This window comes from Myotis myotis, unplaced genomic scaffold (assembly GCF_014108235.1).
Source record: "Myotis myotis isolate mMyoMyo1 unplaced genomic scaffold, mMyoMyo1.p scaffold_m19_p_1, whole genome shotgun sequence".
In the NCBI taxonomy this organism is placed as follows: domain Eukaryota; kingdom Metazoa; phylum Chordata; class Mammalia; order Chiroptera; family Vespertilionidae; genus Myotis; species Myotis myotis.
In genome coordinates, this window is record NW_023416313.1 from 69,037,954 (window position 1) to 69,182,132 (window position 144,179).

The 144,179-nt window shown below is 40.3% G+C and overlaps 3 protein-coding genes across 7 annotated transcripts; 1 reads left to right on the forward strand and 2 right to left on the reverse strand.

The window, feature by feature from the left end:
* Nucleotides 1-6,096: 6,096 nt before the first annotated feature.
* TRMT10A (tRNA methyltransferase 10A) lies at nucleotides 6,097-22,959 on the reverse strand. 5 transcript variants are annotated; one of them, XM_036340480.1, is made up of 9 exons: nucleotides 22,801-22,956; nucleotides 20,231-20,349; nucleotides 17,204-17,400; nucleotides 16,048-16,210; nucleotides 15,026-15,097; nucleotides 13,940-14,014; nucleotides 11,161-11,310; nucleotides 9,211-9,316; nucleotides 6,097-7,345 (listed from the first exon to the last, which is right to left on the reverse strand). In XM_036340480.1, exons 3-9 carry the CDS (start codon nucleotides 17,386-17,388, stop codon nucleotides 7,080-7,082), a joined length of 1,017 nt encoding a protein of 338 aa, XP_036196373.1. In that variant the 5' UTR covers nucleotides 17,389-17,400; nucleotides 20,231-20,349; nucleotides 22,801-22,956; the 3' UTR covers nucleotides 6,097-7,079. The 5 variants fall into 5 exon arrangements, with proteins under 5 accessions (XP_036196373.1, XP_036196365.1, XP_036196382.1 ...); XM_036340472.1 differs by lacking the exon at nucleotides 20,231-20,349 and having other exon boundaries at nucleotides 22,801-22,959; XM_036340489.1 differs by lacking the exons at nucleotides 20,231-20,349; nucleotides 22,801-22,956 and adding an exon at nucleotides 22,459-22,565.
* Nucleotides 22,960-26,870: 3,911 nt separating this feature from the next.
* Nucleotides 26,871-83,889, forward strand: LOC118671732 (microsomal triglyceride transfer protein). Its single transcript, XM_036340459.1, has 19 exons — nucleotides 26,871-26,944; nucleotides 35,845-36,002; nucleotides 41,604-41,791; nucleotides 43,077-43,220; nucleotides 49,066-49,173; nucleotides 50,425-50,541; nucleotides 50,836-50,975; nucleotides 52,888-53,038; nucleotides 55,494-55,651; nucleotides 59,358-59,526; nucleotides 60,553-60,660; nucleotides 63,593-63,805; nucleotides 65,771-65,982; nucleotides 70,442-70,539; nucleotides 70,645-70,766; nucleotides 72,531-72,758; nucleotides 77,985-78,109; nucleotides 80,983-81,153; nucleotides 82,627-83,889. Exons 2-19 carry the CDS (start codon nucleotides 35,942-35,944, stop codon nucleotides 82,802-82,804), a joined length of 2,691 nt encoding a protein of 896 aa, XP_036196352.1. The 5' UTR covers nucleotides 26,871-26,944; nucleotides 35,845-35,941; the 3' UTR covers nucleotides 82,805-83,889.
* A 4,503-nt stretch (nucleotides 83,890-88,392) lies between these two features.
* On the reverse strand, nucleotides 88,393-111,193 carry CUNH4orf54 (chromosome unknown C4orf54 homolog). The gene is made up of 3 exons (XM_036322216.1): nucleotides 111,126-111,193; nucleotides 101,317-106,733; nucleotides 88,393-92,866 (listed from the first exon to the last, which is right to left on the reverse strand). Exons 1-2 carry the CDS (start codon nucleotides 111,191-111,193, stop codon nucleotides 101,354-101,356), a joined length of 5,448 nt encoding a protein of 1,815 aa, XP_036178109.1. The 3' UTR covers nucleotides 88,393-92,866; nucleotides 101,317-101,353.
* Between the last annotated feature and the right edge of the window lie 32,986 nt (nucleotides 111,194-144,179).

Here is a 144,179-nt window from a genome sequence, read left to right on the forward strand (position 1 = left end):
TGTATTCAATGAGGGAAAGACTGAAAGTTTATCCTCTAAGATCAGAACAAGGCAAAGATGCCCACCCTCACCACTTCTATCCAACAAAGTACTAACAGTTTTATCCAGAGTAATCAGACAAGAAAAAAAAAGACATACAAATTGGATAATAAGAGGAAGAAAATAATTAGTGTCCATACTACCCAAAGAGATCTATAAAATAAATGCAATCCCTATCAAAATCCCAATGACATTTCCTACAGAAATAGAAATGCCATCCTAAAATTTGTATGGAATCTCAAGGGACAATGAATTTTAAAAAAAAAGTTGGAAGCTTTATATTCTCTGATTTCAAAACATATAACTTGTTCAATATAACTTGAAAGAATGTAAATTTAAAAGCGGTTGGACACAAAGTTGTAGATATATTAAAACAAACGTGTTAATTTTGTTGTTCAAATCTTACATATCCTATCTAATTTTTACCTTGGTGATTGATTAATCAATAAAGATGTGTACTAAATTTTTCCAACTATTATGGTAGATGTATAATTCAGTGGTCTTTGTAATTCTGTTTATTTTATGCATATATTTTGAAGTGATGTGTAAACATAGTTTAGAATTTTATAATTGTCATTACCAACTTTATCTCTAACACTGCTTTTTACATCTGACATTAAATAACAAGTTCTATGTGGTAAGGTTTTTCTCCTGTTCCACAAATTTATTTTCTACTTTAATGTATTATTATCATAGAAGTTGCTTATACTACTTCTACTTTTAAACTTATTTTCCTTTGTGGATATATAAGAGAGAGAGAGAGAGAGAGAGCCTGAGAAGGCACATGGGCATTTCTTTAATTATTGTCAGCTGAAGCCAGTGATGTTGGCAAAGCCAAGGCCTGGCAAAGCCACTTTGCCAAAAAGCAGGAGTGTTGTCAGCTTGACCTTCAGCCCAGGTGCCAGGGGGTGGGTTTTGTTATTTAAATCCAGCCAAGCACCAGGAATGAATACGACTCAGGCCCACCCAAGAATGCACATAATCTCCTTTGTCTTGTAGTAAAACTTCCTGTTTTTTGCTGTATAAAATAAACATGCTCTATGGGCTCTGGGTCCCTGTCCCTGTCTCTCCATCAGATATCAGTGGTCCCATCCAAACCCAGCTTTTTTCTTCCACCTGTGTCTGTTTCTTTCTTCCATTTTCTCAATCCCCAGCTGCCCCTACTCAGGGACCAGACTGCTCTCTAGCCGTGCTGGACACGGAGAAAAGAGAGAAATATTTACATATATATGTTTATGAACATTCCTTGGGCACTAGAAAACTGCTTTTAGACTATAGAACTTAATATATATATGTATATATATTTATATGTATAATCAATTATATCTCATTAATTATAGCATTAACATCTCCCATATATTTCTCTTGTCCATTTGAGCTGTCATGGGTTGGAAAGCATGGATCAGTCTCCTTATACTATTGCATTTCTTATTAATGTAATTTCTGAAGTTTTTCTTAATGAACTTGAATACTATGCTATCAGATGCATAGAGATATTCACAACTGTCAGATCTTCACTAAGGATTGCTTTCTTGAACATTACAACATGCCCTTCTTCCCCATTTGTAATGTGTTGAATCTTTTCCAATGCGAACATTGTGATTTGTCTTCTTTTTCTTTTGTTAGCTCAATATGCTTTTCTGTATTCTTTTATTTTCAACATTGCTGAGTAACTTTATTTCAATTAGCATATGTTTAGGCTTTGGGTATTTAAAATCCAATTTCAGTGATTTTAGAACTTTTGTACTTGCTGATAGGAGAGATTTGGCCTTGTGCAGTGTGTTTTATGTTAGCACTAGAGGCCCAATGCTCGAAATTCGTGCAAGGGGCTGGGCCTTCACAGCCCCAGCTGCCTTGGCCCATCGCAGCCCCAGCTACCTCATGGCCCCGCTCACTGGTCGTTCTGGAAGTTCATTCCACCACTTGGTGTAATTAACATATTAGCTCTTTATGATTGTTTGTATTGCTTTTAAAAATGTTTCACTAAATGATCTGTGATTTCCATATTTTATCTGATGAGTATTCACTCTGGTAATTTAGAAAGTCTGTATTTTAAAAATCTCACCTAGTGGATTCCTCAAAAAGCAGAGCCTTAAACAAAGCATATTATTGTTCGTTCGTTTTTTCAGTCAGGCTATGTCAAAAACGAAGAATGAGAAACAAGGGAAATGAGGCAAATGGAAGGAATGTCAGTACAAGACTAGTACCAAGTTAGCTGCCTGGTTTCAAACCAATTGATTGCTCAATCCTAAAGGTCAAATGGGAAAACATTCCCATTTTACAAATGAGGACACTGAGACACACAAAGGTTGAAGAAGTTGCCCAAAGTCACATGACTAACAAATGGCAGTGCTGAGATTTAAGCCTACTCTCTCAACTAACACTATTATCTTTTCATTCTGTCACGAGTTCCTTTCTTCACCTTTCCCAAGTGCCTACTCTCTGTGCCTGACAGGGTGCTAGGAAAACAAATAATCATCTCTATGCTAAGTGAGATCAGTTTAATGAGCACTATAGGCCATTGCTGTCATTAATGCTAATCCCTGCCATTCTTTTTTCCTTTTTACAACTGCTGTCTGTACATGTTCTCAGTGCTCTATGGACAACTCTTGCCTTTTACCTGTATTTCCTCAGTGGCCTTTTCCATATATAAAGTGAAATGACACATTACTTTACTTGGTAATTATTAGTAATTTGTGTGTGTCATAATTGCTCATTGATCAGTGAAAAGCAGCAATTTTTTCAACCAGCATGCCACAATTTTTTTTTTAAATCTACAATACCTATTAGGAACCCTGACCTCTTTTCCTTAAGATTGTAAAAAAAAAAAAAAAAAAAAAAAAAGACAATTGCAAACATAATCACTGCCCAGTGTGAATATATAAATATAGCTATTTTTTTTGTCAGTTTGGCAATATATATATTTTTTGGTGTGCCACAGAATTTTAGTAATTAGTTTGTGTGCCAGGAGATGAAAAAGGTTGAAAATCGTTGGTCTAAAGCAGTGGTTCTCAACCTGTGGGTCGTGACCCCTTTGGGGGTCGAACAACCCTTTCACAGGGGTCGCCTAAGACCATCGGAAAACACATATATAATTACATATTGTTCTTGTGAATAGTCACTTTGCTTTAATTATGTTCAATTTCTTACAATGAAATTGGGGGTCACCACAACATGAGGAAATGTATTAAAGGGTCGCAGCATTAGGAAGGTTGAGAACCACTGGTCTAAAGCATGCTCCTTCCCAATGAGCTTGCTTTATGAAGACCATAGATTTTTAAGAAATGATATGAGAGAAAATCCTATTATTTCAGCAGACATGTCACTTTTTGGCATATTTATTTAAATACTAACTGAATTTCCCACCTTTATTATGTTCTAATACAAGTGACTTTAATATTACTGGTTTTAAATAGTAAGGTACCTCAACAAACCAAAAGTGTGTTAAGGGAAAAGAATATATTAAGAAAAAAGATTACTATTACTTCAAAAACAAAATTTTAAATACCTCAGAAATTATTTCTAATTGTAATCTTCATCTTCTTGTCATCAGCAGCCTAAATAAGATATGGACTTGTAGTAGATAGAAGTGTGTCCACTTGAAAGATGTGTTCAAATCATACTATCTAGTACTTGTGGGTGCAACCTTAGGGGCTTTGTAGATGTAATCAAGTTAAGATGAGGTCATACTGGATTAGGGTGAAACCGAATCCAATGATAGGTATAAGAAGAGGGACACAGACACAGACACAGGACAGGAGACAGAGGGTGAAAGGTCATGTGATGACAAAGCAGAAACTGGAGTGACGCAGCTGCAAGCCAAGAACACCAGAGATTGCTGACAACCACCAAAAGCTAAGGACCAGAAATAATTCTTCACTATAGCTTTTGGAAGGAACAAGATAGTACTGACACCTTGATTTTGGACTGTTAGCCTCTACTGTAAGATAATAAATTTCTGTTGTTTTAAGTCATCCAACTTGTGTTAATTTGTTATGGTAGTCCTAGGAAATATAGAGCTTTTATAGTTAGGGAAAATTAAGCTATGTACATAGTGCCGGTAATGATTTTCCCCACCTTTCAAAATTAAACTGTGCCTATTCCTTATGGAACAATTTAAGTAAAAGGTATAGTATTTCATGCTACTTAACCCTGTTTACTCAGAAAAACCTGAACCTTTGAAAAATACAACTTAAGACATAAGCTTTGTTCTTCTAGAATTGTAGGGACTTGGTATTTATGTACCTTGCTCACAGACCTTAAAGGGGTAACTATAATAGCTAGAGGCCCGGTGCATGAAATTCGTGCACAGGAGGGGTGTGTGTCCCTCAGCCCGGCCTGCACCCAAATACGGGACCTCTTGGGGAATGTCCAACTGCCGGTTTGGGCCTGATCCCTGTGGGATCGGCAGTTGGATAATCTGGGACTGCTGGCTTCTAACCACTCACCAGCCTGCTTGCCGGATCCCCTTAACTGCTCTCCCCTGCCTGATCCCCCTAACTGCTCTCCGCCGCCAACCTGATCCCCCTAACTGCTCTCCCCCGCCCGCCTGATCCCCCTAACTGCTCTCCCTGCCAGCCTGATCCCCATAACTGGCCTCCCCTGCCAGCCTGATCCCCCTAACTGCCCTCCCCTGCCAACCTGATCCACCTAACTGCACTCCCCTACCGGCCTGATCCCCCTAACTGCTCTCCCTTGCCGGCCTGATCACCCCTAACTGCCTCTGCCTTGGCACTCACCACCATGGCTTTGTCCAGAAGGACATCCAGTCTAATTAGCATATTAACCTTTTATTAGTATATATTCCTAAGAATAAAGCAACAAAACCAAGAGACAGAGAAAATCTATACTAAATCCAATAAACTTTCTAACAAATCCTATATAATAAAAGAGAAACATGCAAATTAACCATCCCTCCTATGCTCAAGTCATGCCCACAAGCCACACCCACCAGCCAATCAGGAGTGAGTAAGCAAATTAAGCCAACTTAGATGGCGGCAGCCATGGAACTGGAGCGAGCAGGAGGCTTGGGTTGCCCTGACGATGGAGGAAGCCAAGATTCCCGCCTGCCCTGGCCGAACCTGGGCTCCGCTCAAGGCTACACAGTTTCAATTATAGAAGATAAATACCAGAAAAAAAAAAAAAGAAAGAAAGGAGAGGCTGAAAGCTTGGGTTGCTGGGGGACGTGGCCAGCCTGAAAACGGCCCTCAGCCCCTCACCCAGGCTGTCTAGGCACCCCAGTGGGACCCCCACCCTGATCTGGGACAGCCTTCAGGGCAAACCAGCCAGCCCCTACCCGTGCACCAGGCCTCTATCCTATACAATAAAAGGGTAATATGCAAATTGACCCTAATAGCAGAATGACTGGGAATGACTGGTCACTATGACACACACTGACCACCAGTGGGCAGATGCTCAGTGCAGGAGCTGCCCTCTGGTGGTCAGTGTGCTCCCACAGAGGGAGCTCTGCTCAGCCACAAGCCAGGCTAATGGCTGCCAGTACAGCGGTGATGGTGGGAGCCTTTCCCACCTCCTCAGCAGCGCTAAGGATGTCAGACTGCAGCTTAGGCTTGCTCCCCGCTGGCAAGTGGACATCCCCCGAGGGCTCCTGGGCTGCCAGAGGGATGTCTGACTGCCAGCTTAGGCTCAATCCCCACAGGGAGCAGGCCTAAGCCAGCAGGTGGACATCCCCCAAGGGGTCCCAGATTGCAAGAGGGCACAGGCCAGGCTAAGAGACGCCCCCCCCGGGCGTCTAGTGTGCACCGGGCCTCTAGTGTGTATATAATTTAACATGCTGGTGAGTAAAAAGAACAGAAACTTCATTTATCATCAAGGAAGGCTTCTGAAATCTTACTATAGCTGTGACAAGGAAGAATCGCTTACTTTAAACATAACTACTCTACAGTTCCTGGTAAGAAACTAAAACATCTCATTTAGCCCCTTATTCCCTTGCCAATGTCCTTATACAAATGTTTAGTTATAGATTTTGCACTTCATGAAATTCAAATTCCTTAGTATTGTTGAACACAACCATTCACACAAATACACATATATGGCAACTCAATCCTGTTTATCGTTAAATAAGAATCATACATGATGTGGACAAACATGTACATACAGTATATGAATATTTTCATACATGCTTATATTAGTTACAGAAATATATATTTACATTAGCTTGCTTATGATAGTAGGCAGATGCACATATAAATTTATTTACTTTAAAAATCAACCAATTTTCAAAAAAACTTTAAAAAGTTTATATGGAACAAAAAGATAGCTGCTGAGAGCTATTTCTTTTTAAGATAAAATTGATCCTTCAATGGCCTTTTAATATAGTCTAGCCTGAAAAATTAAGTTTGTAACTGAAATAATTTACCACCATTGTTTGAATTAAAAAAATATTAAAAAATAAAATAAAAATAGATTAATTCTTCAGTGATTACATTAGAACCACCAAGAGGCAGAAATAGAGACAAGTCCATAGTACAAAAGAAATAAATTGTAGAGTATATCGATTGGATACTTTTTCCTAAAATCATAATATTCCCTTGAAGTTATTAAATTGAATATAAAAGTTGCAAATACATTTCCCATACTGAAAATGGTGCACTTACAGGAAATTTGTGAATATCTGCTTCCACAAATAGGCATAAATCAGAAAGACATTGATATAAACGTAAAATAATAAAACTAAAGGATCAGAAGGCACATTCTGAATAATACAACCCAGTAAGTAAGAGAATGAAGATTTATTATTAAAGTAAAATCCTCAAAAAAATTTATTTGAGGCTTAGAAAACTATTTTTAAAAATTACATCTTTTTAAAATCTTATGCAAAAACAAAAAGTACTTTCTTACAAGGACTTTTTATCCACTCTATAAGTTTATCCACTGTATAATATTCACAACAGAAATAACAAAAAATAAAATTTTCTTCCAATTGGAATATTCTATGAAGCACCTCATTTTCTCCTAGTTTTTCCTTAACCAGAAAAAAAAAAAAAGTGCGCACACACAAAAACACCCAGATGACATTCCTATGGTGTAGAGTGCACTGTAGATTCAGTGCTATTTTCTTTATCCTGCTTTTCTTCTTCATGTGGTGAATCTAGTTCATTTCTGCTAGTTTCTTCCTCACTGGAATCACTGTCCAATCCACCTTCAACCCTAGCAGACGTCTTGTCATGCAAAGAACTTTCACAGGTTTTGTCTGTGGGAACAGCTCCTTTCCTTTGAGGTAAAACAGTAAAAAATGCTTCTTGCCAGTCTCTTGTTTCCAGGTATTCCAGAATAATCTCAAACACTGAAACAAAGACAAACTCTATACATTTCTTAGCCAAGTTCATCACAATGTTGCATACTATATTTTAAAATGCATTGATACTATGTCCTAGTAATTTCTACTTTGTTCTTATCACCTTGTTTCCCTATTGGCTCTCAGAATCAAGTTGCCCCAAAGCTCTCAAGCCTGTTCTTTAGCTTTTTCTCAATTCCATTCTTAAGCACTTAGAAGTTTACCATTATTCCTTGTCAGTAATAATTAATACACAGAGAATCTTTTTGCTTCCTTCCTATTCTTTATCCCTTTCACTTCTTTATCCTTTATGTGCTAACATAAAACTAGAAAAAAAAAGGTTAGGATTAATCTAAATTTCTTCTATTTTTCATATACAGCGCCACTTACTCTAGAGAATATCTTGCCTGCTTTTTGTTTCATATTTAGAGTTAAAATTTAATACTGTCTCCAAATTACTCTCACATTAATACATTGTTGAAGGGTCAATTTGGATTACTTCATGGAAAAGTAATTTCCACAATCTATCAAAGGTCTTAGAAGCTCAGTCCTGGAATTAGTAAATTCATTTATATAACTCCCTATAGTCTACCATAAAGTTCTTAGCACATAAAAAGAGCCCAATAAACAGTTGTGCATCAACAAAAATCTCTTACTAAAAACTCCAGACAAATGTCTAAGAATGTCCTTTATAATGTTATTTACAATAGTAACCAAAAAAATCAATAGAAGAATGTTATAAATAATATTATATATGCATAGGGAAGGAACTGGAAGGAAACACACCAAAAAGAATGGTTAATTATTATATATTCAGATGATGAATATTATATAGCCATTAACAATAATTCAATGACATGAAAAATCCTATCTAATAAAGAGCTAATATTCAAATGTACCATCACTCCAACACACAAGATGGCCGTCAGGGAAGGGCAGTTGTGGGTGATCAGGCTGGCAGGGAAGGACAGTTGGGGGGGACCCAAGCCTTCAGGGGAGGGCAGTTGGGGGGGACCAGGCCAGCAGGGGAGGGCTGATGGGGGGGACCAGGCTGGCAGGGAAAGACAGTATGGGGCAACAAGGCCGGCAGGGGAGGACAGTTAGGGGAGACCAGGCCTGCAGGGGAGGGCAGTTAGGGGCAATTGGGCCAGCAGGGGAGGGCAGTTAAGGGCAACTAGGCTGGCAGGGGAGGGCAGTTGAGGGTGACCAGGCCAGCAGGGGAGGCAGTTGGGGGTGACCAGGTCAGCAGGGGAGGACAGTTATGGGTGACCAGGATGGCAGGGAGGGCAGTTAGGGGCAATCGGGCCATAGGGTAGCAGTTAGGCGTCGATTAGGCTGGCAGGGGAGTGGTTAGGGGTGATCAGACTGGCAGGCAGAAGCAATTAGGGGCAATCAGGCAGGCAGGCAGGTGAGCAATTAGGAGCCAGCAGTCCTGGATATTGAGAGGGATCCCAGATTGGAGGGGTTGCAGACTGGGCTGAGGGACACACGGACACGGACACACGGACACACACACACCCCGGGCCTCTAGTATAATTATAAATGAGGGAAAACACCCAGATTTATAATATTTTATGTAATGGAGTAAGAATCCAATTATGTTATAAATAGTATTATATATGCATAGGGAAGGAACTGGAAGGAAACACACCAAAAAGTTAATACCAAGTATCTCTGGGTAGTGAAATTATAGGTTATTTATTTTTATGTTTTTCTGTATTTTCAAAATTTTATAAAATATGCATGTATTATTTCTATATTCAAACAAATTATAAATCATTACATTTTATAATTTTGTTTCTAGCAAGGTGTATATTTTCTATTTTCACAATGTTCACTCAGGTACATTTTCACTTTATCTCCTTATAGCTTACCATGATTAATTGCCAAAACTTTTCTACTATTCATCTTCACAAAATTTCCAAGGGGTAGCTGTGCATGATCAATTCCATGATCTGATGCTTGTTTATATGTGAGTCCCTAAAACAAAGACACTATAACTTGGACTAGAACATTAAATTACTTTAAAGTCTACAACAAATAAATAATTTTTAAGAAAGACTTTAGTTCAGAGTACATTATCTGACGTGAGTGTGTTTGTGTGTGTCTGTGTTTGACTGCTAATTTGGAAATATTCTCTTGACAATAAGGATAGTCAGAATGTTTAGGCCTTTTGTTTTAACCAATTTACAAGTGAGGAAACCAAAGACATGTTCCCTGCTCTGCCACAAAGCTCCTAAGTGGCAGAACCATAGGAAAAACTTGCCTTATGCCTCCTGATTCAAATACCTTTTCACTGTTCCATACCACCTTTCTCTTAGAGTTTAAAATACTCAATCAGAACTCCTAGAGAAGCACCATCACTCTTTCCATGAATACAAAAGACATACAGATAAAATTATGTTTCAATTACATAACACTAGGAGGCACAAATAAGCAAAACAAATTCTATAAAAAGCTGAATTGAAAAAAAATTTTAATTGCCTATAAATTTAATTTTTCCCTTCTGTCAATTAAAAGAATATTGAATATGAATTTTCTTCTCAAAATTAAAATCCTTAAAGCCTAGGTCTAACCAGAACTGAAATAGTCAAAAGATAGTACAAAGAAGGAAGAACTAAATTTCTCAACCAGTAGTTTGCATATTTTAGGGACAAATAATAATGATTGAGGCAGATGCTTTTGAAAACAAAATTGTTTTAGTTCAAAAACACATACAACATGAAAGATAAAAATTTGGTTTTATATAAGTAACAAAAAAGAATATTTCCACTAAGAAAACAATAAAAAGGCTAACGGTCATTCTGATAAAATTCCCTCTGATGCTATAGAGATGCACTGTCCAATAAGAGCCACAAGTGACTATTTAAGTTTAATTTGTTACAATTTTAAAATACTCTGTTCTCAATTATACTATACACATTTCATGTGTTCAACAGCCACAAGACCACCACACTGGACAGAATGATGTAAGTATTTCCAACATTAGAAAAAGTTCTACTGCACAGTGGTGCTACATAAGAATACTGAATTTGTATTATTCTGATGACAATATTTCCTCAGACACTTAGTAAACATGCTTTTTCTTTAGTTGGGTTGAATTTAGCATGTTGTTAAGTAGCTGGCAAAGTACAAAATGATATTTTCTCTTAGAAAGTGTACTTCTGTAATTTTTCATTCAAATGAGGATGAGGAGGTGGAAAGAGACAAAAGTAGAAATATAAGAGAACAGAAAACACATCCCATGAAAATCACATATTTAAAATAAAAATGATCAGTTTTGTTATAAATTTTATCAGTGGCCTAAAAATTGATTAATAGCAGCATCTTCTATCAATACAGCATATTCTTTAAGCATCTGGGCTCCAGAACAATTTATCAGGTTTCAAATATCTGCTTTACTACCTACTACTATTGATTTTAGACTTATTTTCTTTAGGCTTCCATTTCCTCAGCTTTAAAATGCAGAAAATATCAGCACTGACCTCACTGGTTTATAAGTGAGGATTAACCATAGTAATGTACAGGGGGGGAAAAAGTAGGTTTATAGTTGTGAGTATGTGAGACACAGAGTTTATTCTTATATTATTATTTATTAATTAGTGTATTATTTTCCATATGAACAACTATAAACCTACATTTGCCCAATCTTGTATGTGAAATGTTTTGCTTACCCAAAAAGGTGATTGAAATATAGCTGGCACTCAGTAGAGAGCAGCTATCACCAGTATTATTGCTACTATCAAAAAGTATTATTGTTATTATTAAGAAAATTGATATATCAATTTTAAGTACAAGCAAAAGCAAAAATAAAAACTTAGTACCTTTTGATGGTTGTGATCTACTAATCCTCCAATCACATAAGCCTTTGATTCATCTAATTCCTTCAGTACATTAGGTGAATCTGATGTAAGATAAATCAGATCTTCTTTCTTTATGAATTCAATATAGTGTTCTGGTTTAATGTGGATATCCTTTAAGACACATGAGGACAGATGTGATTAATTAATAGGATTTTGTGAAAATTGGCTAATAATCAATTTGAAAGGAAGTAAATCATATGAAAAGAAGTCTGAAAGAATGCTGCAATGCATTATTTATAACCTACTACTTAAATTCCTTGTCACCTCACACATCAATTATTTAAGTGGCTTCCTGATGCTATTTCCCTGTCGTTAGCCTCAGATCCCTCCAATTTACTTCCACACAGTAATGGTAGCCTCATTTTCTAAAAACACTACTTTCCATGTTTTATTTTCATCTGTAGGATAAAACTGAAATTCTTTAACTTAGTAACTCTTTCCTGAATGTGGCACTAACCTACCCTTTCTAAGTTTATCTCTGCTCCAACAAAACAAAAGCATTTTGTCACATATTTGCTCACATTATTTCTTGGTTTTCTCCAATTATTTCTTCTCTGTCTACACAAATCATCAAAAGAAAGTGCTTATAGATTTAATAAAGTCCATGAATCCATTTCTACAATGATACACATATAAAATCATCTTCATCAAAACTGTTAGATCAGAGGTACAAAACTGAACACCAGTTGGCAGTCAGAATTTTGCAAATTATATTGATAGAATAAAAGAAAATACATCATCAGATTCAGATGACATTCAACCAGGACATTCAACCTTTAAGGAAATAAAAAAATGAAGCAGAACTTGTCTCACCTAAAATGTATAACCTATCCTATATAATAAAAGCCTAATATGCTAAGTGTCCAGTCGTCCATTCAACTAATCAAAGAGTAATATGCTAATGATATGCTAAGGACATGCAACCGCTCGCTATGATGTGCACTGACCACCAGGGGGGAGTCAACCAGTTGATCAGTCGCTATGATGTGCACTGACCACCAGGGAGCAGACACTCCAAATGGTAGGTTAGCTTGCTGCTGGGGTCCAGCCGATCGGGGCTGAGAGAGATGGGCCATGGCAGCGCTAAGGATGTCCAACTGTTGGCTTAGGACCACGGGGAGCAGGCCTAAGCCATCAGTCAGACATCCCCGAAGGCTCCTGGACTGCAAGAGGGCACAGGCTGGAATTTTGTGCACCGGGCCTCTAGCTGATTACTAAGCAATCACCTTTCTAAAAATGTTTTATTATAAATTTGGGTCCTATAGTTAATAAGCGCCCCAAGAGGGACTTGAAATTAAAGACTGATAAACTTATGTTTTTCTGGAAAGCCAGTGGTATAAATAATAAATTTAACAAGCCACAAAATAACTGAAAGTATGCCTTCTCTAACTGATTACATTATTTCTCAGGAAAATAGGACAGATAATAAAATAAATTCAGTCATTATGGGATTAGAGCAGGGGTGGGCAAACTTTTTGACTCAAGGGCCACAATGGGTTCTTAAACTGGACCTGAGGGCCAGAACAAAAGCATGGATGGAGTGTTTGTGTGAACTAATATAAATTCAAAGTAAACATCATTACATAAAAGGGTACGGTCTTTTTTTTTTTTTTTTTTTTAGTTTTATTCATTTCAAACAGGCTGGATCCGGCCCACGGGTCGTAGTTTGCCCATGGCTGGATTAGAGAGTGTAAGAGGAAAAGTTTGTCATGGTGAGAACTGGCTTTGAGAAAGAAAAAAAAAATACAAGAATAACCCAGTACTTCTCTGAATAGGATTCCTCATGAATTGGTACTAAAGCCAATCTATTATTTATAAATGACTGAGAAGGTTTTGTCCTATAAAAAATGTGAGCCACATATGTAATTTTAAATCTACCTATGGCCACATTAAAAAAAGTGAAAAGAGCCTTAACAGGTTTGGCTCAGTGGATAGAGCGTCGGCCTGCAGACTCAAGGGTCCCAGGTTCGATTCCAGTCAAGGGCATGTACCTTGGTTGCGGGCACATCCCCAGTAGGAGGTGTGCAGGAGGCAGCTGATCAGTGTTTCTCTCTCACTGATGTTTCTAACTCTCTATCCCTCTCCCTTCCTCTCTGTAAAAAATCAATAAAATACATTTAAAAATAAATAAATAAATAAAATAAAAAAATAAAAAAAGTGAAAAGAAATAAGTGAAACTAATTTTACTAATACATTGCATTCAACATAATATACCCAGAATCTTTTTTAAAATTTCAAGGAGATATTTTACATTCTTTTTGGGGGGATAGGTACTAAATCTTTGAAATCCAATATATACTTCACATTTATAGAACAACTCAATTTAGACCAGTCACATTTCAAGAATTCAATAGCCACATGTGGACATGGGAGAGCACAGATTTAGAAGCAACAATGCAAGTATATTTTCAAATTTTAGAGTGACTTCACTCTTACAAATAATGCAATGCCAGTTTACTAGGTAGAGATTGAATAAACACCTTTAAAATTTTTCCTTCTTAAAAATATGTTTTAAAGTTGGGGGCAAAATAGAAGTGAGATTTAATAGGAGTAAGTACAAACAGACATCGCAGTCTTTTTAGCTTTCCTTATTCCCTTAAACTTAGGTACAGTGACACACAGGGTTTGGAGACTGGTGACGCCTATATTTATTAACATTATGTAGAATTTGAGTAAAAAATGTAGACCTTTAAGCTTAAAACTACTTGAAATTATGGGAGAGTTAATCTACTGTAGTTACCTTCCAGTTGACCCATCCTTTGTCATTTTCATCCATGTTCTTTTTCAACTGGCCTCCATGGCTTGTCAAGTAAAACTGATAGAGTCATCAGCAAGGGAAGAGAGAGCAAATGACTATTAAAGTGCAATATTTTATTTCCCTCATACACTAATCTGACTGTCAATGAAACACAATATATTTTCATTCTAGAAAAAAATAAATTTGTGGCATGCTTTAAACATACAAAAATAAAAAAATACAAAACAGTCATTTCTACCACAATAACTTCCTTATGGCATCTACATTTTCATCCCATTTTTCCAAGCACCCATAATCAGCCTTTCCCTTAATGATCACTTTTCTACAAACTCCCCACTCCCATGTCAAGTTTCCTTTCCCTTTCTTTTGCCACCACTGTTATTTTTTACCAGTCCCAAGTCTCCATAATTCTTTGATTCTAAAACCTGACACTATTTCAAGTCTAAGCAAGGATGGAAAGAATATAAAATGTAAAAATATAAAATTACTATCACTTGATAAGAAGAAAATATCTAACCAAACATTTATTAAGAATTTCTAGTTCTCAACCTTAGTGAGCCAGTATTAATTTTAGGTCACCGAGACTTCAAACAGCAGGCACTTCTTGACAGCAGGCAGCTAGTCTCACAAAGCACTCCCTCACTCTAGCTAAGAAAATACTTTTCAAAATTATCAATGACTCAGAATCTTTTAAGTAGAATAAACCTACCAACAGGTAACACAGCACACATCAGTTCCCCCTACTCTCCGGAATAGAAGGAATGAGAGCTAAGAAACTAGTATGAAAATATGTGTATATCCTTCAGTGAAGATGTTCAACTACACAGAAATGAGCAGGTCAGTGTGGACAAGACTGATGATAACTGGGCAGTGTGTTTGAGAACGCATATGTGAAAAACTGTTTAAAATATTTTATCTTTGTAGAAAACATGTTTCAAATAGGCATTTTGTTCTCGAAGAAGGATTATCTGTAAGACTCTTGTAAAGGCCGGCAGGATTATCTATGCCGTTTCCCAAGGGAAATATAAGAAAGGAAAGTGGAGTCTGTTTTAAATCTCTCAAACATACCTGCACAGGATGCAGTGCTCGTCGATTTTCTGCATAACAACGTTGAATCTGCTTATGAAGTTTCTTAATATCCTATAAAAGAGTGCAATTTTTAAAGCATCGTTTTCAAAATCACCTATAGCCATTCCACAATCTTAGTGGAACAGAATAAGCAGAAGAAATAACTAGACAGGTACATTTCTTTTCTTTTGAAATACAAGTCCTTTCTGACATTTTCTATTCAATTTCCTTACATAACTAACAAAATTACTATAAGTCAACACTCTGCAAGTGAACCATTATTTCATATTCTGCATCTACTTAAAATGCTAGTTCATGCCCTTACCGGTCTGGCACAGTGGATAGAGCGTCGGCCTGCGGACTAAAGGGTCCCAGGTTCGATTCCGGTCAAGGGCATGTACCTTGGTTGTGGGCACATCCCCAGTAGGGGGTATGCAGGAGGCAGCTGATCGATGTATCTCTCTCATCGATGTTTCTAACTCTCTATCCCTCTCCCTTCCTCTCTGTGAAAAACTCAATAAAATATATTTAAAAAATAAATAAATAAATAAAATGCTAGTTCATGAAAAAATTTACTCAAGAAATTCTCTTACAGCCATACTATTACTATTTTTATAACTTACCAATGGCTTGGAAAGTAATTAAATTATCTTCTCTTCACTAGAATTGTTTAAATAACCAGGCTTCTCAAACTACTAAATAAAAAATAATTCTATTAAGACAATCATACTTCTTATTTTCTTAATTGTGATTAGGATAAAGAAAACCACTCACAGATCTTTATGATCAATATGCAGTTACTGAGTTTTATAATCTAATCATGGTGTTTGTCTCTCCTGTCAACACACACATATACATAAGAGGAATTTATTAGCTAGTTTAATTTAGGGGTCACAGAGCTTAGAAAGCCTGATTTAAGATGCATTTTAGTACATAAATTTATATCAAAGTGATATTACAGATTAAAGTAAGAATTACTCAGCCTAGTTTACCTACAGGGTTTTTCTGACAATGATTCATACCTTTAATACCATCAAGCTGTCAAAACTACAGTCAATGATAAGGCGAAGTGTGCTGTGAACAACATCTCTTCGAATACGTTTTCTGTCACTCCCATCTGAGTTTGATTCCAGTTGACACTGCCGCTCCAACTGCTTTCTCTTGCGTTTTTCCTTCCTCTTTTGTCTAAAATCAGTATTGAAATAACTTTTTGGTGTAATTTATAGATTCACATACAAGACTCCTCTAAATGATAAAGAAACATTACTTTTTTAAATCAGCAGGCTAAACCATATGAAACTGCCACTTTTATGGACCAAAATTGGTCAGATATCAGCAATTTTACACAGTCCATCTAAACATTTTAGAAAGGAAGAAAATGGGTTTGTAAAAACAGTATAATGCTTTTTACACAAATCCTTACTATATTACTAATAAACTCATTTATTATTGGTATCATATTATAAGAAAACTTTACAAATACTTAATTTGAGAGCTGTGATATGTTTCACTTGTATCATTCTTCCCCTACATGATTTTCAAGCAACATTTATATGGTGTAGAAAAAAGGCAAAGTAAAATTGTTAGTGAAAAAAAATCTCATATACTTTTTTTCTCTAATCTGCATCAACTATAGTTTATTTTCTCTCAGTAACTTTTGGCATTATACAGCGGAGGGCAAAAGTAGGTTTACTACTGTAATACAAAAAAACACAACAAATAATAATACAAGAATAAACTGTTCCGTATACTCACAACTATAAACCTACTTTTGCCCACACCTGTTTAATGACAGCTTCAACCTAACTGTTCTCAAAACCTGCAATAGTTCTTCTAGAAAAATCAATGTTAGGCCTAAATTTGATCTTTCTGAGGAGGTTATTTTTGTTCCATATCTAGGACATGGATGCTAATTATATCCCCTTCCTAAGTTGGTTATCTCAGAAATTGTGCTGCTACTCACAATAGATTTTGGGTGAGAAAAAGTGTGCAGTATAAATTCATAAACACTGCTAAAAAGAAATTCAAAACATAGTTTTAACAGCCAATTGACAGTGTTAGCTAACAATATGCTAGTCCCAATTTTAATTAACACAATTACTTTTAATGTGTCAAAGAACCATGAAAGGCCCAACATTCCATATTTTTGAATAGGGGAGAATGCATTTTGAAACATACTTGCGGAGTTCTCGTTGTTCTTCCCATTGTTTCTGTTTTATTAGCTTTTTCATTTGTCGTTTAGATATTGGTTCAAACTCTTCATCTAATCTTGGCTTCTGACTTTCCTTTTGGTCTTCACTTAAGTCTTGCTTTCTTTCAACATTAGAAGTCTCAATAATTGCTGGCACCATTTCAGATGACATTATTTGATGCCTCTGAAAAATTGAAAAGCAACTTTGACACAGATGATTCACACACAGAAAAGTAAACACCAAATAACCAATAGATGTGATTAAAATTAAACCATTTCAGAAATGAATAAAAATAAAAATTTAGCCCTGGCTGGGTGGCTCAGTTGGTTGAGCATTGTCCTGTACACCCAAAGGCTGCAGGTTCCATTCCGGTCAGGGCACATACTTAGGTATGTGCCTAGGCACCTAGGTTGTGGGTTCTATCCCAGAGTGTACAAGAGGCAACCAATCAATGTCTGTCTCTCTCTCTCTCTCTCTCTCTATCATCTATCTATCTCTTCCTCGCTCTATTCATGACAGGGGCTTGGAATACTAAATAGCCAGTAAAAATAATGTTTCCCAAAATTACTTAGTGATAAAGAAAAATGGTTATGTTAGATAAGAAAATCAAAACAAGAAATATATACATTTTATCCAATTTTGTTTTAAAAAGCATACACACAAAAATGACGCTTACCCATGATATTCTGCATTTTCTAAAATGAGAATATATTGTTTTATAATATAAAAATATTAAGCACTTAAAAAATACTTTTTGTTAATCATTATCCGAGGATATTTTTCCAGTGATTTTTAAAGAGTGAAAGGGAGGGAGGGGGTGAGGAAGACAGAGAGAGAAACATCAATGTGAGACACATCAACTGGCTGCCTCCCGCACACACCCTAACTAGGACTGGGATATACACTCATAATTAGTTTTGACAAAAGATATGCTATAGATCTGTGTAGTTTGGATAGTGCGGAAAACAAATCTGGTTGTCCCACGTCCATATACTTCATTATCAATATGTAATTGTAAATATTCTACTTTAGTCATGGCTAAGAAACAAAATATTTAAGTTGGTTCTGAAATCAGCTGTAGAAGACTTAGGACCATCTCAAACATCTTCACTTAGATTTAGCCACCCAAATCTTTATGTCTGTTACCCAGAACTGAACTTCCCTTCACATTAGGGGAAAAAAGCTAAAAATACTGAGATTTCTCTTTAACAGATTTTTAACACCAAAGCTTAAAAATGTATTTATTATTTATCCCTACCAAAGACTAAGCATGAAGCTTGCAAATGTTCTAATGGCCTTAAAGAAAATTATATGGCTTCTCCTACTTACAGAAATAGCTAAGAAGTCTGCAGAGAAGGTAACATCTAAACGAAAAATCCACACAACTCAGAAAATGAAAGGACAAAACCTTTGCAGAACATAATTTGAGTAGTAGTTTTGTTACATGGTTCTTGCTTTCTTTAAAAGTACAATGTTGCCGAAACCGGTTTGGCTCAGTGGACAGAGCGTCGGCCTGTGGACTGAAGGGTCCCAGGTTCGATTCCGGTCAAGGGCATGTACCTGGGTTGCGGGCACATCCCCAGTGGGGGATGTGCAGGAGGCGGCTGATCGATGTTTCTCTCTCATCGATGTTTCTGACTCTCTGTCTCTCTCCCTTCCTCTCTGTGAAAAATCAATAAAATATATTTAAAAAAAAAAAATAAAAGTACAATGTTATAACAGGACATACAGGGATAACTAAGCAAACTTGGAAAGTTTACCAAATTTTGACTGCGAGATAAGAAATTTTAAGCTGTGCTTTGGGAGCTACAGCAAAAACCCTGGTATTTTACTAGGTCACAAAATTACTAAAAAGGAAAAAGAATCATCTAGTAATCCAAGTAAGAGTTCACAAGTTTTCCTTATACCACTAACCGAACCATATCCTTAGTTTACAGGCCCACCTGCTAGATATGACAACTCAAGTTTGATTCTACATGGAAAACTCCATATGGGTAGGGATGATGTCTACTTTTGCCTCACATTATATTGCCAATACTAACACGGTGCCTGGCACTAAGCTGTTTATTATATATTGGTGAAATAAATAAATGAGTGACTATGGTATTATTACAAAGGATTTTTTTTAAAATAATGAAAATAGTAATAGCAAACAATTATTACAGTGCTTAATTTAAAAAGTATCTAATTTAATCCTTAAAACCAACCCTATGAGGTAGACAAGTGTTATGCCTACTTTATAAGGAAAGTACAGTTGAGGTTAAATAGCTTGCCCCAAATTACAATACTAAATAAATTCCTAAGAAACAAGGCAACTAGAACAAATTTAGCACAAAGTGGGTCCTCAAAACACTTGCTGAATGAATAGATAAATGAAGTAATAGGGTTGAGTCAAACACAGATCTAACTCTATTTTCCAGGAATCCAAAATGTTATTTAGAAAATAAGGATTTTCAAGAGAATGTAAAAGAGCTATGCCGCTTCAACCCTGCTGTTGAAGGGCTCTGAGATTTGTGTCACTGAAAGGAGGAAAAACAGCTTTATTCATATGCTACCGAATAAAACAAATTAGGACAGACTTCCTAGAGAAGAGAGCCAAAAGTTCATGTTTTGAGGCACCCTGACTTGAAATACATGACAATACTAAATAAAAGATACAAAGGGAAAAACAAGAAAGGTATAGCCAAAACAAGAACCAAACAAGATCTAGAACAGTTCCTGTTGCGTCTGCTGTGCAAAGGCAATTGGAAGTTTCCCTAGATTTAAAGTAGGGAGAATTATAATAACCCAAGACAGAAGGTAGGAGAGATGGGAGACCGTTTAAGATGAGCCCTTAACCTATTGTGGGAGGTGGGGCTTCCTCATGAAAAAGGCTGAAAATGGGTAAAATCAGACTTGCTTTTAGAAGCTGAAGACTTGAGGGAAACTTGAAGGAAGCGGAAACAGCCTCTGGGCCAACCCCCTGAGGTGATGTATGAACTTATGACACCACATGATTAGAATTCTGAGTCACCTATACAAAGTCTACTGTGGGCCGAAGCACTGAACGGGGCCAGGAGTGGGAGCAGCCGCAAGGTCAGTACCAGACGGTTGGTTTGCAGAGAGGAGATGCTAACTCCATGCAAGATTAGTCTGCAAAGCAAAATTACAAAAAGAAAAGGTAAAAATAGAAACAACAAAAGCAACAATCAGGAGATAAATTCATTCTATATAAACTGGAAATAATAGGGTGATATGAAAATGACTTTAAAATAAGTGGTTGGAATCTTTCAGAGACTATAAGGAGTAAGAACCATAAAAACAAAACAGGAAATTGGGACACAAAAGCAGGCACAAAAGAATACATGAAATATCTCAAAGCTGTTAAAAGACCTGGATTATAGAATGAGAAATGGAAGCAAAAAGGTAGAGATAAATGTATAACCTTGAGTGTATCTATTAATAATTTTTAAAAAGCTGGAAAATAAAGTAAGCATTCAATTTAAGAACAGAGAGACAGAGGAAACTCTCTAAGCCTGACAACATTAGGAGAAAATTTTAAAATAAATACTGTGATCCCCAGGATCACTTTTATTTTACTTCCTTTCCATAGATACTACATCAAAGTCAGTAAGGCATGTATCCAAAACAATGTAGGATGGAGAAAGCATAAGTTAAACCTGTTCATTAAGCTAAACATGCAAACTTAAAAGCACAATTAAAATTCACAGGAAACAAATTACTCTCTTCATGAAACAATAATATTTTAAGAGACACTATTTCTGTTACCATTGGCATAGTTTTTTGCTATAGTTCTCTATTATATTAAAGAACTGCAAGTGTTGATTGGCTCTATAATATGAAAATTTCAAAAAGCAATTTTATAGCAACCTTTTACAGCTCAGGCACACCAGGGGGAGCTTTTGCCTTTGCCATCCAAGAAGTCTGCGTTAAACGTAACTTGGCCCATCATTGCATAGCAACATTTTTAAACACGCTGTCCAACACATAGCAAGATCACACACTGGTCAACATCATTGCCATTTCTAAAGCTCTTCCCAATTAAGAAAATGCACTGCAGGAAGTGAGTTTTTTTAAAGATCTGAATAAGCTAGACAAAAATGTTAGCTGGCGATCCTCCGTGTTATTGTTTACAGCATACTGTACATACAAGGACACGTGCCATTTCCCACTCTCTGTACCTGCAATAAGCAGTTCCTATGCACTAGCTTGTTCAGATTACATGTCAAGCAAAATACATGTGCGATGTTGACTAGGTATGCCTGCTTTCCTATTTCGGTTTTGTCCAGTTTAGAGGCTCCGTGGCAGAGCTTTGCATTCCTCCTTCACATGCAGCGACACTCACAGTACATGTTCATTCATCCAACCCTGTGCCGCAAATATTTCAGAACGGTGTTTTGTAGCAATTATGGAAACATTTGTGTGAAATTGTTTAGCATAGAATTTTTTTAAAAGATGGTTAATTTAGTCACAGAAACAGGTTGTGGTTTTATAAAGCTAAGAACGTATAAATATGACTAAGGCTATTTGATGTGGGATGAATACATAATAAAGTGTTTCATTATTTATTTCCGCTTCTTAATACGTATTTCGGCAGGAAGAACACATTTGGGAACAAAAGTGAATGGCCCAAGAAAAGTTAAAGAAAACAAAAAACTTTCATGGATTTTATTGATGGGGCTAAAATACTAGTAAAGTCTTCATAAATTATGACAGGCTCCCTTCCAGAAGGATCCCAACGAACGCTGAAATAGCTGCAAAATGGCATCAACTGACCTGACGGGGAGAGGGAAGGAATGGCCTTTTTAAAACGCGCCGCCCACGTCTGCATAGCAAACGCGCTCGGGTCAACTGTCAGGCCCTGGGCGGAGTTGGGCCGGGACGGGGAAAGAGGGAGGATTTAAAAAACAAGTGAGAAAATCATCGCTTGCTCTCCTCTGTCTTTACAAATACGCCCTCATTCTAACACTTAAAATAGTATTTCTGTGTAATCAAGTAACACCTCGGTTTTAAAACCGCCCTGAGCTCCCCACGATGCGGCCTAAAAGCACCTGCAGCACTTGCACGGGGTCCCTACAACGCAGAGCTCTGCCAGGTCGGCCTCTCGCTGGAGAAACGGACGAGGGTTCACGAGGTACAGCGACTTGCCCACGGTCTCTGGGCACCAGGGGCAAAACCACAGCTAGGTGCCCGGCCCTTCCGGCTGCAGGCTTCCCCTCCCTTCGTTCTCCGGACACTCACACTCTTCGCAAACTAAGGACTGGATCCCGACCCCCAAAGAGCTGTCCACAGCAGGAAACCCACCCTCGCCCGGCCAGGCCACGCGCCGGCCGACGCATGCCAGAGGCGGGACTCAGTTGAAACCACCCAATCAGGGAGCTTCTTGAGGAGCCGCGGGGGACGCGCGCTACCTGACGTCACTTCCTTCGGGACCGGGGTCCCGGCTGCCACGCCCACAGCCCCGCTTCCCTCTTTCCCGGAAGCCCTCGTTGCTAACCGAGGGCGGCTTTGGCTGATCGCCCTTTTTGTGGCCGGAGGAACCAAAGGGTAGGCGGGCGCGAGCCTCACCTCCCGGGGACTTACCGAGCCGAGGGGTTTCCGGGGAACCTGAGAGCACGCGCAGAAAGCCCTTCTGGAATGGTCTTGGTACCCGCACGAGGCCTCCTTCGGAAACTTCAACTCCCAGAGGCAGGGATGGCAGCTGCACGTAGGCAGCTTCGGCGGCGACGCCTGACGTCATGTAACTGCGCCAACTCTGGACCCGCAGCCGGGGAAACCGGGCGGGGAGGGGTGGAGAGGGGGGTTCACGTGGGGCGGGGTCAGGAGTTCGGGTTTTGGAGTGGGAGGTCGTTACAGTGATGGGGTTTTTCCATTCAAAAGCACGTGTGTCCCTACGGGCATGTATTCATTCATATGTTCCTGTGGGGGTGATGGGGCAGGGGGGCTTGAGGCATTCCTGCTCTTGAAAATTAAAAACACGAAACAGTGACTCAGTTATTACGAAGGGCTCTCCATTCTTCTGTGTTGGAGATGAGAGGAAAGCATCTCTTGCCTAAATTTGTTATAATTCATAGAGAAGACGGTTATCAGTATCCTATATTTTACACAATTCAAATGGGAAATCAAATTTTAAAAGATTCCCAATAAGGTGCGTTTAAGCTGGAATGTTTAAGCCGTTTTTCTTGCTTACAGTTGGAGAGCTTACTCTCCATTCATTCCTTGAGTTCTTTTTCCTATGGTGTTTTGCAAAACATCAGGTGACATTTCATTGTTTATAATACTTGACCTTATGTAATCTTTTTGCTATATATAGACCAAGTCAACGGAGAGAGAACTGAAACATAAGCCAGTAGATTGTTGTTTTCTGCTTAGTTTTGTTTTTTTTTTTGCTCCTACTTTTAACAAGTGATTATTGCAGAATTTGAAGATACGAATAAAGTTTGAAAGGAATAGAAGACTGCTATCAATATGAAAACAATTCTGAAGTACACTTTTCTTTTTAAAAAATATTTTTTTTTATTGGATTCAGAGAGGAGGGGAGAGGAAAAGAGAGCTAGAAACATCAATGATGAGAGAGAATCCTGGATCGGCTGCCTCCTGCACCTCCCCTGCTGGAGCCCAAGCCCACAACCTGGGCATGTGCCCTGGCCTGGAGTCAAAGCATGACCTCCCGGTTCCTGGGTGATGCTCAACCTCTGAGCCACACCGGCGGGGCGGAAGTACATTATTCTTGATATTGAAAACGTATCTGATCATGTTTAAAGGTTTCAGTGAATAAACATTAAATTCAGAATTTGAGTTTTCTAGAATTGAAATGTATCTAAATTTAATCACAAAAATGACTTCCCTTGCTTTAAACTCTCAAATATTTCTTGAAAAACATGTCAGCTGTAGCACTGTTGTGGGTCACTGTTTATTCCTCATCTCAAATCTAAAAGTTCTCATAATTGAGCATTGGATCCATTTTTGATTTGTTAGTAGTGCATCTGTTTTCAGCTGCCTCCATATCAGGGCAAAGAGTAGCTGAGGGAGGATTAGTAATTGGATATGTAGCCCTTCACATGTAGGTCATTAAATGCAGGCTGGCACGGTGATGTGCAGATCTTTTAACAGCTGTTCAGTTGTTCCTCAGGGATCTGTGTTATGAAGAATTATATATTTTTTCATAATTAATAGTTGGCACCCTTAGATACTATTTTAAACTTAAGTTACTTTAAAAACCCTCATTGTGGAGTCAATAAGTCTTCTTTTAACTTTATAGTCATGGTGCAAAATTTGAAGTGATTGTAGTATCAATCCTAAGCAAACACCAAAAAAGTACCAGCAAAAAAAAAAAAAAAAGTAACAAAATAATTTCATGTTTATTAATTTGTAAAATTCATGTTTGACACATTTTTTGAGTTCCATAGTTTTTGTCTTGGTTTTGATACAAAGATAACTCAATCATGGTTGGTATCCTTAAGGAATCTCTAGTCTAGTTGGAGAACCAGCAGCAAGTAAATACCATATAACATACGTGAGATGCTTGTACATGGAAAGGAGCAACTGAATGCACCTAGAACCAAGAGACATAGTTTCAGAAGTTGAATAAGTTTGCTCCATCTTGGAAAGTAAGTAGGGGTTTTCGAGATAAAAAGAGAAAGGTATTTAAAATATTGGGAACAGTGAAAGCAAAGACATGCCATAGCTTGGCACATGACTGAAAAGTTTTGAGTAGGATGAGGAAGGAAGAGAGAAGAGCTCTGAGGATTTTTATAATCTGGACAACTGTAGGAATGTAATTGTGCTAACTGGATCATTTAGAGAGTAGTGGAAGAAAAATAGGTTTTGCAAAAAATAGTTTGGTTTTGACTATGGGTTCTGTGAGTTTAAAGGACGTCTCAGTTGAAACAGATTTTGAAATCACATAGTTGGTAGATTAAGCCAACATAAGAGATTAAAATCAAAGAGATGTTAGTCCATGGTTATAAACCTATAATGGTTATGAGGACTAGAAGGTAAGAAGGGAGAAAAACCATCTGGGACAACAGTGTCACAAACAGGAGAGCACATTCTCTGTTTAATTAGGGTACACGTTCCAAGTAGAAATGTGGGCCTAGTGACATCAGATCTCAATTTTTTAATAGCAGCTAGAAATCTGAATCTTTATGTGAAACTTGGTTTTTAAGTGTTGTCAGCGATTTAAAAAAAAATACTGAGCAGGCTAAACAAAACATGTCTGGGAACCACATTCAGACGATCGGTTGCCAGTTAACTTGGACTGTATATTGTAGAGTGAGAAGGGGCTACAGAGAGAACCAGAATTTTAGGACAGAGAAACATAGTAGTAAATACAGTTATGGGCTCCTCCAAATGTTTGGCCTGAGAATATTGGGCAATCAATCACAAATGTCATTATTTTAGGCCTAATTCTGATATTCCGTTAAGTTTGAGAGTACTCTGCAGCAAGTTGAGAGTGGGGAGGTATAGGAATAGAGCACACTTGTGAGGACAGTCAGCCCTCCAGATCTGCAGGTATGACATTTTCATGTTCAACCAACCAAGCATCAAAAATATATATATTTTTAAAAGTTACATTGTTGCTGATGTGTACTATAGGGTGGGGCAAAAGTAGGTTTACAGTTGTGAGTACAGGAAATAGTTTATTCTCATTACTTATTAATTATTATTTTTCATACGAACAACTGTAAACCTACTTTTGCTCAATCCTGTATGTAGGTAAGACTACAATGGTTGTGCTCTGCTGAACATATACAGATTATTTTTTTGTGTGATTATTCCCTAACAATACAGTATAACAACTATTTACACAATGTTTACATTGTATTAGATATCACAAGTAATCTAGAGATGATTATACAGTATAAAGTATACAGGAGGATGTGCATTGAGTATATGCAAATAGTACCTCATTCTATATATAACTAGTGGTCAGGTGAACAAATTCGTGCACATTGAAAGGAAATTAATTAGAAGAAATATTTTAATATTGCTATTCACCCTTTCTCTATAAGTGTCAGAGATGAAAGGAAATTAGTAAAATGTACATGAAAATAATATGTAAATTGATTAATAAAAAGCAATAACGTGATATAACAAATACTTTCCATGAAATTTTTACTGTCAAAATCTTTATCATTAATATTTTTATTTTTTTAAATATATTTTATTGATTTTTTACAGAGAGGAAGGGAGAGAGAGAGTTAGAAACATCCATGAGAGAGAAACATCGATCAGCTGCCTCCTGCACACCCCCTACTAGGGATGTGCCCACAACCAAGGTACATGCCCTTGACCGGAATCGAACCTGGGATCCTTCAGTCCGCAGGCCGATGCTCTATCCTGAGCCAAACTGGTTAGGGCTATCATTAATATTTTTAAATATGCCAGGTATTCTGGAAAATTTATATCATTTGGACAAACTTTGCCTTTGCTACAACATTGAATAAATTTTTCATCAGATGGTTTTTCATCAGAGAAATTTAGGGATAGGCAACATTGACATGTAACAGTCATTCCACCACAGCTGTGTTCTATAACTGCATCCTCATTTACCTCATTTTCACTATGAAGGCAGTTCCTACCAGTATTGGTAGTACTTGTCAATGACTGTTCTTTAGACATATTCTGTTGATGACATCGCTTTCTTTCAGCCTCAGAGGTACGTTGCGCCAATATTTGGTCTTCAGATACATTCTGTTGAGGATGCTGGCTTCTGGCTTCAGAGGTATGTTGTGGCAATAGTTGGTCTTCAGACATATTCTGTTCACAATTTTGGCTTCTGAATGTCAACAAAAACATGACATCATTACCCGGCGCCCATAGCCACTGTTTGCGGGCTGGGCTGGGCTGGGCTAAACTGTGGGCCACATTTTGTGACATGGCAGCATCAGCTGCGATTTGGTGGGCTTTCGCTCTGGGGTGGTGGCAGGGCCTGTGTCCCACTTGGGGGAAGCCAAGTGTTGCTTTGTCAGTGCCAGGTCTGCAGTGCCGTTTCTCTGTGTGCATCATGGCAGCTTCTGCATTAAGCATATGCCCCCTGGTGGTCAGTGCACATCATAGTGACCAGTCAGACAGTGGGAAGGACACTTAGCATATTAGCTTTTTATATCCTATATAATAAAAGCCCAGCAACTGAACAGTGGAACGACTAGAATGACTGCTCAACCAGTTACTATGACGTGCACTGACCACCAGAGGGCAGATGCTCAGCACAGGAGCTGCTCCCTGGTGGTCAGTGTGCTACCACAGTGGGAGTTGCCGCTCAGCTGACCGGGATGAGCGGCTGCTCCCACTACGAACCCTGGGCCAATGGGGGTTGCTTTCATTGCCTCCTCGCCCCAGGCTCTTCCTCCTCTCTCCCTGCGCCGCCTCCAGTCTCCCCGCAGGCCGCACTGCTGCCTGAGGCCTACTCCCCCGCCTCTCAGTGCTATTGTCCCTGGGCCCAGCCCTGACCAGGTCCTCTGGAGAGGCAAATGCTCCAGCTCCACAGAAGATGCCGGACCAGGGAGCAGCTGCTCAGAGGGCGGGTCCACAGCTCCTTGGCAGACCAGGATGAGTGGTGATCCCACAGTGGGCCGATCCCTGTAGGCCACACCCCCATCAGTGCACGAATCCCATGCACCGGGCCTCTCTTTCTCTATATATAAAACCCTAATATGCAAATAGACTGAACAGCAGAGCAACTGAAAACCAGTTGCTATGATGTGCACTGATCATCAGGGGGCTTGTGCGGAACATGGCGGGCATCGGCAGCAAGCGGCAGAGCATGGAACATGTGAGCATTGGCTGCAGTGGGATGGTGGAGCAGTTGAGCGGGGCTCCAGACCAAGGCGGGGTGCTGGTCGCTGTCATCGGGGCATGCCTCTGGTGGTTACTGAAAATTCTTTGCTCCTGTGCGCCATGGTCCCACCGGGCACTCACACCCACTGCTGGCCCTGGCCCTGCTCACATCTGCTGCCAGCGCCGGCCCCACTCACACCCTCTGCCAGAGCTGCCACTCGCACCTGCTGCTGGCACCCAGCGCTGGCCCCAATCACTCCGTGCTGTCAGTGGGTGCAAGTTGGGTTGGTGCTGTCAGTGTGTGGCAGTGACAGCGGTGGGAGCAGGGCTGCCGGCAGATGGGACCAAAGGCTGCGGCGGATGAGGCTAGGTGGGGCATGGAGGATGGGCTGAGACCCGCCCCTGTGCCCAACGCAGCCTCGTGGCCCATAGTTCCTTTCAAGGTGCACAAATTCATGCGCTGGGCCCCTAGTATATAGATAATCATGCGCTGGGCCCCTAGTCCTGTATAATGAAAGGGTAATATGGAAATTGACCCTAACAGCAGAATGACTGGGAATGACTGGTCACTATGACACACACTGACCACCAGGGGGCAGACGCTCAATGCAGGAGCTGCCCCCTACTGGTCAGTGCGCTCCCACAGTGAGAGTTCTGCTCAGCCACAAGCCAGGCTGACAGCTGCCAGTACAGCGGGGGTGGTGGGAGCCTCTCCCGCCTCCTCAGCAGCACTAAGGATGTCCGACTGCAGCTTAGGTCTGCTCCCCGCTGGTAAGTGGACATCCCTTGAAGGCTCCCAGGCTGCCAGAGGGAATGTATGATTGCCAGCTTAGGCCCGTTCCCTGGGGAACGGGCCTAAGCCAGCAGGTGGTCATCCCCCAGGGGTCCCAGACTGCGAGAGGGCACAGGCCAGGCTGAGGGACCCCCCCCCACCACCAAGTGCACAAATATTTGTGCACCAGGCCTCTAGTATATAGATAAAAGCCTAATATGCAAATCGACTGAACAGTGAAACAACTGGTGGAACGACCGGTCACTATGATGCACACTGACCACTAGGGGCAGACACTCAATGCAGGACCTGCCCCCAATCGCCCTGCCGGTCACCCCGCGGGGCCAGGGCCAGCCGGCAAGCGGGCAGGCAGGCATTGCCCCCCGGTCATCCTGTCACCTCCTGCAGAGTGAGGTGACCAGTGGCAGCAGGGGGTGGGGCTGGTGAGTGGGCGGCACCAGCCCGGCCAAGGCGGGTGCCAGCAGCGGCCCTCTGTTCACCCCGCCAGTCGCCACACAGATGGGCCCTGATTGCTGGCCAGGCCTAGGGATCCTACCCATGAATGAATTTCATGCATTAGGCCTCTAGTTTTATATAAGGGACTTGAGTGCCCTTGGATTTCACTATCCAGGGGGGGTGGCATCCTGGAACCAAGCCCCCAAGGGACAACTGTACATTAATTTCTAGTTAGGAAAACCAAATATAAACTAATTTTTTAAAATGTCTTGAAAGTTATGTAAAAGCAGGAACAACCTATCATTTCAACTTGAATTTTAATTGATTTCAAAGCTATAGGAAAAGTTTAAAATGGTGGAGTTGTTTTTCCAATTCCTTATTCACATCCCTCCCAAGTAATATTGAAGACTCTAGGAAGGTGACTACAGAGGCAGTGTAGTCTGAATCTCCTCATAGAAACAGATAGAGCATGTGTGATAACACTAATATCAGCATGCTCACATCATAGCTACAAAATGAAGTGAAAAAGATTTCTTATAAAGCTCAGAGTATGAGTGGCTGGGAACAAATCAATTCAGTATCAACATCTGTGCAGGAGGAAACAGTACAAAGACAACATAGCATCTGAAGGCTATAAGAATGGGAGGACCACAAACTGCCAACAGGTATTCACTGAAAGCAAGGGGAACCAATGTGAAATCAGCAAAACTGGCAGATTATAATTTCAGGGGGAGTACAAAGGGATGAGCAGGAAGCTCTGAAAGTGCTAAAGGGTGTGTATGTAAGGGTATGGGGACTATGAACTCTCAAAACTTAAACCTGAGCTCCCTTGGACAAAGCCCAACACTAAGGAGGAACTTCTAGGAGGAGAAATAAAAGTAATCACGATATAGACAATAAAGGCAAAGAAAAAAATTAAAACAGGTCCAGATAAATGTGGGAGAGACGAGGAGGAAGAACTCAAATAAGAAAACACCAGAAAGGAAGCTCTAGATTAGAACCATTAACTAGAAAAGATACTCTACTCACTCCTCTCTCTTAAAAGTACAGAATAACTTATTTAGCCTAAAAGTATACCACAAAGTAAGATCATAGTTTAATCCTATGAAAAGTTGTAATAAAAATGAATATGAAGCAGAAAAATAGATGAAAAATATAACCCAATATTTTAAAATGAGAAAATTTTTAAATGATAGAATATGGAAAGAACAGCATAAACCTAAAAATTCAAAGTGATTTGGATAAAAGATTTGAAGTGACAGAACTCAGAAAAGAATATGTAGTATAACAAGTACACAAATATACCCAATATCATGTCCAATATCATACTTGAAGTCCTAGCTAGTGCATTAAGACAAGAAAAGGAAATAAAAAGAAGTAAAACTATTCTCAAATGACATGATTGTCTTTGTAAAAGACAACAACAAAAAATCCCAAGTCAACAACAAAAAATCCTTGTGGAACTAATTAGTGGTTATAGTAAGATCACAGGATACAAAGTTACCATACAAAAGTCAATTGATTTACTATTTACTATCAATGAACATTTGGAACTCAAAATTAAAAAAAAAATTAGACCCCGGATAGAAATACTTAGGTATAAATCTAATACTTAGGTATAAAAAAATATACACAGGATCTATATCAGGGAAACTACAAAACTGATGTAAGAAATAAAGATCTAATTAAATGTAAAGATATTCTGTGTTGATGGCTTGGAAGACTTGATGTAGAAATAGCACATTTTGTACCCAGATCTTGGTTTCTAATACCATCTATAATAATAAAAGCGTAATATGCCAATTAGACCAGACGTCATTCCAGATGTGATTCCAGACGTCCTTCCGGACAAAGCTGGGGCCGAAGGAAGCCTGGGTCCTGGGGCCTGCCGGCGGCTGAAGCAAAAAGCCTGGGTCCCGGGTGCCTGCCAGCTGCCAGAAGGAAGTCCAGGTGCCTGAGGGAAGCCAGTGCCAGCAGCTGGGGGAAGAAAGGCCTACTCTTGCATGAATTTCATGCATCAGGCCTCTAGTCTATATATATAAAAGCCAAGTGACTAGAATGACAGAACGACCAGTCACTATGGTGCGCACTGCGGCGGCCAACCCGCCAAATCCAGGTCCCAGTCGGCGCCCCCCAACCTCCGCAGCCCCTCCCCCCGGCCAGCCCCACCCCCAATTGGCTCCCATTGGGGCAGGCAGGCTGGGCCCCACCTGTGCACAAATTCATGCACTGGACCTCTAGTTCTTCTACAAAAGGAATCAAAGCTCCTTGGAGAAATGACAAGATGAAAATATGTTAGATGAAACTGGAACATTTAGTAGTGCCAGAAAGTAAGGAAATGCTTAAACACACAGAGATGTCAAAGGAACACAGGAGCCAACTGAAAAAGCTCCCAATGGCCAAAGCTGTAACAATGCTAATTCCCTAACTGAATTGTATTTTATTGAAACCACTTAAGGATAACTTGAAGTGCCCCCTAAACATTTTTTTTCATTGGTTCTTTCTAAGGACAGAGTAAAGTGGTTCCAATGCTATAAAGACTTTATTCCTGTATTGCTATCATATTTCCTGACCTACTACATCTATATCTAATTGGGTAATACATTTTCTTCCACGTTTAGTGGGGTGAAATTAATTTATCTTCTAATCAAGGAAAATGAGTAAACTCCTAACAACCTCTGATATGTAACAGAAATACAACTGTACTTTGGAATTAGTCATCCATTTATTTCATAGTCTCTTACTTATCACTGCAATATAGTAGTATAGCAGTGCCATGTACTACCAGTCGAATGTCATTGCCTTAAAATATATTATTTGATTTTGACTTGGCTAGCACAGATCAGTATTTTCCCCTGTAATTTCAGCCAGGCACATCTAACCACAGCAGCCAAATGCTCTGTTAGCTTCCATACCCCAAATTGTGTCGACTTATTAAAAGACAATCCTGATTAATAATTCTGTATCCATAATAAATCAACTTTTCAATTTTCTATCTCTATTTTGTTGTTGTTGTTGTTAATCCGCATTCAAGGATATTTTTTTCCATTGATTTTTTTCAGAGAGTGAAAGGAAGGAGGAGAAAGAGAAACATTAATGTGAGAGAGATTGTTGCCTCCCACACATGCCCCCACCAAAACCAGGGATGGAGCCACAACTAAGGAAATACCCTTGATGGGAATCGAACCTGCAGCCCTTCAGTCTGCGGGCCAACACTCTAACCACTGAGCAAAACCGGATAATGCTCTAACATTTTTAAGTAAAGGAGAATATTGGGTCTAGATTTCAAGGTTTGTTTATACTCCTTAAATTATTTCACTAAATCTGAGTCTCATTTTTCTAATGTAAAATAATTATTAGGATATACTATAAAAATTTAACGTGCTTAGTAGTGTATTCTACATAGTAATAATTCCATAGATGGCAGCTCTTGTTATTTTTATTCTGTGCTGTGCTTCTGTATTGCTTCACATGTCATGTAAAATAGCTTTGGGAGGTACAGTATCTCCCTCATATATTGTACAACTAGTAGCCTGGTGCACGAATTTGTGCATATTAAAAGGAAATTAATTAGAAGAAATATTTTAATATCACTATTCGCCCTTTCTCTATAATAGAAGTGTCAACCAAATTCACAATCGACAATGACAGATCAAAACACACATGTGTGATTGGCGCCAGTGAGAGCTTTATATGTATCGCACATGTGCGAGTCAACTCAGCCTTTTATAGATATAGAACAGGGGTGGGCAAACTTTTTGACTCAAGGGCCACCATGGGTTCTTAAACTGGACCGGAGGGCCGGAAAAAAAGCATGGATGGAGTGTTTGTGTGAACTAATATAAATTCAAAGTAAACATCATTACATAAAAGGGTACGGTCTTTTTTTTTTTTTTAGTTTTATTCATTTCAAACGGGCCGGATACAGCCTGCAGGCCGTAGTTTGCCCACGGCTGATATAGAACAAACTTGCTTAATTAGACCTGCTTTCTGATTTAGCTAAACTTTTTCCAGCCCAGTGAAGCGCCCCAACTTCTCTTTCAGGTAATTGTCAGCAACACAGCAGTAAATATCAACACGAAGAAGATTATTATTGTAGATCACGCAGGGAGAACAAAGGGTAAAATATTTAACTGCAGCAGTGTTTGACTATATTCTGCTCAGTGAGAAAACCTGAAGTCATTTTCAAAGTCCACTATTTCTTTCTTCTTTTCAGTCCAGTCAAGTTTCTAACCTTCCTAAATCTCTGTTTTCCGGCTAATGAAAAGAAAATAAGATTCCACCGAGTCTCCTATCTACTACTCCAGGACTTCTGTGAGGATCAAATGAGATGAGGCACAGGAAAATGCTTCACAGACATTTGGTTACAGTGTAAAGTGTTTCCACCCGGCTATAAAGCAAGTCGTGTTCCTGGGCTGAAGAAACTGTAAGGAGGCTAGTTGTCGCTAGGGAGAGGAAGCCAAGTGTTGCTACATGACATCATCACCCAGATGGAGGGAAGACCACTTAGTATATTAGCCTTTTATATATATATATCTATATATCTATATATAGATATATAGATATATATATATTATATATATATTATATATATATATATTATATATATATTATATATATATATATATCTATATATAGATAGATAGATAGATAGATAGATAGATAGATAGATAGATGATAGATAGATAGATGTTTGCTCTGCTTGATCAACAAAGCAGCAGAGGAGAATGCCTCTTTTTTGGTAACAAAATTCAATGAATATGGAAAGTGGCATTAATCTTAAGTCTTTCAAGGGTTGTTGTAAATAGAAAAGGTTATAACAAAATAGAAAAGAATGATGTTATTTATTGCCAACAGAAGCAGCCTTATTTGAGCAATCTATGTAGAAATGACTAATACAGTGAATTATAAGAGCTTTCCAGCTAATGCTCAAGTGAAACAGTATTTATTAGGCAATAGTGATATGCCTTTTATTGGTTGGACTCTGGTACCTGACAACAAATGGTACTTTTACCTGTGAGACACGTATCAAGCACCATTTAGTCTGTGTAACTGAGCCTCAAATGGAAATGCAAAAGACAATTCTCATAGAATCACATAAGATTCAAACTATTTCTTAATTGAAATAAGAATGTAAAGTTTCAGTGACTATAATGGCTTCATATCCCCTATGTATGTAATGCTGAGATTGTGGAAACATACAGAAATCTATTCATATGTAAAGCAATAAAGGACTTTCACATCACCTTGTATTTATAATACCTACTATTCATAAAAACTTACATTTCTTCACAAAGGTACTTTTCTAAGACTGGTCTTGTTCATTTACCTCAGGAAAACTTGTTATTTATAAGTTATAACATTAATGTGATAGTTACAACCAAACATTTTTTTTCTGTATAGATACTTCTGCCATATTTATATACAAAGGTTATGATAGCAAATGAAGTTCTAATCTCAATGGGTGACAAAGATAAACAATTTTCAACTTTAAGTTTTTTATATAAACTTTGTAGATTTTAAATTTTATGTTTCATCTTGTGGCCCTATCAAGTTGGCTATCTTTTACCTGGGTTGTGTAAACTTAAGGTTAAGATTCTAGAAAAGAGTTTTCAGAAAGACAAGAGTAGGATTGAGAACCCATTTTATAATTAAATATGACCTTAAGTGTTTTCAAGTTCATTCATATAGTCTTTCACCAGTACTTTATTCCCCCTTTGCCAAAACCACCCCACATGCCACCCAAACCACCTCATTTTAGTAAGTTTGGTTCATATTAAGTCTCTTCCAGGAGTTTCCAAGGATAAAGGTTGGTTCAGTTAATGTGGTCTTAGCCATACTAGAGTATTTTCTTTGATTCTAGAGATGTTTCCTAATAAATTTTCTGTAGCAAAATTGTTAAGGGCTGGAATTTCCCCTCTGAATCTCTCCCTAGAAATGGGATTCACAAAGCCCCGGGACTCCATCCAGCACATTGGGGGACTCAGACAACTCTGTCTCGTTACAGATATAGCTAGAGGCCTACTATGATATTAATACACTAGCAGGTCTGCTAGTGTATTAATAATAGGCAATGCTGATTTACTACAATCCCTTATAGTTTCACACTAAAGAGAGTCATCTAGGTTTCAGAAATGAATGTTCTATCTACTCTAACATTACTCTAAAGTGATTGGTGGTGGTACAACTTGATTTTTTTTTAAGTTCAAGCCTAAAATTCAGAGTGATATATTCTAATAGCATGCATACGTGTGGTATAAACAAATCCAAAGATGAGCATATAACATACACAAGATCCAATTAAGGTTAGCTGAGTGAGAATCCTCATTACCCTCCCACATGAAATAGTAAAACATGAAGACAGGTGTTTAATATCATAGGCATGATGACTAGTATTGAATAGAAAAGTATCACCACTTCTTCTGAATTTACGAGTAGACTAGCTCTCAAAAGTGAAAATTATTTTCCCTATTGAGTAAAAAAATTGAAGAGTGAGAGACTGAAAACTACAGCCCACCTGTGTTTAATCATTAACAGTGATCCCTTAGGTGAACTTAGGTCCTGATTTTGGAGTTTGGAATCTGACCTTTCCCCAGAGATAAACATTATCATTGCAGGCTCCAAGGAGGGACATTTCCTTGCTGCCATCAGAAGAGTCCACTTCTTAGTGACTCCTTGCTGGGTACTGGATGCATTAGAGGGTGGAGAGTCAATATGATTCTTCTAGCTGTGCTTTTTCTCTGCTTCATTTCCTCATACTCAGCTTCTGTTAAAGGTAAGTTTGTGTTGCCTTTTGCTAAATTTTAATTTTAATCATTGAAAGGGCAGTGTGTGCTTGTGTGTGTATGTGTGAATAGTGAAAGAGTTTCTAACTAAACCATCTTCAAAAGCATGTAACTATGGGATGTTTGTGAAGGCATCACTGGGTTAGAATGAAAACCGAATTCAAATTCTTCCATACAATAAGAAAACAGAGGTTCCTTTTAGATTCCTCAGTTGAGTGTGCTGCTTGTTTCAATTTCTCATTCATGGTGGATTTTTAAAAGGGAGAAAAAAGATGCCAGCTATTGTTACCTTCTGCTGTTGGTTGCTCCCTGAATGCAGCTCCTTCATTTGAATTGTAAAAGAGGACTTAAAAAAAACACTTCTTTAAATTTCCTTCTAGTTGCTTAGCAATGTGACATCAAGAAGAATTAGACCCAATGTAAAAGCATGTGACTTACCAAAGAATAACGAATGAAATGGTAAAGCATGTACTTAATTTCATTACTTGTTAGAAGTGATAGAATCATCATAGTTGGTGAATTACATAAAATAAAAGTACATGATATAGGATAAGAAGATTTATTATCTTTTGAAAAATAGTGTTGGTAGTTACCATTTCTACTTTAAGATAAATTTGATTTAAAAAACACACATCTATGAATTGAGACCTTTGAAAGAGAAAAAACAGGAGTTGTAATTTCAAAGAGAAGTATGATTGTATTAATATGGAATCTTGTTTTAAATCACTAGTTAATATACTCCTTGGGTTTCTAAATGTTATGCCTGTAAAATTATCACTTTTTTATAGTCTCTTAAGAGGGTGTACTATAAAAGGTAATTGATCTAACACAGCATTTAGCGTAATAAGGTTCAATTTGAATAACTATGTACTCTAAGTAATTGATATAAAACAGTTGATTTGTAAACTCCTAAAACCAATTTGGAATAATTGGTTTTTGATGACAAACTGAAGTTTTTCCTCAAGATTTTTTGCATGGAAAATTTTCACATGAGGAAAAGACAATCTTTATTATGGGAACAATAAATGGGGGGCTACATTTAAATTATTTCACATTAAGCAAATGACACTTTTTTTTCTTGAATTAAAGACAGTATTTCTCACCAGTTTCTGAAATGTTTGGTATTTAAAGATACAGTCCTTACTTGGATGAAAAAAAATGTTTTGAGAAAAATGTAAAGGTTTGTAAATTATATCTGAGAATTATATAGAGAGCTTACTATTTTATTATGTCAAATAAACTCTTGTATATTTGAAATCTGAGTGATTTTTACAACATAATATCAAACCTAATATACCATGGTTATTTTGAAAAAAATAATTGAGATATAGTAGTTATTGTGGGTTTCTCTTTTCCCCCCACCCTATAAATAAGAAGTTTGGATAACTTAATATTTTCAAATACATGCACTGATAAAGATTTAAAAATACACATAGGCAACAATAGCACACAGGTTTAGAAGATGACAGTTGGCTACAGTTTGTTGTGTACAAGTTCAGTGATAAATCCAGATTTTTAGAACCTGAAGATTATGCAATTTAGGGGACATTTTTTAGGAAAGATTGCAAAAATACTTTACTTTTGCGAATGTTACTGAAAAAAAGATGTGTATACATTGCTAGTGTCACCTTCTAAGATCTTGAAATGAACCTGGGCAAGTGAGGGCCCCAAAGCTTAAGTGCCATTGGCTTCATGGTACAAACTGCTTATGCCAAATATCATAAATAGAAAGTACAGGACTTTACAGCTCTCCCTCTACCTAGGTGTGATAACCTTTTGTATTATATACTGTGACTTAGTAATAGATTTCTTGTTCTCTGTAACGATTTACATTTAACAAGCAAACTACTTAGGAAGAATTTACTTTAAGGCCATTATAAATTTTTGGGATCCCATGCAGCATCTCAAAACTCATCTCAAATTTAATTGTCAATGCAACCGCTTAGCCAATCCCCAGATTTGGGTGGGTTTTGAATGCATGTTGAACTGTGAAGAGAGTGGAGGAAGGTATTCAGATTAATATGGAAGAAGGTCTATTTAGAAGAGATATGCTGAGTGTGAACATTCTGAAACCTCAAGTTTTCCCTAGTTTTTCTGAATCATATTTTATAATAGTGGATCTATTCTCAGTGCCTTCTTTGGGTTTTCTTTATAGCACTTTTACTTTCCATAACCCACACAAAAACTTTCTGTTTAATTTTGTCACTTCTAAACCTAAACTGTTTCTTCATTTCCAGTCTTTCTCTCAGTTTGTGGCCTTCCCCATATTTTTCAAGTCATTTATGTTAATCATCTTCAATTTTTCCCCCCTTATCCTTCATCCTACCCTACTTCCAGCCTTATAGTTTTCTGTTGGAATCCTAAATTCCTACTTTGTTTCCTTGCTTAAACCAATTAACTGTCTATTGGGTTCATCTAGGTTTGATAAATGAGTATTTTAACATATTTCCTAAAGGCTTGAAACTAAGTTTGTTGTTTTTAAGTCCCTTAAAAATTCTGGATGCACTTAACGGGGAACCTTGAAGAGGTATTGACTCTTTCTCTTCTGGTTTTATATAACATTAGCTTCAAAAATGCCATTCTGAATACTCGAAAGAGCAATACCTTAAGAAAGAAATTATGTCAACAATATAAATAGAACATGTCCCCATTGCCCAGTGTTGCCAGTCTCTAAACCAATAGAGATTATTTATCAAAGAAGAAAGGATAACAGGGACAATACTATAGCACAATCGATTTATTTGAAACATTTTAGGTTTATCTCCTGTTGAAAGAGGTAGGAAAAAGTTCTGGGAGAAATAAGGCTTATTCTTTCCTGTGTTTTATCACTAATAAGTCAAATTCAAAAACTAATCTTATTGTCCCTTTTCACATTCTATTGTCCAGTAAAGTCAAAGTAAGAAAAAATGGTCAACACAATAGTTTGGAAAGCTTCAGAATATAAGGGAGGCTACCTTTCTACAAACTTTTCATAGTAACTTCAATCAACATCACCTTCATGTAGTCCATGAAATTTGGATCTCAGTAAATTTAAGTGTCAAATTCTGCATTATATCTGCTATGCTGAGTTTAACGCAGTCTCAGCTGTTTTTGGCTCTCATATAATGCCTATCTCTCAGAATGACTGTGAGGATTAGATAAAACGTGTATTTCCTTTATGCTTGTGTGGAGTTCTATACATGTCATTAAAATAAGGCCTCTCTGCCCAAAATAGCATCCCTGGCCAGAAAGCTAATGTTTGAACCTATAAGAGTGTCCGTACTTAAACTGTAGAAGAGGCAGAGGTAAGGAAGGCTAGAGGGAGTCATAGATTTCATCTCCTTCAAAGTTTCTCCTGACCTTTTCTGCCTTCTGTATCTCATAGCTGAGGTTCTGACTTGCTGCTTGGATATGGTCTATTTTTGTGTTTATACACTTGGACACTTCCATACTTCCACACTTCCTTTTCCTGATTTCTAGTTCTTGATTCCTTATCCCATTTCTTTGAAGGTTTGTTAGATCACATAACTTTGCCATACATCTATTCAGAGTCAAATTCTAAGTCTATGCAAAGGTCCTTGCCCCAGATCTCCCTGCCACCCATAGGTACCTATTTGACCTCACTTCCTTCTGCTGTCTTTCACTTACTCAGTTCCAGCCTCTTTGGCCTCCCAGCTGTTCCTCCATTACACCTGCATGAACTTTCCTGAGGGCCTTTGAACTGCTATTCCTTCTGTAGGGAGGATGAGTGGTAGGAGTGTGGAGATGCCCTCCCCACAGATATCCACATGGGTAGCCTGGAGCCTTTGCCCAGAATATTACCTCCTCAACAAAGGTCTTTCTCTCAGCATCTCCAGTCCCTTTTCTGTTTCATTTTTCTTTATATACTTTTATTACTTATAACTATATAAGCTATTGCCCATCTCCTCCTTATAAACTCCACAAAGGTAGACATTTTATCTGCTCGTTAACTGGTGTAGCTCCAGAGCCTAGAAAGGTGCCCACCACCCTGTGGATGCTCAGCACATCCTTGCTGAATGAATGAATGAATGCATGAATTCCTAGCTCATTCCCTAGAAATAGAGTTCAACCTAAAGGTGTAGATAAGTATGGTATAGAGAAGAGCATGATCTCTAAAGCCAGACAAGCCTGGGTTCACATCCTGACTCCACCCCTAACTGTCTGGGTGATCTTGGATAAAATGTATAATCTCTGTGCCCCTCAGTTTCCTTATGTATGAAATCTGATTAATAATGATACCTATTAAGTTCTTGTGAGGATTAAATATAGGTGTCCCCCCCAAAATATATACACACACTTTGAATAATTATAAAGGCAGTTTTTATTAAAGTACATTTCATTTTCAAAATTGAGCTATCAGCTGGTAAAGTATGCATACATTTTTGTATATTTATGCACATAGAACTCTTAGTTTATTAGAGACAATGTATTTTGACCATTTTTTCCTCTGGGCAGTAGGTGCTGTATTAGATGATGGAGATAGTAGATGGTAAAGAGTTTTCAGAGGTTTTTCTTAAATTTTTGACTTTTAATTTTACTTTTTTTCTCAACTGTCTCATTTCTGGCCTACTCATCTTAACCTCCTTTCCTGACCTCCCTCATGTGCATATATCCTGAGGCGGGGCGGAGTTATGGTTGCCTATTATAGTTAACTAGGAGATGCAACCTGATTAGCACTGAGGAAAAATGTATACTGAAATCTTTTTTACTACCTCCTGAGAGCTATAGGTAGGAAATATGCAAAGGAAAAAATTGGTAAGACTGTAAACTTCAAGTCATCCCTAAGAAAAACTTGATCCTACTCCCATACATTTTTTGAATTTAATTAAACTGAATTGAAGAGTGTGTGATCTCCATGTATCAACTTTTTTGGCTCACAATACTGACTTGTATACTATTTGACATTAAATTGCCTGTCAAATTAAAGCCTGTGTTAAGGTTTTATGTAGTGAAACATAATTTTATTCAGAAACAGCTAATTTAAACTTACATATGTTTAACATTGAAATGTACCTTTGTACTAAAAGTTTACTAATGAAATTGACAGAGTAAATTGCATTGGAGGGATATTCTTTAAATACTCAAAACATCCAATTAAAGGAACTCCCTTCTGACCCCTAAAATAACTTTGGCAATGAGCCATTGCATTTATTTACAAATGGTTTATATTAATTTTATAAAGCAGTCCCAGGGCTGAACCTCTACTTAAAGTCATATTTATTATACCTTGATGAAGCTGAGGTGGGTGGTAGGGGAGAAATCATCTAACTTAAAGCAATACAGTGACACTTCTTTAACAATATTCTATAGTTCAATCAGAGAAATACTTAGATAATCTGATTATTAATTAGGGATACAAATGAAGGTTTATGAAATGGAAGCTTATTGTTTCTTGTTTTTCTTGTTACTGTTCAAGCCAATGATTTTAGCAGATGGAGAAGTAGAACCGCCTTTCATTTAACAAATACTCACTGAGCTCCCACTGGGCACAACTCTACTAGATGAGAATGCTTCAATTTCAAAACAGCACATTCCTGGGCTGATGGATGCCTCATTACTAAGACTTGACTTGTTTCACTATCTTTATGCAGGTCACACAACTGGTCTCTCTTTAAATAATGACCGGCTGTACAAACTCACATACTCCACTGAAGTTTATGTGAATCAGGGCAAAGGAAAGCTCCAAGACAGTGTGGGTTACCGAATTTCATCCAATGTGGACGTCGTCTTACTGTGGAGGAATCCTGATGGTGATGATGACCAACTGATCCAAATCACGGTGGGCATTTTCTGCCAGAAAGATACAAACATTATATGTCAGCAAAGTCCTTGAGACGTGTACCATTCAATAGCACTTGTTTTATGTTCTTGGTTGTACAACCATTTAGTTTGTTTTCTATCACTAAAACACATATAGCTAAAGTGTTTACTAATCAAAAGTGATCTGAATCTTTCCAAATTGTTGAAGTAGGCAAAAAGAAGGCATATGCTGGTGGTAACTAGAATATGATGTCCAGTTCTATGTGTCGTATTAATAGACACATTAAACTAGAATCCATTTGAAATGTTCTGGGAGTCGGGAATTTAGAATTAATGTCACGTGAAAAACAATTGAGACTACTGTACCTGAAAGAGGAGATAAATTGGACCTCCCAGTTTTCCTGAGTTTCTTGACATAACAGGTAGAATTACCAATGAGGGAGTAAGCCTATTCTGTATTCTTTCTAAGGAAAAACTGGGTACTCCTCTGCATGGCAGTGTTTGGTCAGTTATAATGTTTTAGCTATATGGGTTGAGAAAGGAGGTCAAGTTAGATAGTCTCTGGGATTTTTCCCGGTTTAATATATGGTGATTCCATGTTTGCTTTTTAAGCACCTAAAGGCAAATTATTTCTTTAATAAAGTCTGTTAATCTTTCACATGTTGATGTGAAATAGGTACACAAACCAAAATTTGCTTTATTGTAACCGATAAGTAGTTGCTGGTATACTTTATAATGAGGTGTCATTGCAATATATTTATTAAGCTATCTTTGCTTCTTTGGATGTCTCCAGTAGCCATTGTGCCTTCCAAATTGGATCAAAATTTCATCATCCATCTCTCTGAGCCATTTCTCAATGCAAGTATTCTGCAGCAAATATTATGTATCGTTTATTCAGTAATTACACTTTTCATCTTTAATTTTGTATGTGCAGATGAAGTACAATAGGGCAGGACTCCTCCCAAACAAATGGTACAGAAAGTGAAGAGATCAGATCACAATAGTTCGAAACAAATGAATGACAATGACATAAAAGAGCCATCTTCTAGTCATAATTATTATAAACCTGAAGTCACAAATTTCTTTAAGTATAGGTATTTTTACCTAATTTAAAAATCTGATTGTTGAATATCTTCTCCATTCTTTTAAAGTTAATGGCTAGTTCCTCTGAGTCATAAATTGAAAAAACAACAGAAGAAATTATGGCCAACCCTGCATATTGCTTTATCATTTTCTTTTCTCAGAGAATCTGATGAAAACAGAAACAGAAAAGTTTTCTAATAGGTTTCTTTCCATGATTCCAGATCAAAGATGTAAATGTTGAAAATGTGAATCAAAAGAGGGGAGAGAAGAGCATTTTCAAAGGAAAAAATCCAGCCAAAATCATAAGAAAAGAAAACTTGGAAGCTTTACAAAGACCTGTGCTCCTTCATCTTGTCCATGGAAAGGTAAAAATGATTTGGGAGGCAGGGGTGGTGGGGGGGTGGGTCGCACATCTTTTCTCTCCAACTTCACATTTTTATTCCCTTTAGTAGAGACTATTCTTAGGCGATCATGGCATCACTACTTTTATGGTAAATGAAATTTTTTCATGACCTAATAAACAGGTTGCAAATTAAATGTTTCAGAAGTAAATCGAGGCATTCAATTCATTTATATTTTCTAGCCATTTATGTTGCCTATTTTATAAAACTCTGTATAGTACAGTAAAATCAAGTACTTGTTTATAACAGAGATTGTTGACAAGAGATTGTTGAAATGTGCATTTTTTATTAAATTAAGAAGGATTAAAAAGATATTTTACTGCAAAAATTTATCACAGATGATTAAATAAATTCAGGAAAGTAGACAAATTATGAATGAAATAATCTAACTCAGGTATGTAATATTAATTTGTTATGAGAATATCAATATCTGACTAAAGTACAGAATTGAAGTTTTTGAAAGGATATGGTATTTCTAAGTTAGTGTTAATTTTTTAAAGAAGCATATAGAGATTATTTCAAAACTATAACTTTGAAAAGCATTTTATGCATAATGAACGGACACTATAATATCTATTTGAAAATTTGCTAAGGAAATTCTGTAAGTGTGGTTACTTGTGATTTGATTCTACTCTATTATTAAAATGGTCTTAATATGTTTGGGATTGAGAAGCAATTGTGATCAGTGAATTATTAGGCATTACATATGTGGTTTTATGACAAGTATAGATATTACATTTACATGTATAAAATGCATTAATAAAGATGAAAGCTCAATTTTAGTAACTAAAGTAGAAAAGTAGAAAAGGCCCTTATAGTTAAAACTCTACAGATCTCTAAAATTTCTCTAGATTCAAAAGTCCTAGATTCAAAATAAAGATGAAAACAAATACTTTAAAATATAAAATTTAGACATGCAATACATTTCTAATCATGGTGCCTGTTTTTATAAAGTACTAAAGAGGAGCTCACAAAAGAAGGATTATTATGTGGTTGCTTCTCCTACAACCAAATATGAATCAACATCTCAGAAAAAAGAGGGGGGGCATCTGTAATACTTTGAACCCTAAAGATAAAAGAAAGAGACAAAAAAAAGAATGCTTCTTTCTTCTCCACTTGTTAAAATACCATGTTCCAGGTTTTGCTCAGGGGACTTCCTTTTATAAAGCTCATGTGCTTCTAGCCAGCTGGAAATAAGTAGTCCTCTTTAGAACAACCCCTTTTACCCTTTGTAGCTCACTCATGGCCTTTATCACTTTCTTTTGGTCATTTCTGTTCATTGCTAAAGCATGGGATTCAGTAGAGAAAATTCCTATTCTTTATATTCCAGCCCTCCCATGACCTGCATGCCCTTCGACTCCCTTCTTCCCCCCCAGCACCCAGAACCATGCCTTGCACTGACTGACATGGTGCATCAGTCAGGAAGCCTTTCCCAACATTCTCTCAAACCCCCTTCTTCCCTGAGTGTATTGCCATGAAAGCATTTATCACAGGGTATTGTAATCCTCTCTTTGCCACCCACATTAACAGTCGGCTTCTTGTGGGCAGCAGTTATGTTTATGTCTATATATCCAGTGCTTTGCTCATAGTGGGCATGCAATAGATGCTTGTAAACTAAAGGAATGAGCTAATAAGGTGATATGGGGCTAAAATGAGTCAAATTTTGAGAAAGGCTTTGCTTCTTATTTGCTTAGTAATAGCTAAAAGTACTTCACACTCAAAGCCTTCACTGACTGAAGGCATTATATGAATTATCTCCTTTATCCCCGGGACAGCCCTAGGAAGCAGATACTGCTTTCTTGTTCTCTTGTAATAGACGAGGAAACCAAAGTCAAGAGAAGAAATTTGCCTAAAGTCACAGAACTGGCAAGTGGTGAACTGGAATTTAAAACAGAGGGTCTAATTTTAGAATCTATGCTGCAAACCACCATGTTATACTATCTTCTAGCTGGAAAGCATGTGGGGGAAATATCACCTCTTTTGTTGACCTGATCATCCCTATTTCATTCTTCATCATATCAATTAACTCACTTGATTTTCACACACCACAGCTTTGTTAAAAACATGAAATACTGTCATTTTCTCCTCCGGCCTTCCCATGTGGCAAAACATTTGAGCCCATAAAATATTAATTTCATTTATAGGCTTAATGACAACCAATCATTTTATAGCCCCTTGGATAGCAGTTGAGTACAAAGTCTTTTGTTACACACAGGAAAGAACTTGGTGCCCTCACTGTTCAAAGGCTGGGCTGAAGCTGCCACATCATTATTTCAGTGACTCCACTGTGCCAATTCTATAGGAGCTATGACTTGTGATGATTTACAGGTTAAAGTACATTGTGGTATCTTTCAATTATATGATAAAGAACTTACTGGAAAAAGACCCATGACCCTGGAGACTAAGAAGCTATGTGGAATTTTCAGCCACATCACTGTCAGAAAGATCATTATTTTAAACCCTTGCTTCTTCAGCTTACTATGAGAGAAGATGGAAAAGGGAAGGTTGAACTGTTGATTGACAGTTTTTTTAAAGAGTATTTTCTACCCCAGGCTCGAATTAAATTTCATTCCCTGAAATTTCTGTGATTTCAAGGATACTCATTAGCATGTATTTTTTGTCTTTCCTGAGCCCACTGTTTTAAGCTCCCACATTTACAGTATAAAAGCTGATTTTTTTAAAAGCCGATTAAAACACTTAGATACATATTTATTGAACATCTTTTTTTCATGCCCAATTATCTCCCCTACCTGAGTGTCAGGGCATGACTCTAGTCTTCATCATATCTATTAACTCACTTGATTTTCACACACCACAACTATGATTTCTATAAATCATAAATGAAGTTGGAAACATGACAGTTTTCTGTTTAAGTTGATTAACACTGACAAGCAAAAGATGCCTCAAGTTACAGCATGGATTCTTCTTGGCCTAAAGTTCGAATCCAGTGAACTGGATACTTACTGAATTTTCATTTCTGGCTTTCCCTGTCAGTATTGATTAAATTAACCACGTGGCTGCTGAGTCAGCCCTTTATTTTGTGTTGCTTCTAGGCATTGGTTTGCTCTCTGAATCTGGCAGTGTGGCTTCTGTACACACACTGAGCCTCCCAACTAAATGTGCACCTTGAAACTCTCATTCTTCATAGACTTCTTTACTTGTCCGCTTTCCAATGTGCTGGTTCCTATGTATCATTTGTATCAAAGATCTGTTTAGAGATATAACTCCAGCTAAGTAAAAAAATGACTTATCTCTGTTTGCTGGGATCCTTTTTTAAAATTTTTACTGTTAATGTAATTTTGCTTTCTCTTGTTTTTAAAGAATGTATAAATTAAGGGAGTGTACAGAAGCATTTTGCCCCTAAGAAAAAAATATGAGTAATCCCTACTGATTTCAAGGGGAAATTGACCCTCAAAATTTGGCAGGAAGAGGCACCTCATCTCCTTCCCCGCAACCCACCCCCCCTCTCTCTATGTTTGGTTTCCTCAGGTTCAAGGCTTAGTTTGTCACTGGGTTGTGCCACTGTGGCTCTCCGGAAGCTCTGGGGACTCTGAATTTAGATAAGAGTCCTGTGCTCTCAGATATTCAGAGCTCATTTCAAAACTGAGTGAAGAAATCAGTTTTATGGCCTGAGTGTAATAAAAGTTAGTTCCTGCTGTGAAATAATAAATGTAAGATTACTGCAGTGATAGCCACATGGATTGAACTGCAATGTTCTGACTTAATTACTTTTTTTTTTAATTATCAAAAGCTTGTTAATTCTAACAATTTTGACATTGAGCTAATATAAATTCCAGTGCTGTCTGTTTGGACCTCGATGATCTGCACTAAGAGAACAGAATTTAGGCCCCCAAAGTAGCAGTCATAAAGGAAAAAGAGACTTGCCCACTTTTGTAGTTCTAGGAAAGTAATAAAAATAGAAAGAATGAAAAAAATTCTCTTTATGTCTCATAGTTTACATAGTTTAGCCTTCTAGGAAAAATTAAAAAAAGTCTCCAACAGTGTTTTATTAGGAACTAGCGGTCAAGAGCAAATCTTGATCCATAGAAGTGGGTCAATAACAGAAGAGCACTTCACCTTATGCAGAGTCCAGAGATTAAATCTGAGAACTGGGTTTCCTGAAATTTTAGGCCAAACTTTATAAATTGTTCAGGCACATCATTTTTTAGCCTGGAAGGACTATGAGGATACAAATGATAAGTAGAAGTATTTTCCCCACTTAATGGCTTCTCTTGCTTTCTAAAGTATTTAAGACTCAGGCCTAAAAAGTCACAGGCCATAAGCATGTGCCACCCAGTGGGCCTTCTGACTGTATCCCGGCTCAAGCGATCCAGTTATGAACCTATAATAGACATGATATCTGGAGATATCATACTCTGAAATATTTGAAAAGGAAGTCACAGTGTAATTCCTAAAAAGAAAAAAAGACCCAGTTCACAAAATAGAACATCAGAAACTCAGCCTGGGATCCGAGAAATTGTCAGTGATTTGTTTGAGAATATGACACCATAGATTTTCAGATGCTGAGGTCAGTATTCCAGTTCCCTTTTTACCTGGAAAAACACAATTCCAACACTTAAGGTTTGTCCAGTGTAATGACTAAAACTGATTACGAGTTGGATAAAGTACCTAGTAAATCTATCATTAGGCAGAATATATGTAGAAAATAAAAATAGAGATTTGAGGCAATTGTGCATAATTCAGGCAAAATATTCTCTTCTATGTTATGGAGAATTTTCACATAGAATGAATTGTTCAGATTGGTATTAATTGAGTTCATTGCACAATTAAGGAGCTGTTTTACTTGAGAAGTCATGGTTGGCTTTAAAGAAAAATAGGAAGGTATTCAGGTTATTTCTAGGAGAAGTTCTCAGCTATAATTACCACAGACCTTGGGAATTTTTACAGGGAAGCTATAGCCATCCTCTAGTTTTAAATCGTGTGAAATGTTTTGAGTTAATACAGGGTGAAAAATGACAGCCTGGTTTCCAGAAAATGTTCTTTGTATTTTTACCCTTATTTCTTAAACATGACCTAAATAATCAAACTGGTATGAGACATCGTTATCACCCCTGTGCCTGTAATAATATCAAGGATGAAACAAAGCTAAGGAAGCCATTTACTACTGCAGCCAAATCCGTCACTCTCCTCATTCCACCCTCTTTTTCCTGCCTTCTAAAGGGAAACTCAAAGCAGTGCCTGGAGCAGGCCATGCAGGAATCACAATCAGCCTGAGATCATCCCACCTTCTGTATCTGCTTAGACTGAAAGCCAACATAACTGCTGTGGAGAGCCAGGCAGAGAAAATCACCCCTGTGGAACTGTGTCCATGGGCATTATGGCCCCGTCTGGGCCCTTATCAAAGCACTTGGTGGCTGTGCTTTCTCTGCAGTCTCAAGAGTGGTGATTGCCATTCTCCTCTAAAAACCTATTTCTTTGTTGTTTTAAACCTTGGTCAGTTTTCATTTCAAGCAGAGTTACAAGTAGGAAATGTGTTGATATGTTCAAAAAGAATGTTTCTGATTTCTCCTCCTTGGGCAATCCTTGTTTTCACAGAAATCCCAGCCTATGCTCTGCCCATCTTGTTCAGAGCCTTCATTATCAGTCTCCTGCAATTTCATATTCTGATGGTCTAGTTTCTTAGAAATTTAAATAGCATCTTTTCACAATAAAAGAAACCCCTGTACCAGATCTCTTTCTCCTGGAATTGAGAGGGATAAGAATCTGAACCTTTCCTGTCACTTATTTAACCAAAAATGAAAAACAATGTATTTTTGCTTTATTTATATTTGTCTTTTTCTTTCCGTAGGTCAAAAACTTCTACTCATATGAAAATGAGCCAGTGGCTATCGAAAATATCAAGAGAGGCCTGGCTAGCCTATTTCAGATGCAGTTAAGCTCTGGAACCACCAATGAGGTACTTACTAATATTATTAAAAATCCGGAATCTTATTTGTCAGTAGAGTTCCCTAGATTATTTGTATCGCTTTCTATTTGTAGAAAGTTAGTTAAAAAAAAAAAAAAAAGTTACTACTATGGTAATACTCAGAAAGGTAAGCTGGGTGGTCATGTCTCATTTACACATGAAACAAATTGCCACTTACACCAGTGTGTACTCAAATACAGGGTAAAGGGAACTCCACTCAGTTACTCTGAGGAGACTAATAGAGTGACTGAAATACAGAGATGTAGAAAAATGTGGGGACCCATCCATTGGCATCACTTTGTATCACTATCCCAAGGGGAGTTGATTAAAACTATAGATTCCCAGGATTCACTATAGATTCTGATTCACTAGATTAGGGAGGACCTGAGCATCTATATTTTGGCAGTTTTCTCAGATAATTTGAATGCATTGTCAGTTTGAGAACCCATTGGTCTATACTGACCCCCTTCATTTTACAGATGAAGGAACTGGGGTTGAACTAGATGAAGGAACTGAGGTTAAACTAGAGAAGTTTACGTGGTTCCCCCAACACCACACTTGGAGTAAAAGGTGGAGCTGAGTCCAAGTTTCCTAGCCTGAATTTAGACAGCCCAGGAGAGAGTGAGGAAATCTGATGGTAGGGCTGGGCCAAGGGAATGTTAGTCTGCTAGAATGGAGGGTGAGTGTGGTGCTGGCAGAGGTCTGCTGAAAGGCCAGGGTAAGCTAAACAGAACCTGTATGGGGAGACATTTGTCTATATTCAATTTGTTGATGTGACTTATAATGAGTTGAATTAATTCAAATAGGTTTTTAAAGACTTCTAATCATACTCAGCTGGTCAAAAGGCACACACACACACACACACACACACACACACTCACAAATAACACACAACCTAGATATAACATTAAAAGTCAACTTCCCTTACCACATAATTACCCATTTACCAGAGGTTTTAGTTTTGACCATGCCATTTGTCCAGTTCTTAGTAGACATTAGAGAGAAGTCAGAAATTATTATTCCTTGGGCATTACGAAGGCTCTAGCAAGATTCAACCAAAGAGGATGAAAGAGAATCCACTTGCTGCAGGAAACATTGAGTCCTTCCTGTCTTCCTAACTTGTCAGCCTGGACAAAAAGGCAACCCCCCATCACATATTAGGAACCCCAATTTTCAAGCCAATTCCCTCTGGAATTCAAATGGTCCATGTGAAAATCCTAAACACTGTATCTTTATTTTTAGGTAGATATCTCTGGGGATTGTAAAGTGACCTACCAGGGTCATCAAGACAAAGTGATCAAAATTAAGGCCTTGGATTCATGCAAAATAGAAAGGTCTGGATTTACAGCTATAAATCAGGTATGATTGATACACTTTTTTGAAGCATCTAAATAATTACATTTTGTAGAGTTGAATTTGAAATAATAGAAGATAAGTTAATGATGTAATTTGGGAACATTTCTAATTTTTAGTAGGGTATAATTTTACATATTATAAAATAAACAGGTTTATTTTAATGTGTTATAGGTTTGAATGATTGGGGAGGTGTGAAGGGGAAGCTCCTTTGATGATTAAAAGATAGTTTGGTATTTGACCTAATTCAAAGATTAAAAGCTAATTAAATGTCACAACTACAAATATTTACCTTTTTAGGTCTTGGGTGTCACTTCGAAAGCCACATCTGTCACTACCTATAAGATAGAAGACAGCTTTGTTATAGCTGTGCTTGCAGAAGAGACACATGCTTTTGGGCTGAATTTCCTACGCAGCATTACAGGCAAAATAGTATCAAAGTAAGACAATGCTGAAATTTAAAATTTTCTTTATTCCTCTTTCATAGATTATTATACTTGGTTTTTAAGTATTACAGTGCTTCCTCATTTTGACTGAGCTCCTTGAAAACAGCAATTTATATCTTGCACATATTTTATTTTTCACATTACCTACAATAAGTATCACATGTATTAAATATTATTTTAAAATACAATTTCCTTAAAAATTAATTGTTTAATAAATATAATTTAAATTTTAAAAAGGCAATCTGATTTATTCTAGTTTATTTTCTAATTTCTCTGTCAAATGTTTTCAGTGTTAGTATTAAAAAGGTGGTGGCATTTGCATGTTCTCTCCTTGAGATTTTTCTTTTGTTACTGTTGTTAAGAAACATATAAAACGATTCATAGTAAAGTGATGTGACAATTTTTATATGATTTATAGTACTTACATATTCAAGCTTGTTATTCCAATTTGAGAAAAGTTCTTTGGTCAGAATAGGTCTCACAGGCTTAAGAATTAGAATTTCAAATCTAATAGTATGTGTTATTTTCAGATTTTAATTTAGAAGAACATTATTTTAGCATTAAATGTATTATATTTTATGACATTGTTTCACAACTATTTCCTCTAAAGTAGCTGTCATGTCAGAGATGAATGGATGCAAAATCTTGGAGGAGGTGCCTAAAATTTCTGAAATGTTATTGAAGTCTCATCTGGAATAGAATTTTGTATTCTACTATTGTTTTCATAGAAAATAATATTTTTAATTACTAGTCAGGTCTTTAAGGTCTTCATTGCTCTATAACAGTGATGGCGAACCTATGACACGCGTGTCAGAGGTGACACGCGAACTCATTTTTTTGGTTGATTTTTCTTTGTTAAATGGCATTAAAATATATAAAATAAATATCAAAAATATAAATCTTTGTTTTACTATGGTTGCAAAGATCAAAAAATTTCTATATGTGAAACGGCACCAGAGTTAAGTTAGGGTTTTTCAAAATGCTGACACACCGAGCTCAAAAGGTTCGCCATCACTGCTCTATAACGAACCACTCCAAATTTAGTGGTGTAAGAAGAAGCATTCATGTTATCATTCTTTCTAAGTCTGGGGCTTGCTGTACCCACTAGGAATGCCTTGCTTGGTGTCTGTTACGTAGTTGCAGGTAGTCACTGACCAGATCTTTTCAGAGGTTGCTCTCTCACCTCCCTGGTATCTGGACTGGAAAGACACAAACTACTGAGGCTCCTTATGCATCTCTCTTTATCTCCATGCGGCTTCTCAACATGGCAGCCTCAGGGAGCCAGACTCCTCACGTGGCAATTAAGTCTACAAAGGTGCACGTGCTGCTAGCATGCCAGACGAAAGCTGAATTCCCTTTTACGACTTAGCTTTAGTATTCATGTAGTGTCACTTCTACTATCTATTATTGGGACAGTCAGAGACCCTGCCCAGACTCAAGGAGAGAGATGTATACTCTACCTCTTGCTGGGAGAGAGGTTCATATTAGACAAGAATATTATCAAGGCCATTTTTGTAAAATAAAGATTTCCAAATTGTCTTAGTTATTAAGTGACATGTGGTTGTCTTAAAGATACCATTTTCAGAAAGGTAGGCCAAATTCGAAAGAGGTGACATTGCATATCTTGTTAAGCATCCATGCAAACTTTCTTCTCTGTATTCTCTTGTCATTATATTTTGAAAATTCACCCTTAAATTTTCAATCTTTGAATAAAATTATTACTTAAGAAGGATTTCATAATTATCTTGAGGTTTGTGTTACCATTGGAGACATCGCAGTTTAAAAGACATGGCCTTAACACAACTTGAATAAATTAGTATCTTGTGTGCCCCAAAAATGGCAATTAGTAGCTTGTTCACTCAAAAGAATTCTGCTGATGTGATATTTATCTTCCTTGGTTATTCAGGCAGAAATTAGAGCTGAAGACCACTGAAGCAGGCCCAAGACTAATGTCTGGAAAGCACATAGCAGCCATAATTAAAGAAGTTGATTCAAAGTACAAGGCCCTTCCCATTGAGGGGCAGGTGTTCCAGAGCGAGTGTAAAGGATGTCCTTCTGTAAGTGTGAACAGTTACAGCCAAATATGGGAATAATCATGGCTTAGAATTCTATTTTACTTTTCTCTCTAATTTTGTGAAGTAAGTTTATAAAGGACTACCAGCCACTACAGAATTATAATGACAGTAGCCTAATAGTATGTATCTAAGTTGATGCATAACAATAATTAACAAATAATTATCAACCCATCCTATATAATAAAAGGCTAATATGCAAATTGACCAAACGGCAGAACAACCAGTCACTATGATGTGTGTTGACCACCAGTGGGCAGATGCTCAACGCGGGAGCTGCCCGCTGGTGGTCGGTGCACTCCCACAGGGGGAGGGCTGCTCAGCCAGAAGCTGGGCTCACAGCTGGCGAGCGCAGTGGCGGTGGTGGGAGATTCTCCCACCTCCGTAGCAACACTGAGGATGTCGACTGCTGGCTTAGGCCCACTCCCTTGGCAGTCAGACATCCCCTGAGGGCTCCTGGACTGCGAGAGGGTGCAGGCTGGGCTGAGGCCCACCCCCCCCCCCACTAGAGTGCACGAATTTCATGCACCGGGCCTCTAGTCTGAAATAAAAAAAATGTTATGACTTAATGACAGTTTCCTAAAAGTAACACCTTTTAAGAAATTCAGGGGAAATAATGGCCTACTGAAGTTAGGAGGAAACATATGGTATCAAGAGCATGGACAGGCATCTGAATCCTGAAAGTTCTTCCACTTAGTAACAATATGTCCACAGGTGAAATGTATTACTGAGCAAGCTCAGTGTTCTCAGTATTGCTGTGAGGACAAAATAAAGAATACCTAGCCCTTTGTCTAAATGAAGGAATGCTTCTTTACCACACTCCAACCTCCCCTAAAATTACAGCCAGGATGAAATAGCACATCCCCAAGGCAAAGGGTAGATCATCTTGTAACATTTGTAATCCAACAAAGAGAAATTTCATTTATTGCACGAATTTGTTGTGATGTATGGCCACAGAAATGACTTTAGGGTCCTGTACTTCCTAACATTTAATCTGTTGTCAGGAGAGCAAACCCTTGGCTTCATGCTCTGTTCATAGGTACGAGAATATACACTTCCCTGGGATATTATTAGTGTTCAGTAAAGTAGAATCATCAAGAACTAATACGATAATTTGCTTTAAGTACAAGGCACTAATTCCTTATAGTTTCTCAAATATACCAAAGCTGAATTAAGAGAAAACAAAATAAAACAGAAAATCACCATCTCAAACTTTGTTTTTTTCTTTTGTTTTTCTTCCATATATCATGTAATGTTCCAGCGTAATTTTCTAATGTCATATGAAATAAAAATTATTTAGGAAAGTGACTAATGAAACCAATCAGCTTTTCTTATGGAACTATTAGTTTCTCCCCCATAGTTATCAAATATTATGAACCATCTAAGATTTTTTTATAACTATTTCTTCATTATTATAGGAAGGATTTATGTCTTTAAGGAATTTGCTTTTTCAACTTCAGTATAATGTCACCATTACAACCCTTTAAAGAAAAACAAATCTGAACTTCATATTGATATGCTCTCTGCTCTCAGGAATGACCCAGTAAATGTTTAGCTAAGTATAGCTGGAATTTTTCTTTGCAATATCCTCTTAAGATTAGATAACCAAAGGGATTTGAAAAAGAGAAAATTATGTCTATTGCTTATTAGAAGGAATGAATAATTTAGAAACTGGTAGCATGCTGATTATCCCAGAATTAGAGTTAAAGGTCACTAATGGGATTTCACACATTCTTTACAACTAAGAGGAAAGTGGTAAACTATGAAAAATAAGTTCTTTAGCCTATTTCAGAGTCACATTATATCATTAAATAGAACTATTTACTATTCTTAAAACCACAGTAGCACAATAATAGTGTATGTGAGAATTACCTTTATGTAAATGCTGTTGTACTTACCATAGATATGAGTAATGAACACAGCCCAGACCTTAGCAATAGTAAAACATAGCATTTCATGCAAACAATAAAATAGAGAATAGAGAGCTCAAATTATTATAAAAAAATGGATTTTCAGTGAGCTCCCAGTATATAAGAAACCTTCACAGTTCTAAATGTTTTGCCCTCCAACATATTCCAACATAATGAAAATTCTGCACAGTTTCACTATGGAAGTCAAAGCCTGGCCTCAGATATAATTCCCTGGTTATAACAATGGAATGACCTATAGGCCTGGAAGCCGAAGGTCCTTTGAGCTAACTACTAATAGACAAAAACAGTCCTCCTACAGAAGAATCATACACAAGGGTAGCAGCCCCCTCTACTTGCCTCTGAGGGTCGCAGGAGTGGGCAGGGGGCAATCAGGTACATTGAGGCAAGATACCAAATGCTCTTTTGCTTGTCAGTTACAAGGAAAAATTTATTTCTGGGGAGGATATCGCTTGTAAATGTGGATGTTCTAAATTATGAATGGGGGATGAGCCTGCAGCCCTGTCTTGCAGCTCTCGGAGCACTGGCAGTCCATCAGAAAACACCTACAGCCTGACAACCTCTCCAAGGCTGAAGCCGTCAGAAACTTCCTGGCCTTTATTCAGCACCTCAGGACTGCGAAGAAAGAAGAGATCCTCCAGATCCTAAAGACTGAAAACAAGGAAATTCTGTAAGTTCCCGGAACACTGTGTGAGGTTGTCTGTAGGAAAGCAATCCTGGGTTGTATTTTTTTTATTAAGCAGGAAACACCTCTTTTTAACCAACTGCCCCACCTCCAAATCAGTTATTTTGTTGTTTTGCATTTTCTTCGAACAGTTATGACACAGTGCAGTCATCTAATGCTGACTTAACCAGAAATGCAATAACAAGTTTTCAGCAGTGACTCAGAATGGACTATTTTTTTAGTGTGCATGAGTAAATCAGGTCTAGATTAGTACAAAGATATAGGGAAGGACTTCATCATAACGCCATGCTACCCATACCGCCTCACTGTTTTTGAAATTTTGTTCTCGGAGCTACTCATGGGCACTTGAAAAGATTTCAGAGTTCGTTATAAAAACAAAAAAGTATGAATTTTCCCACAGAAAAATGTGCTTTTATTTAAAATCCAGTGATCAGCTCAATCAAAGCCATGCTTTATATGGAATAGTGAGAACTGAGGTAAATAGCTAAAAGAATCTAAACAAAAGAAATATGTACATAATTTGGATATTTGATGCAAGAGTGATTCATTACACATGCATAATTGAGAGAGTTGACTTAATTCTCAAATTTACATGGTCTATAAATATGAGCATTTTTGGTAGTTAAGTAAATTTTTCTGTAAATACAAATTCAGCTATATGATATTACTTGTCCTAATTGATGATATAGAACATGGCTCAACTAATTTGACAAACATTGAAAACTGGCTATTAACATAATCAAAAGTAGAAATTGGCCAAGTTAAAAACACACAGAGCAGTAGTAGACACTGAATTGAAAGGACTTAATTACTCAAGAAGAAGAGAATTTAGTTTTTTTTCCTGAGAAGTCTGTTTATTCTTGAATGTATATGTTATTCACTTGCCTTGAGGACATTAAAAAAAATTATAGGAATTTCGTATAACTAACCACACAAGTTGGTGGCTCCCTTCAAAAATAAATATTTAAAGCAGAAGTTAAAAGATGTACAAAATCATAAATTTTCAGACTCTGTTGTCATTATAGAACTTTAAAATATATTGGCAGGATGATTTCTCTTTAGATCAAAGATAAAAATACTAACAAGGAAAGTGCAAAATTAGCTCTAATTTATAATAGGGATTAAACTAAACTTTAACCTTATTTGTAGCCTAAAAATCTTAAGGCAACAATAATTTGGATGACTTCATAATGTACTTTCTAAATCAGCTTATTTACACAATATCATACCATATCATATGTAACATGCATGTAGCATAAGATAGTAGAAAGGCATGAGGTTGAACTGCAATCAGAAGACCTGGTTTTATTTTTTTTATTTTTATTTTTTTTTAAAATATATTTTATTGATTTTTTACAGAGAGGAAGGGAGAGAGATAGAGAGTTAGAAACATCGATGAGAGAGAAACATCGATCAGCTGCCTCCTGCACATCTCCTACTGGGGATATGCCCGCAACCCAGGTACATGCCCCTGACCGGAATCGAACCTGGGACCCTTCAGTCCGCAGGCCGACGCTCTATCCACTGAGCCAAACCGGTTTCGGCAGACCTGGTTTTAAATTCAACTTCCAACAGTGTATAATCTTCAAGCAAGTCATTTACATTTAGGCTCTCTAAGCCTCACTTTCAACATCTGTAAAATACAGAGAATAATTTTGTTTATGTTTTGTAAGATAGTGAAAGGCAGGGTAGTGGAATGTAAGATTTCCCAAAGTGTCTATTGTATGGATCTTGTAATTTACAGAATATTAGCAAGTTTGCCAAGAGGAAAGGATTCTGTGAGTAACTAAGTTGAATACTGGGTGAAACCAAGTCAAATAGTTTTCTTTGCTACAGACATTTGTAACATCTTTAATCTGGTAAGTTTAGGTGTAAGTTTCCTTAAACATTTCCTAAGCTCACATGACCTTGAAAATAGCTTTTCTTAAAGCATTTTGTAGGACTAGTGTTGCATGGAAATCACTTTGGGAAACAGCGATATAATTAAAACTATCCATTAACATAATCAAAAGTGGAAATTGGCCAAGTTACACATACACAGAGAGCAATAATAGACAGTTCAAAGGACTCAATAACCCAAGAAGAAGAGAATTTTGTTTTTTTCCCTGAACTCCAGAGTCAGGAAAACCTGAGTTCCAGTACGAACTATACTTTTATCAGCTGTGGGACCTTGAACAAATGACTTGATTATCTCTGAGTCTGTTTCCTTATCTACGAGGGGGATATTAGTATTGAATTGACAGAGATGTTCAGTGAGGCGATCATATTAATAAGATCATGTATTTATATAGCATTTATAATGTGCCAAGCATTATTCTAAGTGTTTTACATAGATGATGTAATTTAATCCTTCCAACAATCCTAAAGTGACTACTATTTTTAACCCTGTGTTACAGATGAAGATATTAAAGCAAAGAGAGGTTACATACCTAAAATTTCTAGTGCAGTGCCAGTATAATAGACACTTGATAAGTATCTCTCTCTCACTCTCTGTTTCATTCACTGGGTTTTTGTTGGGTTCAAAATTACATAGTACAAGTAAGTCTTTTTTAAAAATAGAAAACAGTGAACCATGTATGGTGTGTTTATATGGATGTGGAATAAAATATTTACACACATACTATGTTAGTATGACAAGCTTCTGGAATTTTATCATCCCAGACTCAGCAAACCAAAGATTCTTGATGGTGGAAAATGTACTAGAACTTTCCCATAGGACTTTTGTTCTGCTCACACATAGTCTTGTGGCTGAACTATATCATGGGGCTTTTTTTTTTTTTTTTAAATTGAGGAAAGCTTTCTCCCTTGGATATAAATTAAAGCTAAAAGACTCTCCCAGCTTTCTGTTAAATAATACTACCCTAGTTAAAGTAGGCAATTGGGGAATGACTATATTTACAAAGCTAATTAGAGAAATAATCAATTTGGGGGGATTTTATGTATTACTAATATAGAAAAGAATTTGAAATGAATTTATAATTTTATTTATATACTTTTTATTTACAAATCTCCAAATTATATTTGGCTTAGATTAAAATACTAAAATTGGTTGTTTGTATTTTCTGAGTATACATTGAATGAGAGAGAGGGGGCAGTTAAAAGAGAGGTTTAAAATAAAATGTGGGTGGTCTTTTTGAGGCAGTTATTCTTTTGTTCAGCATTATGCTAAGCAAAATAAGCCAGTCAGAGAAAGATAGCGATATCACATGATCTCACTCATTTGTGGAATATAATGAACAACATAAACTGATGAACCAAAATAGAGCCAGAGAAAAAAAATATTTTAGAATACAATAGAAGTAATCCTGTTATTTGCAGATTTTAAATATTGCCTACAATTTTTGTGATATTATACTATGTGAGTACAGTTTTGATAATATTATTATACCTAAAATCCTTTTTTCTTGAAATATTAATTTTTATTGTATGCAGTATTATTTTCAAAATCATTTTTCTTGAAATGTTAATGTTTATTGCATGTAACATTATTATATTTTAAATCGATTTTCTTTAAAATAAAAAATTTTAAAAATGCAAAAAAAGCCCCTGCAAAAAACAAAACAAACAAATAAAAAAATGTTCCCTTCTTTAGGAAATTCAAACCAATGGAGAGTCTGTAAATGGTAGCGATTTTAAACAGTTCCGTGAGCCCCCTAAACATTGACACCCGTAACGATGCCTTTTTCTATAGACCGCAGCTGGTGGATGCTGTCACCTCGGCTCAGACCCCAGACTCATTAGATGCGATTTTGGACTTTTTGGATTTCAAAAGTAGCAGTAACGTTATCCTTCAGGAGAGGTTTCTCTATGCCTGTGGATTTGCCTCCCATCCCGACGAAGAACTCCTGAGAGCCCTCATTGTAAGTCAGATGGACACTGGGAAAGTGAAGGCTCTCACCACTAAAAAGCTCTCAGCAATCGAAGCAGTAATTAAAAGTTGTGTGCATCAGAATGAAGGCAGAACAAGAGCCTTCTGATTATTCATATTCAAATTCTATTGAACTATTTTTATTCATTATTAACTCTATAGTAAATTATCTCGTAGTATCTTCTTTGCAATTCCTCTAAATAACAAAGTATACTTTACAGAAATTTCAGGACTGTGTTTACCAATCATATAATACAAAATTTCAGAGGGGAGAAGCCTTGGTTAATTCAAAAATTTATTTTAAAATATTTGTTTTGACTTCAAAGCTCTCCATGGTATTTAATACACAGTATGTTGAAGAGATACCAGTCTTCTGATATTAAACAATTTACATTGGAAATAAAAGCTAGACTTCTCTTGGGCCCAAGATTTTTTTTTCTTAAGTACATTTACGCACTTATGATCTAATCGAACAGTTCATAATCTTTTGGGAAAATGGGTCCATTTAAGAATCTGATAAAAGTAACGAAGCTCCTTTCCACCCATGCATAAAATTTTACAGGCCTTTGTTTGTTTGTTTTTGTTCACTGAATCAGTGAATCCAATCCATAAACTTCTAGGCAGTGATGGCGAACCTTTTGAGCTCAGCGTGTCAGCATTTTGAAAAACCCTAACTTAACTCTGGTGGCGTGTCACATATAGAAATTTTTTGATCTTTGCAACCATAGTAAAACAAAGACTTATATTTTTGATATTTATTTTATATATTTAAATGGTATTTAACAAAGAAAAATCAACCAAAAAAATGAGTTTGCGTGTCACCTCTGACACGCGTGTCATAGGTTCGCCATCACTGGGTTCGTAGACCAACGTTAAGAATATCTGGAAAGGGGAGTTTGCAATCTAGGAACATAATTTCCTCAGGCGCTGGTTACTTAATTTCTTAACCAAAAAAAAAATATCCCTTGGAAATGTTTAAACAGTTTGATAACTTATTTTATCCCTTTTTGGCTAATAGAGTAAGTTCAAAGGTTCCTTTGCGAGCAATGACATCAGAGAAAGTGTTATGATCACCATCGGGGCCCTCGTCAGGAAGCTGTGTCAGAGCGATGGCTGCAAACTCAAAGTAAGTGTGAATCCCATCTCATGTGTTACCTAGGCAGCTCCAGACCATCCTATTTAACACTCACATGCTGCCCACCACTGCTACTCCTAATCCCCTCTACCCTACTCTACTTTCTCTGTTTGCATAGCCATTATTGCCATCTGACACACTTTACAGTTCAGTTATTTATTGTGTTTATTGTCTCCCACTGAAATGTAAGCTCCATGCAGAATTGGATCTTCCTTTTTTTCAATGCCAGTTGCTTAAAATGGTATTTAGTACATAGATAAAGTTCAATAAATACTTTGCTAAAAAGTGAATCATTTATTAATCCCCCATCAATATGTATTTATTACGTGCCCACTGTGTACTCAGTTTTGAACAATATGTAGGGTTTAGTTCTAGTTATTAGAAAAATATTAGACTCTAGGGCTCTCTCTAGAGCAGTAATTATGGTTTGCGGTTTTGAGTTTTGATGGTGGAAATTATTTCCTTTATTTACTGAGGACTTTACATTTTATTTTTAATTTCATTTTCTCAAAGCTTCTCTACTTGCCTGAGTGGACTATCAATTTTAATGTCTTTCTCATTAAAATAAAACACTCACTTTGTAAGCATAGCTAAGTATGGAAAATCCAAATGGATTATTATCCAACTTAGCCCATCTTTCTATTTAATCTATAAACAGATTAAAGATGCTGAATACATAAAAACATAGTCTTTTTTTCTGTCTACATTTATTAGATTAGTTAGGTTCCAGTCAGCATTTTTCCTCTATCTTCAAAAGACATCACCATACTATTTTGCTTACTGAGTACTTGCTATAAAAACAATAGAAAGAGAACATTCTTAAAACAAAATAGTTCCAAAAGAGACAACTCATAACTAGAATGTAAATAAGTTTTGAAAAGATCACAGAAAATGGTATTGAAAATGTTTGAGTATCTTATTAAGATCTGACAAATCAAATTTGTATAATTTTTATGATATTAAAGAACTGTGACTTCTTATTATATATCCACAATTATTTGAGTAGATTATATACTTCAGCAATAATATATCAAATATCTTGTCTAAAGACAAAACTCACATATAAAAACATCCATCCAGTAGTATTTGATGAGCATTTACTCTGTGCTAGGTATGATGCTAGTCCCTTAATGTAAAGACACATAGAATGTTCTACTATCTTCAGATAACTAGTTTGTTTATCAAACACAAACAGATAAATACAATAATATTGAAATATAAAAAGAGTGCTGTAAGAATACAGAAGATGGAACAAACTATTCTGTTTGGGCTGCTGGGGAAGGTTTCACCAAAAAGTAATTAATATTTGAGCTTAGTCAAGAAGAGCTATGTAGTGAAGAGATGGTAGTATAGAATAACGGATATTCTAGGGGGAAAAAAACAGCTATGTATGAAAAGGCCCAAAGTCAAAATGTGCCTGGTATACTTGGGAACAGTAAGAAATTTGGTGGAGCTGGAGCACAAAATATATATGTCTCATTCTCTTCTACCCATGCTTACCAACTTCTCTACATAAGTAGTAGTATTAGTTTTTGGTTCCTCCTTCCTGTGTTTCTCTGTGCAACAGTAAGCAGATGTACACACACATCATCATTTACTTTTTCTTGCACAAATATAGCGCTCTGTATACACTTTCTCCTACCTTATTTTTTTTCACTAACTGTATGTCCTGAAAATCACCCCGTGCTGGTTTAGAGAGATCTTCCTCTTTGTTTTTTTACAACTGTCTAGCACTCCATTGTGTTGATGTAGCACAGTTTATGCAGCGTCTCTTATGTGTGGTTGTTAGGTGGTTTCCACTCTTTTGTTATTACAAATAATGCTAAAATGAATAATCTTAGGTACATTTCTTTTTCTTATTGTTGGAACTGTAGCTTCAGGATCAAAATGCAGATTTGTTAGCTTTTGCCAAATTATCCTCTATAAGAGTCATATCATTTTATGCTTCTTGCAGCAATGTATGTTAATACCTATTTCCCCACAACCTCAATAACAAAGTATGTTGTCAAATTTTTTAGTGTGTTTTTATCAGTCTGATAGCTGGCATAGGTAATCGGCATAGAGAAAATATAGTATCTTTCCTTGTAGTCAGAGACCTTTTATGTCTCCTCTAACCCCTCACCTCCTGCCCTCACCCTGGTTTGTGCATGTGTGTTTGTTTTTGCATGTGCCTACAGCCCAATTTCAGAGTTTACAAATCCTATAGATGATTAGGTCTTAGGAATCTTTATTTTAATGATGAAACTGAAGCCCTAAAACATACATAGTAGCAAAGATAAACCCAGAGGTCCCTATTTTGGTTTTGCATTAAATTATTAACTTGTACTCAATTCCTATATTTCTAGGCCAGGAAAAAAGGAATTCTCTGCTTAAAGAACATATTTGAAAAGTACCTAGCAAAGTACATGCCAAGTAAGAGGCACTTGAGAAATATTTTGTAACTGTATGGCAGCATTAGTAAATATGAAGTAAAGTGGAAACAAGCACTTTTTAAACATTTAGAAAAGACCTACAGTCAAGTAGTAAATATTTTCACCAAAGTTTTTACGTAAGAAAACTATTACCTCTTAGGCACCATCTAATTGTTGCTTCAAAAATTCAATGAGTAGGCAGTTTTATGAATAATTAAGGGAATCTCTTAAATGACTTTGTACATTCAGAATATGTTCAAAAGGTAATATGTCCACTATTATACTCATGGCTTCCTAAAAATATGTTAACGAATACATGTAAAGAAAAGACCCCAGAGCACCTTTGTCAAGCTTTACTTGTTCATTTTCACTGTGCGCCTCAGTCATGAAACCAATGCAAAATTTTCTAAAACTCAAGTTGTTTTCTTGGGCCTAAGAGTGAAGCCAGTCATGCCCAAGCCTTGTTTAATGTATGGCCATGCATATGTCTGAGACAATATGTGATTTTTTAGGGAGTGGTAGAAGCCAAGAAATTAATCCTAGGAGGACTGGAAAAACCAGAGAAAAAAGAGGACATCATGATGTACCTGCTGGCTCTGAAGAATGCCCTGCTCCCAGAAGGCATCCCGATCCTTCTCAAGTATGCGGAGACAGGAGAAGGGCCCATCAGCCACCTGGCTACCACCACTCTCCAGAGATATGATGTCCCTTTCATAACGGATGAGGTAAAGTCTCCAAGAATGTTGGGAAAAGTCACAAAAGGAAAAGGGCATGTCTAAATATGAGTCAAATGCAGATGCCTTTGAAGTCATCCTATTTTTTCCCCAAACTACCAATTTCTCTTTCGTGTTTAGAAATACCTCTTAAATTGGATTTAAGGCTATGCTGAAGCAGCCTCACCTTTTGAATAGAAAAATGTCCTATATCCTGAAGCATAAATATTAAAGCATATTCTTTTACTTAAAAAAAAACACAAAGTATTGCCCTGACCGCATATCAGTTGGTGGGAGTGTCATCTCCTTGCTCCAAAAAGTTGTGGGTTCAATTCCCAGTCAGAGCACATACCTAGGTTGTGGGTTCGATCCCTGATTGGGGCACATATGGGATGCAACTGATCTATGTTTCTCTCTCACATTGATGTTTCTCTCTCCCTGTCTCTCTCCCTCTCTCCCTTTCTCTTTGGAAATTGATAAAAAAGCATGTCGCCAAGTGAGTAATTATAAAAAGAAAAAGAAAGTATTTTCAGAAATACCTTTATTTCTCTAAATTTTAAGATGCTGTTAGATTTTTTGACACTGAAATATCTTGCCTTAAGTATTGGTGTCTACAACTACATTTTCAGGCAGCTATCTAAATTAAACTTTTATTAAGGCAGAGAATGTTTATAAACCCCAAGCTAAACTGCCTGTTGAGAATGATGTTCCCAATTTTCATATAAACATCTTTCCATTGGTTTTGTGTCACTTTTTTTTTTTTTTTGCAAAAATGTGATGGTTAAGGTCAGGGCCTTTTGAGACATACAGACCTACATATAAAATCTGGCTTTGTCCATTCCTAGTTGTTTGTGCTTAAGTGAGTCACTTAACTTCCTATATACCCCAAAACAAGGCCAACATGTGGGAGAGATAGTAAATGACATTGAAAGAAATATTTATAAATGCCTAGTACAGAATACCACACACAGTGTAAGATTAGGCAGCACTTGTAACCAGCAGAATTATTTGTTGCTACAGAATGTAAATACCTTGGCAAATTTTCTTTGGTGTTAATGTTTTTGTTTTTTAAGTCCCCTAATGAAACTAATGGACTTTCAGTGATAATGATGTGTCAATATAGGTTCATCAAATGCAACAAATGACCACTGTGGTATAGAATAGAGGGAGAGGTTGTGTGGGATGGGGCGGGGGGGGGGGGGCGCGGGGGGGGGGTGCAGATGAGGAGCAAGAGTATATAGGAACTATCTGTACTTTCAGCTTAAGTTTGCTATGAACCTAAAATTGTTCTAAAAAGAAAGATTATTACAGTGTAATTTTTAAAAAGGAGAAAGGAAGATTCTTAGGTACTTCATTGTAAGGAAATATCGGTTCATGTAACCATCTCTCCCCTGAGCCCCATTGCCACATGGTGGTAGTATCTTTAAAAAAATCTATATTAGTTAGGTAACATCATGATCTGCTGTAATTACAAATGAGCCTCGAAATCTCAGCTTGCCCTGGCCAGTGGCTCAGTTGATGGGAGTGTCGTCCTGTACACCAGAAGGTGGTGGGTTCAATACCCAGGTTGCAGGTTCAATTCCTGATCGGAGCTTGTGCGGTAGGCAGCCAATCCATCTAGCTTTCTCTCTCTCTCTCTCCCCCCAACCCCCTTCCTCTCTGAAAAAAAAAATCTCAGCTTATCAAAAATGTGTTTCTCATTCATGCTATGTCTAATGTAGGTAAAGGAAATTGTGGCCCAAAGTTCACTACAATAGTGAAACAAAAGAGATGGAGATGGTGTACCAGCTCTTGAGTGCCTCAGCCTAAGTGATTCTGTTTATGACCTGTTAGCAGAACTTTGGCCCCTACCTAGTAGCAAAGGAACCTGGGAAATGTAGGAATGTGTATTTTAAGAGCACTAACTATGTCTGCTGCAATGTCAATTTTAAAGGCCTAGATGTGCACTAATAAATTTGAACATCTTATGATGAACAGGTGAAGAAGACTTTGAACAGGATATACCATCAGAATCGCAAAGTTCATGAAAAGACCGTGCGCACCACCGCAGCTGCTATCATTTTAAATAACAATCCATCCTACATGGAAGTAAAAAACATCCTGCTCTCTATTGGGGAGCTTCCCAAAGAAATGAATAAATACATGCTGTCCACTGTTCAAGACATCCTACGTTTCGAAATGCCTGCCAGGTATGACACAGTGCACCTGCCTCTGCTTTTTCAGGCTTAGCTGTGTATTGTGTGGTACACATGTGGATAACAATACCGGTGTGGTCACTAGGCTGGGTTGTGTTACACAATGAAAGCGTTTGCCAAACTTCCCATAAGAGAACTATTTAGTGGGTCAAATAAAGCAACTTCACTTTAGCACTATGATTTAGAATTCCAGGTATGATTTTTACTCTAGGTCTCCTGCTCAGTCTGATAAACATAATGTGACCAAATGTGAGTCATGTTCTAGAATCCAACTATATTTTTAATAGGACTCTTTTTGTAAATAGTACTACAAAAGAATGTTAAGTTCTCACAAAATGGTCTGTCATCTTAACTTTCCAAATGTTAGAAATTTTTGAAGCCTCATATCACAGGTCAAAAGAATTTACCATTTAAATTTAAAACCTTAGGCATGGCCAACAGTTTAAGGACCACTCAAGGGATGAAAAATGGGACCAACAGACTTTGTTGCTCCCAGTTACTCTTACTGGCTTCATCTTCCTGCTGGTTCCCAAGCCTCTTCTTCATTCACGGATATCCCTCTTCAAAGTGGCGTCCCTGAGACTCTCTACACCTCTTCCCTGAAACAGAGGGCCAGAAAAGGAATTCCCATTTCCACTGAGTTATATGCAGAGCACTCCCCCCAGGAACAATCAAATCTGAGCATTACCAGTTGAAAAGGAAAACAGACAATGCGAGGGAGGAAAATAAGGAGAAATGGAAACAAATAAAAAGGCAACAAAAGATTGAAGGAAAAACAAGAACTAAGAAGGATGAAGGAATAGAAACGGGGAGTGAGTAGAAGAGAGAAAAGAGCAGGAAACATAAGGAAAAAGGAGCGTGAGGATGGAGGAAAGAAGCGGAACCCATTTGCAGCCATGGATTACTAGTCAAGGACCTGACATCTTCTATTGCTGGGTTTCCTCTTGTGAGACTCGTGGAGGAGATCCTGGTGGATTTGCTGCCCATAGTGATTCTGAACATAGTGATTCAGGGGCAATAAAGAGGAAGCAGTGGGGACAGGCGAGGAGGCCATCACAAACACTGCAGGTCAGATTCTCAGAACCAAGACCGTTGGAGTTGGAAGGGACATTAAAGGCTATCTTGCTTGGTGTTTCCAGTGTGGGGGCCTAGGCTCCTGGCAGGGCGTGTCCAGACATTGCCTGCACCTCTCCAGCGGCAGGAGGGTCACCTCCATGGAGGGAACTGGTGTCATTGTTCAGAGACTCACCATTACTTTTTTGTATAACTGAAATCTTAGTATTGGCCCTAGTTTTACCCCTGGAGCCAAAAGGAACAGGCCTAATAATTTATCCATACGCAGGCCCTTTGAATATTTGAGGACAGCTGTATGATCGTCCTCACCTTTTCTTCTCCAGGCTGAAATCTTATAACCTAGTGATATTGGGGGCAAAAGATGATAAGGTAACCATTCTCTCCTCTCAATAATGTTCTACCTCAGATCTAGGTCCAGATTTCTTCCTGCATTGTTATAATTTTATAATTACTGATATGATTAGTGTTAAGTAGTCAGGAATGGAAAGATCTCCACACTAATTAGATAAGTAGACAAGTTAGAGATATGGGGTAAGGTTCGAGACTTACGTTAGAGGAGACAATGGTTTATATATGGATGTAGCAGAGATTTTTTTTTAAATAAATCTTTACTGTTCAGATTATTACAGTTGTTCCTCTTTTTCCCCCCAAAGCTCCCCTCCACCCAGTTTCCACCCCACCCACTGCCTTTACCCCTCCCACTGTCCTCATCCATAGGTGTATGATTTTTGTCCAGTCTCTTCCTGCACTCCCCACACCCCTTTCCCTCCAAGAATAGTCAGTCCACTCCCTTTCTATGCCCCTGATTCTATTATATTCACCAGTTTATTCTGTTCATCAGATTTTTTATTCACTTGATTTTTAGGTTCACTTGTTGATAGATATGTATTTGTTGTTCATAATTTTTATCTTTACCTTTTTCTTCTTCCTCCTCCTCTTAAAGAATACCTTTCAGCATTTCATAGAATATGGTTTGGTGTTGATGAACTCCTTTAGCTTTTTATTATCTGTGAAGCTCTTTATCTGACCTTCAATTCTGAATGATAACTTTGCTGGATAAAGTAATCTTGGTTGTAGGTTCTTGCTATTCATCACTTTGAATATCTCTTGCCACTCCCTTCTGGCCTGCGTAGTTTCTGTTGAGAAATCAGCTGGAGAATTGTATGGGTACTCCCTTGTAGGTAACTAACTGTTTTTTTCTTGCTGATTTTAAGATTCTCTCTTTGTCTTTTGCTCTTGGCATTTTAATTATGATGTGTCTTGGTGTGGTCCTCTTTGGATTCCTTTTGTTTGGGGTTCTCTGTGCTTCCTGGACTTGTAAGTCTATTTCTTTCACCAGGTAGGGAAAGTTTTCTGTCATTATTTCTCCAAATAGGCCTTCAACATCTTGTTTTCTCTCTCTCTTCTTCTGGCACCCCTATAATTCGGATGTTGGTACGCTTGAAGTTGTCCCAGAGGCTCCTTACACTATCTTCGTATTTTCGGATTCTTTTTTCTTTTTGCTTTTCCAGTTGGGTATTTTTTGCTTCTTCATATTTCAAATCTTTGACTTGATTCTTGGGATCCTCTTGTCTGCTGTTGGATCTCTCTATATTATTCTTTATTTCAGTCAGCGTATGCTTAATTTCTAGTTGGTCCTTTTTCATATCCTCAAGAGTCTCACTAAATTTATCGGCGGTTTCTAGAAAATTCTTGAAAAACCTTATAACCATGGTTTTGAACTCTATATCTAGTAGTTTGCTTTCCTCCATTTCTGTCATTTGTGTCCTGTTTCTTTCTCTCTGCATTTTGGCTGCTTCCCTGTGTTGATAGAGTGGCTTTTTGTGCTAGGTGTCCTATAGGGCCCAGTGGCTCATCCTCCCAATTACCTGAGGTGGACACTCTTGGTGTACCCCTTTGTGGGCTGTGTGCACAGTCTTGTTGTAGTTAACCCTTGATTGTTGTTGGTATCACTGGGAGGAATTGACCTCCGGGCCAATTGTCTGTTAGAATCAGCTATGTCTATGGTGGGAGAACTTCTGTGCTGAAGACACCCTTATGGGGCAAGACTTGCTTCAGTGGGGCTTTGGTGCTCAGTGAGTCTGCCCCCTGAGTGTGTCCCTTATGGATCTGAGGAGTTGTAATCTGGATGGTCCCCCTCTGACCACTGGATACACTGGTTCTTGGATCTCTTAGGAGGTGCTAATTTAGCCTCTGCGTGAGGCTACCGAGCAGGAGCTACAGAGAGATCTGCAGATTCCTCTTCCTTGTTTGGGGTTTGGAGGTGCCCAGATAAGGCCCAGCTGTGAAGCAATGCAAGCTGCTGTGGGGCCTTGGGCCTTCTTTTGGATGTTCTGGGTCTCTCTGACCCAGCTGCAGTTTGTTAGTTAATTTTAGATTGCATTCATATGCAAAGCCTCTGCGAGCAGCTTGGGTGGGGTGGGGTCTCAGGGAATCAACAGGGCAGAGCAAACAGCTATGGTTGATCCTCAGGCCTGCCCTAAGAGGCCCCGGGTCTCAGTGTCCCATGGTAATCGCTGCAAGCACCTCTGAGAGAAAGCCGCCCTCGAGTTCCGAGTTCCGCCCACTGCCAGACAGTCCAGTTTCTTCCCATATGAGTTTGGGTCCCCAGAGACTCGCCCGGAACTGGAGTTCAGAGCTGTCGGGAGCTTATGTCTCCCTCCCAATTGAAAAAGACAATCGTGTCCTCAGTTGCCAGCCCTTTCCGCATGCGCCTCCATACCTCTGCACTTTACTTCTGCACCTAGCTCTGAGTCTCAGTGTGCTTTTCTCTTTCCTTCTAGTTGTAGAATTTCCACTCAGCCAGCCTTCCTGTGGTTCTGGATGGTGTCCGTTTTGTCTTTTTAGTTGTATTTTTGAAGTGGTTGTGCGAGGCAGAAATTTCAGGTGTTTACTTATGCCACCATCTTGGTTTCTCCCGCTGAGATTTTTTTTTTTAATTGATAAGTACATGAACACAAAAGAAATTCCTGAAAGTTTACTATTATGTACTTGTAATTAGCCAGTGATAACATTAGAAGGTGTAGGAAAATGTTTAAGGAAAAATTGGCAACCTCTCCAGTTCAGGACAGCTTTCTTTTCAAGTGTATGCTGTTTATCAATGGAACCAAAGTGACTCAAAAAATATGTTTGTCCACTGGTGAGGCGTGTCCATCAGCCAGCTCCCACTGGCTCACAGCTATGTCGTCATCTTGCTGAGGAATGAAGGGGAAAGCCCTGACCCTGGTGCTGGCACTCCAGCTGGCACTGCCCAGTCCTGGAGAAGTGTGCGGAAATTTCGGCCCCTGTGCTTTCCACGGAGGACTTGGGTTTTTTCCAAATCTGACTTGGGAATCAGTCATTACAATGAATGTGCAGCTTTCCCTTTTATGTGTTGCAGCAAAATGATCCGTCGAGTTCTGAAGGAGATGGTTGCTCATAATTATGACCGTTTCGCCCAGAGTGGATCTTCTTCTGCCTATACTGGCTACATAGGACGTATGTAACCTAAAGGGGTCCTCCCTCCATGCCCCTCCCAGCGTGGGTTTGCTGGAACTATTATTAAATTACAGGGTTGGCTTTCTTTTCTTTTTTGGCCATTAGGTAGTCCCCATTCGGCATCCACTTACGGTCTTGACATTCTTTACTCCGGTTCTGGCATCCTAAGGAGAAGTAACGTGAACATCTTTCAGTATATTGGGAAGTCTCATCTCCATGGTACCCAGGTAACTCATTTTCCATTAATTTTGCTGGATAAAGTATGTAAAAAATTAGTGTGAGGTAAAATAAGATATATACTGATGGTAACATTATAGAACATGTAATGGTGGCTGCTGCCATATGTCACCCATGATTTCATCATCTCTAAGAGGCTGTATGGTTTATAGTCCCAGAGAAAGTTTCAAATATGAACTTGAAGTATAAATACATATAGATTTCGTGCCAGTATTTCTCACATGTGTTTTAAAAAATATTTCTATTCACAGATCTATTTCTTGGAGCTCCAGATATTTCATTCTAGAATATATTTTCTTTCTCTGGGTATTTCCATGAAGAGGTTCATTCCTCAAAATAAAAACTTTTCATAAGAGCCTGGCTGGGGTTGCTCAGTGGTTGAGCATTAACCTATGAACCAGGAAGTCATGGTTCGATTCCCAGTCAGGACACATGCCCAAGTTGTGGACTTGATCCCCAGTGTGGGGTGTGCAGGAGGCAGCCAATCTCATTATTGATGTTTATCTTTTCCTCTCCCTTCCTCTCTGAAATCAACAAAAATATATTTTTTAAAACTTTCATAACAGAATATGGCTCTCTAAAGAGTTAACCTATGTTTTTCCAATACTGCTAGGAGAGAAAAGAATAAAGTGTAGGCGTTTGACAGCTGGCTGATTTCTGTCCTTTTGTTTTATCTAAAATTTGGTCAAGGCTTTCTGATTTTGAAATATGCTTTCTTTTTAGTTTTCATTCATATCAAATTGTAACCTTCTAAATAAACTCATTGAGGCTTAAAAATGATCCAGTGCTATATAAACTCACTCTACCCTTTGATAGAACTCTAGACAGAACAGTACGCTCTCCTGTCCTGAGGAATCACCATCTGTTTTCTGATATGCACCCTGGAATGCCAGTACCCAGTAGCAAGGGACTGGGTAGGGAGGACAGAGCATATGTAGGATTCCTGTGTCTAATAGAGATCAGGGTATGAGATTCATCGTGCTTCCTTTGGGGTAGAGAGAAAAGGTTGGACCCAAAAGGTGTGAGTCATGGTTTAGAGAGCTCCACACCCTCCCATAGAAGCAGCCTTAGGTTGACTGTCCCAACACCTCTCCACCTCCTTTTAGGGGCTCTACACAATAGCTGACCCAATCTGTATGACAGTTCTGGGGAGACTACGGGTTTCTGGGATGACACCATCAAATAGAAAGCTTATGGCCTATGTAGTTAGGCAGAGGGCTTTGAATCCTGCCTCAGCATTTGAGCATTTTTTTTTTTGTCTCATCTACAAAATGGATAAAATAACATGTATCCCAAAGTTGTGAGGATTAAATGAAGAAAACTAACTAGCCCTAGCCAGTTTAGCTCAGTGGATAGAGTGATGGCCTGTGGACTGAAGGGTCCTGGATTCAGTTCCGGTCAAGGGCACATACTTTGGTTGCAGGCTTGATCCCCGGCCCTGGTCAGGCATGCAGAGGGCAACCAATCGATGTGTGTCTCTCACATCGATATTTCTGTCTCTCCCGCTCCCTTCCCCTCTCTAAAAATCAATGGAAAAATATCTTCAGGTGAGGATTAACAACAACAACAACAAAGAAAAATAAAGTTATATTTAGGCATAAAAGTTGTTTTTGTTTTGTTTTTCCCTAGCTGCTGCAGATTTTTTAATTATTAACCCCTGGGAAAGTTCTAGCTATAGCTCACCATCGCTTACAGAACAGGCATGGAGCTTATGTTATGTCATGTTATGTAATGTGATGTCCATTTCTCCCTAGGTGGTCATTGAAGCCCAAGGACTGGAGACCTTAATTGCTGCCACTCCCGATGAGGGGGAGGAGAACCTTGACTCCTATGCTGGCCTGTCAGTCATTCTCTTTGATGTGCAACTCAGACCTGTCACTTTTTTCAACGGATACAGTGATTTGATGTCCAAAATGCTATCAGCATCTAGCGACCCTGTCAGTGTGGTGAAAGCACTTGCTCTGTTGATAGATCATTCCCAGGTAATTAATTCATTCTGCAAATTTTATTGAATTCCTAAAATGTACCAGGTATATTTTAAATGTGTTCTGTGCTTTGAGGATACAAGACAAAGGTCCATGCATCTTGGAACTCACATTCTAAGCATTCAGTCTCTTGGGATTGTTGCCCTTTCTCCTGGCTATAGATAAGCAAGGTTTTCTTTTGCCTTTATTAGCTGGTTAAGACATCTCACTGTTAAGGCAAAAGAAAAAATCCTCAATATAATATGAGTATAGTATAATGTCAATTATATTTCAGTACAACTGAAAAAAATAAAATATGAATTCTAACATAAACAAGAAATGATGGAGGAAATAGTCTAAGATAAAACAGAGCAGACATGGCATTATCTCTGTTCACTTGGCTTTCCTGGGCATGAGGGCTTAGATAGTTATTCTAAAGCAGGAGCTAAACCACATGGCTTCACAAGTTACTGATGACATTTGTCATGACAATGATTATGAAGAGCCATGTAGTGCATCATTTTGACCCTAACAAATTAGTAGAGGAACAACCAATCACTGACACCAACCACATGTAGACTTTTTGCCCCAAACTCTCATGTTCACAGAATCATATAAGATTTAACCATTTATTAGTAGAGAAAGGAGAACTTCCATTCACTTGAACTGTATTCTTCAGAATGATTTTCTATTTTTCTCACCCCCAAGTTTCACATTGCCGTGATAAGTTATGATGATACTATCTTCTGTGCAGTAAGATTTAGGTGACCAAGATACTGTGGATGGGAGTGGTCTGCCTCGGTGGATTTTCTGGGAAACAGAAGAGGGTTAATCTGAATAACCTTTGAGTTCAAATGTTTCATGCTTAAAAAAATTTTTTAATGGCTTGACTTATTTCCTGCCTTACTAAGCATACCAATATAATAAATGGAATATTCGTTAAATAAGGATCCTAGAGGAAATCCCTAAAGTGATCACTTTGTACTCTAATTCATACTTAGGATATTAGTGATATATGAGGAGATTGGATTAAAATCTACAGACTATAAGACTTGTTGGAAAGTTTGCTTATGTGGTTTAGTAAATTCATGGGTAGGTTTGAATTTTGCCCCTACTCATTACTTTCTGTATGTCCTTGGGCAGGTACTTAATAACTTTAAACCAAGATTTCCTACTAATGAAGTAAGGCATTTGAAACAGATAGTCCAAAGTTTTCACCAGCTTTGTTGTTTGCCAGATAATTTGAGGATTCTGATTTGTTGGGTTCTGGTTATGAAATCATAGATTTTAAGACGTGGGAAAGACCTTAAATATCAGATTTTACTAAAACCCCTTCAAAACATCATAGGTTAAAACTAAATATTAATGTCCAATCTTTATTATTCCTCACAACACTTCAAAATAGCTGTATATAACAAAAAAATTAGGGTAGTGTAACCAAATAGTTTGATTTTTATCATGTAACAAATATTTGGAAGTAGTCATCCAGTAAGTAATGTGTTGCTGTAGAAATCCTAAGTCATTACAAGATCCAGGCTCTTTTTCCCTCACCTCAGCCATTTTTACTTGTGGCTTTTAACCTCCTGCTTGTCACCTCATGATCATCAGATGGCTGCTGCCTTTCCAGCACTATTACCTCAGTCCAAGAAGGAGGAAGGGGCAGTAGAGTCTGACTCTTTTTCAGAAACTTTCCTGGAAGCCCTATCCATTCCTACAAACACTAAGTATCCATAAAAGGAAAACTTTTGGTTATTGACCAAAATTATGTCATGTGGATGTTTCTAGCTGCAAGAGAAGCTGATAAATATAGTTTTTAAATGGTTGAATAGCACAGTCTTGTAGAAATACAAGACTGTGTTTCTGTTCATATGAGTGAAAAGAAAGACAACCAGCAGTGCCTCTCATATCCCTTAATCCTCATGTAAAAACAGTTCTCATATTATGTCAGAACTATACACTGTATATTTCCTTTGCAGTATTACCTCTGGGAAGATTCATCCTCTTAAGAAGGCATAAGAGTGCTGAGGTTGTAATTTATATTTTAAGACACAGGAATAATAATAGTTCAGCACCATCTGTATGTGCTCAGCTACTCATCAACAGTGCCTAATAGTATGAATCCAGATATAAAACTGGTTGTAAACATAAGTAGTAATCTAGATCAAAGTTGTCAAACTTTTATAGAAAGGGCAGAAAGTAAATATTTTTGGCTTTGTGGACACATGGACTCGTGGTCTCTGTTGCAGCCACTCAGCTCTGCCATTGTAGAGTGAAGCTAGCCAATAGTGACATAGTAACAAATACGTGTGGCAGTGTTTCAAAATCATTTGTTTATAAAAACAGCCAGTGGGCCAGATTTGCTTACAGCCCATAGTTCACTGACTCCTGGTCTAGATGATCTTATTAGGTTTTTTTATTCATTAAGCGAGGGCACCTAAGGCATATTCGAAGAGAAAGATCATCCCCAGGCTATTAAACATAACCCAATGTCTGTATATTTCAGGTGGGAGTGTTTGGAAGATCTGGGGTTATTATACAGATAAGCTGTTTGCGGCTCCCTGCTCTGCAAGGCACCCAGTAATGTCGTCCCAGCTTCAGAGGCACATGCCACATTAGGTCAAGTGCTGACACTGAAGGAAATGTTGGCAGTGGGTGGCCTGTCATAGCCACCAGGGCAGATGGCATTACTCTGTGCTCACTCTCTGTTTTCAGATCATTGGATTACTCTTCAGAGAAGGATGTCTGATAAGTCAGCATAATAGGGGGACCCTCTTTAGTCATAATAGGGGGTACCCTCTTTAGGCAGCAAAGAACGTATTTTCCTGAACGGAAGCAGTGGAATGAGTTGTGAAAATATCAGTGTTTGAGCTGTAAGAAACACCTTTGGGACCAAAAGTAAAAGATCCAAGGGGTCACGTTAGCTACAAACGCAAAGCTTCAGCATCTTGTTCCTCTAGTTCATAGGCAAAAATTTAAATAAATATGCGCTCTGGGCCAAACACGGGCATAAGCCTCTGCTCTAACACTTTTGCAGTGTTTCTCAGAACACGCTTCCCTGAACACCACGAGACAAAAAACAGTTATGATTTTGTTATAGCCATGGGTGGGAGTAGAACAGTCTCCCCAACCAGAGGCAGTCTGGGTGCTCATTCTGGCTCCACAGGTAGCCTCCACGCCTGATTTTTCTTTTCAACCTTTAGATGTAATGCCACCATGGAAGATTAGTGTGGGAGTTGCATGAGATGTCAAATGCAGAGCTCTCAGGACACAGTTGGGGCTTAAAGACTGTTCGTTCCACTCATTTTACCCCGGAAGGGACAGCCACTGCACTGTGTGGCTTACTCCCTCTCAGGAGTAAAGAGTGTCACAACACTTGGGTTTTGTTTTTGTTTTTGCTTTTTGTTTTGTTTTGTTTTCTCAATCTTTTATTGCTGTCTTTTTTTTTTAATTTTGTTTCATTGCTTAAAGTATTACAAAGAGTATTACATATGCCTCCTTCCCACCCCCTCCCCTTGACCTCATTGTTTGGTTTTGTTTTGCTTTTGAGAATGTGGGTTTGTTTTGACATCCACCTAATGTATGGCCAGTAGGAAAGCCAGAGTCCACATCACAGACCGTAATTTTTCAAACTGAGAACAAAGAAAGAAATACTTCTGAGGCAGGGCACACAGTAGGGCTCATTTAGGAACAATCACACTTACAGTGCAAACGCAGAACTCTGATATTATGATTCTGCAGTTCATAGGCATAGGTTCAACTTTGGATGGGATTATTGTGGTTTTATCAGGGTAATTTGTGTTCTTTTTAAAAGAATATATTTCTTTATTGGTTTCAGAGAGGAAGGGAGAAGGAGAGAGAGATAGAAACATCAATGATGAGAGAGAATCATTGATTGGCTGCCTCCTGCACGCCCCCTACTGGGGACCGAGCCCACAACCCAGGCATGTGCCCTTGGCCGGAACCGAACCAGGGACCCTTCAGTGGATAGGCTGACGCTCTATCCACTGAGCCAAGCCAGCCAGGGCTAATTTGTGTTCTTTTATATTAGTGTCTTTAGCTCTATGTTGAGAATCTCATTCTTTTGTCCAAGTGTCTTTCAGCTAAAGGTAGCTTCATGCCACAATGAGACTTTTTTAGTATACCTGGTTGTCAGCCAAGTCCTTTGACTGACATTCCTGCCACATTTTTTGGAAAGTGAGGATAATTCCAGGAGATCAACAGAATCCTTTCTAGAAAGCAACATTGTGTCATTTATAGTTGGTGAAAACACGGTTTGATCTGAGTAGGGCAATGACATAAAGTTGGTCATGCTGCCAGTTACCATAAACCTAAGATCTTTGAAGGAATATCAAAATTAAGGATACTGAGCCTTTCCTCCCAGACCATTATCATTTCCAACACTGTCCCCAGGCAATCTGATTCCAATCCAACTAAAGAAGTTTTCAGCCAACATCCCCAGAGCTAATATACTTTGAAACTGCAAGACTTAAAGGCTAAATGCTGGCACAAACAGTACAAAACAATGAATTTCAGAAAACTATAAAATTGCTTAGAAGGGACTACGTTGGTCAGCGACTATTGTCTCTCTGGAATATGCTGTTGAGTTCATGTTGGACACAACATATTATTTGATGTCATTCCAAATGTCAACGAGCAGGGTAGTAAGGCTTAGTTCAATTGCCTCGCCTTCCTTTCCCAGCTGACGAGGCAATTCCTGGAACATCTACGTTGTACTGGCCGTTTTCATCATCATTTTCATTTGCCAGCAGGATGCAGTTGTCTATACTGGACACAGCATATAACTAGAAAAGTGGTAAAGGACCACTAGGGGTCAGCTAGCCAGTCCCTCATCCCCACTCCAAAGCCATAGCTGGATTCCTGATGGAGATGCCTTCATTTTCTCTAATCTGGTGGTTCTCAAATTTGAATGCATCAGAATCACATGAGGACTTGTTACAACATAGGTTGCTGGACCCCACCCTCAGAGTTTCTCATTCAGTAGGTATAGGATTTGTGTTTCTAGCAAGTTTCCAGGATGCTGATGTTATTTGTCAGGGAACCACACTTTGAAAACCATTTCCCCTCCCAACTCAGAACTAAAATGTGTTTCCAAGCCTAGAGAAAGACTCCAACATTAACACAGTTCAAATGGTATTATCTGCAGCAGGAGGTTAAGTGTTCCTTTTCAAAGGGGTTGGCTAAATACTGATTACTACTACTATTATTACATATTTTTGCTTCTAGGAGCTTCAGTTGCAATCTGGACTGAAGGCCAATATAGACGTCCAGGGTGCTCTTGCCATTGATATTTCAGGTGCAATGGAGTTTAGTCTGTGGTATCGTGAGTCAAAAACTCGAGTGAAAAATCTGTAAGTATTCTATGCAAATAACTTCAGAAATTAGGTTTTGGAATTGTTTTACTTTCTGACTTTTCAACAATCTATACTTTTTTTTCTGCCTATGTATTTATTTATTATTGAATTTATTGGGGTGACATTGGTTGGTTTCAGGAGTACAGTTCTACAATACATCATCTGTATATTGTATTGTGTGTTCACCACCTCAATTCAAGTCTCCTTCCATCACCATTTGTGCCCCTATACCCTCTTCTACCTTCCCCCTCACCCCTTTCCCTCTAGTAATAACCACACCATAATATGTGTCTATGAGTTGTTGTTTTACTTAATCCCTTCACCGTTTTCACCCAGCCCCGCAGCCCCTCTGACAGCTGTCAGTCTGTTCTCTAGCTCTGAGTCTGTTTCTATTTTGTTCGTTAGTCTCCACATATGACTGAAGGTGTATGGTACTGGCCTTTCTCTGACTGACTTATTTCACTTAGCATAATGCTCTCCAGGACCATCCATGCTGTAAGATCTTCTTTTCTATGGCCAAGTATATTCCATTTTTGTGAATGTACCACAGCTTTTCATCTACTGATGGACATCTGGGCCGCTTCCAAATCTTGGCACTAAGGTTTCCTTTTCTCCACATTCTCGCCAGCACTTGTTGCTTGTTGATTTATTGATGGTAGCCATTCTGGCAGGTGTGAGGGATATCTCATTGTGGTTTTAATTTGCATCTCTCTGATGATTAGTGATCTTGAGCATCTTTTCATATGCCTGTTGGCCATCTGTATGTCTTCTTTGGAGGAATGTCTATTCAGGCCCTTTGCCCATTTTTTAATGGGGTTGTTTGTTTTTCTGGTGTTGAGTTGTAGAAGTTCTTTATAGATTTTGGATATTAACCCCTTATCAGATGTATATCATTGATGTGTTTTTTCATTCAATGGGTTGCCTTTTCAGTTTGTTGATGGTTTCCTTTGCTGTGCAAAAACTTTTTAGTTTGATGTAGTCCCATTTGTTTATCAGAATCTATACTTTCTATTTGTAATCATTAAATCATAGAGTAGGAAATAACCATGAGAAGTCATTCTTTCCATAGCTTCTTACGAGCAGGTCAGCACCTGATACAACTCAGCCAAGAATCTTGACTTTTGACTTTTAAAGACGTCCATAGACAGCATGCCCAGTGGATGAGAGGCTCATCTTCTCGTGGTGTCCACTTCAATAGCTGGCAGTGCTGTTAGGAAACTTTACTCTGAAGCAAACTTTTTTTTTAGATTATCCCTCTATTTGGGAATCTCAAGGTTTTACTCTTTCACTGTCTTCAGTGGATAAAAATTTTAAAATGGTCACTTTTATGCAGAATCTAACTACTAAATATTCAGTCCTTAAGTTTTTTTGTTAGCATTCATTTTTCTAAACAAAATGTTCTCAGCTCCTTTACTTTTCCTAATCTACCTCTCAGATTAAGTGAAATGTTTCATTTTGAACACAAAACAGTGTTTCTGAACCATTGTAATAATCAAAAGAATTATTCTTCTGTTTATTATAACATCAAAGAAAAGGAAATTGAAATGCAATTGATTTTTATCTTTTTGGATATTTAAACTATGGTGTGGGATGAGTGGGATAAGGTGATAAAATTAAATATTTTGGTTTATTTTGAACTATAGATGAAGGAATTGAGAACAATTAAAAGCTGGCACATTTGTGGCCCACAGTGTTACTAAAACGAACCAATGAATGAGAAATGGAGTGATCATCGCAGTGATCAGCAATATAATTTAGGGCTTCCCATTGAATCAGTCATCTGTTTTCTCTTTCTGAAGTATTTCTAGATAGAAGTGTCTCCAAATTATACTGAATTTTAAAATTTTTTTGTGTAGAAAGAAATCAACAATAGCAACAACAAAAAACTCTGGATTTTTAAGGACACTGTATCCCTAAGAATCTATCAGTATCCACATTATAGCCAACCTATCCCCAATTTTTAATTTGTTCATTTAAAAATACCTCTTAAGCCTTTGTTGAGTGTTAAGATACAGTGAGGTATTCAGGGATTTAACGGGACACCTGTGACCTACTTTTACGCTGACAACAGTAGGTGGTAAGCTTTAAGTTGCACAGCAAAAATGAGTACCTCTATCAAAAAAGCTTGGACATACAACTCTGATTTAATTGTGGGAGTAACTTCCCACAATATTACTGAAAGTCTACAATTAAATTAGAGTATTCCTAGAGGTAAGCCTTCTACTGAGTTGTTTATCTTCTTCATTTTCACCCAAGCCACTCTCCCTAGACAATTCAATCTGTCTGTCTAGTCCTCTGAGCAATTTTTGAAGAACCCACCATATCTGTCATTCCTGTGCCACCCACTGTGCTCCACTATAGGAATGGTTTTTTGTGACACAATATTTTTTTCAAATAGACTTAGCTCTCTAGAGACCCTTTGGAGAAAGTAATAAAATGGAATTGAAATAGCTACCTAGACGCCAACAGAGAAACCAAGGGAGCAAGAAAATTATTATAAACATTAGCTGTCTTCTTGCTGAATTTAGATAACTCAGATATGACTTTCTGAGAAGAGCAGGTTTCAGGAATATTTTCATCTTGGCCCTTGGTATGCCCATACCAAACAGTAGTACATGATAGACATTTTATTCCCACATCTAGAATTGAAGGCTAGGGGAGGGTTCAGGGGAAGAGCAAATCTTCGTTCTGCAATCCCTGGGCCTAATCAGGCCCTGGTTACCAAGAGAATTCTGAACACATTTAGGTCACATATTAGCCCCTTTCCTCACAGTCATCAGCAGCATGAGTTCAGATCCTGGGAAATTATAGCAGTTATTCCAGCTCAGTTCAATGTCATGTTAATAGTTTTTTCTGCCTCAAATCTTTAGGTTGGCTGTGGTAATAGCTGGTGACATCACTGTGGACTCCTCTTTTGTGAAAGCTGGCCTGGAAATCAGTGCCGAAACAGAGACCAGCATGGAGTTTATCTCCACTGTGCAGTTTTCTCAGTACCCGTTCTTAGTCTGCCTGCAGATGGACAGGGCTGAGGCTCCATACAGGTAAGAAGCAGTGCTCGGGGAATGTTCCAGGACCAGCCCCAGTTCACCAGGAACTCACACCCAGTTTTCAACGTTCACTTTCAGAAATTAAAAGAAAATGGTAAAAAGAAATTCATGAAACAAATTATCTTTAAATTAGTAACAGAATTCTTGATAAGGCTAAAAATTGAGTCAGTCTCTAGGATATCAAGGAACTGTAATGATCAGTTCTTTCAATTCAGAAGGTATCATATTCTATCTAGAAACAATTTATCAAGGAAACAGAGGGATCAGATTTACCATAAGAATTGCCATGTAGTTTCAGCAAAAATACTGGATGCATATTTACTATCAGCTGTATCTTCACAGTTGTCCACTGGACAGAGAGCTCAAAACAAAACATGAAATCATTTACCATGGTTAAAGAGCCCAACTGAATTCACAGTTTTTAGGTAATCCATACAACAGCAACTCGACCTTGTTTAAGTTTTGGCTAAAGCTTGAGAGTTTGAGAGTTTATAAATTTTTCAGTAGAATTCTTAGTGTCTCAAAAACTGAATATATAATTGTTCATGTAAATTTCCCAACAACTCTCCCACTCTATAGCTTTTACACTGTGTCCTTCGAATCATGTGACCATATTCATAACAATATTATCATGTGGAAGTAAAATGCCTTTGGTTTAGGTGATGCTGTGAGTTGCAGAGGTTTCCTTGACAGATTGTTAACCATGAAAGCAACTTGTCTGCTTAAAACAGCAAGCCATATCTTCCTCATCTTCTTTGACAAGTAAGCCAGAGTTGAGCACCTTCTTTATATTCTTGACATTTCATGATCCATATAAATATGCATCAATGATATAAGTATAATTATGAGTTGGTTATATTTTTACAGAATAAAATATAGTGGATTATAGTCAGAATATTAAACTGTTGCTAGTTTATACTAACGTATGTATAGAATAAACCTCCATTAATGCAGTTTTAAAAACCACCCTTCCAATGGTCAACATGCAGTAACCACCGATCCAGGCACCAGGCTAACTGGTTTGGTTCCACATTTCCCTTTGGCTACAGCTTTGGGAATGTTTCCCCGGCAGCTTTCTCATCTTAAATCCAGTTAAACTTGCTCCTTTCTCACAAAGGGACTGAGCCCAAAGTGGGGCTCCTGGAATGAGGGAACTGGGACATAGCAAGGCTTGCAAAGCTTAACAGCATCTCCAAAGAGCTGAGAGGAATGTAGTCCTCCGTTCCAGAAAAATGTCTGGCAGCCTCCTATATTCCAAGCATTTGAAGTGTATCTGTTTGTATAAAAAGAAAGGGGGAGAAAAACATCACCCCATTCATGGGAATGGAAGCCGGTCTCCCTTGGCACTCCGATCCTTTCTCAAATCGCTTTGACACAGAAGCTTCAAGTGTATATAAGAGCTTGGCTCTGACAGGCATGAGGTGACTTTACTATGTGTGTGATTTTGCTATTGTTGTTGTTATGCAGGCAATTTGAGACCAAGTATGAAAGGCTGTCCACAGGCAAAGGATACGTCTCACGGAAAAGAAAAGAAAGGCTGGTGGCAGGATCTGAATTCCCTCTCCACCAAGAGAATGCTAATATGTGCAAGGTGGTGTTTCCCCCTCAGCCGGAGAGTGCTTCCAACGGTGGGGGCTGGTTTTGAAACTGATTGGTGATGTTTCACTTGAATTCATCTCCCCAGGAGGGAAACCATGTGACATGCCTAAGTGCTTGCTCTCTGAGAGCACAGTGTTTACATATTTACCTGTATTTAAGATTTTTGTAAAACGTTGTGAAAAACCTCAAATGACCAAATTTGGACCTATTCAGAATACTAACAGTATCAATTTTGATCCAAAATAATGTGATGCTTTTAGCAAATTCTATTTGATATAGTGAGAATTGTTCTTCCCTATAAAGAAACTATTGTTTATTTTAAAAATACCATACACACACTCAGAAGAACCCAATTTTGTTTTAATAATTTTCATTGTGTATGTAGCCCTTGATAGAACCTTAAACATGTATTGTTTCTACCAAACATATTCCTGCAGGAAACAAAACAAAACCAAACCGTCCTTTTTCCATGCGGGGTGTGAGGGAACAAGACTTTTTAAATACTTTTTTCAGCCAGCTTCATGAATTGATATTTATCTCTTCTGTTGTTAGTTTTATTGAGCATTGAGGGAGAAGGCATACAACATTAACATACCATCTTATCTTTCTGCTGACCACATAGTCATCCTCTGCATTCCGCCCTACAAAAACACTGGACTTGGCACATAAGATTTAGAGATATTAATTTCAGAAACTCCATTTGATTTTTTTGTGTGCTGTGTCTCTTGGAAACCGTAATGTGGTGCACTGTCCTTTCTAAGGGACATCTTGACGTAGTCACCATTTTATCTTTTGTTCAGCTGTTTGGTCGTGAAAGTTCTAGTCTGTGTGACTACAATCTACACAATCCAGAGTTGGCTGAGAGAATTTAGTACTGATGGATTTGGACTTCTAAAATATGAAATCAAGGAAAGATTTTTATTTGTTCAAATTAGAAGAGGCATGTTAAACATTTTTAAATATTTATTAATGAAAAGTGTGTTTATAGTAATAAACCCAAAACAGATAACAGATGTTCATTTGTTCATTAAGTACACACAAACACGTGCGCGCGCACACACTAACACACACAGAAATTGATCTAGCCTATTATTGGCTGTACATTTAAAATGATGTGTGATGAAATAAATATGTGGAAATCCTATTGAGTTTTTTTTGTCTTCTGTTACTTTAAACACCATATCTCTCTGCTCTTGCCAATTTCTGAGCCCAGACATATACACAAGTAGCCTTTGCAACCCTATAGAACAGGCCAGAGATTCCAAAAGGAGGTCAGAGCCCTTTGGGAAAATGGGCCACTGAAAATAATAGCAGCCAGAACCGTGTAAGGACCTGTGAAGTTGAAAACAAGCTTTAAGCCCAGTTTTCATAAAACCCTGGACCGGCACCCTTAACTGTTATGTTACTAAGAGGAAAGAAAGAAATCAAAACCTTTAGGGGATGTGATATGTCCTTGGTGGTGACATTGACCTTGGAGGAAGCATCCATAGCAAAGCAGTTTATTCTCTCTTCAGGGACCAGTGCTCTTACACTCCCTTCAGAGGAAAAAAAATAAAGGCTAGATTAACTTTGTCAGAAAAGGAAGGAAAGCAATATTTCTTAAGCACGATCTTTTAAAAATGTTTGCAGACACTCTGAAACAAGCATTGGTAGTCTCCATTAAAAAAAAATCATTGAAGAAATGAGGATCAAAAAGGGACTCTCTCATTGTGGACTGGTGTGCTAACATGATGGGTCAAGACCGGAGTTCTCACTCAGGAGCAGCAGCCTTCTTGTTTCCTCCAGACACTTATGGCTGCCAGTGCCCTGGGGTCCAGAGCAGTGGTTCTCAAAACCGTGTCCGTGAGAACCGCCTGGAGCGCTTCTTAAAACAGATCACTGAAGCTCTTTTCCATTTTGGCTTCAACTGGCCTGAGTCAGGCTGAGGATTTGCAATGATAAAGAGGTGAAGTTTCCCAGTGAAGCCCAAGCAGTTAGTATGGGGACCACACTTTGAGAGTCATGTTCTAGAGCAGTGGTTCTCAACCTTCTGGCCCTTTAAATACAGTTCCTCCTGTTGTGACCCAACCATAAAATTATTTTCGTTGCTACTTCATAGCTGTAATGTTGCTACTGTTATGAATCATAATGTAAATATCTGATATGCAGGATGGTCTTAGGCGACCCCTGTGAAAGGGTCGTTCGACTGCCAAAGGGGTCGTGACCCACAAGTTGAGAACCGCTGCTCTCGAGAAAAAGGAAGACACTTAAAATCATAAAGAGATCATTGGTGTGATGTTTGTAAACATACACACACACACACATTCTTTGTGCGTAGTTCATACTTTCTGCAGTAAAATATGTATTCCAGCAAACCAATATGAGTCTTCTATTCCTCCATCTTCAGGGTAATTTTCAACAGGTGAAGTGCTAAAATATGAAGTTTCTAAATAGTGTGTTTGCATGTTTTGGGGGGGGGGGTAGCAGAGTTGGGATATGGGAGGTAGGGAGATATCTCAAAATCTCATGTGTCAAAAATTTTAAGAATGTTTATATCCTTTTATTCAGTAATTCTACTTAGAAGTCTATCACAAGGAAATATTCAGAGATGCCTGGAAAGATTTGTGCTCAAAGACATTGGTTGCAGCATTATTTTCATAGGCCAAAATTCTAAAAACTAAATATTTTTAAATATGAGATTGATTAAACATATTATGATATAGCAATATGAAGAAATAAGATACAGCTGATAAAATCATTCCTCTAAGAATATTGGAAAGAGGTAGTTTTATAATTTTATGAAGTAAATAAGTAGTCTACAAAACACAATTATAAGCATTTATTTTTAAGGTAGTAGGTCCCTCTGAATAATTAGGAAATTGTCCTATTTTTCAGTTTTTAGAATATTTTAACATTTTCTAAATTTCCTTCAAAGAACATGCAAATAAATTTGAGGATCTTTACGCAACCTATATAGTAGTGAATTTGAAATTTTCAGAGGTAGAAATGCTATAATAGAGAGATATATCATAGTAGTTAATATTTCTGAAATGCTAACTACAGGCCAAGGGTAATATTATCTTGTTATGATTCTCACATTACAATAATCTATAGAATATAATGTTATTCTGCAATACTATATCCAGTGTGTAAATACATATGCATGTAATACACACTTGTTCTTAGTCTATCCAAGTAGTACTGAAGGTGTAGAAGCTTTCCGAGAACACTTCACTCGGGATTATCTATTGATCAGGTTGTAATTTCAAGGGGCAGAAAGAAATATCAGTTTTTTGCTATGTCTTTGATGACTCTTTTCACAACACTCCCGTTGGGATAAACCTCTTATCAAAGGGCTTTGGCCATGCTACTTCTATCTACACTCCTCCCTTGTCACCTTCAGTAGCCCTCTTGCCCCTAAACTAAACAGCTTCTTCATTTTCACTCTCTTGCTTTTGCTCTGGCCTTCTGAGTTCTCTTCACCCTTAGCCCTCTTTGCTCCCTGCCCACTCCGTGCTGGGTGATTGGCATGGATCTCTTCTTTGTGACCATTAGCCAGCTTCCTCTTTCAATCACGGTGCCTTTGACAAGACTTAGACTAGCTAGCTTCATCAGCATATCAGCATTCTCACCATATTAAAGGCTTCCTGAAATTCTAACCTCTTCATGAATCAGGGCACCTGACATATAGTAGGCTTTTTAAATTATTACTCCTAAAGAACATTAATATCCTCCACACTGGGAATATAACAGTGATTTCTACCCTATGAAACTCCAACATACGCCCATCACACATAAAAGCATACCATCAAACCTATATACGCTACTCTCATTCTTTAGATTTTTTCTAGAATCTTTGACTAAACTTACAGTAATTGAAGAATTGACTTTAAAATTCCTCTTTTAAAAGTAACTATTTAAAAACACCCCTTAAAGAGGATGATAGTTTTACAACATATCTCCAAATTATTTGACACTCTTCCCATTGAAAGAGAGAATCTGTGTTCCTGCCCATTGAATCTCGGTTCTGTGATTGCGTATCAAATAGGTGATAGTGATGCCATGTTACTTTCTGAGCTAGGCCTTAAGAAACTGGCAGCATCCAATTCCTATCTCTTGGGATACTCATTGTTGAAACTCACTCGCCATGTTTGGAGGAAGCCCAAGCAGCTCATGGAGAGAGGTCCAGCTGAAGAGGAACTGAGGCCCCTAGCTGGCCTGGCTGATGGCTAGCATTGGCTCTCCAGTCATGTGAATGAGCCATCGTGGAAGTAGCTTCTGAGGTCCCTGTTGAGTTCATGTGTGAAGCAGAACTGAACCTTCCATGCCCAGATATGTCCAAATTGCATATTAGTGAGCTAAAAACTTGTTTGTGGCTTTTAAGACTCAAGTTTTGAGGTGGATTGTTCCTCAGCAGTACACAACTAGAACAGTGGCTATGCATGGTTCATGAAGATGAGGTCTTCTGGACGTAGTGTAGTGAATCTGCATTCACAGGGATTCAATAGGTGGCTAAACTGCCCTATATCAGAAATAGGAAATTAGAGGGCTCTGAGCCAGCAAGCTAAGGAACAGAGGAAGCAGAGGATGAAGAGAGGGAGAGGGACTGTGGCTGATGCACAAATGAACTCAACAACCAGTGAAAATGTTCTAGTCTCAGAGATGGCACAGGACTATTTGAGAACAGGTATATAAGCAGTTCAGGTTTAAAGTGTTTGCTAATGTAGCTAGCTGCCATACGATGGAGCACCTGCAAATCTCTATCCCATGTACCGTAAGCCTTCAGCAAAATCCTGCCACACACGGAATGCTCAGGATTGAATGGGTGTTCTGCAGCGAAGTCTTCTGGGGTAATGCAATGCAGAGTAAAACTGTGCACGCTTGAGGCAAGATGGAGACTGGAATATGAGAATTCACTGGAAACAAGAGCTGGAAGCCAGAGTTGACTTAGAAAAATATAAGGCCTGAGACTGCCCTCAATTTGCTTTTTTGCCTGATCACCCCCAACCCTGGACATATGTAAGGAATCCTGGTTGTCCCTCTTTGTGAAATGTGGATTCAAGTCTTCTGGGGGCTTCAATCTTAAGGTTTATTATAGTGACTTCAGTTAACGGTGGTTGACTTAAGGGATGTGCTACAACATTGATCTTGTGCAGCAGGTCTCTAAAATGAGTGCCTCTTCTATTCAGGTTTTGAAGGGGATAACTGCAATTCCTTTCCTGGGCCTCAGTGCAGGCCCTCAGGGACATCACGTTTAGGTGTGGAGCCAGTGGAGCATCACATACCTTGTTAGGTGCTCCTCACAGTGCTCCTTAATGATGCCAGCAGCTAGATTCCTTGAGTTGGCCGGGTGAAATACTATGGGTTCAGGGAAAGGTCCATCCTAGACTTCTGAACTCTAGAACTGCAAGATAATAAATTTGCTTCTTCTTAAGCTGCTAAGTTTGTCATTACAGCAACAGTAGAAAATGAATACAACCTGGATGTGAAACATCAGAGTGTTTTAGTTAAATGAAGGATTTCAGTTAGAAGACAGAAATAAAAATGTCCAAAGTTTATTTTTGAGTTAAAATAAAGACAGACAATGCATGTTTTCTTTGCAGTTACTTTTACTGGAAAAAAAACAACAACAAAACATTTTTCAAGAGTCAAAATAAAAGACCATTATGCAAGATTGCACAATCACCTACCAATGCTGGCAATTAAGGTCAGTAGGCTAGTCTCACAGAGTCCTTGTCTAAGTAGTTTTCTCCATTTGCAATACACCGAGAATGTAATTCTCAGAGATATTGGGCTGGATTCACAGTCCCACTGGCCAAGTTCAGTGCACTCTCTGAGTTGCATCAGACCTAAGGTAGGAACACATCCACCAAGATTTCTATCTTGAAAGCAGTCCATATTCTTTCCATTTACCACTGGCTTTTTTCATAGCCAGGGATATAATTCAGCTTTATCCAATGTCTTTCTTCATTCATCACACAATTTACTCTTCTCTTTTTAGGACATAACTTCCTCAGTCTTCACATTCTTTTCAACCACCACTGTCTTTACTGTACAATAATATTCTTTAAATGTAAATATAGAAACCTTCATCTTCAAAAGGGGCGGGGGAGGGCTGCCCATTAGAAAATAGATATGGGTATGATAGGTAATTTCAAAGAACTCTGCCATTAACACTAGCTTGTAAAAAGCAATTATGAAACTTAAAAAAGAAATCAAATTATATGTATTGTGTGTGTTTTATTCTGCACCATTGTGAATTAAAGAATTAAATGGGAATACATTTAATAATATGCTCTAGTTGCAACATGGAACAAGAATATTAACAGCTTACAAACACTGCTGTGAAGTTCAGTTTTCTTCTGCGACATGGGGCATATAAACAAGTCTAATTTTCAGAATCCTCCCCTGGGCTTGTAATCACATGTGCCACGGATAAACACACTTTCCCCCAGAGTCTACAATTCTGATTAGATTCAAGTTCAAAGTACAATTTAGCAAATGCTACATGTTTTATTAATGATTTTATGCACCTGTAAGGTCTACTGAGGACCCAGAAGTTAGTTAAGAATGTAGAAACAGTCTCTTGAAAATATATATCATATCTATATGTATATCTCCTTAGAAATTCTGTAAAAGGCTGACATATTTTATGAATTTGATTTTTCTAAAACAAACCTACACATAATTTATCATTTTCCCCCTCAACAGTACTGATAAAATACAGGGCACCTTTTTCTTTCAAGTATTTGGGTAAAATAGCATACCCTGAGAATTTGGGGTGCAAACCTACACCTTGTAAACTGTAGAATGAAACTCCTCAAGCACCACATAGGAAAATATATACCATGATAGTTTTTAAACACAGAGAATATCATTGAATATGTTTTCTCTTGCACACACACATATATATGTACCAGTATATATATATATGTATCATGAGTATAGTCAATCTACTTAGTAATCAATACTGTCTTGCAGTCCAAAGTATTTCAGGTAGCATGAACATTCAATTTGCAGCAAACACATGGAGTGTGAAAATAATTTAAGCACATTAAATCTCCTCAAAAGGCAAAAATAAAGTTAAATCTGAAATTAAAGAACAATTTATATTACTAGGCATTTCCTAGTGATCTAAGGATGAATTTGAAATGTGTGTAACAGTTGAGAATTATTATAGCGATATCAAGATCTAATTAGTTTTAACTTATTTACTCAATGATACAGAAAGAGCCATATACACAAAGACATATATAGACATACAGACAGCCTATAAGCTAAGTCACTGACTGCATATCTGGGCTTTATTTAACCCTAGGGCAATTTCAGTGAGTGGTTTTAAGAAAAAACATTCTGGTGAATTTAATTTTCATACTGGTTATAAATATGTTCAGTTTTCCAAAAACAAATCAAATAGAGTATATTTCAACCTGACAATTTAACCATAAGAAAAAAAAAAGAGGAAATGGGTCAGCATTTCTACCCACAATGCACTGTGGTTCCTCTGGAAAACGGAGTCATATTTGTAACCCTGAGAGAAAATGGCAAAAGCCAAACTTTGCAAATTTAATTTGATGTGAGTGCAAGGTACTATCTAGGAAATGCCACATGCTTCACAAATAGTTTTGTGTATTGAAACATAAGAGGGTAGTTCAGGAGCTAAAGGGACGGAGTTAAGATGATAGTTTTATGGGTTGGAAGGTTTATAGACTTTTATTCTACTTAACTTTGGTTGAAAAGGAAGGGCACCACCACTTCATTCAAACATCAATGCAACCTCAAGAAATGATAAAACAATGACGATGAGGATTTAGATTTATCTCAGGTCTTCTAAAATGTTCTTCACTATCATTTGAGGTAGTAAATGGCCTAGCAGCTTTGTATGGCTTAAGGAAATAGAGAACCACAAAATTATCAATAAACAATGTCATATTCATAGAATATTATTTTAAAGTTACATTCTTAACCACTTAGACATTTACTATACCCTTGTCAGCTCTTCAGCGGACTTGGCCTCTCTGATAGAACCAACAAGTGAGAAGTTCTCCTTTCTTTCCTGGTGTCTGTCCTAGTTTACCTCAATGTGAGAATTTAAGGCTCAGGTCTGCTGGTGATCAATCATGGTAAGTAGCAGATGGGGCCCCAGAACCTTGGTAGATAGAACTTTACCACATATTCTAGGAAAGGGGAGTCTCTCATTTTGGAGAGCAGGCAAGCAGTTGACTCCTCAGCATGACCACTGGCGTTTCCTCCAAGTCACACAGTTTTAAACCAATCTTATCAATTCTAGTACTACCCACCCAAAGTGACCTCATACCAAGTCAATCTCCACTGAAAATGAGCAAGGGCTGATGCTGTAACTAGGTCCCAACGGTGAAAAATTCAGTAAGTTCTGGGGCGGATCTGCTGGTGCACCTGGGTAAGAAGACCTCTATGACAAAGGAATGATACTTTCCCCAATACAGCACAAGGGCATCTTTTCCATATTCAGAGGCTGCTTCATATTTCCTGTTTCATGTCTCATAGAGGCTATCACTGCATTTCATAGCTCCTCAACCCAATGATTGATTGAATTGCGAGCAGAGCCAATTATTTCTCCCTCAAACCTTTCCTTTTATCCAACATATTTTCTAGAAAAAAAATATCCCTGTAAGGAAGGCCTTGAAAGTGAAACTGGGTTATTTTTTAAGAGTCTGAGATAGGAAGCATAACTACAAAATAATGAGATTACATAAATCATACAAAAATCAGTCTCATCACTTTTTACCCACACCTTCAGTCATGAATAGCATAAAATTCTGTTGCTTCAAGAATAATTTTTAAGCAGAAACCAAATATTGATGACTATTAAAATCAAAATAAGGCTTTTTAAAAATTACCAGAATGCTTTATCTTTGAACAACAGTAAAGAAGAGGGGATTCCTTAAATTAGAAAGCCTGGGAAAACCTTCCAGGTACTCTTTTAATCAGTAAAAAATATTCTAATGTAACATTTGTCAAATATATATTTGACACACTTATTAATTCTGACAAGTTAAATATTTGATCTATCAACTCTTCAAGACTCACTGTGAACACGCATTAAAATGGCCTTCAGAACTGGGTTACAACTGAGGCAGTACTGAATGTCGATGAAAGATTCTGTGATTTGGACTCTTGTCATCTCTCACAACCACAACGAACAAGTGATGTAACCCTAGGTCACTGCTCTTGGTATGGCTGGAGAGATCCAGAGCCACTGGACAGGAGCTTACATTCTGCTCTATCACCCCAAACCAGTCACTCTTCGGACTCCAAACAATCCGTGAGAGCCAGGAGTATGCAACTATGGAGGGAATCATTGAAGAAGACAAAAAAATGCTATACGCTCATAACGAAGTTTGGGTTACTAAAGGGAAATAGATATTTTATACCTTCCTGAGACTAAGAACTTAATTTGAAATCACTGGCTCTTCAGTATTTTAAGCCATTCTATTTTAAGACAACAAATAGTGTCATGACATTGTACAAATTGGAAAATTAAAACAAAGCACAAAGTTAAAACCACTATTTTTCACAATCACATCTGAAATCATGCTAAACCCACTAAAAGAGCGTGTAGATTAAAACCAAGAGAATGACTAGGCTTGGCTGGTACATGATTCTAAGTGAGGACCCATCATATTTAAAATCCAAGCATGTGCTGCAATTCTACCAGCTAGTCCTCATGTATTCCAAGAACCTTTAAGGCGATTTGGATTCCAAGTTATTGATTTACTGGTTTGGTTTACAATAGAACAAATCCCACTCTGCTGTATGGTTTGATTGAACTATGAAAATACTTAAGGGCTATTCTGTCTAGCCAAATGGAGGAAAAGATAAATAAAAAGCTTATGTCCTGTATTAAGTATAAAAAGAAATGATTTTTACAGGGTGATAATGCAACCATTCAATCAGCCTAGTAAAACTAAAATAGCACAAACTTTCTTAACAGCGTTGTTCAGGAAAATATAGAAACTTACACACTTGGTTTATAAGAAGCAAAAGCTAAGAATAACACATGTAGAGGAAGTTTTTCAGATGAATTCTTACTGCTGTTACAATGCAACCTTCAGATTAAAGAAGAATAGTCCATCTTTCTGTCTTGCTCCTATAAACAAGCATAGATAAGAAGAGATGGTTATTCTAGAAGTAAAATTCATTTTTAAAGAAGCAAGAAAATGTCAAAATGCATTTTATATAACTATTTTTCTGATTTCAATATTAATTATGATGAAGTTCATATTTCAAAATGTATTTGGCAAATATGTTTCTGAACTTACTAGACAGTATACTGACTTCAGGAAAGTGCCCAAAGGTAAACTTCTCTTTGAAAATTAAATCCAATGAATTATACAAAAATAATTTTAGAATGAAATGTTCAGTTTCATTGAAATCATCCATAACAGAGATAAAACAGTGTAATAGATATGTTCCTAAAATATTATGCAGAAATTGAATTTACTATGAGTTAGTAATCTAGTTAAAAGAGTAAACTCTATACTGAGAATTTTTGTGAATGAATGATTACTACCTAAATTATGTGGAATTTCATCTAGCACATTTTGTTTAGAATAAGATATACTGGTTAGAGCCTAAACCTTAGAATGGAGTTAAATGCATCTATAATAATAAAAGTGTAATATGCTAATTAGACAGGATGTCCTTCCAGACAACCTTCCAGATGAAGCCAGTGCTGCTAGGGATGCCTGGGTCCTGGGTGCCAGAGGGAAGCGGGTGCCAGTAGCGGGGGGAAGGAAGGCCTACTCTTGCATGAATTTCATGCATCAGGCCCCTAGTTATAAGATAAGTAACTGACATGTTCAAAAGCTTACTAAAAATTAGCTCTTTGTGCTGATCTTTCTCTATAGTATGTCTACTAGAACTTTGCTTAAAGAACTTTTTTTTTTTTTAACATTTGAGAGTTGATATTTGAACATAATATTGGTATTATAAAGACAGAAATAGAGTGGCCTACAGGTAATATTTGGGAGGGATTAAGAAGACTATCATGTGAAAAGTAACCTTCAAGAAGTATCAAATAACAGTTAGCTAATCAATTATATGCAATCACAGAAGCAAGCAAAGGACATTTTAATCCTGTCATCCAGAAACTGACCTGTTAAATATATGCTTAAAAAAAAAGAAGTCTATAAGAATGATTATGATTTCATATGTATAATAGTTCATGTTCTTTTAATTTTATTCATTTGTATTTTATATTAAGGAATGACCTTCAAGATGAAGGGGACCTTTGTGAGTTTGGAGACTTTTCATTTGCTAAATTTAAGTTTTGCTACCTGTTGACATATAAAGTAGCAACAGGAAAAGGAAATATAATTACAACCGGAAGAGAAGAAAATAGAAGACCACAAAGAATCATTTCTATGCAAATCAAAGTGGGCAGGGGTGGGGACTTCAGAATGTTGAGAAATGAAGGGACAATCTGTTTATACAATTTACTGAGGCATTTTTAGGGATCCATCACCGGACACTGACTTTTCACCCACCCAAGAAGAATTTTATTAGAAATCTTGAAAGTAATAAAGTTACTCCAATTCTTTTTAAGGATAAAATAATAAAATCACCAGTTTAACTGATGATTATGAGGCCTGTGAAGAATTCAGCGAAGATGAGAGAAGTGACTATGCTGTGTCACCAAGACAGTTTGGCCTGGGCGACGCCCATGACTGTAGGACCAGAGCACATGACAGAGTTCAGAGGGGATGCTGGGTCAGAGTTTCCCTTGCTTCACACAGGCTTGTGCCCAGACAGAGAGGAAAATCACCACCATGCAGCTGACAGTCTCAGCCCAGAGTTGTATAACATGCTGGAAAGCTTGGGAGATACTAGAATACCTTGACCCACAGCCAACTGACCTGTCCCAAGAGATCAGCCAGCTCTGACTGCAGAGCTATGGACATGGCCTCCAGTTTGTAGAAATCAAAAACAATCCTGGATCAGGCTCCTGATGCTGCCCTGGGAGTTACAAGGATGAGGCCTGATTTTTCTGCTCTGGTGAGGGCCCCTGAGAGATGAGGGGCTTCGGAAGTATTATGAGGTTATAGTCTCCAAAACAGACGGAACTCTTACTACGTACCATGAACTATCTGATATGTCCTTTGTAACAGTCTTATAAAGTTAATCATCACAACATTCCTGCGAGGTATCCCCATTACAGAGTTGAGAAAACTGAAGCTCAGAGAGAGCAAGTCACTGTCCAGAGTAGTAAAGTACTAGAATTTGGGCCAGGGCTGCCAGACTTCAAGGTGCACATACTTGGGCTTTAGTCAAGCCATACAGCTCCCCTCCAACTAAAATGCATGAACCTGTTGGCCTCCAGGGGACATCCCACACCGCCCCTCCCGCCACCGCCCCCTACACACACAGAATTGCCCCACCACGGAGAGCCACCGCCCTTAGAAATGCTGACACTGGCTCAGATTCCTCTTTGGGGCATACAATGTCCTAATAACTAAGGACTGCTGATGTTTTAAATCAAAAGAATAATACACATGAAGGTTTGATATATGCTAAACAATAACAGATTCAAGGTCAATTTCTGACCTTATTCCTTTCTCTCTTTCCCAGATGGTGAAAGAGGGACAATTCACAATGAAGAACTGAGACCTGGAGGGCAGAGAGTAAGAGAGGGCAGACAAGGACCACCTGTAAGAGAACAGCCAGGGGGCCTGAGGGCCTGGGCTGCAAATGGTATGTTCGTTTGGGACAAGTCATTTCTTCACTTGTCATTTAGAGATGAGAATAGTGCCTACTTGTTTTAAGAATCAGAAAGTATGGTGTTAAATCTTTGCATATATGAAATGGTGAATACACATTAGCTGTTTTTTCATTTTTATTGATTTTATAGAGGATAGAGAAGAAAATAATAAAGGCAATAAAATTGTTGAGAGAGGCACAAAATTAAAAGCAAGAGGAAAGCTGCAATCCTTTGGAGAGAAAGGGAGGGGAGGGAAGTGCAGAAAAGACATTAAGACGATAATAAAATAAAACAATAGCCATATATAATAATTGGGAGAGGAAGTCACAACCAAGTCAGAGAAAAATAGAAGTAAACAAATTGATCCAGGAATGTAATTATGAAGTGAAGTGAAAATGTAATGTTGACCTTGCAGCCACCTGGCCTCCTGCACAAAGCTGCAAAAATCCTGCTGGTGAGGGAGCTGGCAGCTCCATCACCGGACACTTTAAGTTGTCCAGGCTGTGGCTAAAACAAACTAGAAACAAAAATGTAAGAAAGAAAGAAGCAAGGTGAGACATTAAACTAAATCAGCTTCAAGTGAATGGGAAAGGAAAAACCACAATAGGAATAAAAGATCCCCACTCCTGGGGGAAAAAAATAGCAAGGAACAAAAAGTAAATTCTCAAACACACAGCAAGGGCAGAAAGGAGGGAATGCACTAGTGGGATGGATGCCCGGGACGGGACCACCAAAGAAGAGTGGCCTTGGAGAGAAAAAGAGAAGGGGACTCGAGGGCAATAAGAAAGAAGCAAAGTGAATAAGAAGACTCTGGTATGGGGTCATTTGGGGTTTGGGTCACAACTCTGCCCCAAAGGGACACTGATGGGAGAAGGGCCACTTAACCTCTCTGAGGCGCCATTTCCTCCTGCAATGTTTAACACAAGGAACAGGGTTTGATGATCTAAGGATCTCTCTAGGACCCCCTCAGAACACTCTACAAAAACAGCTCCCCTGAATCCAGCCACCTTCCCCTTTCCACTTCAGTTGCTGACCTGTGGGGCTCTATCCAGAGGGTAAAAATAACTCTGAGGAAGAAAGGAGAAAAGAAAGATCAACATGTAGTAGCCACGTAGGGCACATCAGAAATGAAGAAAGTCTGTCTGACAGCTGTCAGAGGGGGGGTGGGGGAATGGATGAAAGAAGGTGAGGGGATTAGCCAAAGAACATATGTACATAGCCCATGGGCACAGACAACAGTGTGGTGATGGCCAGAGGGAAGGGGGGCCAAGGCTGGGTTAAGGGGGGCAAAAGGGGAGAAATGGGGACATCTGTAATAGTGTCAACAACAAAAATAAAGGAAAAAATGAAGAAGAAAATGGATAAAATCTTACAGAAAAAAAGACATTGAAATATAACAAAATAATTGCAATACCCATGGCATAGCAGGCTTAGTGCCAATTAAAGTTTTCTTTTGTTATATTACATATTTATTTTATCTTTATGCCATTATAAGTGGTATTTAGTATCAAGTCTCAATAAAACTTTTAAAACAAAAACGTGGCATCCAAGTGGGTGGGCAGGAGAAAGCATGCCAGTAAATATGTCAGAGAAGGAACAATGTAGCTATGTGCTTCTAAAGAGAGAAAACTAAAAACAAAAATAATCTCATTGGAAAAGGCACCTAAGATCCTGTGGAGCCGGGACATTCAAAACAAAAATCTATAAACAAGGGTCTATAACAGGAAAAGTCCTAACAAAAAATGAGAAAGTAGTGAAGTTTTGCAACCGCTGTGCCTAGCATGCTGGTAGGTTACAAATGGGTTTCTGTTGTGACTATCTGGCCCAGGGGTGGACAAACTTTTTCACTCGAGGGCCACAATGGGTTCTTAAACTGGACCGGAGGGCCGGAACAAAAGCATAGATGGAGTGTTTGTGTGAACTAATATAAATTCAAAGTAAACATCATTACATAAAAGGGTACGGTCTTTTTTTTTTTATTTAGTTTTATTCATTTCAAACGGGCCAGATCCGGCCCACGGGCCGTAGTTTGCCCACGGCTGATCTGGCCACTGGGCTACCGGATATACACAGCCCCCTGCATTTCTCACAGTTGGCAATGCCACTACTAAATCATAATAAAATAAAAACATGACTAATTATCTTCTTAGAAGTGGGGGAGAACCACCTATAAAAGCAAAACTAAAGAAAAATTCATACAAAAATAATTAGAAAGAACTAGCAGCAGCTTGTTATGCTCAAATATATATAGGGGAGAAAGCAGCACTCCCTGCTACAAGGCACTGCTAAAAATAGATGATGAAATCCTTATTATTTGAGCTGGCAGGAGTCTTAAAGGTTAAGACAGGACTGGAAACTGGTTTTGCAGTTCTGTGTGCCTGGTGTGTGCCGCCTGCTGGAGTGTAGGCTCCTGCTGATGGGACCGTACCAGGTCCCATGGGGCTTAGGGTCACCTCGTAGTACACGGTAGCTGGTGGAGTGTAAACATGCAATTCATGTTTGTTAAATGAATGGGGGTTTTAGCACATTTCATTCAAACGTTCATTTCACAAATGTCCAGAGAGGCAGAGAGGAGGGCCCAGGCGTCCTGGCTGCCAGTTCGGATCTCATTGCGCTCCTCTGCATCCGTCCTTTGCTCCATGCCTCCTGTCAAGGAGCAAACACGCAGAGCACCCGGGAGCACAGTGTGGCCAGGAGCTATGTGCGCTCCACAGGCCCCGGCTCTCTCACTCTCTGGGGTCTTGAGCAAAACCATTTCTTTCTTTTTTTGTTTTTGTTTTAGCATATTACACTTTTATTATTATAGATACCTAAGTACATCAGTGTATATTTCCTATAAACAAGGACATTTGCTTGTATGATCGCAGAACAGTTATCAAAATCAGGATATCTAACATTGATACAATACCATAATCTAATTCAAAATTCTATATTCGAATGTTGCCGATTATCCCAATAATGTGCCCTATAGCCTTTTTGTTTCCTGGTTCAGGATCCAGTTCAGAATAAAACCATTTCTTTCTAAGCCCCAGTTTTCTGCTCTGTGAAATGTTGTGATTGGATCAAATCATTTAAGTGACTTCATTGAAAGGGCCACATAGAGCCCGACCCTACCTCCAGGAAAATCTCTGGTTTTCAAAGGAAATCTAGATCTGACACCTGCTTCTAAGACTTCTCACAAAGACCATCCGTATGAGCATCAGGTGATGAATGAGTGTGCACAATGTAACTTTTTGATATAGCTGAACAGTGTTTAAAATTTTTTTCATACAAGGAAAAGAGCTACACCCTTCTTTATGTGTCTGATTTTTCTTTGGGCAAAGAATGCTCAGGAAGGTGAGTTTTGAAGGATTTTTGTTAGTTATCTGAGTTTGTTTGTAAATATATTTTTATTGATTTTAGAGAGGAAGAGAGAGAGAGAAACATCAATGATGAGAGTGAATCTTTGACAGGCTGCCTCCTGCATGCCCCTAACTGGGGATTGAGCCCACAATCCGGGCATGTGCCCTGACCTGGAATCGAACCATGACCTTCTGGTTCATAGGTCAACACTCAACCACTGAGCCACGCCAGCCAGGCAGTTATCTGAGTCTTAACAACTAGATTTTTGCTTGTACACAAAAAGCGAATCAGTTCCTCACCAATCGTCTTAGATGGTGAAGCCAGCTTTTGATTTCTGTCTATCTTTAGGGCGATGTACTGACATAAAGGTTGTGTTTCAAAAAGAAATAAACTTTCAAAATAATCACTGTTCAAATATTAAATACTAAAAACTCTGGTTTATCTTTGTGTCTGGTGGAAGCAACTCCAAGCCTACCCTCTCCAGACTCAGCAGACCGGAGAAAGGCCAAAGGCAGCTGCCAAGGGGACTGCAGGCGAGTGTGTGCCTGGTCCCTCCCCTGCCCCTGTCCTCCCTTCCCCTTGTCTCTGCGCCTCCTCAGCTCACACAAAGGCCTTGCAGGATTAGCTGCTCCAAAATAGCCGTAGGTAAACGCACCACCTGTCCAGAAGATTAAAACACTTTTATCTAGCGGCTACTCTTTTCCTTCTGCAAAACTAATTCTCTAATTCTGACTCTCCTCCACATGCATACTGAATTTCCCTTTATTTTCTACATCAGACAAAAGATGCACTATTTATCTTTCATCTCCTCCTCCCTCTTTATTTGTGATCATCACACAGTGCCTGTGGCAAACTCTTAAAGAGAAATAGTTTGAATCATCTATTTCTAGATTGTGAGTAAAATGAGGCTTGCGTTTTCACCTGAATTCTTCGAGAGAGACCCAAGGATTTTTGAACAGTGGCTTTATGTTGTCTTGTAGTTCAATAAATGTAATAACCCCTTAATTTGAAAAGGGTTTTTAATTTGCAATATGCTGTTATATCACCGGATATTCAGATACATTTATTCCATTTTATTATGTTTTTCCAGCACCATTTATCCCCTTTGCCCTCTTCCTCCTCCACCATCCCCCGCAATACATTTTGAGGAGTAGATATTATTGGCACATGAGTATCATGAGTGCGAGTGTTTGCAGCCCAAGAACACACATCTGGTGGGAGGAAGCTGTGACTCTGATCTAATGGTCCTACTTCCTAAGTTAAGGCTCTTTCGTTGCCCAGTGAAACAATGTTCCTCTGTTCTTTCTCAGTTCAGAAGAGAGACACGGCTTACTTCTCTTCTATGCACGCATGGAAGGGGTTTCTCCCCTCTCCGTCTCCTTTCTTGGTTCGGTATCATCTTACCAAGGAGTGAAAGTCCAAGAAACATTGACAATGCCAACCCTTCCTAGTTTGAAGAGAACAGGGGAATGAGGGGCGATGTGTCCCCACAGTGCTGACATCTCTGTGCTCAGATCTGAAGTTTGCCACTACCTTTCTTATGTGTGTGACCTGAAGTGTCCTGATTCAGGCTCACTTTTCCTATCAAGTTTCTTGGACTGTGTTTACAGCAAGGATTCCTGTCTATGAATTTGGATTAACGGAGGTGTTAGGAATCTATCTGATTTCCTTTCGAGGGGGGCAAGTGGAAGTTGCTTCTTTTCTGAAGGGAGTGAATGCCGATATGAAAATCAGCGCCTTATAGGGACTGGCAGCTGAGAGTAGTGGATTCCGTCTGAGCGACTGGATCAAACATAGCAGCCCCTCCAGGGAGCCACAGCTAGGTAATCCCCACCCCCACCCCACCCCACCCCCGTCACAGAGGTCAAGTGTGCATATGTGTGTGTGCGTGTGTGCGTGTGTGTGTAACCTAAAGACCTTAGATTCATCTAAGAAAAAACATTCTGATTGTCTGAAAACAGAAAAACAAGAGCTTAAAAAATATAGTCTCTTTGTAAAAGAAACCTCAAGAAGATGTAGAGGAAGGAGGGAAGCTTTTCTGCAGATTTCAGAAAGCCCCCTAACAAGAAAACGAGGAGCAAGCCCATTAACAGTGCTCCCAATGGTCTCTCAGGATGTTCTGCCTTCTGCCGCTGGGGTTGCCAGGAATAGAGGCTCACTCCATGAAATCTGGACGGGGCTTTTGTTTCTCTCCCCTGTCAACCTTCACCAAAGGCTGACCTGACAGGTCCAAGGTTCACTTTTCTCCGACTCACAGGTGAGAAAAACATACAGGCAATTTGAAAGGGGAAAGGCCTCAGGGACTGAGGAGTGTGGAGAAGAGGAGGCATGGCAGAAAAAAATGTAGCTCCTTAATAATTTGGGTGGGGTTTTGTTCTATTTTCCCAAAATGCCCATTTCTAGACAGCCTCCTCTGCTGTCAATCTGCCATTTCGAACACCGAGAAACAGGATTGCTCTTGACCCCTGAAAACTGATTATCAAAGTCCACTCACTCACCAGCAGCGGCTCCGTCCTGCTTCCTGGTGACTGCCCATCATCTGTGCTCCACCACAAAGCTCATGGTGGTGCCGTCGAAGGAGGGGGGCGCGATGATCCTCGGCCCCAGGGGCTGGGAAGTGATGCTGATGACAGGTTTGCCGTGCAGCTGGGCGAAGCCCTTGGCCCCCACCAGCTGGGATGTGGCTGCTGGGGCCGAGGAAGAAGCGGAGGTGGGAGACTGACCAGAGGCCATGAAATATGGGGCCTCGGTGAACTTGGCAGCTGGCTCTTTGCTGGGGCTCTCTGCAGCCATCTGGGAGAGCTCACTCCCCCCTGGAGTATGAGCAACTGGTGTGGGCTGCAAGGCGCTGGTAGGCAACACTGTGGGCAGAAACCCAGGGTAGATCATGTAGGTGGGTCCATAGGCCCCAGGACTCAGGGCCAAGGGAGGCACAGGGAGAGACATGGGAGCCACTGCTTGCTGCTGGGAGGTCATGGGCACATCCACATACTGCCCTGTCTCGGGGTCAAACAGTCTCCGGGTCATGGGCTGTACCGGTGTGTCCACCAGGTAGTACTGGCCAGTCGTCACATCCAGGAGCATCTTTCGCTGGGTCTGCTGAGGCTGTGGCTGCTGGAAGGCATCTGTGGGCACCGGAGCTGGGCCTGCAGGTGCCGGGGCAGGCATGCCAGGTGGGGAGAAGCAAAGGACCTGGGGCTGGGCCCCCTGCAGGGGGAAGGGCAGTGGCTGCTGGTGGTAGATAGCAGTGGGGGGATGCCCGGGGCTCTGAGGCCCTGAGGGGGCAGCGATGGACTGCCGTGGGTTGTCAGGTTTGGTAGGCCATGCTGGCCGGCTGGTTCCACTGACCTGGGAACCTTTGGGGCAACTGGGGACCTGACTGCGAGCACTCAGGGGGGGCAAGCTGCAGAGAGTGGCTGCAGAGGAGGCTGGGGGCACCTCCCTCCTCGCCCCAGGCCCAGCTGCAGAGCTTCCTTTAAGGGGGATGGTCAGGTAATTTTCACAGTCACTATTGCTCTTTACCAAGGTGCTGCCATGTTTCCTGTTGAGCGCCTCATCAAGCGGTGCCCGGGTGGCCGGAGAGATCTTGAGGGACCGAAGTCCCTGAGACTTGCTGCCCTTTGTTGCGGAAGGACTCTCTGGAGAAAGCCCTTGGGGGAACTTGCCAGCGACACCCCCAGTTTTCTGGATGCTGCTGGCACTCACCGTGAACACGTTCCTGTTGCTGGGGAGTGGGGGGAGGGGCTGCAGGGGCTGGGTTCTCTCCCCATCTTTGTGGGCTGGGGGAATATAGAGGGATCGGGGCCGCTCCCTGGCCAGGTTCTCGAAGGCAGCCGCGCGGGCAGACACGCTCTCGGAGCTCGGGTTGGAGTTTCTCCGCTGCAGGCGCTCCAAGGGGGCCGCTCGCAGGACCACTCCGTCCTTGTGGCCCGTGCCCTGCTCTCCCACCTCACCCAGCCGTTTGGCCGGCTTGTCGGGGTCCCCCTCCGCCCCGCCGGCCCCTCCCCTCTCCTCGCTAGCGATGAGCGACAGGACGTGGCTGTCGGTCATCGTGGGCAACGGGTCGCTTTTGCGCTTCCACTCGTGCCTGTCGAAGCTGTAGAGCTCCTCCATGGACCGCACCGCGGCCGTCAGCTTCTCCAGGGCGTTCCGCGATGGCTTGGGGCCTTTCCCCTCCTCCTTGGCCTCCTCGTCCTTGGCCTTCTCTGGGGTCTTCTGAGCAGAGGCCTTGGAGATGATCTTGAGCACAGGCAGGTAGGAGCCCTGCTCGGGCTTATTGGGGGCGATGGTGGCCACGGGCAGCCTCCCAGATGCCCGGTGAACCAAGACCGTCCCTTCTGGCGAGGAGGGGTTCAGGCCGCCACTGCCCCCTCTACCCAGGCTCTCCCCCAGCTCCCGGTCCGTGCCGTCCTCCCTCTGGTTCACCACGGCCTGGCACGTGATCACCAAGGGGGACAGGGACCTGGATCCGCCAGCGGCAGCAGCCAGCAGCCTGGGCTTGGGCCCGCTCAGCCCCTGCTCGGGGGTCACGCTGCCCTTGTCGCTGCTGTCTCCGGACCCCTTGATGAGCTTCCTGACGTCCCTCACCTGGTGGAGGGGGCCCTGGGCCTTGGACTTGTCCCTGACGTCCCTCACCTGGAACTGGGGCACCTTTTCCAGGCTGTCCCCCCGGAAGAGTTTCTGTGGGCCCCGGGCGTTGTCCTCGGCTGCCTTGAGGAGGCCGGAGGAGCTGCCGCCGGCCAGCTGGGGCGTGAGCAGCTTGGCGATGCTGAAGTCCGAGCCTGGCTGCTGCACGCTGCCCAACCGGATCTTGATTTCCGGGGCCTTGGGCCCGACCACGGCAGTGGAGGTGGCCTGGGCCGCAGGGTACTTGGTGGCCTGTTTCCCGGGCTGCTTCTCCTTGGGTGTCTGCTGGATGTTGGGGACAAAGAGACGGGACATGATGGTGGACTTGCTGGCCGAGACCTCCCCGAGATCAGCCCTCCAGTCGCCCCCTTTGGGGAGCTTCAGCTTCCCTACGGGGGCTTTGTCCTCCCGCTTCTCGGCCTCTCGCTCCTTCCAGGACCTGAACGCACTGTTCTGGCTGCGGAGGAAGATGCCCTTGACCGTCTCGGAGGCGCTCTGTTTGATCTCGCACACCTCCTCTGCGCTGCGGACGGAGCCTGCATGGCTCTCCCGAGGGGCGCTGGCTTTGAAGATGGGGGACTTGGACCCCGCCACGGGCCCCTCTCCACCCGCATCCGACACGCTGAGCACCGTGTACTCCGAGCTGGCCTCCGAGTGGCGGGAGCTCTGCCTCTGCAGGGCCCTGTCCCGCGGCCGCTCGCCGCCGGGGGCGCCCTCTGGCTCCCTGGCCGCTCTGGAGAGGTGCCGGTGGGAGGTGTCCGTGACCTCGCCCCTCTCCATCTTGAACTCGTGCTCCCGCTGCATCTTCTTGGAGATGACATTCTTGAGCAGACTGGAAGCGAACTTGGACTTCTTCTGCGGGCCCTCGGCGCGGGGCGCAGGCCTGCTGCTCTCGGGGGCCTCCGAGCCGTCGTCCGTGTACACCGAGCCGGGGCCCTTACCGGGGCCTTGGGGGGCCCTGCAGGGCCCGGGGCCGGAGCTGGCTTTGCTGTCGCTGCGCAGATTCAGAGGTTCCAGCAGGGTGACCACGCGGGAGCCCGTCTGCAGCTGCTTCTGGAAACACAGAGGCGTCTCCACATGTTTGATCTCGCCCTCGACTTTGCTGACCACGAACTCCAGGGCCTTGGTCTGGGACTTCCTGGCGTGGATGCAGAGCTGGTCGGCAGCTGGCCTGGCCGCGCCGCCCTTGCGCAGCCCGGCGGCCACGGAGGCCGCGCTGCTCCGCAGCAGGCTCTGCTCCACCCGGGCTCCCACGCCCCCGCATTTGAGGTCCAGGAAGGTGGACCAACGCCCGAAGCCGACCTCCGAGAGCGTGGAGGACTCCCGGGAGCTGATGTTCAGAGCCTCGAAGTAGGGGTACGCCAGGCTCCGGAAGGCGCGGGAGGTCAGGTTACCCACCTCTTTGTCCGCATCGTCCAGCTCGCTCACGGCGCTGGAGGCCCCGCTGGCATAGTCCACCAGCTCCTTGGCCCGCACCGCCCCGCAGCGGGTTTGCAGGCGAGCAGGGACAGCGATGAATTTCTTTGCATGGTCCTGAGCCACGGCTGCAGCCCGGTCCTGCTTCGGGGGACTGGAGCGGTGTTCAGCAGCTGTGGGGCCGCGGAGGCTCATGTCGCCTTCATGCTTGGCAGCGTGAGGACTGTTTTGCTTTGCACGCACGTTGCTAGGCTCATTTATAGCCCGGGAAGTCGGCTTGATTGATAGGAGGATCTGGCTTGCTGCACTCCCACAGCTGCTGGCGGCGGCGGCTGCCCCTGCCACTGCCTCCGGGGGCTCCGGCAAGGGCTCGGGCCCGGGGGCAGTGCCAGGCCCCGTGGGTGGGGGCGTGGGGCCGCCGTCAGCAGGGCCGCTGCCCACTTCCGTGCTGCTGGTGTCCCGACCACTGCTGCCTGCGCCCGGGCGGGGAGGGTCACTGCTGAAGGGGCTGGGCGTGCGGGGGGCGCTGGTGCTGGGCGTGGTGCTGAGGTAGCAGCTGTTGTCCTCCTCTTCGGTTGGGGTGGTGATGTCCTCCGGGGTCTCGTCGCTGCCACCGAAGGAAGCGTAGTCCACGAATGAGTAGATCACGTTGTTGTCCTCGAAATCCCAGTGGGAGGCGAGCCCCACGTCGAAATCCATGTCCTGCTCCACCTCGCTCAGCTGGATCTCGTGGGTGGTGATGTAGTGAGCCTCCTCGGGTTTGGGGGGCCCCCTGCTTCCCTGGGACTTGGCAATAATGTCCCTGCACTCTGTCCCAGCTTCTGCCCCCGCTGCTCCTCGTCCTCCTGCACCTCCTCCTGCCTTTCCCTCCCCGGCTTCCCCCCTGGGCTGGCAGCGCCCTGCACTCTCACCGCTGTCGCTCTCAAAGCCTAAAGAGGAGGACGAGGTGGCCAGAGCCCCTGTTGACGTGCTGGCTTCATCCTTGAAAAGGCCCCCTTCTGCTTTGTCCACCGGGGAGGAGGTGGCAGAGGAGGAGGAGAAGTCGCTGCTGCCATCAGTGCCAGAGAGCTGGGATCTGGTGAGCTCCACAGAAGCAGGGTTCCTCTGGGAGGTCGGAGTCTTACCCTCTGGACTGCTGGGCTCGTCTAGGGCTCCCTCTTCGGGACTCTTAGAGGCCCTGGGGTCCCCAGCTGAGCACTCCGGACTCAGTTCCATGGCCGGGGGCCTCTCCCTCTGGGCTCCGGCAGCAGCGCACATCTCCACATATTTCCCTTCTTGCTGGGAGGAGGCTGGTGGCTCAGGCCACGGCTGCAGCTGCTGCTTCAGCTCCTGGCTATCTTGAGCTCCGCTCACCCCGTCCCCCACCTCCCTCGGTCTGGCCTGCGGATTCGGCTCAGGAACAGCGGCTTCCATTCTGAGCCCTCGCCCCGGTATCAGGGACAGGAAGAGACAGTGGTGAGCACCGGGGTTGTCCTGGGTCCCTCCCTGGCCCTGGAGGGGCCGCAGAGTTGCCCGGAGCAGGGTCCTGCGTGCCTGGACTGGCCCGAAGGCTGTAGACACCACCGCCGCTGTGGCCACCACCTCCCAGCTCTTCAGCCCCTGTGGCGGGGCCCAGGCAAGGCTGAGGGAGGTGGGAAGGCTCCTGGCTGGGGGGGCAGAGGAGGTCTGTGGCTGGGGGGCTGCTGCTCTGGCCGAGACTGTGGCCACCTTCCTGGAGCTGAGCTGTCCTGTCCAGTTGTTCGCTTGGCACCGTCGGCAGCCAGGAGACCGGGCGCCATCGGCCATGGAAGGAGCAGCATCTGTAGGCCGACCCTCGGGCTCCCAGAAAGGGAAGGAAAGTATGTGCTGTTTCTGGTGAAGCCTCGTCCTTTTCCTGGATGGGACGAGAGTGGGTCACGTCATTCCAGAAATATTTTTAGTGTCTATTCCCTAGTCACAGTGAAACACACTTGAGGGTACAGAGGAGGCTCTAAGATGGAAAGAGAAAGTTGAGGGGGAGGAGGCATGCGGGTTCTACGTGTCTATGATAATGGTGTCTGAGAAGTGTGACATTACTCCTCACTCACTGCCACTTTCAGTCTTGTCTGACTAATGGGTTTCCCCCATGTTCTTAAATAAAATCCAGACTCTGCATTGCATCTCAAATCCATTTAAGGACAATCCACAAGGATTTCGAAATCTCCCTTGGACATACGGTAATTTTCGTGTTTGCCTCAAAAGCTAAGCATTTTCTTCTCATTCATCTCAGATCAGATGAATTCTGATAAGAAAACTGTTCATAGGAATAAAACATTCTATCCCCCTTTTCCAAGAGTTACACTCCATGAAATCTAGTCTGTTTGTTTCAAACTGGGAAGAGTCCCTTCTAGAATCCTCACTGTGCTGACTTGAAGTGCAGAAGGGCAATTTTCAAAGAATGAAAACATAATGCTTTAAGTAAGCTTTAATTATAGTCACTAAAAAGGAGTGCATGAGGTCAAAATTGACAGTACTTCAACTCCCAACAATATCCACTCAACCTCAAAAAAAAAAAAAAGTTCCCTGAACTTCTAAAACCGTGACAAGACAATAAACCTCCAATTAACTATGGCCTGAGCTGCAGCCTCCTGCTTCGGTTTCGCTGGCTGATTGCCAGACTGCAGGGCACCAAGTCAAGAGGCTTGAAAGAACAACGGACACACTTACCCTTCGTGAGTACAGTGCTGCCTGGAGGGAGCTTCAGAGAGGAAATGTGACTCGCTGGCAGGCCCCCTGGACACGAAGCCAAAATCCCAGTTCCCTGGCTCCGAGGGATATCCATTTCAAACAACTCAGTGGTTGTGCCAGTGAATTTGCCCAGCAGCCCACGATGGGGGTTCTTTGCGGGCCATTTTCAGGAAAGATCCCTTGGGTGTTATCAGTGGAGAACCACGACTCTTAGTTTTGGTGAGGTCTGGCCCTCATCACCTGGCAGGCCCGTTCCACCACTATACATAGTCTATGTGTCACTTATGCCGATTGAATAAAGCACTATTTTAAACATCCCCATTTGTGGGGAACAAAAATAAGTCCATCAACCATTCCCTTCCAACATGAAAGCCACCCCCGCACAGAGAAATGTCCCTTCCTCTGTTGGGCGTGGGGGTGGGTATGGAGTGGGAGCCCCTAACAACTGAAGCATTTACCTTTCCACACGCAAGATGTGGACAGCGCAGCCCTGCCACCGTCCCCACGACAACTCGGATCTGCCCACTTCATTGCCATTAAAAACACTACCGAGGGGAAGACTGGATGTATCAAGTATCGCGATGTGGGTATGAAGCCAGAGTGCCAGGTGAAGGGAGTAAAAGAGAAAAAGCAAGAGAGAGAAACGGAGAGAGGGAGAGAGGGAGGGAATGAAAGGAAAGAGAGAGAGAGAGAGAGAGAGAGAGAGAGAGAGAGAGAGAGGAGAATTTGCCAAATTTGTGATCAGCTTTTTCATTACAGAGAACCACGTGTAGTGACACAAAATCTTGGATTCTCAATGATAATGAAAATTTAAAAATAATCACTGTAACTAAGACATATAGCACCTACTATATGCAAGATACTATTTGAAGCACTTTAAAATGTGCATATTAATTTATTTAATTCTCAAAACAACCTGACAAGTTGGGTATAATGACTGTGGTGATTTCATAGACAGGAAAGCTGAGGCACAGAGATGTATGGAGCAGGATTCAAACCCAGGCAGCCTTGCTCCAGGGGTTGAACCTTAGCCATTATGCTACAGGGCCTTGCTGACTTCCATGCTCAACTACTCTCTATGGTAGCCTGATGCTCAATTAGAAGGGAGCAGTGCACCCACTGGGCAACTTCATCTACATGACCATAAATAAATCACATAGCTATCTCTTGGTTGTGTTTTCTTTTATATATATATATATATATATACCATCAAACTATGTACACATTATGTGCTCAGGGATTAAGGAGCCTGACACTATAAATAAAATGAAATAAAATATAATTAGCTCCTTCAGGCAAACAGTATTTTTAATGTCCCATTTTAATTTTGCTTTGAGACCTTAAACAATAAACCCCGAGCACTACCTCAAAACACTGGGCCATTGCATACCACAGCTGATGGAAGGCAGTGTTTCTGTCCATCAAGGCAATTATAGTCTAAGGAGGAATTTTTCCAGCACTTTCCATATGGCCCTGTCTGTCATGACAACTCGAACAGATTTCAGTAGTTTCCCTCCTTGCATTTGGCAAAGTACAACATTGGAAGGTCAGATGCCCTGGAGACAGTGCATATTTGCTTAACGCCCAAGTTCTGGAAACCTGCTTCCAGAGTCTAACTTCTTCCAGAGCATAACCCTAGCCAAGCTCCTCCAGAAGACAAAGAGAGAAATTGTCCTAAAAGAGCTACTTACCTCCGAAATACCTGTGTGGCTCCTTTCCTCTTTTCTATCTCAATGAATGCCAGGGTAGGAAAAAAATTGTAGGGAAGTCTTTTTCAAATAAAGTCAATTTTCAAAAAGTAGGGTTTAATTCAAACCACAAATTCTATTTAAAAAATCAAAGAAGCACAGAATTTGGAGTAGGACAGACTCTATTAAACTATGTTCTTAAAGAGAGAGACTCCTAACTGGAAAAACAATCACCCATTGAAGGGTAAAGTAAAATATATATATATATATTCAAACTGCCTGCTCTCTGGAATTTTCAGAGTTTGGGACAGTAGCTGTTACTATGAATTACTCTCAATTCTCTTGAAATAGTTTGCAGTCATTTGGTAGCCAGGGGGCCTTTTATTCCTTAATACGACTATAGTCATTACTTTTTTTTTACAGATGAACTCAGTGATTGCCTACCTGATCTCAGCTCTTGAGCAAGTAACAGTGACTAATGTCACAAGCATTAACCCTGTTAAGCAGGCACACTTGGTAGGACAGGCAAGGTATATTTGGTAGATAACTTTATATGGGAATTCAAAGAGCAATGAAGGAAATGACTCAGTGTCATTATTTTTAATCTGTGCAGAGAAAGTTTTTTTGTGTTCTCCGAAAGTCTTGTGAGATGGAATTATAGTATGAAAACTTTAATATGATTAAAGAAATTAAGAATGAAGGCCAGTCCTGGTTGGTTTCTCAGTGGTTAGAGCATCAGACCATGCACTGAAGGGTTGAAGGTTTGATTCCCAGTCCATGGCATGCATCTGGGTGCTGGTTTGATCCCCAGTCCCTGTCAGGGTGGGTGCGGGAGGTAACCAATCCAAGTGTCTCTCTCACATCTCTCTCTCTCTCTCTCTCTCTCTCTCTCTCTCTCTCTCTCTCTCTCTCTCTCTCTCTCCGTTTCTCTGTCTCCCTCTCTCAGCATCTCTCTTCTCCTTCCCTTCAAATCTCTACAAGTAAATGGAAATATATCCTCAAGTGAGGATTAACAAGACAAAACAAACAAAAAATGAATGAAGACCAGCTATCCATCAACTGGTAAAAGGGTATGATTATATTTTAGGTCTCTGACAGTAGTACAATCTAATAGATAAATTCAAAAGGAAGAACAGCTTATCAGAGGTAGAGAAGTAGACTAGAAATGAAGAGATAGGTTTAAACTCTGACTCAAGCAAGGAGTCGGACAAAAAATTGTACCAAACACAGACATTCTCAGGATTCTCTGAGGTGCAATCGGAGATATTTGATTGCACCCCAGATGGCTTTAAATTTTGTGTAAGGCTTTCCATAAACCCCCCCACACCTATTTTCGCAAACTGATGTGAAGAAGGCTTTTCTGTTGGCCACTGCTTACTGCTCAGTGTAGCCAGCTACTTCTTAAGCAGACACACCTAAGAATTACTTCCAAAAGAAAGACACCGTGGAATTTGATTTTTACCAGGAGGTGCCAAAGAATGAGTGTTTCCTTATTGAGGTACATGTTTTAAATATTTTAGCTCATTTAACCCTCCCCAAGACACTTGAGAGAGCAATTGTTATTCCCATTTTATGGATAACAAATGGAGGTTAAGTGAAAACATGGACACTGCATGACTTTTCACAATTAACCGTTGCTGGAGCCCTGACTGTCCAGCTCTGAGTGACTGAAGCCCACACTCAGCTGATGATTGAGCACTCAATCCATGAGGTGGAGGTCACGGGCTCCTGCGCACTGCTGGCCAATTAGCTATTCCACACTCTCAAGCAGCTGCCTGAACAGGGGACCAGCTGGTCGCCATGGAATCCAAGGAAATGAAGTAACAGGATTAGTGTAAAACCACCCCCTGTGAATAGAAAACAGCATGCACCACGAAGATGAATAAGTAGCGTTATCTTCTTGTGCAAAGAAGAGCACGTTATTGTAGAATCGCTCCATGCGCATTGCAGACGCAACCCCTTAGCTATGCCCTTAAAACTTGGAAGGGCAGGAAGGAACAGTTCACCACCAGAAATAAAACGTTGACGCTCAAGCCTGCATACAGAGGGCAGAGGTGTGCATAGAAGGTTCTTTACTCTTCCCCTGGAGCCAGGATGTGTGTGAGGGGTTCCTCCATCTGGTCTCCCTCGTTCCTTCTCTCAGTGGTCTCCTAGGCATGTTGCCCTCCGTTTCCCCAGCCCCATTCCTCTTCTTCTTTCTCTTGATGATAGTTTTTATCTGGTTCTCTCTTGAGAGAGCGGTAGAGGTTTTGGTGTTTCAGATCTTACTGGATAAAGGAAAATTACCTCTTCCAGACCAGCCTCAAAGTGAAACATTGGCAGAACAAATACATCTTCCTCTATGTCATTCTGCCCATTCGAAGCGCCTAACTGTGAATGTTTGTTCCTCACATGCACGCGAACTGTGTTACCCTAGCTTGCAGGAGGCTGGGTCTGAGAGGGGTGTACCTCCTTGGTCCAGGACAGCAGGTCAGGGAAGATGCCACAAAAGGCTTTAACTGTAAGTTTTCCAAATGGGTATTGAAACACAATTTCAATAATGAGTCAACTCCGCTGCCTATCTACAGAATAACATGAATGACTTATTTCTGTGATTTAAAAAGTTTTTTCTTTGCCTTTCAATTCTTGACATTGCATTGTAAAATCATGATTCATTTTATTACTTAGGAAAATATTTCATCTTTCCACATTTCTGATTTCAGTCTTCAGCCATTTCAAACATGAGCCTTTAAGTTATACTCAGTATTTTGTTTCAGATTTCCATTTCCTATGAATATTTAGAATCATGATGAAAATTGTTTAAGATCTTGGTTCTTTTCTTGCTTCAGATTTCACATTCAAATCTGCTCAAAACTCAAGTACTAAAATGAAAAATAAGCAACTTTTTAAAAACTAATCTGACAGTTTCTATCTAGCATACAGAAGAAGAACATTAGGGTTTATAAAATGTGTACAGGGATGTTCATTTGCAGCATGTCGTGATAGAAAAAATTAGAAAACATCTAAATATTATTCAAGAGGAATGGCTGATTGATTACAGTGAATGGATGCTATGTCACTTCAGGCAGATATTAATTCTGCAGACGTTAAATGAACAGAAACATATATTCCAATCTTGAAATAATTCCCCTGAAAAGAAAATTACAGAATAAGATATATTAGTATGATTGCATTTCAGAAACAACAATAATATAGCTTATTAAGTGAACATATAGTTGTATCAACGGAAAATACATAGACGTATTAACACCAAACTAACATTGCTTTTGTATATGTGGGAAAGTAAGATTGAACAATTATTATTAAACTAGAGGCCAGGTACACAAAATTCATGCATGGGTAGAGTCCCTAGGCCTGGCCAGCGATCAGGGCCTTCCTTCCCCCAGCTCCCGGGTGCCAGCAGCTGGGGCCTTCCTTCGTTCCATGCCCCTCTTGGTGGTCAGTGCACATCATAGCGAGTGGTTTAACTCCCAAGGGGACAATTTGCATATTAGCCTTTTATTATATAGGATTTCCTTTATGCCATTTGGTGGTGCTTGAACTGTTACAGTACACATGTTTTTCTTTTATAATAGGAAAAATAATTTTATTTTGGAAAATTTTATTTCTTCTATAGTCTTTCCTTAAGCTAAACCCATTCAACTTAGAATTGAAGAAAAGGCAACTCATACTGGGGTAGACCAAAGTGAACTTTGCTTCCTTCTTTTATTAATGTAGGAAATCAAGTTCAAGAATGTCAGTGACTTACTGAAGGTCACACAGCTATGAGTAGTGAGGGAGAACTAGAATTCATTTCTCCTGACCCCCAATTCAGTGCTTGTTCCTGTGTTGCTCAAGCTTTGTCATCAAAGTGACCAAAGGTAAGGGAGATTGAATTGCTTTCTCAAAAAATGTGGGTGTGTTCTCTAAAACAGCAAATAATTTGTTGTGGCATTGTGTTTTACCTTAAAAACGAATGTGAATTAAGTAAACATACTACTGCCACATGCAATAATAGAGATGACTCTTTTTAGAAAAAGAAGAAAGCTTCAAACAAAACATGCTAAAGTATTCTATTTATATAAAACTCTAAAACAGGACAAAGTAATCACTAGTGTTGGATGTCAGGGGAGTGATTACTCTGGTGATGGTGTCAGAGCAGGGGCAAGGGCGTTTCTGCAGGGCCGGAAGGTTCTATGTATTCATCTTGGTAGTGGTTACATGGATCGTTCACTGTGTAAAAGTATATCACACTTGTCATTGTTCACTCTTCTGAATGTTTGTTGTAAAATATGTTCATTAAAAATTAATATGATTTTTAGAACCATGAATACCCATATCCATTTTCATACGCATTTTTCTAAAAATCTTAAAATAAAGTTGATACTCTATTAAAATATGCAGCATTTGTTTTGTCACTTCACATACTCCTTGGTACACTCCAGAGGTGTCCATAGCCCTGGCTTTGATGAGAAGCATGATGTCTCGGCCATCTCTGGCTGTAGCAGTACATCAGAATATTCCGGGGCCTTCAACCAAGTGTTCCAGTTGCACTGCAAGAGTTTGAATAATGACTCCACTTTTCCTACCCATATAACCGAGGACAAGGAATTTAACTTCCCTTTATTCCAATAGGGTTCACCTTGATAGGGTTGTGAGGATTAAATTAGCTAATCCATGTAAAGCACTTAGCAAAAAGACAAGCCCATATCACGCAAGGGATACGTGTTAATTATTGTTATTCTATGCAGAAATTTCAACTCTTTCCCCACCCCTGCAACCAGGATACTCCACATTGCTTTATATGTATCAGATGCTCACTGTTTTTTTAATTGAATCAAATCCAATGACTCCTCATGGTCTATAAAAGAAAGTCCATTTCCTTAGTTCGCATTTAAGTTTGTCCCCATCTCAGTCCCCTCCTGTTTTCCAGCTTCAGTTTCTTCACTGTCCTATATTAATCCCCATCCCAATCACACAAGTCTAAAACCATTTCCAAGCATGCCTTGCATTTTTCTTTCTCATAATGTTTCTCTGCTTATGTCTTGCACTCGCCCCACTTCCAGAAATATCTTTGAGCTTCCATAATTAAGACCACGATTAAATTGATCTCCTATGGCAATGCCTCTAATCTTTTTTGATTCACAAACCCTTCGAGAATTTAACAATTTCAATTTGACAATTTTCTATCTTAGAAAAAGAAATATATATATATATATATATATATATATATATATATATATATATACACCATCCATTTTTTAAGGTTTTACAATCCCCCTGGATCTTGGTCAGTCCCCCATGTATGGTCTTAGGCTACCTTCTACCCCATGACAGAGTGACTCATTCCCAATGCCCACAGTAATTCCTCTCTGGAGTATGAAAGTGTTCCCTACCCCCTTTTCTTTGGACAAGTACTTTGACTTTCATGTGTTTTTCTCACTGCCAGAATGTAAGTATCTTGAGGATAAAGGCTTTGATTGTTACATCTGTTTGCCCACAATGACTAAGCAGTATGCCTTGTATATATTTTTTTAAATTGTGAGTCCACTTTTTTTAAAACAAAGGTGTTGCTGGGCAGGAGTGGCTCAGTTGGTTGAGTGTCATGCTGTGCACCGAAAGGTTGCTGGTTCCTTTCCCGGTCAGGGCATACACCTGGGTTGCAGGTTTGATCCCTGTTCAGACATGCATAGTGGGCAACCAATTGATATTTCTCTCGCAACTCACTCTCTCTCTCTCTCTCTCTCTCTCTCTCTCTCTCTCTCTCTCTCTCTTCCTTCCTCCCTCTAAGCATGTCTTTCCTTGGGGGAGGATAGATGTATTGACTAATTATCCACTCAGGTGATCTCATCCTGGCCTATGGCTTTAAACACTTTACATTTACTGGTGGCATCAATATTATGCCTTCAGCCTATTGTCCTTCACTTTCAGATTCATATATCCCATGGGCTTTATTATACTTTCATATGGATGTCCAATAGATGTCACAGATGTAACATGACAAGAAGTGAACTCATGGTTGTTTGTAACACCCTTTCTTTTCCCAGCCAACCTAATCTCTATCCCAATCTTTTTTCTGTCTCAATATTTGGCACTTCCATCAATTGAGACCTAGTTTCTCCCTTTTACTCTGCTCATCCCCATTCCATTCTTAAATAAATCCTCTCAAATCAACCTCCAAAATGTATCCCAAAGCCATTACCTACTCCCCATCTCCTGAGCCACCACTGGTCCAAATCCTCACCATTTTTACAAACTGATCTCCCTGCAACCTCTTTGTCCTTCTGCCATCCATTCTCCAGTTGTCAGAATGACATTTTGCAAATACAAATTAGTGTTGCCACTGCATTTTTTAAAACTCTTCCATTTGCATTTAGCATAAACTTCAAACCATGGGTGACCTCACACCCTCCTGGGACTTCAGGGCAGCTCACAGTAAACTCTGGTCATAGCAGTTCTCTCTCTCTCTCTCTCTCTCTCTCTCTCTCTCTCTCTCTCTCTCTCCTCCAGCAGCAAGCTCTTCCTTGCCTTGGGCTATCAATCTGTCTGAAAAATTCTTCCTCCCTTCCCCTGGCTCTTAAATACCTGGCTTATTATCTTTCCTGGTAATCTCATTTCTTCAGGAGAGCTTCCCTGACCACTCAGCCTAAAGTGGGCCTCAGAATGACCATGTATCCCATCACCCTGTATATTACATTACATTACAATCCAATTACTTTTATAAAATTGTTATCCCGACTTACTGCCATCTTTCCCACCAGAATTTAAACTCTCTGTAGGCAGGGGTCATGTCTGAGGTGTTTATTGTTTTAATTTCAACATCTAGGGAAATATAAGCTTCATAAAGGCAGAAATTTTCTTTTCTTTTCTTTTCTTTTCTTTTCTTCCTTCCTTCCTTCCTCCCTCCCTCCCTCCCTTCCTTCCTTCCTTCCTTCCTTCCTTCCTTCCTTCCTTCCTTCCTTCCTTCCTTCCTTCCTTCCTTCCTTCCTTCCTTCCTTCCTTCTGTTCTCTGGTATCATCCCTGAGCCTACAAAAGGGCCTGCCACACAGTAGGCACACAACAAATCTTTGATGACTATTGAATAAAGGGTAGGAACCCAGTAAATGTTGTTGGGCTCCAACCCCAACAGGTCCAGGGGTTCCCAAAGGTGTGGACGGAGTCGGCGAAGAAGGAATGACACGGAGGCAGCGTTCAGTTGACCAGCATGGTTGGGTTCTCTCACCTGGTTCTATCCAGGATCTCCAGCCAGGTTCTGTCCAGGTTCTCCAGCCAGATTCTGTGTTTTATTGTCTTGTTACATCTGTATTTATACCAGTTGATTTTAATCCTATCAATTTCTATTCCAAAGGTTGGGGTGTTTCTTATCTCCATTCCAGGGAGTAAAGATTATGTAGCTTAAGCGAGATTGTTCGTAGTTAAAGTGATTAACTACCCGCCTGGCACTTAGTTAAGGGGTTTTATTCCCTCCCTAACTCCAGGGAAAAATCCCCACCTGGGGAAACAACCTTTCTCGGGGAGGTGACCTTGGTTAAAACACATAGCGCCAAGAAGGGGAGCAAACATATTAAGAACAGTATGCCAAATATGGCAGGTCCCTTGAAACATGCTGTGCAGATGTTTTTTCCCTGCAGCAACTGTGTCAAGCAGCAAGGATGGACCGGCATCCAGCAAAATGTTATTTTATCTATATTATTAAGTCAATCAATCAATAAATTATTTAATTATTACTTTTGGATAACTAGAGAGAAGCTAGCAAAATTATTTAGGGAGAATTCTCTTTAAATGGATAGCTAAAAATGATATGTAACTAATGCATTCAAGCATTGTGATCTATGGGTATTATTAATATACTAGAGGCCCAGTGCACAAAAATTTGTGCACTCGGAGGGGAGGGGGTCCCCCAGCCCAGCCTGTGCCCTCTCGCAGTCTGGGACCCCTCAGGAGATAACGACCTGCTGGCTTAGGCCTGCTCCCGGGTGGCAGAGGGCAGGCCCAATCCCTAGGTGCAGCCCCTGGTCAGGCTCAGAGCAGGGCCGATTGGGGAGTTGGGGCGCCACCCCCTGTCATGCACAGAGCAGGGTGATCCGGAGGTTGTGATGCCACCCTCAGTCACGCTCAGGGTAGGACCAACTGGGGGGTTGGGGCACCATCCCCTGTCACACTCAAGGCAGGGTCGATGGGGAGGTTGTGGCGCCACCCCCTGTCACACACAGAGCAGGGCCGATCAGGGGGTTGGGGCACCACCCTCTATCACCCACAGAGCAGGGCCGATCAGGGGGTTGGGGAGCTCCCCCCTATCGGGCACAGAGCAGGGCTGATCAGGGGGTTGGGGCGCCTTCCCCTGTCACGAACAGAGCAGGGTGGATAGGGAGGTTGTGGCCCCGCCCCCTGTCACACACAGAGCCAGAGGGCGATCAGGGGGTTTGTGCGCTGCCCCCTGTCATGCTGATCCCGGTGCCGGGAGGCATATTACCTTTTTACTATATAGGGTAGAGGCCTGGTGCATGGGTGGGGGCCAGCTGGTTTGCCCTGAAGGGTGTCCTGGATCAGGGTGGGGGTCCCCACTGGGGTGCCTGGCCAGCCTGGATGAGGGGATGATGGCTGTTTGCAGCTGGTCACACACCCTTCAGGGTGGGGGTCCCCACTGGGGTGCCTGGCCAGTCCGGGTGAGGGGCTGAGGGCTGTTTTCAGGCTGGGGGTGACTGAAGCTCCCAACCGCTCCTTTTTTTCTTTTTTTTTTCTTTGTATTCTGGGCCAGCTTTAGCTTTGAGGCTTGGCTCCAGCTCTTAGGCCTCCGTGCGGCTGAAAGTAGGTTTCTGGCCTTTGCTTACAATGTTTCGATCCTGCTGGCTGAAGCCCGGCACACTAAAGCAGGTTTCTGGGGTTTTGTTTAGCTTCTATATTTGTTACATAGTTGCTTAGAATTGCAGCTCAGAGGCCCTCAGCGGCAGGCAGGGAACGTTGGAGTCCTCTGTCACTGAAGCAAGCAAGCCTCATGTTAGTTTCAAGCTGCCTGGCTGCCAGCCACCATCTTGGCTGGCAGTTAATTTGCATATTGTCCTGATTAGCCATGGGAAGGGTAGCGGTCGTACGCCAATTACCATGTTTCTCTTTTATTAGATAGGATTGTTTATAAATGGTCATATCCAAAGTCCTTAGAAACACACTCAAAACTTAACAGACCATTCCTCTGTTATCTCATTAACCTTATACATTTGCTAAGTAACATATTTTTAAAAAATAACACAAAGATAAACGTCTAGATATATTGTTACCAAATAATACAAATTCAGAATGAATAAATCCTAAAATAATGACTTTTGCTGATTATTCCACTCAACAGTGAAAGAGAAAAATTCAGAACAGGCCTCTTTGGCACATTCCACAGCGCTTCATTAAATCAGCCACTGTCTCCAACACAACTCTTTGCTTTCTATAGACTGGCCCATTAGATCACGCAAGAGCCTCCTGGGCCAGAAGATGCCTCTGAATATACAGTCTTTATATTTATAGGGGCCATTAGTCAAGAAAGACTGTTTACTTTGAGCTCAGAAAGCTGACCTTTCTGCCAGCAGCCACGGGGGACAAAGGGTGCAAGGACATCTGACTTTCACTGCGGAGCTTCTGGGCTTAGTGGGATTACCAAGGAAGGAGAAACCAGGCAGATACATTTCAGGCCTGCGGACCCTTCTTATATTTACAACAAGATGTTTTCCTAGTAACAGTTTATTTTGCTGAAAATATTTAAATAGAAACTTCCAGAGCTTCTTTTGGAAAGATGGGTTTGCATTCCCTCGTCAAGCACCGGCCTGACTTTAATGTGCTCTATTTTAGCCCCTATAAACATATATGCCCGTCCATAAGACTTGCGTGTTCTCTGTATAATTACCACGCACAGCCCCTAAGAAACGAGTAGGTGCAGAGGAGTTTTCTGGCCGGCTCTGGTGACCTGTCCTCTCCGTGTGCCCTCAGCGGCCAGAGCAACCAACGCATAGGCATGAAAACCATTTCTAACTCAACACAGCACTTCCAATATGACAGCTCACAGGACACTCTCCCTCTGACTTTGGAATATGTTCCCCTAGTTTTTACGTTTGTTTGTTTGTTTTTACTTTTAATAAGATCTTATCACCATTTATCCCCTCTCTGTTCTCTTCCCTCTTCCACCTCCACCGACCTCCTCCTTCCAACAATCACCACACTGCTGTCCATGTCCATGAGTTCTTTCTCTTTTTTTTTTTTCTGTGTTCCCCTAGTTTTGGAAGGTCTTCTCACCCAAGTGTTCTCCCAGTGTCTTAGTGTGACTAAAGCAACTTTTGGACAATTCTGGATGAGATCAGAAATGCTCCCAAGTCACTCTGACCTTGTTGCCTTCTCTATTCCTGGTGAATTCCAGTATCTGACAGGGAGACCCACCTTGACAATATTCAGATCTGAATTAGTACTTGAAACCAGGAGAGAGCTATCCTATGGGCTTCTCACTCACTGGGGGCCATTTTAACTCACATTGAACTCAAAGGCTCATTTGGCTTCTAAGACTGTGCTCACAGCAGAAGGCAAGTCAGGTCAAAATTGGAAATCCCTTAAATTGCCCATAAGTCTTATTTCAGGGTTTTGAATATACAGCCCTGTATAATATATGTGAGTGAGCATAATTATGTGAAATATATAATGTGTAAGTATACATTTATTCAGTATATAGTAAAGGGTATATACATTGAGTGGCCAGATTATTATGACCACCCCATCAGTACTTCGTTGGGCCACCTTTTGCCTTCAATACTGTGGTGATTCTTCTTGGCATTGACTCCACGAGATGTTGAAAGGTGATGAGAGGAATCTGACACCATGCCTGATGAATAGCACTGTCCAGTTCTGTGAGATCTGATGGTTGTAGAACCAGCTGCCTGATGGCTCTTTTAACTTGGTCCCACAAATGCTCAATTGGATTGAGATCTGGTGGTTGTGGGGGCCACCTAAGCAAGGTAAAGTCTTCCTCATGTTCTTGAAACCACTCCTGCACAATACGAGCACCGTGGCATGGCACATTGTCTTGTTGGAAGAAGCCATCTCCATTGGGATACGCCATCAACATGATAGGATGAACCTGATCGGCAATGATACTTAGGTATGCTGTGCTATTCAGACGTTGTTCCACACGAATTAAAGGGCCCAAATCATGCCAGGAAAGCATGCCCTAAACCATAACACTGCCCTCACCAGCTTGAAGGGTTATACTCATGCATGTGGGGTACATGCTTTCATGCTGCTTCTGCCAAATTCTCCCTCTGCCATCTGCTTGATGCGACTGGAAATGTGATTCATCAGACCACATGACTTTTTTCCAATGCTCGACTGTCCAATCCTTGTGTTCCTGTGCGAATTGGAGATGTTTTATCTTGGTAACTGCAGACAGCAAAGGTGTTTGAACAGGCCTTCGGCTTCCATATCCCATACGATGCAGTGTATGGCTAATTTGCCTACAAACGTCAGGTGGTCAGAATAATCTGGCTACTCAGTGTATATATGCAAAATAATACTTTGTAACATTTTATTTCCTAGCCTCCCATTCCCACAGAGTGGTTGTATTGACATTAAGCAAATGCATTTGAATTCAAGGCTCTTTACTTCAGAGGTGAGAGGCACCTCTTAGGCCAGTGATGGCAAACCTATGACACGCCTGTCAGAGGTGACATGAGAACTCATTTTTGGGGTTGACTTTTCTTTGTTAAATGGCACTTAAATATCTACACTAATAAAAGAGAAACATGGTAATTGGCGTACGACCGCTACCCTTTTCATTGGCTAATCAGCGAGATATGCAAATTAACTGTCAGCCAAGATGGCGGCCGGCAGCCAGGCAGCTTGAAACTAACATGAGGTTTGCTTACTTCAGTGACGGAGGAAACCAACGTTCCCCGCCTGCGGCTGCCGGCCTCTGAATGGGCAGTTTAAGAAACATTGTAACAAATACCGCCAGACTTCAGCCAGCAGATTCACAACATTGTAAGCAAAGGCCAGAAACCTACTTTCAGCCGCACGGAGGCCTAAGAGCTGGAACCAAGCCTCAAGGTAAAGCTGGCCCAGAATAAAAAAGAAAAAAGAAAAAAAGGAGCAGTTGGGAACTTCAGTCACTCCCAGCCTGAAAACAGCCCTCAGCACCTCACCCAGACTGGCCAGGCACCCCAGTGGGGACCCCCACCCTGATCCAGGACACCCTTCAGGGCAAACCAGTCGGCCCCACCCATGCACCAGGCCTCTACCCTATATAGTAAAAGGGTAATATGCCTCCTGGCACCAGGATCAGCATGACAGGGGGCAGCGCCCAAACCCCCTGATCGCCCTGCGGCTCTGTGTGTGACAGGGGGTGGGGCCCCAACCCCCTGAGCAGCCCTGCTCTGTGCCTGATAGGGGGGAGCTCCCCAAACTCCCCCCCCCATGGGCCCTGCTCTGTGTGTGACGGGGTAGAGCCATAACCTCCCCATCGGCCCTGCCCTGAGTGTGAGAGTGGCGGCGCCCCAACCCCCTGATCTGCGCTGCTCTGTGGGTGATAGAGGGCGGCGCCCCAACCCCCCTGATGGGCCCTGCTCTGTGCATGACAGGGTGGTGCCGCAACCTCCCCATCGACCCTGCCTTGAGTGTGACAGGGGGCGGCGCCCCAACCCCCCAATCGGCCCTACCCTGAGCGTGACTGAGGGTGGCATCACAACCTCCCGATCACCCTGCTCTGTGCATGACAGGGGGCGGCGCCCCAACTCCCCAATCGGCCCTGCTCTGAGCCCGACCAGGGGCTGCACCTAGGGATTGGGCCTGCCCTCTGCCACCTGGGAGCAGGCCTAAGCCAGCAGGTCGTTATCTCCCGAGGGGTCCCAGACTGCGAGAGGGCATAGGCCGGGCTGAGAGACCCCCCCTCCCCCCCGAGTGCACAATTTTAGTGCACCGGGCCTCTAGTATAAAATAAATATCAAAAATATAAGTCTTTGTTTTACTATGGTTGCAAATATCAAAAAATTTCTATATGTGACACAGCACCAGAGTTAAGTTAGGGTTTTTCAAAATGCTGACACGCCGAGCTCAAAAGGTTCGCCATCACTGTCTTAGGCTCTAAGTTCTATCTTAAAGCTTTGCTTTTCTTCTATGCTTGAAACAAGCCCTTTTGGAACCAGCTGTGTGCCTTAGATATTGTTTCTCTGGAAAAAATATCAATGAATAGCAACAACTTTAATTAGATAAATCAAATAGTCACAAGAAACCCATGTGTGGGCACCCATCAACCCAACTGATTATCTGGGAAGGCAGGCAGGTTTTTCTTTCCTAGACAGAGCCCTGATCTTTCCAAACTTCTATCTGTTATTTGCTGCTTTTCTTCTATGAAATAATTCATTCACCTGATGGGTGTTTAGTGTGAGACCTGAGTTTTTTTAAAAAGCCAGTAAACATAAAAGACGTTCCATTTCTAATATTTGTAGTATGCAATCAAACTTAAGTTAATCAAAGTGGCTGAAGCAAATGCCTTGTGTATGTGTGTATTGTATGTGGGGTGGGCATGGAGGGTGGGAGGATTGGATTTTACAACTTCCAAGCAAAGTGTTGTGACTCTCAAAATGTACTTCTAGACCATATGTTTATCCCTTTGCTGTGAACAGTGTGTCTCATTTCACACTTTGAAGAACTGCACATTTTAAAGTTCAACTCCCACTGCTACTGGCAGGAAGAAGACTGTGTTGATGACTCCATGGAGAAAGGAAGAATGCTCTCCCTTCTGTCTGGTGAGTGGACAATGTAGAGGACTCATAATGAGGTACCAGGAAACTGTAAACTGGGAATAACAGTAGCTAATAGGTTTGAGGTGAGGATTAAAGGAGGTAAAACATGTGAGTTTCTTAAAATAGTGCTCAGCATACAGGAAGCCCTCCATTGTTGTTGATAAAGTTTCTAGTGCTGGTGTCATGACAACAGGCATCCTGGGGAAAAGTTTAGATCTTTCTGAAATCATCTAGTAAAGCAGTGGTTCTCAACCTTCTGGCCCTTTAATACAGTTCCTCATGTTGTGACTCAACCATAAAATTATTTTCGTCGCTACTTCATAACTGTAATGTTGCTACTGTTATGAATCATATTGTAAATATCTGATATGCAGGATAGTCTTGGGCGACTCCTGTGAAAGGGTCATTCAACCGCCAAAGGGGTCACGACCCACAGGTTGAGAACGGCTGTATTAAGTTTTTAACTTACTCCAAAGATAAAAGGAAGGTAGGGTTCACCTTTAAGACTAGATAGTCCTTTTGAAACAAAGATTCAGCCAAGCTTCTCATCTTTGGTAGCCTTTTGAGGGAAAGAACTGAGTTTGTGAGTTCCCCTGTTGGAGAATGAGTAAAAATCTGGGGGAAAAAATGGCTTTATAGGTCATTTAGTTCAATCCAATTACTTTAAACTTGATAAGATTGAGAACAATGAGGCACCACGGTAACAGCTATTTGTCACTATTAGTAGGTCTACATTACAAGTAGGTTTTCTTTCCTCATTTGTCAAATTCCATTAAGAAAGGAAAAATCAAAGTTATATTTAACTATAAAATGGAAATATAGCCTAATCTTTTAAAAATAAAGTGAACTCTATGTAAGTTTTAAAATTAATCCTATTGTGGGTATTTAACTTATCCCACAAAGTTTTTAGACATGTGGCCAAAGCTACAGTTGAACAATTTATGCATTTTCACTATCTATATATATAAAACCCTAATATGCAAATAGATTGAAAGGTGGAACAACTGAACAACTGGTCACTATGACATGCGCTGACCACCAGGGGGCATGCGCGAAACATGGCAGGCGTCGGCCACGGCAGGATGGTGGAGCAGGTGAGAGGGGGCGCCAGACCAAGGTGGGGACTAGTCACTGTCATGGTGAGGGGCGGAGGACAGCCTCTGGTAGTTACTGAAAGTTCTTTGCTCCCGTGCACCACAGTCCCACCTGGCACTCACACCTGCTGCCAGTGCCAGCCCTGCTCTCACCTGTGCCAGCGCTGATCACCCCTGAGGGCTTCTCCACCTCCCCCTGCTCCTGAGGGGCAATCGAGGCAGCAGCCGCCACTCCCACCCACTGACAGTGCTGACCCCACTCACACCACCTGCTGGTGTTGGCCCCAATTGCTCTGCACCATCAGCAGGTGCGAGCCTGGGGCCGGTGCCATCAACATGTGGGAGTGGTGGTGGTGGCGGAAGCGGGGCTGCTGGTAGACAGGGAACGGGGGGGGGGGGGGGGGGGGTTGCGGTGGGAGGGGTTGAGCGAGGGCGCAGAGGATGGGCCGAGACCCACCCCTGTGCCCACCGCAGCCTCGGGGCCCACAGTTCCTTTCAAGGTGCACGAATTCATGCACTGGGCCCCTAGTAGATTTAATAACAGGTCACTTACCTGTAAAAAGAGTAAGCAATAGAAATATAAATAATGCCCAGCTGGTGTGACTCAGTGGTTGAGCATTGACCCTTGAACAAGGAGGTCATGGTGGGATTCCTGGTCAGGCTGGATCCCCAATACGGAATGTGCAGGAGGCAGCCAACTGATGATTCTCACTCATCATTGATGTTTCTAGCCCTCTCTTCATCCCCCTTCTTCTCTCTGAAATAACAAACATTATATATATATATAATCATCAAAATTAAATTTATTGCTAAAATTGTGTTTTAAATGTCTGAGCAGAATGTGCTTCTATCATGAAGCATGCTTGCTTTATTATGAGCTATAGAAAAGAGAGTGAAGAAATTAGAGAAATATTACGTTATAATAATTTAAATACATATGTTGTAATATTAAGTAATGATTTTCATAGAGGTAATTACATATGTGCACGAAGTAGGGGATCATAACTGAGACCACTATACAAAATTGCAAAGGTTCTTTTACCTCATAAGAATTTACCTGCAAGACCTGGCTGGGTAGCTCCATTGGTTAGAGTGTCATCCCAATATGCCAAGGTTGTGGGTTTGATCTCTAGTCAAGGCACATACAAGAAGCAACCAATGAATGCTTAAGTAAATGGAAAAACAAATCAACAAATCGGTATTTCTCTCTCTCTCTCTCTTTCAAATAAATTAAAAAAATTTTTAAAGAATTTACCAGCAAGTTGAAAACAAGATTTTATCTTCTCCATCCTCCTCATCATCATATCATTACTATCATCATCATCATCATCACCACCAGTAGTTTTTATAAGCCAGAATGCTAAGTGTGTACATATATATAACTAGGCATTACCTAATTAATCCTTACATCAGTCTTTTGAATTAGGTTTTTATTATAATCATGATGCTGGCAAGAAAACTGAGGCACATCTTTCCTAAGGTCATACTACTAATGAGTGGTGGCAGGACAGTAATTTAACAAAGTGGTGGCAAGACAATAATTCAACATTTAGCTGAAGCCCAGCTAAATGTTGACAACTATCGAGGTAAAGGGTTAAAATGTCCAGAACTCTGAAAACATTTTCAACTGGAAATTAAATTGTACTTTGGGAGATCAGATAAACGAAGTTGATTTTAGCACTCTAGGATTTGAGGTAGGATAGTACCTTCAAGAAGTTCCATATGGCACTGTATTCGCTACCAATTGCTAAATAACATTACACTGCAACATAAAACAAGAAATATCACTTCACACAATTTTTGTGGGTCAGGAATTTGGAAGGTACTTCACTTTTAAAGGGTCCTGGCTCAGAAACTCTCATGAGGTTGCAGTGAAGACGTTAGAGTGGCTTGAAGATATATGAAGAATTAGATGGAGCTGGAGAATCTACTTTCAAAATGGCTTTCTCACTGGGTTCCTTCCTGGCAGTGGTAGGAGGCCCAGTTCCTGACCATGTGGGCCTCTCCATAGCTGTTTGAGTGTCTTCCTAACATGGCATCTGGCTTCCCCAGAGCGAATGATCTGATAGAGAGCAACACAGAAACCGGCTGTCTTTTATAACCTAGCTTTGGAAGTCACATACCAGCATTTCTGCCTCATTCTATTGATTACAATGGTAGAGGGCCTCTACAGGTGTGTGAATAAGGGAGCAATCGCTGTGGGCCATCTTGGAGGCTGAATACCACAGACACCGTCCAAAATTCTCCATTATTGTCAATGTAAGTAAATGGCGGATTTTACACATGGTTTCTATTAGGATGCCTAACCTAATCATGAGTTCATTCTAAGGCACTGTGTTTATTTTTAGGAAACTTTCATAAAATATTTAGACTAAAGCACATTGACAAAGAAAATTAGTTTGAATTTTCCCTATGGATAGTATCCTTTAGTAGTTATTATTCAACAAGCTTCCATTGTTATCCCATCATTTCCTTATTTTTTTCAAGGGAATTTAGATTTGGTATTACCATCCTCATCATTATGACCCCAGCTTGGTATCAAATGGAGCCATAACATAAGGGCCAACATAAGTCCCCAAAGAATACTCCTTGTCATGTTTCTTTCGATGACAAATATCTATTAGGAATCCTCTGACCTTCTTTTTAACTGTGTGTTCCTAATATTCATCATAGTCTGACATACAGTGATGCAAATAAGATGAATATTAATACTGCTCTTGGTGACAAGAATTTAGTGGAAGTTCCCATATAAGGTGATCTTTGAAAGAGAAAGTTCCAAACTAGCTTCCAAGGAATTCAGAGGAAGACAGGCTACTTGGGAAATAGAGCTCTTCATGAAAGCCACATGGCCACTAAGAGAAAAGGTCTTCCAGCCAGCTCAAAACATGAAGGGTTCCAGCCTCAGTTTGGTGAGATTGCATTAGGAAAAATGAACCAGGCTGAGTTAAGGAAAGAAAGTAACTTGGTAAGATCTGTGCACCAGGAAAGCTTTGCCAACCACCCAATTGGTGGTAAGCTCTTTGATACTTGTACCTGGTCCTGTCTAAAGCCAGGACAAATCCAGTAACAATAAACCATGAAAATAATGTCAGTGTAGAAAGGGTCAGAGTAAGAAAGATCAGGAAGGAATTCGTGTTTGAGGCATCTGAGTCAATGTGACAGGGACACATAGTCATTATTTAAGGGAGTCAAAGTTATAGCCATGGAAATGGGCCAAGCACCAAACTCAAACCTGATATGAAGACAGAAATGAGACAACAGCAAGGAAATTGGCAGGAAAATCAGATGCAGGGCAGAAACAGGAATAGATTGGGGAACATGGTTCTGAAACAGGCTGCAAATAGTTTAATTCGATCAAGCTTTATCCTCATCCATTAGAACTACTTTTGTAAGAGTAACCAACGAGTCCTTGGATTTAACGATAAGCTTTATCTTGTTAAACATAAAGGCCAGTTCTCTACTTTTCTGCAATAGCAATGAACACAGTTAACTATTCTTTCTTCCTTGATGGTAACTTTCCTCATGTGGCTTCCAGGAAACTACATTGCCTGGTGTTCCTGCGACCTCCGTGGTTGCTCCTTCTCAGTCTTTTGTGCTTGTTTTTCTTTTTCTCACTACATGGTCTTCTTTTCTTCTCTATATGTGCACATTCACTTTGTCATTTCACTCAATGCAGTTCAGTACTTTCAGTACAATTTATATACCAATGATTTCCAAATGAGTATCTTTATCCTAACCTCTCTCATGAACTCAGTTTCAAGCCTCTGTGTAACAATAAACCATGAAAATAATGTCAGTGTAGAAATGGACATCGCAAACTTCGTATGTCCAACCTCAAACTCCTTATCTTATCCCCAAATCTGTTTTCTCTACAGTCTTTCCCATTCCAGCTGATGGAAACTCTACCCTTCTAGATGCTCAGGCCAAAATCCTTGAAGTCAACTTTGAACCTTCTCATTCTCTCACCTCACAGCCAATCCATCAGCAAATACTATTGGCTTTGCCCTCAAAATATATCCAGAACCCTACCCCTCCTTATCACTTCATCTGCTTATTCCCCTGCATGCAGCCCCATCCTCTTCCTCATGGGTTACTGATGCAGCCTCCCATGCTTTCTTCCTATTTCAGCATTTCCTTCCAGTCTATCCTCCGCACAGAAGCCATAATGTTTCTTTTTGAAATATAAGTCCGTCCAAAGCTCAAAACCCATTTCTCACAGAGTAAAAGAAAACCCAAACCATCCCTTTGTGAGTGAACCCCCATTACTTCTTTTTTAAATTAAATTTTATTGGGGTGACATTAGTAGACATAAACATATAGGTTTCATGTGTGGATTACTAAGTTACAAAATCTGTATCTAGGACCATGTGCCCACCACCCAAAGTAAAATCTTCTCCTGTCTGACTCATCCTTACTTCTCTCCCTCTGGCTCTCTGCTCCAACCACAGTGGCCTCTTTGCTGTCCCACTTTCGTGGTTTACAATGGCTGTTCCACTGCCTGCAACGCTCTTCCCCACTTGTCCACATGGCTAACTTCCTCCCTGCTTTTTAAGTTTTTGCTTACATGTCAGTTTCTCAGTGAGGTCTACCTTGGCGTCCCTCTTTAAAATTTCAACCTGCTCCCACTCCACTATTGATATCCTGTCTCTGCTCAATTAAAGAAACAACAGTGCCTACCTCTTTCTATATCTTCTAAGACGTATTTATACTTATCATTATGTGACGGTCTCCTGCTACTAGAAAATAAACTCAGCAAGGACAGGGGTTTCTGTCAGTTTTATTTACTCACTTACTCCAGGTACCTGATACAGCAGGTGCTCTGTAAATATGTGTTAAGGAGAGGGTCATCATATTAAAGGCATACATCTTTTTTTTTCACCTAAAGGCAAACATCTTGATGTTCTGAGAAGTGAAACAATAGGACAATTTAGGAGACTCACATTGCAGTTCAGGTGAGAGCTGATGGGACTTGGACTAAGTGGTAGCAGCTGAGGAACCCTGTCTCCTGCTCAGCCGCCTTGTCTGAACAGAGCTGGCCTCACTGATTGGCAGTGTTGAACTGTATGTCCCCACTCAGCCCTGGCCTTACTCCTAATTCTTGTTGGATAGTATCTCTTCAAAGCCCAGCTTAAAGTTAATATCCATATAAAGCTGTCACAAACTTCTTCTCCACCCCAGGTCAAACGCATTGCCCTGTCTTCTTGTTTCCACAACATCTTGCCCACACTTTTTATATACTTATCACCCCATATAAAAATTAAAATACATATCTTTACATAGTCATGAATTTCTGCTTCCCTTGCTAGATTGTGAACCCCTGAGAATAGTGGATATGTTTTATTGGTCTTTATTTTTGTAACTAAACCAACATTAATTCCTGTCCATGGTAAAAAATAAATTCCAGTTAGCAAATAAATAAATGGCAATTATTTAAGATCCAGCTTGATGAATTTCATTTTAAAGAGAGACATCTTTTTGTCTTAAAACAGTTTTCAATTTCATCATATAGTAACAACAGATGCAAAATAATTCTTCCTTGGAGAAGTTATGCATTTTAATAAGTATAAAAAAATAAGTAAAAAAGAAGGACCACCATTTTTAAATGCAGAATAGTTCAAATATAATAGCTTGTTGGAGGGGGGGTTTGTTTTGTTGTTTTTTTACCGGAAAAAAAATCAGAATTTTGGGCAGTCCCTCATTAAATCCAAGGTTTCTAGCCTTGAAAGTTAAGCACCCCTTCAGCAGCTCTAAAGAGGCAGATTAAACCAGTTGTGCTATCAGCTTGAAGCGTTTGGAAGCTGGCCAGACTGCCTAAGAATTTTTTTTTTCCTTTTTATTATCTTCCTTTCTGCCAGGCTTGCTCAGTGAGTTTATTTGCAGAATCAAATGAAAATCAATCCCTTTTATGCAAACCTTCCTGAAGCAGCAGGGCTATGTTTGGTCACAAGAGCGGAGGTCCGTGCGGTGGAAGCCCCGGTGGTGATTTCTCCCCGCCCAGAGCTCGCCAAGGCCCTCTCCACCACGTAGCAATGAAAGGGAGGATCAAACAGCTCTCTCCAAGCCAAGCTTCAACAGGCTTGCCTTTTCTAAATATAGTGCCCTTCAGTAAACACCATTGTGAATTTGCAGTTTGCTGGCTGTGGAATATAGGGCCACCTCCACCAGGAGTTTATGCATGCAAGTATACGTGTTGGTCTTATTGGGCCCCTTTTATCAACTAAATTGCTAAGGAAATTCCCTTTGAACAGTTGATACTCAGTCAGTTTCTGCTCTGCACTTTAGATAAATTAACTTGAGGAAAGGGTCACTGAATCAGATGAGGTTGAATGAATGGAGTTTAACCCAAGACAAGGTTGAGGTCTCTGAAATTTTTGAAAATACCACCAGGCCACTGAGGTCCACTGCGCTGTGTCCGGGATGTGACACTGCCACCAGTTACATAAGGACTAGGTCAATCGAATTAGGCCAATGCGTTGCTTTAGACAAATTCTCCTGAGCAGTGTCTGCTGCTATAATTATAAAACTGTGTTCTGATTTATTGTCTGAAAGACCCTGAAGGTGAAGGTGCTAACCTTATTTTTGATTTATGTTCACCTTTGATCTTGATGGAAGCTAAACATCTCTGTTGTGTAGCCAACACCCGATCCTTGGGCTTCTGTTCCCCCTCACCTAAAAAAAGATCAGGAGAGAGAGCACACACAGTGTGCAAAGCTCAACAACGATTTCGGACAGGAACCAAGAACATGCTCTCCAGTGGGAGCCCTGGAGACACCACCAAAGGATGTGAAGTTTCGAGCTGACTTCGGCCCACAAGCCCCCACGCAGGTGGGAGAGACACGGACTTGAGTAACCACACATGGGCAGAGCCCTCTCTCTGGGGCACCTCTTGGAGGTGAGACTTTCTGAGACCAGCTTCTCATCATTGAACTCAACTGCTTCAGTTTTTACATAGAAGAAATCTGGGAGCCCCAATGATCATGACTCTTTCCATCTATAATTTTCAATACAGGGGGGGGGGGGGGGGGAGAAGGGAGTTTTTCATTTATCTGTAGACCAATTTCTACTTCATTAGTTTATCAAGTCAACTCAACAAATTAGATTTCCAAATTCAGAAAATAAATATTTCTGTCTTAAGTCAGACAGAGTAAAGAAGTAAGACATTATATAATGCTTAAATATGAGAGAAGTAGATTCTAATAGGACAAAAGAGAGGAAAAAATTTTTTTGCATTCTGCTTTTTTATTTTTGTAGCCACCAGCCCATTTTTATGTCCTTTAGACACTCCGTTTTCAAAATGAGTGTAAACTAGAGATTTATGCATTTACAGGTTGAGAGCCCCATTCTAGGAAAATCCAAAATAATATCAAAAAATGAGTTACAAAATATACCTTTGACATGGTTTTCTTTTTTGTAAGAGGATTCCAAAGTAGGTTCCTTTACATCAGAATTATGCAGACCAAAGCTTTTACAAGCAGCTGTTGAGTGGTGGAAAGAATCAAAGATCTCAATTAATGCTACAGCTAAACTATTTGGTAGCTGTACGACCTTGAGCACTTAAGTCAGTTAACCTTTTTGAGCTTCTGTTTTCTCTTCTGTAAAACCAAGATAATAACACCTACTTCACAGATTTGTTAGGATCAAATGAGATCATCTGCATAGAAAAGCTTGGTTAACATAACCCATGAATTTGTGATTTCCGTGAACGTTCATGGAGCATCTACTAAGTGCGAGGCATTGTTAAGTACTGATATTATGATCTGCACAGCATGTGCCGCTTTCACTTGCAATTTTTGTCTCATAGAGACTCCCAGTTTGTTTTGAAACATCAGTGCATTGTGAAGAACAGTTACACACATTCATTTACTTCTTCATCTATAATAATAAAAGCATAATATGCTAATTAGACCGGACAGCCTAACATTATTCCAGACATCATTCCAGACATCCTTCCAGATGAAGCTGCTGCATCGGGGCCAAGGCAGCGGTTGTTAGGGGTGATTAGGCAGGCAGGTGAGCAGTTAGGGGTAATCAGGTAGGCAGGCAATGTGGTTAGGGACAATCAGGCAGGCAGGCAGAGTGATTAGGGGTGATCAGGCTGGCAGGAAGGTGAGCGGTTAGGAGCAAGCAGTCCCAGATTGCGCGAGGGTGCAGGCGGGGCTGAGGGACCCCCTCACCCTCCACCCACATGAATTTTGTGCACCGGGCCTCTAATATATTTAATATGCACCATGAATTTTGAACAAAGGATCTACTTCTAGAAGATTTGCCATACTTATTGTCTAATGTGAAGCAAAGGAACATGCATGAACCTCAGCCTTTCCCAAACAAAGAATAGAAAAAATGCCTCTTGGTATGTGGGTGCAGATACTACTGAGGGGCTTAGCACTGTGGCTACTATTCTAAGTTCTTCTGCAGTCTATACCCTGAGCCCTTGAATTGGGCATCATGGCCGGGTGTCCTTGGTGGGGCTGGTTACTCTCTTCCAGAGGTGCACCCTATTGGTGCAAGTTCTGCCAGAGTCTGTTCTGATGCCAAGTGCTTTGCATGACCTCCTTGTATCCATCCCCAAGTGCTAGAGAGCCTCTTGCCACCTGCACTCTTCTCCTCTCTCAGCACCTGTGTGAAGCAAGCACTGTGTCAGTCTACCATTAGTAATCTTATCTTACCATGCCTCTTCTATTTCGTGGGATTCAATACTCCACATAACATTTCTTAAGAAGCTGTGTAAATTATCTCTGCAAACGTCTGCTTGTACAACCACAAGGATGCTAGCTTTACACAACTTGAAGGGGTTCCAGATACATTGCAGTGTACGTCAGTAGCATCTTCTGGAATTGTTCAGTGTCCAGATATAGTTGTCAGCCCTGACAGGAAAACAAGAAGCTCTGGAATATTTCCTAACATTCAGTCTGATGCTTGATCACATGTGCAATCTGCACTGTCTTTTATGTCCTCCAAATTGTTTTGCCACTTTAGTCCAGCTTTCTATTCAGCATTGAAAAGTGTTCTAAGTACAGGCATTCTCAGTGCCTTGAAATCTATGTTCTCTATTCTATCAAGTTGTCATTGCCTTCGTTCAGATCTTTATCATCTTTCCCTTGAGTCACTGTAACCACCTCCTCTTCTGTCTTCCTGCTTTCAGTCCCACCTCTCACCACCTTCCCTTTTCTAGGGTTGATAGGGTGACCCCTCTAAATCACAAATATGGTCATATCATTATCCTGCTTGCAATCCTTTAATAACTTTCCATTGCCTTCAGGATTGCCGGGAGCCAGTCCATCCTTGTGTTTCAAGGGACCTGGCATATATGGCATACTGTTCTTAATATGTTTGCTCACCTTCTTGGCACTATGTGTTTTAACCAAGGTCTCTGAGAAAGGTTGTTTCCCCAGGTAGGGATTTTCCCCTGAAGTTAGGGAGGGAATAAAACCTCTTAACTAAGTGCCAGGCGGGTAATTAATCACTTTAACTATGAACAATCATGCTTAAGCTACATAATCTTTACTCCCTGGAATGGAGATAAGAAATGCCCTAACCTTTGGAATAGAGATTGATAGGATTGGAATCAACTGGTATAAATACAGATGTAACAACACAGAACTTAGAAGACAGAACCTACACAGAACCTAGAGACAGAAGAACTTCGCTTGAGAGAACATGGCAAAAGATCCTGGACTGAACCTGACTAGAACCTGGTGACTGAACCTGGCTGGAGAACCTAGCGAGGGAACACGGCTACAGAACCTGGCTGGAGACCCTAACAAGAGAACCTGGCTATGATGATCACCTGAACGCTGCCTCTGTGTCATTCCTTCTTCACTGACTCCGTCCACACCTTTGGGGACCCCTGGACCTGCTGGGGTTGGACCCCAGCACAGGATAAAATCCAGACTCAATTAGCATGGGTGTAAGGCCCCTCATGATTCTGGTCCCTGATCACATCTGCTCCTTCTGACACACCTGTTCAAAGCAAGTCAAGGCCTTTGCATGTGAGATTCGCTCTGCCTAGAATGCCTTCCACTCCTCTTTCCCTTCTCCTAACCAAGCCCAGCTCAGATGTTACCTACCCTGGGAGCAATTTGAAGACAAATACAAAACTATGTACTTAGCAATGAAAATTTCTAAACAATAAAAATCTTTGGTCCACAAAGTGTTGGAAAGTAACAGTCAGAAAGGTCAGAAAGAAAATCATGCCTGGCCCACCACATACTAATTCACAGGGGTTAGATGCTGGCATCTACAGTTCAGGGCGCTCTATAGAGAGTAAGGGCCATGCTGAACCTGTTCCAAGATGTTCCTTCCTGGCCTCTGGGCTTTGACACAGAAATAACCAGATGGCAGAAAGACCCTGTGAAGGGCATCCTCAAGTTACCTGGGAAATAAAAGACGGAAAATATAGCAAAAAAAGTTTAAGTTTGGGAACCAGAAAAACTGAGTTCCAGTTATAATATCTTTAGATCTCAGTTTATCATTTTATTATGCAAGGACTGGATCCTATTAGAGATTTTCATATTGTGTTTCACACAGTCCTAGGCATTCCAGATGTTCTTCCGGGGTTGCCTCAGGGAAATAGGAGGACTATAGAAGGGATAAACAGCAGATGTTCCAGGAACTGACCTATGCATCACCTTCTCCAAAAATTAAGTAAGACCTGTTGACTGATGCCCTCAGTGGCTAAGTGGGCATTGCTTATGGCTGCTTCCCCAGTCACCTACCTCTCTTGGCTCTCTCTAGCTGGCCAGCTCACTTTCCAAGGATCCATTGGATTTTGTTGCCAAACCAGTCAATTCCAGTTGTACTTGTTATTTTTATTATATTCTTTTAATTACATACTATATAAGCCCATGAAATATCATGAAATGAGAATCCTTTTTTTCTATGAATACTGTAAAGAATGCTTTGGAAAGACTTAATAAAAACAAGTCACTGAAAATACTGCTATAGAATTATGTGTGGGTGAGTTAACTCTTTGGGGAAAGATTGCAAAAATCTAGATGGAATCTATGCTCTGATTGTTTCACAAGTATCTTGGAGTTCTACTTCCATTTTAAAAGAATCCAACCTGGAAATTGTATGTGGTGTGTCAGAAAGTGTGGTTCACCCCAAAGAAGCAACAACACAACTCCAAACAGTGTGTCCACACTCCAATTAAGCCTTGACCCACAGTAGCCATTAGAAAAATAGACATCTGTGTTTTAAGATAAAACAAAATATTTAAATGTGTTATTTTTATCATTCCCCCACTTGACTTTTTCAATTAACTGCTAGTCTAACCATCAATGTGTGTATGTGTGTGTATATATAAAAAGATAGGCTAAAAATATTCTTTCTACAAAAACAAACAAGCTTGAAGCCAAGCCCAGGATCTGAGGTTCTGATGACAATTTTCTTCCTAACAGAGAAGGCACTTCTATTGAAGTGGACCTGACTGGGTTGCTTTGTGCAGCTGTCAGGCTCAGTGGTCACTATAACACAGACAACACAGTCATTTCCAACTACAACAGGTGTCCTTGATTTTCAGTCTTTCTTAAATTTCAGCAAAGCCTGCAGTCTGATCATGGGGAAAGTTGGGCAAGAAGAAGTAGTTGGGGGTGAATGGTGTGACTGGGAGGCTCTTCTAAGTGCTCAGTACATGTGTAGCACCAGAGAGCTCTGCTTGGCAAACCCAACATTACAAAGATTTACTGATTCTGCTTTCAACAGTGTTTAGTCACTGAATGACTTAATCTTATTTTTGTTGGGTAGAACAGGACACGGACCACCTTTGCCCAATGATAGTTGCAACTGTTTGCGGAAAAATCAGCATTGCCAGGGGTCAACAGAAATGTGTCAACCAAGTGGGCATTGACTAAAAAGAGAAATATATCACTGTGTGTAAGGTGTGTTAGACTCCTTGGTAGAAGGAGTAGCCATTCTGAAATCTAACTTGTCCCAAGTGTGCAAAGCAGTTTTGTGAAAGATTAACAATTAATTTTATTAGTAGTCTCTATGACCTGTAATTAAAGTACAGCCTTTAGTAAACAAATACAGAGTTTAATGCCTTAAATTAGAGAAGGTCTGAGCTTCCTAAGTGGCAACGTGTCACCTGTAGACTTCCACGTAGGATGACTAGATCTTAAAAACCTCCAAAGAGGAAACATCTCCTACATCTCACCACTTTCTGACTTCTTCAGCCCCTCTTCCCTCTGAGAGCCATTGTCTCAATCCAGACATATTTTATGCATGTTGACATATATTTTCTTTTCTTTTTATAACACATTTGAAATCACATCCTATATAATGTTCTACAGCTTGTCTTTTGCATCTTAGTTTTTAAGGTATACTATAGCATGCAATTGTATGTATTTACTAAAGATTATTTAGCTAGCGAGCACATGTTTTACTTTAGAGAGGGAATATGGGCTAATCAGAAAAAATATTAAAACAATACAGATGGATTTTACATATTTTACATTGCCTTCTTCTGTGATATTCAGGGTTGACTTAATGAGAATTTGTTTCATTTCCTAGGGTACAGTCTGTAAAACAGAGCTTGAGTAATGTAAGGAAATTTTCTCCAACATTGTCACTGTCCTTAAATAATATCTACTAGTCTATGGTACTTTAACTATAGTGTGAGTTAAGTAGGAGTGAAAATTTCAAAAGCCAGCCTCTCTGGTGAGAAGCAAGCCATTACGAGGACTCTTTATTCCCTGGGTTAATATTTTCCCTTTCATCTAGTACTGTGCTTACTTCTTGTGTACCCTTTCCTCTTGGGATTTGAAGCATAAGAAATGACCTTTTCAGGGGCAATTGTCTCCTGATTTTTTGGCCTCTCCATACCTGAAAAATCATAAAATCTACATTTTAAAAGAAATGCATGGCGTACTACTAACAGATTTGCACATGTTCCCAACATGGACTCAGCTACAACCCCAGGCCCTTTCTGCAATCTTCAAGCACATTATGCTCTTCCATGGAGCTCTTGCCCTTGCTAAACCTCCTGCCAAATGAACCCTCTTTTTCAGAGAATCAATTTCTACAACACAAGTGAGTCATGCAGTTACCATGCCGTGTAAAGACTTGGACAGAGTGCTCAGTACATGTGGTCATCATGGTGTCATCATCAGCTGTGAAAAACACATGGACTAGGGTGCAGACTGAGGAATTTCAGAGGGAAGGTAGGGTGGGTGGGTGGGTGGGGAGTGATTAACCAGGAAACTTATATGCATTATATGCATATAGCCCATGGACATAGACAATAGTGTGGTGAAGGCCTGGGAGGGGCTGGCGCAGGATGGAGAGGGCCAATGGGAAAAAGGGAATACAAAGGGGACATCTGTAATACTTTCAACAATAAAGAGAAATTTTTTTTTTTTACAAACAAACCAAAAAAAAAAAAAAAGTTCTCTGAGGAGACTCCTGTTTAAGATGAGATCTGAAATGTGGAGAAGATTTTTTGTTTGTTTTGTTTTAACTAAATATTTTTATTTGTATACATGTATTTCATAACTTCAAATTTAGGACCTAGAACCAACTGAACAAGTTGAACACAAGAAGTGTTCAGTTAAGAGTGTGAATTGTCACATTGCTACTAATAAAATGAATATTTTTGTTTATTATAAATTGTTCCTGATTCATATCAGATTTACTAGTATATTAGTGGAAAGAAATGTGAATATATTAGATATTATTAGTTTATTAGCTTTACAAACAAGTTTGCTTAATCCTCACCCGAGGAAAATTATCCATTGATTTTTAGAGAGAGTGGAAGGAAGGGGAAGAGACAGAGAGAGAAACATCGATATGAGAGAGACACATCAATTGGTTGCCTCAAGCACATGTTCTGACCGGGGCTGGGCATTGAGCCTGCAACCAAGGTACATGCCCTTGACTGGAATCAACCCAGTACCTTTCAGTACATGGGCCGACACTCTATCCACTGAGCAAAACCAGGTAGGGCCAAATTTCTTATTTTTCATCTTTAAAAATCGGGATCAGTTTCCTTAGAAAATAAATCAGGTTTTTTTCTTTTTCTTTTTTTTTTTTGCTCAGTATAAGATACAGATATAAATTGCATCAGAAGGCTAATATGAGCCAGTTACAGTATCCATACCCTCATTTCAAATCTTTGTCATTGAATAGTGGTTCAACTTGTTCAGTTGGTTCTAGGTCCTAAATTTGAAGTTATGAAATACATGTATACAAATAAAAATACTTAGTTAAAACAAACAAAAAATCTTCTCCACACTTCAGATCTCATCTTAAACAGGAGCCTCCTCAGAGAACTTCCATTAGCCCCAGCCCAGGCAGGTCCCGTCCCTTTGCCAATGTTCTCATTGCTCTCCACTGTTTCTTTATAGCACTTCATACAGTTTGTGTTTGACTCCCTGGGTGATTATTTTATTTAGGGTCCCCCCCCCACACACACACACCCTTACATTAGAAATGCCAACAGTGTGCAGCTGTGCCTATTTCTTCTCACTATTGCACCCCCAGCTCACTGCCTGGTACATAATATGTGCTCAGCACGTGAAAATGATCCTGATGAAAACTATTCATAATTTTTTTCAGCAAAGAAGAAAAAGAAAAGCAGGTTATAAAACGATGTAGAGATTGCTTTGTTTTGTTTAAAATTAATATAAAATTATAAATACATGCTTATGATATGCAAAGAATGCAAAGAACTGTGAAAATATTGTACTTTTGTATGAACTATCTAATAAAGAAGAAACTATTATTATCTTCACTTTAAAGATATAGAAAATAAAGCTTTTAGCAGCAAAACACTTGCCTGTGGCTCAGGGCTAACTGTGTTAAAAGTGATCTTCTCCAGTTAATTAGGACTGTTGACTGTCTCTATTTTTGTAATTTTCTGCAATGAGCATGGGTTAATTTTAAAATAAAACATAATTACTTTAAAATATATTTAAATGTTTTAATAACAAAAATATTCTTCATGCAGTATGGTTAAAAACCAGTAAGGTACATTTTTATACCATATGATTTCTTTTTTTAAAATATATTTTTATTGATTTCAGAGAGAGGAAAGGGGAGGGAGAGAGAGATAGAAACATCAGTGATGAGAAAGAATCATTGATCAGCTGCCTCCTACATGCCCTCTACTGAGGACCTAGCCAGAAACCCAGGCATGTGCCTTGACCAGGAATCAAACCATGACCTCCTGGTTCATGGGTCTATGCTTAACCTTTGGGCCACACTGGCCGGGCTATCCTGTACACTTTCAATTGTTTTCTAAAAGAAAGAATATACTGGAAAGTAATGGGTACAAATGTTATAAATAAGCCAATTTTCTCTGTGTGTAGGCACTTTTGCATTTCCAAATATCTTGCAGTAACCTTGTATTTGCTTTTATTATTAAGCAATTTGCCAAAGTTGCCTATTGTAGAGCAGTTAGAATTGAGGTACTTTAATTTCAGACCAAATCCCCCAAAAGTATCTGAGGCAATTTCAACTCGTAGCCACAATGTCAGGTGAAAGAAAGAGATTTTTAAGAAGTGTTTTCTATAACAAAATTAATTTTTATTTCAAATCTTTATTTTTCAAGGATAGAAAATTTTTTATCTCTATACATTTCACTCCTTTCTAAGATCTACCTTCATCTTCACCCTGCCTCCTCCCCCTTTCCTGGAGATTTAGCCACACTGTTTCTCAAAATATCAGGGAAAAAAGTCATATGCATTAATATTTCAGAAATATTATCCTTCCTCCCACCAGTGGTACTGAAACACTGAAACAATCAAACTAAACTGGATTCACCCGCCTGAGTGGACATACTGGCCTTTGAGAGGTAAGACTAAGTTATAAAATGTCCGCCCTTCTGTGACTAAGCCAGCCTCACATGGACTCTCTTTCATCAGGTTGAGGATTTATTGTCAAATGGAGACAGAATCCTCTTTACCTAGAAAGGGTGGTCACATCGGGTCATCCTGGAAGGAACAAAAAGAGTACATTGGAGCCTGCGCTGGCAGCTGCTTTTGCCTATTAGGTAGTCTTTCTCCTCTAGAGCAGATGGCGTTGGCAGTGCCACATAAATCTCCCTGCAAAGACACACACACATTTAAAAGTTGGCGTTGACTTTCCACATCATATACATACATATGATTCACTAGTATTTATACGATATTTACTTAGTAGGCTGGTCTGTCAGTGTATTTTCAGTGCCCACCTCGCCCAGTGCTTGGTGGTATGCCAGGGACACAGAGCCGTAGCAGAGAGTCAACCTCAAGTTCAGTTTATCTTGTGGCTTAGGAGAGCCTCAGGTACAATTGCATTCCCTGGATATCCAAGACCAGCCAGAGGTACACAGGTAGAGAGGCGGTAACTCCTCCCAGTGGCTACAGTGTTAGGAGTCTTCTAAACATAGTTCTGAGTCAGCCAAGAATCCAATTGCAAATAAAGAACTCAGAATGAGTTTGGGGGTTTGGAACTTGGTGCCTGGTGACACCCCCTGTCTTCATTATCATTATCATGATCATTAACTTTGCAATTACCTTTATTTAACACATACACTCCAGACACTATGCCAAGTACTTTGTGTCTAACTGTTACAACCTCTCTGGAAGGTATTATCTCCATGTTACAGAGGAGGAAATGAGCCCAGAGAGGCTTATTAACTTTCTCAAGGCCCCCAGCTAAGAAAAAGCTTGCCTTCTCAGCTCAGGAATTCATTAAACGACTCCCCATTACCTTACATTGCCATTTGTAGCTATATCTCAAAGAACCCTAGCAGGTGCCACAGAGGGGCCTCAGGACCTATCTTAAGCCAATCATGTGGCAAGTGGCAGGCTTCCCTCCCAGCGGCTTACGTTTTGATGAAGCTGCTCTGACTAATCAGACATGTAAGATGTAATTTGATTTCCTTAGGGCTCTGCTCTGATATTTCTTTTTTGGGGGGGAGGGGGATTAAGGGGGTAAGCAAAAGAAAGAAAAATATTGAAATAGGAAAGGAAGGAGGAAAAAATTAAAGACCATTGACCTATATGACTTTGGGTGGTGGGCACACAGTGCAATATACAGACCTTGTAACAGAAACCGATGCCTGAAACCCATATGCCCATGTTGACCAATGTCACCCCAATAAATTTAATTTAAAAAAACAACATTGGTCTAAAGGAGGAAATCCAAACTTCATAATTTTGGCAATTCTGGACCTTCAGAAACTTACCCCAAGGTATCATCCCTTATGTAACCACAATCCCTGTTCTTGAACACTTCTGCTCCCATCGTACTGATGTTTCTATTTTTTGAACACTCCTCTTGTCTCGTTGCCTCTCTGTCTCTTTTCTTCAGTCTTCCAAAGTCATGCTGGTGTTTGGGATTTTTTTTACCCTTCTTTTCCAGCTGTCTCACAGCCTCTGCCTCCTGAAGGCTTCACTAGTTTCCCCTGCCTGGAAGTTACCTAGAGGGGTAGAGAGGTGAGGGAGAGGGTTGCTACAGGTATCTAGATGGTAGAGGCCAAGGGTGCTAATAAATGTTTTACAATGAATAGGAAAGACCCAACTTGTCAATGGTGCCAAGGTTGGGAAGCCCTCCAACAAGGCATGGAAACTAAGTAAAATACCATAAAAAATGAAAAGAAAAAAAATAAAACCAGTTATTCTCAGAGGACATGATTGTTATGCGGAAAATCCTAAGGAATCTAAAAATACTACTAAGACTAGTAAATGAATCCTATATAATAAAAGCCTAATATGCAAATCAACCAACAAAGGAATGACTGGTTGCTATGATGCACACTGACCACCAGAGGGCAGATGCTCAATGCAGGAGCTGCCCCCTGGTGGTCAGTGAGCTGCTCAGCCAGAAGCCCTGAGCCAGAAGCACTAAGGATGGGGAGCAGGCCTAAGCCATCAGTTGGACATCCCCTGAGGGCTCCCAAACTGCGAGAGGGCACAGGCCAGGCTGAGCCCCGCCCCCGCCCCGCCGAGTGCACAAATTTTGAGCACCGGGCCTCTAGTTTATTATAAAGGTCATAGGACATGAGGTCAATATACCCCTCAAATTTTTATTTTTATGTACTTGCAGAATACAATTAGGAAATAACTTTTAAATCATAGTAATAAATACATTAAAAAATTTCAGAGTAAACTTAATAAAAATACATGCAACACCTCTATACTGAAAACTATAAACATTGCTGAAACGAATAGAAAAGTTCTGAATAAATGGAGAGATATGGAATATTTATGGATCAGCAGACACAATATTGTTATGATGCCAGTTTTCCACCAAATTGATCTATACATTAAATATAATCCCAATCAAAACACTAACTTTTTTAAGAAATTGACCAATATGAATCCAGCATGATTGCACAAAAATTTGGAGGAATTACAAATTTTAAGGAGATTTTAAAACATTATAAAGCTACAGTAATCAATATAATGTGGGATTATCATAAGTATAGTCAAATAAATTAATAGAATGAATTAAAAAGTTGAGAAATAGACCCATACACATAGAGTCAATTGATTTTCTACAAAAGTGTCAAAGCGCACCTTACGGGGAGAACCACGATGGCGGCATAGGTAAGCGACTGTACTTGCTGCCTCTCACAACCACATCAATACCACAACTAAATGGCAGAACAACTACCACCCAGAACCACAGGAAGGCTAGCTGAGTGGAAGTTCCACAACTAGAGAGGTGAAGAAGGAGCATTGAGACTGGTAGAAGGTGCGGAGGTGCAGAAAGTGCTGGTACCTGGATGTGCTGCCCTTTTAATCGGGAGGGAGATACAAGCTCCCACTTGCTCTGAACTCCAGTTCCAGGCAAGACTCTGGGGAACCTAGGCACATATGGGGAAAAACTGGACTGTCTGGCATTGGGACAGGAACATGAGGGTGGCTTTCTCTTAGAGGGGCTCGCAGCAATCATTGTTCCTGCACGGGGGCGCAGGACATGGAGGCTGGGGAATTCTCTGGTTCAGGACCGACTGGCAGCCATTGCTGTTTGCTCTGCCCTGGTGATTCCCAGAGACCCCGCCCCACCCAATTTACAACTCCACCCAAGCTGTGCACAGCGGCTTTTGCATATGAATGGCCTGTCCTTTTGCCTAAAACCTGTCAAACTGAAGCTGGATTAGAGAGCCCCAGAGCTTCCAAAAGAAGGCTCAAGTCCCTCTGGCCTTGCTTCATAGCTGGACCTCACCTGGGCACTTCCAAACCCCATACAAAGAGGAGGAATCTGCAGATGTTTCTGTAGCTCCTGCTGGGAAGCACCTCCTTGGAGATCCAAGAGCCAGTGTACTCAGTGGTCAGAGTGAGACCATACTGGATTACAACTTTTCACATCCATAAGAAACACACTCAAGGGGCAGACTCAGTGAGCACCAAAGCCCCACTGAAGCAAGTCCTGCCCCATAAAGGTGTCTCCTGCACAACAAATCTTTCAGTGTAGACACAGCTGGGCATCACAGCCAATTGACCTGGAGGTCAATTCCTCCCAGCAATACCAACAGCAATCAAGGGTTAACTACAACAAGACTGTGCAAACAGCCCACAAAGGGGTGCACCAAGAGCGTCTACCTCAGGTGACTGGGGAGGCTGAGCCACTGGGCCCTATAGGACACCAACCACACAAGGCTACTCTATCAACTCAAGGAGACTTAGCAACTACCCAGTACATAGATACAAACACAGGGAAGCAGCCAAAATGCGGAGACAAAGAAACAAATCACAAATGAAAGATATGGATGAAAGAAAAATATTGGATATAGAGTTCAAACCATAGTTATAAGGTTACTCAAGAATCTCCTAGAAACCTCCGAGAAATTTAGTGAGACCCTCAAGGATATGAAAAAGGACCAATCAGAAATTAAGCATACACTGACTGAAATAAAGAATAATATACAGAGATCCAACAGCAGACTAGAGGATCCCAAGAATCAAGTCAAAGATTTGAAATAGGAAGAAGCAAAAAACACCCAACCGGAAAAGCAAAAAGAAAAAAGAATCCAAAAATATGAAGATAGTGTAAGGAGACTCTGGGACAACTTCAAGTGTACCAACATCCGAATTATGGGGGTGCCAGAAGAAGAGAGAAGAAGAAGCATAAATATTGATCTCTATTCCCTCCCTCTAA

What these genes read in the sequence shown, in the direction of transcription:
- CUNH4orf54 (XM_036322216.1), bottom strand. Translation starts at nt 111,193, where the DNA reads ATGGAGCGATTCTACAATAACGTGCTCTTCTTTGCACAAGAAGATAAC. An exon ending in GCTACTTATTCATCTTCGTG is followed by an intron (nt 106,734 to 111,125) that starts GTGCATGCTGTT and finishes CGTCCCATCCAG; the next exon opens with GAAAAGGACGAGGCTTCACC.
- LOC118671732 (XM_036340459.1), top strand. Translation starts at nt 35,942, where the DNA reads ATGATTCTTCTAGCTGTGCTTTTTCTCTGCTTCATTTCCTCATACTCA. An exon ending in GATTTACAGCTATAAATCAG is followed by an intron (nt 50,542 to 50,835) that starts GTATGATTGATA and finishes TTACCTTTTTAG; the next exon opens with GTCTTGGGTGTCACTTCGAA. An exon ending in CGTTTCGAAATGCCTGCCAG is followed by an intron (nt 65,983 to 70,441) that starts GTATGACACAGT and finishes TATGTGTTGCAG; the next exon opens with CAAAATGATCCGTCGAGTTC.
- TRMT10A (XM_036340472.1), bottom strand. Translation starts at nt 17,388, where the DNA reads ATGTCATCTGAAATGGTGCCAGCAATTATTGAGACTTCTAATGTTGAA. An exon ending in GAGCACTGCATCCTGTGCAG is followed by an intron (nt 14,015 to 15,025) that starts GTATGTTTGAGA and finishes TGACTCTATCAG; the next exon opens with TTTTACTTGACAAGCCATGG. An exon ending in AGTTTTGGCAATTAATCATG is followed by an intron (nt 7,346 to 9,210) that starts GTAAGCTATAAG and finishes TCTTTGTTTCAG; the next exon opens with TGTTTGAGATTATTCTGGAA.